The sequence below is a fragment of the Arachis hypogaea genome, chromosome 14 (assembly GCF_003086295.3).
Source record: "Arachis hypogaea cultivar Tifrunner chromosome 14, arahy.Tifrunner.gnm2.J5K5, whole genome shotgun sequence".
NCBI classification, from domain to species: Eukaryota; Viridiplantae; Streptophyta; class Magnoliopsida; order Fabales; family Fabaceae; genus Arachis; species Arachis hypogaea.
In genome coordinates, this window is record NC_092049.1 from 120,297,873 (window position 1) to 120,442,051 (window position 144,179).

A 144,179-nucleotide genomic window follows, 5' to 3' on the forward strand; every position below is an offset into this window, starting at 1 on the left:
CTCTCAGAAAATGTGGTTACTTGTGTGAGAAGAAAACTAAAGCTCAATAACAAATATATACAGACGATACGAGTAGAGGGTCAATAATACAAAATAACAAGCTCCTAACTCAGCCTGCGAAGCCAAGGCTGGCCGAAGAATATATACGTACATAGATATACATAATAATAACCCAAAAGAACATGTTCAAAATCCTAGTTCTCCATAAAACCTCTAAGAGGTACATAAACAAAGTGTTCTTACATACAAATGGAGAAACTATACATATATATACATCAAAGTAACAAAAGGAGATCCCAAAGTAAACCACTTCGCCGCAGAAACTTCAGACGCCTACCGAGGTGCCGCTCGACCTGCATTTGAAAATAACAACACAGTATGGTATGAGAACCGTGGGTTCTTAGCATGGTAAAGGTGCCACGCATATAATATATAAGGTCCTGAGAATGCCAGAGGCAATCCTAGAACGCCGACTCTCAAATTATAAAGCTTAAAAATTACTAAACAGAAACCGTAAAAGAGATAGGTGTCTAGGGAATTCTAAACTCAACTTAAATTCTATCTTAACACTCAACTTGTCCACCTTTCCTCCGTTCCTCCATCTCCAGTGAATTTACAAACACAGACAAACAAGCAAATGCAAGCACAAGTAGGAGACAAGTAGTTCAAGTAACAATTACAACAATTAGCAGAATATAATCAATTAGGCATTCCCAATTAAGGCATAGCAAACAAGCACACATATGCATATGATGAATGTCTATCCTACTGGCCGTGAGCTCACGTATCGGTTACTTTGCCATAACCTGACACATCTGGTAGCTAACCCAGACATTGGTCTCTAGGTTGCGCATCTCCAGGAGGATCATAAACGAAGGAGGGTGTCTTTCCACCTTCTCCTGGAGGTTTCACGAAGGAGAGTGCCTTTCCACATCGAATGAGTGTGCCTTTCCACCTTGCAACCAGAGAAGAATGTGGGGGACAAAATACGAAGGAAAGTGTCTTTCCACCTTTCCTATATCCACATCACGACAAGAGAGGGAGCTTTTGTCCTCAACTTGCCATCCGAACACATTTTCAAATTAATACGCAAGCGGGATCACACCCAGACCTTGCCATCTCGACCATTTCGGCCACATACACATCTCGACCATTCCGACCATATACAGTCATCCCAAATCTCATTATTTATCATCATCATTTCCTTATCTTCATTCTTTATAGCCATAGTTTAACCTGATCTCATACATACAACTCATATCATTGCAATTTGTACCTAGTTCATCATTTAAGATTATTACTTCACTCTCAAGTTATCACCTTTTCCTAGCTTCAGCTCATTACTAGACTTACTACTATACCTTATGTCAAAGGATGAAATGAAAGTTTAGAAGTCAAAAATCTGGTTTAAAACACAAAAATCCAGTTTTGCAAGAAGCAGGGTCCACGCGTGCGTGTGGGCCACGCGTACGCATAAGTGAGAACAGCATGTCACGCGTATGCGTGAGTCATGCGTACACGTGGTCATGCATGTTGGCTCATCACGCGCACGCATGTGCTACTCGCGCAGGCGCAGTTTAAAATTTCACCCCATGCATGCGTACGTTGTGCAAAAAAAAAAAAAACACAGTTTATCCAGAAAGCTACGTAACCCACCTGCATAATACATAACACACACCTAAACTTCCAACGTTCATAACTTTTACTACAAAATTTTGTTTTTAACAAAGTTTATACCGTTCAAAAGCTTACAAAACCATCTTTGAGTTGAAACAAATTCCACTTCCAACCAAAATTTGAGGCTCCAGTTATGAACCGTCGAAACTCGGCCAAAAACCAAGTTTTTCAAAAAAACTTCAAACTTCATTTTCAACCAATAATTCCCATACCAATAATTATCAACCTGCACTATCTAACACAAATTATATCCTTCTTCATTAACACACCAACCACCATCACAATTATACTTCATATCAATCAATAAAACTCATACATTTCCCAAAATCCACCATTCATACTATAAGCTACACTTCAGAATTTATTTGCTTATATTCCTCAATTTATTATCAACAATCCATCAATTATCCTTAACCAATCAACCAACAACAAACCACAATAAGTCAAGACTTCATCATTTATCATTAGGCACTAAACAATTTACATGCCTATACATTCATTCCTATCCTATAGTCAACTAGCCTAAGTTTTCGCAGAACATTTTATATTAAATACGCGAAACCTAAACCATACCTTGGCCAATTTTCGTGTGTTGTCAAAGACAAAACACCAACCAACACAGCCCCTCAAGCCCCCAAAATCATCGAAGCTCAAGTACCAAACCTCCACAAGGTTCCAATGTTCACAATTCAAGCTCCAACATATACACTTATACACCTAATTTTACATATATCACCATACATACTCAAAATTCACAATCTAACATATTAGAACCGAAATTGGCTAGGGTTGATGAACCTTACCTTGTATGTGCCTCAATCAAACCAAAGCCCACCAATTCCTCAAGTCAATTTGATCCTATAACATCAATTTAACCAAAATCTTACCACACCAAAAATCCCAACATTTCAGATTTGAAGAAGAAAGAATAGGAGCTGAGATTATGATTTTCTCACCTTGAAAGGTACTAGACTTTGTAGAGCTCATCACTGTGGACGCGTGGCCGCAAACGGTGCGGTGATCGGAGCTCCGGATCAAAAGTTATTGAAATTTAATCAAAGCCAAGAGTTTTTGGTGAAACAAAGAGCTCTTCCTCCTTTGCTGAAATGCTTCAATGTGAATGAAGTTGAAGGGAGGAAGGGCTGTCTTCCTTTAAGGCTTAATGGGCTGAATTGGGTCTTGGGCCCATTTTGGACCCGGTTCAATCGGTTCGATCCGTTTGACCCAATCTTGGACCAAATTCTTTGAAATTGGTGTCAAAATTCTCGTTTTGAAGAATTCTAACCTATTTTAATATTAGATTTATATTTTTAATTTTTCTTATTAAAATTTAATTTATTAACTAATTATTCGCTAATTTTCTGGGATTTGCAATTACTGTATCAGGGGTCGATTTGTCCCACACGAAAATTGTCCAATGACACGTAGGATTGTTATCTTACACATAGGAACATAACCTTACATGTAGAATTGGCTCCGCCTGCTATTGACAGAAACTTTGACAGAAGGGCCATAATATCTAACGGAAGTGATAGATAGGGGTCGCGATGTCATTATACTTTTCTTAAGGGGCGGAAAGGGATTTCGTAAAATTGTCAAGGACTGAGGTAAGGTTTCACTCCTAAAATTTTTTATAATTATTACTATTATGGTACTTTTAATGTAATTGATACTTTACGTTTTAATTGAATAATAATAGATAATTTTTTTAATTTTTTGAAAATATTCTATTAAACTCATTATAAAAAAATTAATATCAACTTTTGTATATTATAAATAGACAGATAAATAGATGTACCAAGAATACACAAAAAAAAATAGCTTTGAGTTGAATTTGTTCAAAGGGTGTGAGTATGTCATCTCTCTTTACGTGTAGAGATACAATTTGGTAGTATGAAGAAGATTCTAAGGACCTTTTCCATGAATATGATGATTTTGTTTGAAATCCAAAATGGCACGATGGCTATTTTCTAAAACTTCCAAACTTATAGTTTGTTTTGTATTAACAAAATCATTTATTTGATTTTGTTATTTTTGTTGTATTGCCTTGACTAATTAATGGTAGTTTTTTTCACAATACATGGATGATGAATAGAAATACTTGGGTCATATACATGAAATTATAAATGTTAAGTTAAATGAGATAAATTTAAATTATTGTCTTCTTAGCATAATTACACTAGTATTATTTTCAAAATTTAATTTACCACATTTTTAGTTGACTTTTTTTTTTCAAGTTGAGTGTTTGTTTTAATAGGTTTGATCATTGGCTATTACTATAGTTAGGCTTAGTTTGGTAACATTTTTACTTTTTAAAAGTTGTAATATCTATATTTAGTAAATCACATTAAAAAATAAAAATAGTTTTCAATAAGCATAACCAATAACAAATATGTTTAGTAAATAACTATTAAAATTTAAAAATACTAAAATAGACATAAATATAAGAATTAAATTTGAGAATTAATGTATGAAATTATATTAAATTTTTTAATTTTAATAATTACAAGTCATCTTTAAAAAGTTTCACCTTAGATATTTTCAAAAATATCTCTAAAAGTATCCCAATCTTTTAAAAGTTTCAAGCACTAATACATGGTCTTTTTTATTTACCAAACACAAAATAAATAGCTTGTGGTTTTGAAAAATACAAATACCTTTTTAAAAAGTTTTACCAAACCAAACCTCAGTCCTCAATAAACTCATATGACATCGTTAATAATACAATCAAGTATTTCGTATACAAGGTTGTCATTTAAAGTTTAAGAGAAGAGAATGAAAAAGACAAGGTTGCAAAAGTCGAAACCAAAAGTCGATATCGAGGCTGAAACCTTTGATAGGAGATGTCCTTCCAGATCCGTTGCTCATATCTTAATTGACTGAGGAAGATATCATGAAATTGGAGTTTGATTGTGAGGTGAAGTCATACAAGTTTTATGTCATGTATGGGAGGTATAATAATTTTGGTGTCAAGAAAAAGCGAGACTATAATCATCATCGACAAGTTTGTATCTTTAGATTCGGTTTTACTTGTTGATGAGAAGATTGATTCTTGTTATTAAAGATTTTTTAGATGTGATGGAGAAGAAGGTTCTTAGTGTTTGTGGTGACGGATGGTAATGATTCTTTGAAGATGGCTCTCAAGATTGAAATTTTTGGAGTCACCCATCGGCTTTATTTGTGTTTAGTATTTACAAAACTATGTTGTAACAAACATAAAGAATAGTGAGTTTCTAAAGCGCTTTCGTTAATGCATTTATGAAAACTTTGACATTGATAACTTTGAGCAATATTAGACAAAAATCGTTGAGATATTTTAGTTAAGATAATTATTGGGTGCAAAATTCACCTTTAAAAAGAAAGACAAGTGAAAAAACTTGTTTGAGGGATAAATTTAGTGCGATTTTAGAACCATTTCATGAAGCGAGGGCATCAACTCCTTTATCAAGAGGTTTATCAAGTCTAGGTTTAATTTGCTATGCCATATGCAAAAGTTTGACCTGGAGTTCATGAATATAGGAAACAATGAGATAGTAGTTGAATTTTATTCTACATATTGGAATCTTTTTCTATCAATAGCTTTGGAAGCAATTGAGAACGCGGCATATAAAGCTTACACAAAAAAAATATTCAAGGAGGTAAGAAAAGAGATACAATGAGTTTCTGCATGGAATGTTAAGTTTAGCAAGACAATATCTATATCAAAGCGTTACAATGTGAGTATGTTTTGGTATCTAAGAAGAGTATATGATCTGTTGTTTAATAGTAATAGTGATAGATTGGATTGTACAAATCGACTTTGAAATAGTAGTGAAATTATAGGTAGCCACATGTTTATTGTGATGAACCATAGGTGAGAACATTGTTGAACTGCCTAAGCGACTTATACTAAAATTGTTGAAAGTAAGGGATTTAGTATTGAAGACGATGAAGGCAGGCATGAAAACTATTAACGATAATGTTATAAATAGTGAGAATGGAAAGTTATAGGTTGTTAGAGAGTTTGTTATTTGTTAAAGTGTGGTACTTTTTGCTAACTAGTACATATAACTATAGCACCTTACCTCATGCTGATATACTAATATATGCTTTTATTTCTTCAATAGCAAATTACTATATCCCGTTCTCTGCTTCTTGTGCTACCCTTGTATCTAATATGGCATTAGAGTCACAAGATCTTGTTCTTGATTTTTTTTTTCAATTAATATCTTACATCTTTCAATCATGGCATTCTTTGTTGATGTATCATCCACTCCCAAGCCTCCACTTGTTCCAATCTCAGAGAAACTTGATGACAAGAACTTCAATACGTGGCGGCACCGAACATGGCTTACAATTCAAACAATTCGAATGGAACATCACCTTAATGATTCCAAAATTCCACCAAGATTTGTTAAATCAGGGCAAAAAAAAATCTCCTACTACAGTTGAAAGCATTACTTCTACTACCTCATCAGAAAATATTGTTGCTACCCCTACATCTTCACCTACAACAATTATAACAACACAAAAAACCACCGTTGTTGTAGATTTCACAACAAGAATCAGAGGATTATAAAGAGTGACATCAAAATGATTTTGCTCTCACCACACAGTTAGTTGCATCAATGAGCAATACCTTCAAGAATAAGGTTGTTCACTACTCAAGATTCTTAGAAGCATGGTTTACTATCATTAATTACTTTGCTGTGACTTCGAAGATACGCACTCAATATTTAAAATCTCAATTGAGATCCATAAAGAAGACTAAAAGTGTAATATAATATTTAACAAAAATATACGCCAACTGGTAATTCTCTTCTTGGAATAGGATATCAACTTTAGAAAGATGACTACATACTAGCGATCTTAGATTACAATGGCTACATCTCCAATATCATGTCTTAAATGAAAAACTTTACTACAAATAAAGATGAGGCTTCTTGTTAGTCTATAAAGACATGATTGATTGGTTCAAAAATTCTTCTAAAAAAATTGTGATTACAAATTTTGCTCCAAGCTTCTTCCCTAGACAATTGTTGTTGTTATTGCTACTCTTGTATCTAATAAAAAGAAAACATCATTTGAAAGGCAAGTGAAAATTAATTGTTGTTTTTTATGAAATATGTCTAAGATAGTGTACTAAAAAAATTAGCACAGAAAATAAAATGAATATACAATTAAATACACAATATCTTGTCACAACGATGACAGATTTATTGATTCAAAGTAATTTGTAATGTTTTTCTTTATTTCAAGATAGATAATAAAATTTTACTAAGAGAAGGTAGGATACAATTTATACTTATCCTTTATGCATAAACATCATCTATCTATTTATCTATCTAGTTATATTTTATGAATTTTTTACTACAAAATTTTTACTTATTTATAGAAGTTTTTTAGAGAAATATTTTAGAAACCAATTAATCTCTACATCCAAGTCATTTAACCAACCAAGTAGCTTTGACCTAATTCATCTCCATGCACCACTATTTCTAACAAACTTTTGACTCAACGCACGAATATATATATATATATATAAAACTACCTTTTTCATGTACATTTCGTTTCCTTTCTCGAATTTTCTCAGCATTTTATGCGTCTCTACGTTCTGTTCTATCTCTGTGTTCTTTGCGTTTCTCTTTCTTCTCTATGTTCTCTTCACTCTCTACGTTCTCTTCATTCAAGTTCAATGCTCTTTTATCTAATTTGAAGATTTGGATCAAAATTTTTGAATCAAGCTGTGAAATCAGGTTTGAGCAGGTATTTCGTTGTCAAAAATAATGAATGATTCAAGTTCAGACTATTAATTAAACCAGAAGATTATTGTTTTGAATCAAATCAAATGGCTGAGGTGTGGTTCGATTTTAGTTAATGTAGTTTGTTAGTAGTTTATGATTCTATAAGTGAATAATGTTGTTTTTGTCTTTGAAAATTGTTGTTTATGGTTGATGGTTTGAATTGAATGTGATGTAGGAGTTTTGAATCTGAATTATTATTATGATGAATCTGTTCCGTTCTCCTTTCGGTGTATTTCTATTTATAAATTGGTGTATTTTGGTAATCTTTCGGTGTATTTTTAGGTTCAGATTTTCAATTGAATCAGGCTGAATTGTATTATTGTTTTGAATCGAATCAAGTGGTGAGGTGTGGTTTGAATCTAGTTAATGTAATTTGTTAGTTGTTTACGATTTTGTAGTTGAATAATTTTGTTTTTTTTTCTGAAAATTATTGTTCATGGTTGATAGTTTGAATTTGAATGTAATGTACGAGTTCTGAATCTGATTTTATTATTTTGATAAATTTGTTTCGTTCAAAATTTTGGTGTATTTTAGATTCTAGTATGGTGTATTTTGGAATGAGTTCGGTATATTTTTATTTTTTGTGTAATATTGATGAGTAGTTTGTTCCAAAAATTGGGATGACATTTAACATATTTGAAGAAGTTAGAAAATTCTACAAAGATTATTCTAAACTTGCAAGTTTTTCTACGAAAATTCGGAATACAAATACGAAGGAAAATGAAATTAAGAACCAATTGATAGGGGTGGCAGTGGGGTGGGTAAGAGCGGATTTTTGCCCTACTCAACCCTGCCCCACCCCTACCCACGAATAGTAGATTATTCTACCCTAACCCACCTCGCCCCTGCCCGCCCTTATAAAAATTAAATAACATTTTAATTTTTACATATTCATATATAAATTAAGATAAAAATTTAAAATTTCTTAAATTAAAATACAAACATAAGATTCATACAATGTCAAATAACTTGAAATTTAAAAAGTTAATATTTGATCACTACAAATTTAACACCATAATAAAAATATTACATCATTAAGTATAAGAGTCTTCAATCTTTATTCTTGATCACTTTCCACATCTTCATCATCATGAAAGGTTTGGAGGTCAAGATCAAGGTAGCAAAATCGAGATTTTACGTAGAATCAGAAAGATAATTAAAAATCGTAGAGTGTAAAATCGTAAAACGGAATGTAAGATTTTACTAAATATATAAATTTATCAATATCAATTATAAGAGTAATATAATATGATAAAATTAAGTAATTTAAATAAAAATTTAAATTTAAATTTGACAAAAGTATCAAAAATAATAACATGATGATAAAATAAAGTTAAAGTAGCATAAATATATAACAAAATGCAACATTTGTAAAGGTTCAATAACATCACAAATATAAACTAGCCGCAAGTCTAATATGCAACATCACAAATATAAAATAGATAACATAATATCATACTAAAAAATATAAAGACTAGAACAATTCATTAACATCATGATCATCATATTCTCCAACATTTTGATTTTCATTAGGAGGAAAGTTGAGAAGTTCATTGAAAGCATCATCATCAAAAAGAGGAATCTCCAAATCAATCAAAGGACTCCCATCTTTACCTCCATCTTCTTGAGGGGCTAAGTTTACATCATTTTGTGTGTCAAACTCCTCCAAATTTTCCATCATATTTTCATCTTCCACAATCCATTCTTCATTTGAATCCAAGTCTTCAAGACTATAGTAAGCAATGTTTCTTGATGGCTTATTCCTTGCCAATCTTAAATTGGTCATCATAAAAACAACGTCATTCATTGTGCTTGTCTTCAAATGATTTCTCCTTTTCATGTGAACCTAATAATATCAAAATTTATGAGCATTTATTTAAAAAAAATACATTTGCTAATTAGAAAATAATAGAATTGAATAATTAACTAATTCTATAATTTAAAAAATAAATCCCTAAACGAGTATCAAATTAAAAGTTTACCATCTCAAAAGCACTCTAATTGCGCTCACATTCCAATGAACTACAAGTCAAGTTCAAGACACGGATAGCAAATTTTTGAAGTTCTAGATGTTCATCCCCTTAAGAATCCCACCATTGTGAAGGGGTTTTGGTTTTGAGAGCATTCTTGGCTACATCTCTACCAAAAAATTTAGCCTTAACTTTGAAATCTTCAAGTTGACTATCAATAATTGTAATGAGTGCAGGATCTCCCACAAGTATATCCAAACAATCATAAAGTCCTTTCTTAACATCATACTCAACCTTAAAATTAGGACTATAATGAATTTGTGGATTCAAATAATAGCCTGTAACATGCAAAGGCTTTAAGAGTTGCTTGTCTCATCTTGCATCAATAATATTCCACAAAGGCTTATAACTAAAAAGAACATAGAAATAGTGAATTAGACAATTACCTAATTAGTAAATAATTAAATGGTAATACTGAAAGAAAAATGTTTACTTATTACTAGTTTTATTACCTTGCTTTAACACTTTGAAAAGCATCTTTAATCTTTTCTTTAGCACGATCAATTTCAGAATACATGTATCCCATAGTTGGTTTTCCCTCTGAATCCACTATAGGGAACACGTGAAGAAGAGGATAAGTACCTCTCAAGCAATGGATAATGTTTTTCCAAAATATTTTATCCAAAACAATATTTTCAATGTTTTTCACATCCTATCTTTGAACACTTGCTTGCCTTCCACTTATCTGAGATGAACATTCTAATTATTGGATTTTTTTCTCATTAAGACTACCCAAAGTAAGGTAGGAAGTAGTGAATCGTGTCATACCTGGTCTCACCAAATCTCTTCCTTTGGTGTGTTGTTGCAAAAGGGAAATTAGAGAAGTTCTAGAATATATATAAGTGGTAAGTCTTCTTCCTTTGGCAATGGTGTCTTTGTGAAGATCTAGCTTCTTCTCAAAATCTTCAAGCATCAAATCAACGCAATGAGCGGCACAAGGAGTCCAATAAAGATTTTTTCTCTTTTCCATCAACATTTGTCCTGCCTTTTTATAGTTAGCTGCATAATCAGTTACAACTTGAACCGCATTCTCTTCTCCCACTTCCTCTATAACTTCATCAATCATCTTGAATATCTTTTCAGCTATTTTGCATATATCAGAAGCATTAATGAATTTTAAGAAAACAGTTCCCCTAGGACTATTCACAAGGAAGTTGAGAATAGTTCTCTTTCTTTTATCCGTCCAACCATCTGTCATAATAGTGCATCCAGTTTTCTTCCATTCAGTTTTATGTTCTTCTAATGTTAGTTTGGTTGACTCTACCTTCTTCAATAATTTTTCTCTTAACTCATCATAAGAGGGTGGCTTGAATCCTAATCCATGGCAGACAACCTTCTCAAACATGCTATGATATTCTTCAGACCTTGTAACATTAAAGGGAATAGCATTATTGTAGATGAACGAAGTAATTTCATCACATGCCTCTTCCCTTAGACCCTTCTTAAAAATAGAGTTGATTGTTGTTTGAGTGCTCACACCCCTTTTCTTAAAGAGATATATTGGTGTCTCTATTTCTTTTCCCTTTCTCTTCTCACCAACTAAAGCATCCCCTTTTTCTTCTACTCCTTCATCTTTACTTTGTATCTTTTTCTCAAAGTCTCTTGTCTTCTTAACCAAATTTTTTTGCAAACTAACAACAATATCAAACACCTCCTTTTTAATTTCATTAGAAACACCCATACAAGGTTCAACATCTTTTTTTGTTCCCGCCAAATGATGTTTCAACCTATACACTCCTCCTGTCACCACCTTATCACAATACTTGCATTTTATTTTCTTGGCATCTCTATCAATAGAAATTCCATACTTCTAAGCTTTGTCACTCCTATTTCCTGGAGTATTTTTAGCAATCTTCTCGGGTGCACCACCACAAACAGTTTCATCCCCAGTATTATTTCCACTATTATTCGCATCTGAAGCCATTTTAAACCTAAATAAATAGAAGTAAACAATTAACCCCTTAAAACTAAACTATGGTTTTTGAAGTGAGAATACAATAGTAATTTTTTTATGAAGAAGGAGGCTTAAAGCCCCGAATATAGTAGTAATAAACTAATAATACAGTACATTAATAAAATTTGAACGACTTCATATACAGCAAACTAATGAATGCATTATCAAGTTAGAATATTTAAATATTAATATATTACTATCAACAATGCAACAAATTCACATAATTTTTAAAAGAAAATTGTGCAATATATATCAAATTTAGTTGTTGAACAGATCATGAACATAAACCCCAAAATATTTGTTTCATCCATGCCTAGCTAGCTAGCATCAAAGAGAAAATAAAATCATATTGAACATTACCAAAGTTATGAACGTGTCCCTTGTAACATAAATTCCTACTCATACTCTCAAACACATTAATTGGAGCTAGGGATGGCAAAATTCTCCGAGACGCGGGGATCCCTGCGGGGACTGCCCCGAATGTGGATCCGATTGTGGGAAATTTTCCTCGCGGAGATGGGGATGGGGGACAAAATTCTCCCGAAGCAGGCGCGGGGACCCGAGCGGGATCCCCACCCCGTCCCCGCTATTCCCCGAAATTTATGAATTTCTTGAATTATCCTTAATAGTTTATTTCTCATATATGTTTTTTAGATATTTCTCACACACACATATATATAAAAACCCAAAACTCCTAATCTTTATTTGCATAACCCTTCTTCAATTCAGAGATTCCTAAGGCAGTCCATACTTCATCCAACCTCTCTGCAGCCACCCCCTCGTCACCCTTCTCACCGCATCGTCACACCTCACCGTGCCATCACCCTTACCGCGTCGTAATTTCTTTTTGTGGCATTCCTTTTCGTAACTCTGCCATCGTGTCCATTCTCCTCTCTGTTTCCGCGTCTCCCACCTCGTCTACTACTTTGTCCTTTGGCTCGTCGTTGCGTCCCCATTGCGTTATTTCGAAAGAAGTCACCATCGTGTCATTTAGACTTTTTTGTATAAAATCTTACAGTTTTTGTATAAGATAGATACTTGTAGCTCTATTCATATGGAAATTAATAATTAGTTAGAACTATTATGTACATGGGGAATGGAGTCCCCGCGGGAAATGGGGCCCCGTGGGGAATGGGGATGGGAAGCAATATTCCCCCACGGCGGGGAATGGGGCGGGGATGGGGAGCAAATCTGAGGGCGGGGATGGGGAGCAGGGAGGCATCCTTCGCCCCCGCCCTGCCCCATTGACATCCCTAATTGGAGCAACTAATTACCAATTACAGCACGAGAGCTAAATAAGCTAAATATTACTACACAAAGGCTTATATGAATGTCGAATAGTGTCACTAATTTCATTAAATAGTTCACAACCTTTAACAAGATGGAATTATAAATTTTCTTCTAAACCAAACTTATATATAAAAGCATATGTATCTACTAATGCTAGTCAATTGAACAAATAAACATATATGCCACTATTATCTAAATAATAACATAAATAATCTTTATTTTAAACAATAACTTTGTTCTATTATCTATTATCTAATAATATAGTTGGTATAAAAAACTCCAATTTGATGTCAGAAAGTTCACAATTGAGAGTAGATTATATTACTTATTTGATTTGTAGTAGCAAGCTTAAATTCTATTTTAATTATTTGATAAGCTTACCTCAGAGTCTTTAAATTTAAGAGTTGAGAACTTGAGATACTTCACTGGATTTAGTAACTTTGAGAAGCAACAGCTGCAAGCCTGTAATCCTTTTCACATATCCACAAAGTGATATTAGCAAAAGTGTTTTTTGTAATTAAAAACAAAGAGCAAATAAAATTGATACCACAATTCTTATTCATATCAAATAACAACTAAATTGAAATATTAAAATTAAATAGAGCATATAGTTAAAACTTAAAATAAAGTATTAAACATTCATAAGTAAAGTATATAAGCGAATATATAATTAACTATGTTACTATGTAATGTAAGCATTTAGGCTTTATCTTATAGCAATTGAAATATATCACTCTTCATTCTTTGTGAATTGTGAATAACAATAACAGGTAAAGAGCATATGCACCTAATGTCCTAATCCCGATTCCTAAATTTCCAATATTTGTAAGTGTATCATACCATATTGGTAACGAGCCAACTACAATTTATTTGCTAATTTGTTGAATATAATGATGGTAAAGAAACTAAAATCAATTAATTATGCACTTACCATAAAATTGAAACTATGTGTATTAGAGTATTAGACAAAACAAGTAATCAAGAAGCATGACAAGCAGTCGAGGACCTTACATGCACATAGCAGAGTTGCAAATGCTAACTTGTCGTGGAGAAAGCAACAATGGCAGAACCGTAGAAGTGCAAAATCCCAGAATAAAAATCCATAAAAGTGCATACTGGAATGCGATAGGTTAAGGAAATGGGAGTCAACTAGTCAGGAAGAGTAGGAGTCTAAGAGAGTGACAAAGAGGTTACATTATATCAAATTAAAACAGAAATTGGAAGGATTGAACTAAAGCAGTGTAGAAATCGAAGGGTTTTCTGGTTGGATCCGAGTTGGGCCAGGCGGATCCTCTCAAACCCGCTGCTATTCATCTTCCGAATTGTCTCGCTTCTGACGTGGTGGAGATGAAGACAATTTCACAATCTCACGATCTTCCATGGTGATTCCATGTTTCTGAGTTTCATCAGGGATGCAAGTAGAAACGGACACGCACAACACTTTTAGAAAATGTAGAATCGTCCATTTTCATCAACTTCTTATGTACCAACATGAGACACAATCGAACTCATTTTTTGATTCTATTCATTAACCAATTCATTACACAATTGATGAATTCTGTCAACTTTTTTGGAGCATTCTATTGGATCTGAATACAATTTTTCAAATTGAAACTCAACCCCAACCATCTTGTACCTAGGGTCTAAAATAGCTGCAACACCCATAATGCCATGAATCTCATCCCAATACTTCTCAAATTTTTTCTTCATGCTAGATGACATATTAACAATTAATGAATTACTAAAAAGTTGCCATTCATCTAATGAAACTTTTATTTTACAAACCAGAGTAAAATAAAGATTGGCAGTTGGAAATTTAAAACCAGAAAACAGTTAAGTAACATCATAGAATAACTTCAACCTATCACATATTTCCTTGGTAAGTTCCCATTCCTCATTACTTAGCACAGTTTTATATTGGAGTTCTTTCTACTTCAACCTAGGAAATATAAGTCTATACAACAAAAAAATTTCTAACATCAAATAAGTTGAGTTTCACCTAGTCGGGCAATCAGGAACTAATTTCTTAGTAAATGGAATCCCTGTTTTGGCACACTAACTCACAAAAGTTTCATTCCTTTTATGCGTTGCAGTCCAATACAATACACTACTACAAATATTTTCAATAGTTTTCTTAACTATACTAAACCATCCTTCGCAATCAAATTCAATATATGAGCACAACAACGCATATGTAACAATTTACCCCCCAACATCAAGAATGAAGAATCTAAATGCCCCAACAGTTCATCTATCATAACATCATTAATAGAACAATTATCCAATATAACAGTAGATAATTTTCTATTAATGTTCTATTCTAACAATATTTTCATCAACGTTTGAGTGAGAACTTCACTTATATGGGGACAAGGAACATAAGAATAGCTGAAAATTCAAACAAACATGCATACATTTTAGATTAACAAAACTCAACATACAAAGAAAACACAATGTATAAAGGTTTATGAAATTTTTGAAGTACCTCAATAGGCGCATTTGCAACATCCACAAACTATCAATATAGTGAGCGGTGGCAACCATGCATCCTTTTTCTTGATTGGAAGTCCACATGTCGCTAGTTATTGCAACTCTTGTAACAACCCCGTTTTTCGAGTACACGAGATCTTTTCTGAAGGTACGAATTTCACTGGAAGATCAGTAAAGGGAACACCTTTTCTGTATCATCAAGCATCTCAATACTCATTATTATTATGTCATCCTTAAGCTATAACCTCTTTTGAGGCAAGCTCGGTGACGTAGTCACAAAGAACCTAGTTTTTGAACTGTATCGGTTAGGAGTTTTGATCCTAGTTTTCGTAAATAGTCTCTGTTTGACGAACCGAACTCGATTCATGAGAGAAGAGAGATAATAGTATAATATTATCATTACATTAGTATTAGAAGATACTTGAATGATATTATAAGGTTACCTGGTCTGTTTTAGTTAAAAACAGGAAATCAGTTTAACTGGGTTCACAGTTTACTGGTGCAGCTTAGCACCAGCACTCTTTGATGACTTTAGCAATGCTAATGCCTCATCATACATGTTATATTCTCATAATAAATATGTTACTAGTGTCATTTATGCTAGTAGCTCAGAAAATAATTTTTAGAGATGTTTTTACAAGTGCTCCGATACATCTAGTTTTAGTAGTTATACACCTGAGATATTTTAATATTATTTTAGCTCACCTCCAAGCTAACCAATCACAACTCACCCTACACCCCCAAAACCCCCAAGGCTGCCTCATTTGCTCATTGTGGCCGAAAATCATCAAGAGAAAAAGGAGAGAAAAGTTCTTAGTTTCAAATCTTCAAAGCTTGATTTCTTCTGAACTAAAACTCAAATCAAAACTCCGATTTCACCAAAATGATCCTCTCTTATTCCTCTACATAACCATGTAACATATCAAGGCTGTAAATAAGGTGAGATGGATGTCTCCCTCCCTTTTCAATTCGGTTTTCAATAAAACATGCTTAAACATGTGTTTTCTTGATGTTCTTCCTTAGGATTCATGCTTAACTTGACTTGAGGGACAAGAAACATTAATTTCCAGCAATTATAAGGTGAGATATCTCTTCCTAATGTGTTGAGAGAGATTTGGTTAGTTGAGGGTTTTTGGATTTAAAGTTGTTCTTAATGTGATTTAGGAGGAAAAAGTGCTTAAGGACCACCTGAAAGTATAACCGAATTAGGAGCAGCAAAACCAGGTAGGGTTTGACGAATTTAATCTTGATTGATTGTGTTTGAGTTGTGTGATCATGATATGGTTTGACTGTGCTTGAAATTGATGATTTATATGAGTGATTTTTGGTGAAAATTTGGTAAAATTTTGATGAAATTTGATGAAATTCAAGATTTGAGTTCATGTTCTTGGAGCTGCTAGAAAAATGAAACCCTAGGCCTAAATTGGGGTTCAATTTGTGTTAAAATCATGTAGAAAAGATGGAGTTTTAGTGGCTGCTAATTTATTATGAATTATGGTAGAAATCGGTTGCTGAAAAGATTGAAAAACGGGTAAAAACAGAGAAAGAATCTAAAGAATTTATGAAGAATACGAAGAACACTTTGAGTGTGATGAAGAACATTGAAGAACACCTTTTAGATCTTAAAAAGGGCAAGGTTGTAATTATTTTGGTGTTTGAGGAGTTATTTGGTAATTTTCACAAGTTAGGGTTGTTAAAGTAGAAATATTAAAAGTTACGGGTGGTAAAAAGTGAATTTATAAAGTAAAAGGTTAAAGGAAGGTAATTTTCAAAAATAAATTAATAAAATAATGCGAAAAAAGGCAGTTTTCTGTAAAAGCTTTAGAAAGACAACTTTAAGTGCAGAATCTCATAATTACCTTCATAAAATACTTAGGGAGTGGTAAGAACATATTAGTGAGGCAAATATAATAGAAAGATAAAAAGATAAAGAAAAGATAAAAACCAAAGAAAAGTCTGTAAAGTTTTAACGACAGAAAAATAGACAGAGAATAGCGAACGAACTAGGACAACATAGTTAGTCCTTGAGTTGCGACTAGGGTTAGGTATAATATGAAAAGTTAAACTATTTCAGTATAGACTTAATGAACCTATACTTGGGACAGGCTAACTATTCATACCGAAATTTACATAAGCTTTAAATACATACGTTAAGCAGAGAAATCAGAGCAGAGTAGAGAAACACAAAAAACAGAGTAACCATAGCAGAGTAAAGAGGTAAAGAGAAAAAGAGTAATATAGATACAGAGAAAAGAGTAATCAGAGCAGAGTAAAGAGACAGAGAGAGAAGAGCAGTAAAACACACGAACTGATAATGTTAAATACGGGAAGTACCCACGAATTGAATGATCATTGGTCTCGGGAAAACCTTCGAACTATTAACTATTTCGTATGCGGGAAAAACCCACGAATGGATAATCATTGATTACGGGAATAACTCACTAACTGTTATATGTTGATCTCGGGTATAACCCACGAACTGAGGATCGTTGTTTGCTGTGTATTGATCTCGGGTATAACCCACGAACTGAGGATCTATGTTTTGTTGTATGTTGATCTCGGGAAAACCCACGAATTGAGGATCTCTGTTTTGTTTGTGTGTCGATCTCGGGGACGCCCACGAACTGAGGATCATTGTTTCCCCTTGTACGTATATTATGGGGTCGAGCTTTGTGCCGACTGCCGGTAGTCACGAAGGAGTGGTATTCTTACCACCGACACATATGCACTAAGGACACAAAGGGAAACCATATCTGGGACTTGTTCATAGGTAATGTCGGGCTGCAGGGTGTAAACCGACACGTGAGCTCATGGCATGCATAGGACAGACATGCATCATACTTGGTTGTGCATTTCTTCTGCTATGATTGTTGAATGACTGTATGCTTTGTTTGTTTGTATTCTATTCTCAGTGTCTGTGTCTTATTTTCTTGTATTCTTTTGTTCGTGTTTTGCTTTCTGTTTTCTCTATTTTCTCTAATTATCTGATTCTTCTATTTACTGCTTTACTGTATTTTGCTATTCGTCTGCTAAACAACACAAAATTAATGAACTTAACTAATAACCCCGGCCCTACTAAGAATTCCCCAGTTCTTACCCCTTCTCTCTTCCTTCCCCCTTCATATGGAAGCATGAGTTCCCTTCCGTAGCTCGCTGACAATCATATGAAAAAAGGATTCCGCTCTAGGTAGTCTTCTGAGTCTAGGGTGAATCTCGTACTCTGTTTATATGTATATACTGTGAGACCAGCCAATGTCTGCACCCCGTTTGTATGCGCACTTTAGCCTAAATCCTGTGTACGAGACTCCTGTTGTGTCGCTACTTGATGGAGTACCAGTAGGACGTCATATGGAAATGTATGATCGTGCAGAGGAGTAGTAGACGTCCTTCCACCTTTTGATGAAATTCGACTTGACTCGAGTTTTGAAGACTTAGAACGTACTTTCCCTCAGTTTAGTAGTTTAGAGGGACTAGGTGAGTATAGAGTCTAGGCTAGCCTAGGTGCCAGCTTAGGGACTTCTTGAGTAGGTCAGGGCCTGGGATGTTGTATGTATATATATGTATATGGTTATTATCTAGCTATATCTACGGGTGTTCTAACTAAAAGTCTATACTTAAATAAGGGCTGGATTACTGAATGTTGTTAACTGCTTGTGATGTATTTATGTGTGGTTGTTTATAACTGTTTTATCTGTTATCAGTTCTGAATTGATTATGAATGATTCCATATATTAATCCAAACATTTTCAAAAAAAAAAATACCCCGCAAATTAACTATATTTTTAACAATGAATCAGGCTCATATGATAAATAATAGATAATAATTAGGAAGACAAGTTGGTAGCACTCAGTTTCCAGTATAATCTAGACATACTGAAAATTGGGTCGTTACAACTCTACTATCATTTTCATCTAGTTGAAGAGTTAACTTCAGCTTTTCATACCCAAACATCTTCAAGATGTCTTTCCTGATTGTATTTCAACTAGGCATTTTAAGTGATGGTTGCATTGATGCAAACGCTTGCCTCACTCCATGGTGATCCACACAACTCAAAGGATATTCATGCAGGACAATCATTTTAGCGACACACTTTCTTGTCTTTGAAGGGTCGCACACGAAGCCATCTTCATTTACCTTTTGCATTTGTGCTTGTTTTGCTAGTGATTCAACAATTGATGATTGCCTTGAGTTGGCCACTTTTATTCTCTTACAATATCGGTCCACATGGTTTCTCAATGATTTGGTACCGTTCTTTGGATTTGCATTAAGTAAATGGTGCACGAATTTGTATATGTCAATGTCAATATTACTATTTCTTACAAATTCGCACAACTAACCAGCAAGTGCACTGGGTCGTCCAAGTAATACCTTACGTGAGTAAGGGTCGAATGCCACGGAGATTGTTAGCTTGAAGCAATCTATGGTTATCTTGTAACTCTTAGTCAGGATATCAATTATATTTATCATTTTGAATTGCGAAAAATAAGAGAGCATGAAATAGATACTTGTTATGCAGTAATGGAGAATATGTTGGAATTTTGGAGATGCTTTATCTTCTGAATCTCTGCTTTTCCCATGTCTTCTTCTTCACGCACGCAAGGTTCCTCCTATGGCAAGTTGTGTGTTGGTGGATCACCGTTGTCAATGGCTACCATCCGTCCTCTCAGTGAAAATGGTCCAGGTGCGCTGTCACCGCACGGCTAATCATCTGTCGGTTCTCACTCATGCTGGAATAGGATCCATTGATCCTTTTGCGTCTGTCACTACGCCCAACCCTTGTGAGTTTGAAGCTCGTCACAGTCATTCAATCCCTGAATCCTACTCGAAATACCACAGACAAGGTTTAGACTTTCCGAATTCTCAAGAATGTTGCCAATGGATTCTAGCTTATACCACGAAGATTCTGATTAAGGAATCCAAGAGATACTCATTCAATCGAATGTAGAACGGAGGTGGTTGTCAGGCATGCGTTCATAGGTTGAGGATGGTGATGAGTGTCACAGATCATCACATCCATCATATTGAAGTGCGAATGAACATCTTAGATAGAAACAAGCGTGTTTGAATGGAAAACAGAAGTAATTGCATTAATTCATTGAGACACAGCAGAGCTCCTCACCCCCAACAATGGAGTTTAGAGACTCATGCTGTCAAAGAGTACAAAATTCAGATCTAAAATGTCATGAGTTTCAAAATAAGTCTCTAAAAATTGTTTAAATACTAAACTAGTAACCTAGGTTTACAGAAAATGAGTAAACTAAGATGGATAGTGCAAAAATCCACTTCTGGGCCCACTTGGTGTGTGCTGGGGCTGAGACTTAAGCTTCTCACGTGCCTGGGCTGTTTCTGGAGTTGAACGCCAGGTTGTAACCTGTTTCTGGCGTTGAACTCCAACTTATAACTTGTTTCTGGCGTTCAGCCTGAATCAGATTTTTGCTCAGCTCCCTCAATTTCAGCCAGAAAATACCTGAAATTACAGAAAAACACACAAACTCATAGTAAAGTCCAGAAATATGATTTTTATTTAAAAACTAATAAAAATATAATAAAAAGTGACTAAAACATATTAAAAACTACCTAAAAACAATGCCAAAAAGCGTATAAATTATCCGCTCATCAGTAAACTCTTGCAAAATTTGTATTTTCCCTTCCATTCACCTTTAACTTTCAAACGATCAAAATACTCCCAACAAACACTCTTAACATTAGCTTTATTGTCACCTTCAACAGGAGTTGATCCTTCTAGATTTAAAGCATTATTGTCCATTGCTTGTGGAGTTTCTGAAGTTGGATTAGCATTACTCTGAACTTTAATTTCATTATCGGTAGGAGCAATACTCTTGTTTTGTGTGTCTTCTCTAGCATTACTAGCCATAAAATTATCTTAAAGATCCTAAATTGAAAATATTGAAAAACTAAGCAAACCATATAGAACCTTTAACAAACAGATAGACTTTATACACCCCATATCAAAAATAGATGATCAGTTTACTTATTTTTTATAGTCAATACAAACTCAAAAAAGAAATGAGATAATGGATTATGCAAAAAAGTTGCCACTAAAGAGTTAAAAATGCCCCTAAATGAGAATTTAGGCTCCAATCCACGTTCAGTCACATAATGCCTAATCCAAGAATAACCAATCTTATTTAACATCTAATATAGCTGAGTAAAAAAAATTCTAAAATTCATATGAAAATTCAATAATTTAAGCATATAAACTATTTAAGTTAACCATTATGATTAGTAAACACAAAGTTCATATGAAAATTCAATAATTTATATAACCATAAAATTTAGAATGCACTTAAACATTTTTCCACCACAAAAATGATAAATCATAGCACCTAATCCATGTTCAAATTCATAATGTTTCAGCACAAACTTAGATTATTAATTTCATTTAGCAACAGCTAAGTAAGAACACAGTATAACATTCAGCCATCAATAATAAACAACACAAAATTAGGAACACAGTATAACATTCATCCATCAGCAATAAACAACACAAAATCGATAATCAACAACACAAAATCAGATTATCAACCATTAATAAGACAACAACAATCAAAAATAATATTAATGAGTCAGAAAGGCAAGAAGTTTAACTATTTCAACATAAAAAATAAACCATAAAAATTAACTCAGTAATTAGTGAGTGAGAAAGGAGTACTTACTACTTACCAGTGAGTTCATGAGGGAGGAAGGAGGGACGACAAGGTGAGCAGCGACCAGAGACCACATACCGAAGAGACGAGCCAACGAGGAGACTGACGGCAACGAGAGAAGTGGGCATCGAGGAGACTGACAGCGGTAAAGGATAGCAGCGAGGTAAGCGACTGAGCGAGGGGAGCGAGGTAACGAGGAGTAGAGGAGGGTTGGTGAGTGACGAAGGCGGTGTTCTTCGTAAGTGGAATGGCGATGTGAGCGACTGAGCAAGGTGAGCGATGGCGAGTGGCCTTGGCTGGGTTCATTCACTTCGTTGGAGACTTAGAGTTTGGTTGAGAGGAGGGTTAGTTGAGGTGAGGATATCTACCCTTCCCCCTCCCCCCGTGCTTCGGGTCGGGTTTGAACCCGCCCTGACCGGGTAGGGGTAGGTCAGGTACCCGCGGGTTCGGGTGCTCCTGCGACCCCCTACCAATTGATTACATGTACCAAAGAAGGGAAATGGAAATCAAACATACCTCCAACTGAGAAGACAAATTCCTCATTTCGAAGGTTGTATTGCATCATTCACATCCGTGCTATCCAAATCAAGCAGAGATGCTTAAACAACACAGATAATTAAGCATGTCTGTACAACGTACAATAGATAATAACGAGAAAGCCAAAATTAGAGCAACAGGGGGTTATCGTGAATTAAGTTTTATTAAAGAAGATGTGAGAAATTACATCACGAGAGAAGTGCAGAATGTTTCGAAACTAGAGTATGCAAAAGAATTTGGAAAATACTTATTAAGAATGAAAGAAACGAATCAAAATTTCTTTTTTGATCCTAAACTTGAGGCTGATCAGTCAATTTAGATTGCTTTTTGGGCTGACGCAAGAAGCAGGGTTGCTTGTGAGTATTTTGGAGATGTTATTTCATTCGATACCACTTACAATACAAATAGGTAATATGTTGTTCTGGTTTATGTGTATTTTGAAATATTTTCGGTGTATATAGATAGTTTTTTGGTGTATATATGATTTGTTTCGGTGTCATTATATTTGAGTATAATCTGGTTTTTAGTTCTTTTGTTGGGGTGAATCACCACGGTCAGTCAACACTTCTGGGATGTGCTTTGATGAAAAATGAGGATATTCAATCATTCAAATGGTTATTTGAATGTTGGCATCATTGCATGGGAGGAAATTCTCTGAAAGACGTTCTTACTGATCAATGCGCATCGATGCAAAGGGCTATTGAGGCTTGTATGCCCACAACAATTCACGGTGGTGTATTTGGCATATCATGAAGACGATCCCAAGTAAATTAAATGGCTACAAGCGACACGAAGAAATTGAACACGAGATGAGTCATGTTGTTTGGAACTCTTTTATAAAAGAATCATTTGATAGGAATTGGAATGACTATCTAATGAAGTATGATGTTGGAGATAACAAGTGGCTTTGAGGTAATAGTGTCTTTATTAGGATTAACTGATATTGTTAATTTTACTGTGTGGATATTTATGTATTTTGCTTATGCAATAGAAGCGTCAAACTGTATGTCTTTCAGTGTATTTTCGTTCTGATTTAGGTATTTTCTGATTTTTTCAGAGCTTTTCGAAAATCGTCATTTATGGATTCTAGTTTATCTCAATCACCACTTCTGGGTCGGCATGAGAAGCACACAAAGGAGAGCATGCATGCTTTTTTTAACAAGTTTATTACATGCAACAGATCACTTATCCAATTCGTCAAACAGTATGATAATTGCCTAGAAAGCAGGGAGCAAAGAGAGAGAATCGGATATTGCAAATTTTCATACTGTCATATCGTGTGTAACAAAATCTTCAATAGAAGCTCAATTTCAGTATGTGTATACTCATGAGAAGTTCAGGAAAGTCCAAACATAATTTAGAGAAAAGGTGAATTGCATCACAAGATCAACACAGTCCGCTTTAGGTTATACGGTATATAAAGTTGTAGAACAGGTTTCTAACTCAATGTTCAACAAGTTTGCAGTTACATACGACGCGATATCATCTGAAGTTAAATGCCAGTGCTTATTATTCAAGTTAAGAGGGATATTATGCCATCACTCTCTGAGCGCGTTAAGCTTTGAGCGAGTAAATAAAGTATCATCAAGATATATATTAGAACGATGGAGTAAGAACATAAAGAAGAGGCACACACATATTAAGAGCAAGCACAACAAGCCTCTATTAGAGCCAAGAAGTAGGAGATTTGACAATTTTATATTTCGGTCACAAAATATTTGTGAATTTGAATCAGAATCTGAGGAGTTGACTGGAATTCTGCACCGCGCTTATGATAATGCTATGGTTGAGATGCAATAATACAAAGCCAAAACCAAAGAAAAATATTCGTTATCCCACAGTGATGCTTCGTTGGAAGATATTAACAAGCTTCAAAATCCTCCACAGGTGAGAACAGGAGGACGTCTGAAAAATAGATTAGGATCGAATACGGAAAAAAGATTGCAAATGCTGCAAAGAAAAAGAAAAAGAAAGCTCTAAGGTAAAAGTAATGTTAGTTAAACAGGGGAAATTGAGTTTGTGGATGTTAATAGTTTTACTAATATATGATTTACTTTTTGCAGTTGAACCTTTTTTATGGTGGTTCAGTGGTGTAATCAAATTCCAGTCATTATCATGGACATATTATGAATTATCAGTTCAGAGGTTCAAGAGAATAAGATAGATTTTCAGTAATTTTATGAATCCATTTTGTTTTTTTTTTTACACAATTTTGGTGTAATTTATGGAAATGAGGTTTAGTATTTATATTTTCTTATTTTGTTTTGTTTTACCATATTTTGAAATTAGTTTCTTCAATTATTTGATGGAATTTGTTTGTTTTAAATATACAGTACACAGACAATTCAATACTTAAGCAGTGTAGAAATTTAACCTATAGAATTTAATGTTTATTTGAATAGTTTTCGGTGTATTCGGGAAGCAATTCGGTGTATTATAGAATTTATTCTTCTTTTCCTACTTTTTTTTTGAACTTGGATTCATTATATACAGGTTCAAAGAAGTTTAATTTTGCAAAGAAAATTTATGAAGAGCTTGAATTGAATATTTATAAAGATACAAAGTATGTGTTTGTTTGAACTATACATTATATAGACAATTCAGTACACAACCTGTATAAAAAATCTTAGCCCAAGTGAATAGGTAAGCCAAGTGTCGCAAGGAAATATATAAACGACGAATAGGTAACCCAAGTCGTGGCCGCCTACAAACGGCAGCACGGCAACACGACACCTCATATAACCGAGAGAAACTTAGAAATAACAATCCAAGCCGGAAAACACCAACTGACCACTCAGGGTGGGAAATTTCTCAAACTACAACCCCTGCCTGCCCCCATCACAGAAATCTACTACCAAATAGCGGAGCGAGGTATCCTCCCAAAGGCACGACAACTGAAATAACGGACAGACGACAACAAGAGCCTGTACTATAACTATCACCGAGGATACAGGCATAAAACCCATGACTATTCGACCTGAAGGACGCCCTCGAACAAGCCATCCGAGATGGAAAACTCCCTGAGTTCACCAAATTCATTATGGAACCAAGACGAGCGGAAAAAGATAGATCACCAGAGTGCGAAGGACGCAACCCAAGGACATTACGACAAATGCCATAGGAGTGTCCGGAAATTGACCCCACCATAATCGTAAATATCATTACCAAAAAGGATGCACCGGAAAAATCAAAATCAGCACTAAAAAAGAAAATCCTGGCCATAAGAAACCAAGCTCCACCCCCCCCCCCCCGGTTGTAGAAGCAATTACATTCTCTCCCCAAAGACTGCCAACATGGCACCTCAGCAGAGAACACCCTGTTCATCATCTTTGCAAAGATCGGGATTGGAATCGTAAAGAGGATACTGGTCGACACTGGAGCAGACTCTAATATCCTCTTCAGAGGAGCCTTCGATAAGCTCGGTCTCCGAAATCAAAATTTACAAACCCGCTGTAATGGAGTAACCAGACTCGGGGACAACTTCCTCAGACCGGACGGTTCCATAGTGCTACCACTCACCATCAGAACTGGGAGCCAAAGGAAGACCATCCTCTCCGAGTTTGTGGTCCTCAAAGACTCTACGGCCTACAACATCATCCTCGGAAGAAAAACAATCAATGACCTTTCAGCCGTCATCTTCACCAAATTCCTCCTCATGAAATTCCAAGCCGATGACGGCACCATCGGAACAATACATGGGGATCAGGAAGTCGCGTTGGAATGTAACAATACCAGTCTGACCCTCCGCAAAAGGTCCTGTGATGTGGCCGGCATATTCCTCGCTGACCTCGACGCACACCAAGACGGGCAGCTCCGACCAGAGCCGGAAGGGGACATGGAAAATCTACATATAGGGCAAACCAAGGAAGAATACACATTCATCAACAAGAACCTACCCTGTTGATAAAACTTTTGAAACAAAATAGGGACTTGTTTGCGTTTACCCCGGCCGACATGCCGGGCATAGACCCCAACCTAATGTCCTGCCGCTTGGTCGTAGATTTGAAGGCCAAGCCTATGACCTAAAGAAGAAGGAAAATGTCACCGGATTGAGCAGCTGAAGTCAGGAAACAAGTCAAAACCCTATTCGAAGTAGGCTTTATCCGGGAGCTACCTTACGTGACATGGCTAGCCAACGTCGTATTAGTCAAGAAAGCAAACGACAAGTGGCAAATGTGCGTCGATTACACAGACTTGAACAAAGCTTGTCTCAAAGATGCCTTTCCCCTTCCAAACATTGACGGACTCGTCGACGCTGCATTTAGGCACCAATACCTTAGCTTCATGGAGGCCTACTTGGTGTATAACCAAATACCTATGCATAAGCCCGACGAGGATAAGACGGCTTTCATGACTCCTGACGGCACATACTACTACACAATCATGCCATTCGGACTAAAAAATGCAGGAGCCACCTACCAGAGGCTCGTCACCAAGATCTTTCGAGACCTCTCTGAAACCGAGTTGGAGGTCTACATCGATGACATGCTTGCCAAAATCCAAACCGGTGAAGAGCTCATCGACAACCTCGAACTCATGTTGAATACCTTAAAGAAACATCGAAAGCGCCTCAACCCAATAAAGTGCGTGTTCGGAATGGAAGCTGGAAAGTTCCTGGGCTTTATGATCACCCAACATGGGGTCAAAGCGAACCCAGAGAAATGCAGGGCCATCCTTGAGATGAGCAGCCCGGTAAATCTCAAGGACATTCAAAGACTAACAGGCCAATTGGCCACCCTCTCCCGATTCCTCAGAGCATCGGCCCAAAGGGTCATCCCTTTCTTCAAACTCATGAAAAAAGGCATCAACTTTAAGTGGGAAACTGAGTGCAAAGAAGCTTTTCAACACTTCAAAAAAGTACTAGCAGAACCCCCAAACTCTCCAAACCCAAAACGGGGTAAACACTCTAGCTTTACCTATCCATAACGGAAGAAACACTAGTTGCAGCACTCGCCTGGGAAGACGGGAATAAGATATAAAAGCCCATATATTTCATAAGTAAGGTCCTCCAAAGCACCGAGACACGTTATTCCCGTCTCGAAAAACTTGCCTTCGCACTACTCACTACCTCGTGACACCTTCGACAATACTTCCAAGCTTACCCCATTACGGTCTGGACCGACCAGGCGGTCAGACAGGTACTACAAAATCCAAACCTGGCAGGAAGGATGCTCGCATGGTCCGTCAAATTATCACAATACTAGATCGGATTTGAGTTCGGAAATGCCATCAAAACACAAGCTATGGCCGACTTCCTCGCCGAAATGACCCCGGGTAATGAACCTACAGAAGCTTGGAAGTTACATGTGGACGGCTCATCCAACACCAGTTCAGGAGGAGCGGGAGTAATACTAGAAAACATGAACATAATCGTCATCGAACAGTCCATTCGATACGAATTCCCGATATCCAGTCCAATACAAGGCCCTCCTGGCCATACTAACTCTAGCCAACGAGGTCGGTGTGAGAGCACTAGAAATCTGCAGTGACTCCCACGTAGTTAGCTCCCAAATTAATGGAGACTACTAAACACGGGAACCTTTCCTGCAAAAGTACCTAGCAAAAGTAAAAGAACTGACGGCTGAGTTCGAGCGAGTAACCGTCCAACCTGTTCCTAGAGAACAGAACACAGGGGTGGACTTACTCTCAAAATTAGCAAGCACCAAGCTAGGTTAGAGAAACCGATCATTGATCCAGGAAGTGATAAAGACACCATCCATTTCAGCCACGACCACCGTCAACCTCCCAATCTCACGCCAAAACTCATGGACCTTCCCAATCCTTCAATACCTCTTACACGGAACATTATCTGAGGATCCCAAAGAAGCAAAACGCCTAAAATGAGAGGCTGCAAACTACACCACAATAGTGGGACAGCTTTATAAACGCGGACTCTCTCAACCTTTCCTCAAGTGCGTAGAATCCAGCGACACGGAAGGATGTTGTGGCCACCATATATAAGGAAAAACCTTGGCCCAAAAAATTATTCGAGCAGGTTAATTTTGGATCTCCATCGTGAATGACTCCTTTTAATTAGTCAAAAGTTGCGGCAAGTACCAAATCCACTCCGACTTCCACCAAGCAACCCCCCACTAGCTAAGCATCATAATGGCAGGTCGGCCATTTGGAATCTGGGGGATCGACCTTGTCGTCCCCTTTCCCACAGCTCCCGGGCAGTTCTGATACCTCATTGTCGCTATCGACTACTACACTAAGTGGATCGAAGCCAAACCCTTGGCCTCCATCACGGCCACCCAATGCCAGAAGTTCTTTTAAAAACACGTCGTGACCTGATTTGGGATCCCCGAAATCGTAATCCCGGATAACAAAACCCAATTTCAGAGAATTCCTAAAAAGACTCTACATCTCTCACTGGTTCAGTTCAGTGGAGCACCCACAGACAAATAGAAAAGTCAAATCGGCCAGCAAAATAATAGTAAAAGGCCTCAAGAAATGGCTCAACAAAGCCAAAGGACTATGGGTTAATGAACTTGGTTCGGTCCTCTGGTCGTACTAGACCTCCCCCCAAACCTCAATGGGGAAACCCCCTTTTGGCTAACTTACTACCTGGAAGTCGTCATCCCAGTAGAGGTCAGAGACCCCAGCCCACAAAGAACCATCGGGGAAAGCGACGAAGAAGCGGAGCGAGACCTCACAGACGAGGTCAGAAGAATAGTCCACCTATGAGAGCTAGCCTTAAAATAGAGAATAAGCCTAAGGTACAATCACGGCCTGATCCGATGGGACTTCGGACCTGACGACCTCGTCTTACGACGGAACAATATCGGTCCTCCCACTCCCGGGGAAAGGAAGCTCACTCCCGACTGGGAAGGCCCCAATCGGATAAAAGCGGTGATCGAAAAAAGAGCCTACAAGCTCGAACGACTTGACGGAACTAAAATACCTTTTGTTTTTATACTTGCTCATTTTTTATTTACCATTATCGGGCACTGTTTCCTACCCACCTTGGGAGGTTTCAACGAGGCCCAATATCTTAATAAAAAGATTCACTTTTCTTTTTCCATAAAACACTGCCTTGACCGACGGCATGAATCATTCATGGCTACCCCCGGGGACCGACCACCCCTGAGGCCAAACAAACACGGATATCCACAAAAATACTAAACTTAGATAACCCACCAAGGGTCCATTACAAACGGTCCGCTAGAAAGACCCCAAATCGCAAAAATGGCTTAAAATGGCCTGAACGGCCTCATAAAAAATAGTCACAAAAATGGCTTAGAGTAAATGGCCTAGACGGCCCAATCACAAAATAAGCAAGTCATAAAGTCGGCTTAATAGCAAATGGCCTAGACAGCCCTACCGCAAAACTAACAAGTCATGAAATCGGCTTAACATTAAAAAGTCACAAACAACAGCCGGTCGACCCATGGCCAGCAAAAAAGAAACAAAGTCTTACAAAATAAATTGTCATGTCGAGAAAATGGCCTACAAACTTATAAATATTAAAAGAAAGCACTCTACTCTAAATCGACGATCTGGCCATCGCGGATGGTCTTGAATGCCCCCATCACAGACACATCTGCATCCAGCGCAAGAACCAAAGCCTGGGCCTTCATCGTCTCTTTAGCAGCAGATATTGCGCCCTTCACATCTGCCAGTAGCTTCCTCTTCTCCTTCTTCAAGCTTGCCACCTCGGCCTTCAGAGTATCCACCTCGGCAACTAGAACGGCAGCTTGAGACTCGGCATCCGAGGCCCACTTATGCTCACTCCCCAGCTGGGACAAGAGCAAAGTCTCGACCTCAGATAAACGGAGCAGCTCGGCCCCAAAATCCTTGGCATCCTTGACGGCCCTCAGCCTAGCCGTCTCCGCCGCTTCCAATTCCCCTTTCAACTTGCCAACGTCAGCCTGGCGCAGCTTCGCATCCACCAAGCTCACCTGGGCCATCATCGGCTCTATCTTCTGAACTATCACGGCAGAACGAAGGAGGGCACGGTATACCATCTTCGCTTGCCCAGCGATGTCGCAATCCTAAAAAAACTCTTCAGTGCCCGAAAGGAGGTGCTGATCAATAAAAGCCAGAGCATCGAAACTCTGGTTTATAACGGAAGGCACTGGGCCCTCCTCCCCGAAGTTCTCGCTGCTGCCATCTCCCATCCTCTTCTGTTTCCGAAAAGCCTCGATAGCCGAGACCACAATCACTTCTTCCTCCAAGGTTCTGACCGATCATCGAACCGCTCTAGTCATTGATTCACTGGTTTACAGGTCCAACCGGTCCAACCGTGGTTCAACTGGAAAAACTATTTTAGAATAAAATAATAAATAAATTATAACTATATGAGCATAATTAAGTCACAAAATTGCATAACACAACAGCAGCATATTAGTATTACTCTCCCAGTAGCTAAAAGCCTAAAACACACAACACAAACCACAAAACAGGTAACACAAGTGCTAACTGCATTTTTTGACTTGTTTCCTTTGCTATATATGTGAAGCTTCTCTTGGGAACCATGTTTTGCACTTTCTTTTGAGTTAAACACGATGCTCCCCACAACAAATACACTGATACACACGCTTGCAAGCATATAAGACATTCCACACCAATACCAAGAGACAGAAGAAGCATCTTTTCTTCTCTATCCCTATAAAGAAGAGTTGTTGTCCATCCAATTCCTAGGACCATTTCTTCACGCCAACCTTTCTCACACTTGAAAGTAGACAAAAAAGAGTAAAATTCTTTTCAAAACCTTTATGCCTCAGTATCCCCATGCCTCCACCCTTCAATTTATTTTTCTTACCTTAAAAATGTGTTCATTGCATAGGTTACTAAGTAAATTGATAGTATGAATTATTTTTTATAGAAACAATTAACGAGTGGAGTACTAGAATGTAGAATCCATCTTGATTTCCACTATAATAAAAAATTGGAAAAGAAATTTTAAAGAGAAAATACAGCTACAAAGCACTTGATTAATATTAAAGTTAGGCAAATTGACAAAACACACAACCCTGAGCTAAATAATCTAATAATCATCTACAAATTTAACATAAACACAAAGCAGCAGCAGCACAGCAGAGCCAGAACCCAGAAATCAAATAACCATTCAATGATTTCAACAAAAACACAAAGCAGCAGCATCGTAGCAGAGCCACAAAACATTAGTGGTTCGTTCCACTTGCTTCAAGTGTATTGCTATAATTAAAAATTGATACCACACAATAATACAGCTCGACATAGTCTAGTATTTCGCATTATAGCATAACTAACTCAACAATAATGTAATCAAACACACCTCATGGACCTTATCATCTCATAATCATCGTACAACTCCGCAACAACATGCTCTAAGTAAATGAGACCGATCATAGAATTAAATATGCTTTTCTTTGTCTCCTCACTACAACAACCATGTCAGCATGGAACAATCAATCCTTTACTAGTTCATTGTACTTTCAAATGTAAACTAACATGGTTATCTCAACCACCAGAAGCTTCGACATAGATTCCGTTGAGTCAAGCAAATTCTCCACGAGCTCTCTAATAGTAGTATAAAGAGATTTTTCTGGCTGATGTGAAATCCACATAATATAAATACAAGCAAATTACAAAATCAATAGATACATAAAAATCAGCAAAGAATTCCGGGGAGATTCTGCAAATTTAATAAGTAAAGAAATTAAAGAAATAAAATAAATAAAATATCAGTTGGAGGATAAAGGTTATGAATAAAATAATTTGTTGAATTATTTGAACAAAGACACAAAAATCCTATAATCAATATAATCATTCAATGATTTGTTGATTTCAGAACAAAGAGCCAGAGAATAAAACGAAAAACGAAGAACAAGTGCACACCAAAGTCACTGACCATCGAGAAGGCGACGAGCAGGACGGATCTAATGAAGGATGGGGAGAACTTACCTTTCCATAAGGCAGTGAAACAACAAACTCAGTTCCAGAACAAATAATCACCCTAACCTTGAAATCAATAACTATTTCAACAAAAATTCAGAAACATCATACTTAAAAATTAAAAAATGGCAGCAGCAGGCCAACAACATAACAAATCCATTTCAACAATACAAGATCAATGATTTACTTAATTTCAGATTCAGAAATCACTAATTATCAAACAATCAAGTTTCAACACAGACTCAACAGAGCATAAAAGGAAATCACTAAATAGTGCCACTAACCTTCGACTGAGAGCAAGACGACGATGGCGAGACGACGAAGACAATAACGACACCACGACAAGCAGCTCGAACTTGAAGCCTCGAACAGCGAAGCCAGAAGACGACGCGGCGACGACGTGCCGAGCTAGGGGTTTGGGTTTGGAAGAGGGGGGAGGAGGATGTCGCGGAGGCGCCTACAATGATGAACGGTGGCGTCGGATCCGTTGAAGAGGCTAGGTTTTTGGTTTGGGTTTTGAATTCTTGAAGAAGCTAGGGTTGGTGAGTGGTGAGGGACCAATGGGTATTTGATTCGCGAAGGAGTTGGGGGGTGAGTGACGCAGCGTGGGTTTGTCTTTTTTTAGAACCGGTTGATTTTTGATCCAATCCAACTGGCCAGTTTTCGTCTAGTTCTCCGATTTTCCAACGGTTTTGAAATTGGCGGTTTCAGGGGGAGGATCGGACCGTTTTTTTACCAGCTCGGTCCGATTTTTAGAACATTGTCTTCCTCAAACACCATGACCACTGGACCAGGGGAACCAAGAACCCCACCACCGGCCGAGACCACCTCCTGAGACACGGTCTAGGAGTCCTCCTGAGGTCGGGATACAGGAGTAGAAGGAGAAGCATCCGAACTCATCTCCTGATCCATGGCGGCCTTCAATCTCGCCAAGGTACTCAAGCCACCGGCCATTTGAACTAAAAAATTTTAAGGAAAAAGCGTAAGTCACAAGCCCGGGAAAACTAAAGAAAAACAGAGGAAGAGTTACACACCAATATAAGTCCGGCACGCCGCCGGATCCCTTATAACATCCCGAGGGTTCAACAGATGCTCCCCGAAGACGTGACATAGAACATCGGCAATATCCTTATTCTCCGAGGACAACCCCTAATATGTAACGCGCGTCAAATACAATGCTCTGGCACCAAAATTCCAGTACGTCGCAAAGCGACGCTCCCTTTCCATAGTCAACCAAAAGGGATGACATCCCCGAGCTAGGCGCACCTTGAAGTACTCCCGCTTAAACCTGTGAAAAGAATCCTCGAAAAGACTGAATGTACGTCAGTTGGCTGGGCCAACAATACATACCCCTTCTTGTGCTTCCCCTCCTTCGTCAGCAGGGTACACAAGAAAAAAAATAAAAAGACATCTACTAAAGCCGAGAGCTCCACATACTCGCATACGAGCTCAAAAGTGTTGATGGCTGCCCAGCTGTTTGGGTGCAGTTGAGACGGTGCCACAGAACAACATTTAAACAACGCCTGGACAAAATCTGAGAAAGAAAGTCGCACTCCCAAGCATGTGAACATCGACTCGTACATCCACATCCAGTCCGGTACGGTGGGCGAGTCAAGGTTTATATAGCAAACCCTTTCATCAGCACCCGAGAGAGCGAGCTCATACTGATGCTCCACCTCACCGCCCCCGCAAACCGCTCTCAGATCACGGAGTCGTTAAAGATCCGCCTCCATCATCCGAGACGGCGTTCTCCAAACATCTGATGTCACCCAATAATAAGTCGTGGAAACACCACCAGTCGGAACCATCGGAGCACCCACCCCCTCACTCCTCTGCCGAGACATACCTAAAAAAGGAGAGGAGCACCATCAATCAACCCACTAAAGCCATACGGTCAAAAAACGCAAAACACCAAGTCTAATAGCTACTGCAAAAACTAAAACTACAGTGGTGCTCATCCCCTTCGAATAATTCACTACATCTACCCAAAAACAGCCCCAATACAGAGAAAATGCAGAAAGCAAAAATCATTCGGACATTCAAAATATGTGCAAAAAGAGGAAGAAAAATACCAACCTGATAAGAAACCGAAGCAGGAAGCGACACGAAGGCACTGAGCAAACGCTGAAGAAGAAATGCGAGACAGCAGAAAGGAAAAAATATGAAACACAGGGAATAGAGAAGAAACAAAATGAACGAGGGATAAAATAAAAAGAAATTAAAACGGTTTCAGAAGTAAAAAGACAAAAACGCCCCAAAGAAAACAAAAAGGCGAAGGGCAGAAACAGAAAAGTAACCCAAGCATCCCTTCGTATTTATTGTCATTATGACACCTGGGAAAGCACGATTGACGAAGCCCTTCCCGATAAAGGCAACGGGCGTATGGCGAAGCGACCAAGACCACGAAATGGTTTTTATCTCCCAGATGACACGCCCCGCGCCCAACCACGGAACGGCCTGGGTTTTTCCGAGTTCCCAAAATCGACCGGGAAAACCAAAGGATCTCCTTGCCAAACCACAAACGGCAAAACAAAGATTCCTCCAGCAATGAGACTGAGCAAGCTCGCTCTCTCGCTTTAGGGGCAACTGTTACGGACTCGACCCTCGGGTCCCGCACCGAAATAGCCTCCGACCCAAACGCTCGAGGTCGGCCCGACTTTCCTCTAACCGGCCCAAAACAGCCCACATCCTCCAACCGATATTCAAATTCAAATACCTCCCTTATCTTAGTAAGATAAGATAAGATGAGATAACTACCACTAAGCTACATAAAAGGGGGAGCCTAAAGCCCCCTCAGGTATGTCATTCATTCCACACCTTATACCTCTCAGATCCATTCTAACTTGAGTATCGGAGTGTCTTTGCAGGTACCACCCCCATTGCTCCAGTTAGATAATTCGGCAACTATCTCGACTCGCAAGTCTTCGATCCATCTTACAACCCGTACCAGAACTCTCCAGTACAAATAATAAACCTCTCTCTCATTAAGGGCAATATTGGAACTTAAATTTGGACACTAGAACTCCTAGTATTGTCATTATATATTGTTATAGATAATTATCAATCATAATACATTGTATTATAGATATATGTAACACAGTATATTAGAAATAATTCAATGTTCACTAAGCATGAACTAAAATTTTTTAAAAATGATAATTTACACCCACTAATATTATTATCACCAATGGACTAACTCCCCTACTATTATGAGTATTTTAATTTTAAAAAAAATAATATATTATTAGCATGAGATTAATGTATTTAAATTTCATCAAAAATGAACTAATTTTTTATATAAATCATAGCTACTAAGAGTACATTAGAATAAAAGTATAATAATAATAATAATAATAATAATAATAATAATAATAATAATAATAATAATAATAATAATAATAATAATAATAATAATAATAATAATCAAATTATGGATGAAATGAACAAATTATTACTTATAGTTTACAATATTGTAGGAATAACCTATAGTATTTGTTTTTTGTACACTTAATATAGATATAGTTCCTGGGGCAAAATATTGATGGTTAGCAATGTATCCATCTTTATTTGTGATATTTTCAAATGGGGTTGTCGTATTAATGTGAAGTTACATTAAAGTGATGCAAGTATGAAGTTGTTCTAATAATGTAAATATGACATGAAAAAATTGGCGGTAGGTGTAAGGCCCAAAACCTTTGAAAAAGGGCTATCGTTAGCTAATTTCAAATTCAGTGTTTCTGTAGCTTTAATTTCAGAAATTTCTTTATTAAAGAAAATTAAAGCAAGTTTTGATTTATTGAATTTGAGATAAGTTATGATTATTATCCAATTTGATAATTATTGGATTATTTTCTATAATTATATTATAAAGTTGGTAGTTGTGAAATAATAAGGATTTTATATGTTTTGGACTAAGTAACTAATACTTTGAATATTAGTACTGCTATTTTGGAAAATAGAGAAATTAATTATATTATTTCTAATTTTTAGATTTGGGCATTTTGTTGAAAATAATTTGTAAAAATGGATGAGCAAATAGTATTTTTCCATATACAATAAGTGTTGGATTTACATTGGGTTTCAATTACCATATTATTCCCAATTTTATGTGAAATTACCATAATACCCTTAACCCTAATTTTCAAAATGAAACCCTAAAACCCTAACCGGGTTACCCGGTTTTCCCATCAGCAACGCACCTTTCCCCCAAACACCCAGCAGCGGCAGTACACACACAAAGTTTCCTTTTTCTCTAAAAGAATGAAAAAGAAAGAAGAATGGGGGTAAGGGGAAGGGGCCGCGGAAAAAGGGAGAAGGAGAGGAAGACTCGCGCCGGCGTGCTGGTCTCACCGCCGCCATCGTGCCGCCGTCCTGCTCAACGCTGCCGTCCCATCTTGCCGCACTGTCGAGTCATGCCTTGAGGGCTGTCACGCAAGGGAAGAGAGAAGAGAGCGTGCCGCCGCGCCCTGCCGTCGACCCACGTCTCTCCGTCGCACCATCGTCCCTGTGCCGCGTCATTCGGTCCATCCGCGAGTCGCCGAACCAGGCTGAGAGAGAGGGAGACGCGCAAAGGAGAGAATGGATCTGAGGCCGAACTGAGGTCCAACCACCGCATCAGAGTCCTTTCGCGTCGCCGCCGTATGCGCCGTGACCTCCAGCCGCGCCGTTGCCAGTCGTGCTTACTCTGCCGCCGTGAAGCCCAGCTGCTGTTGGGAGCCTTGTCGCCACTCATGGGGTGCGCCAGTAAGCCTCTGCCGCCATAATTGCTCTGCCGCCGCCGCCAGAATTTCTGGTCGCTGCCGTTCTGGTGAGCTTGCCCTGTTTCTGGTTCCTCCTAGTTCTGCCAATTCAATTTTACTCTGAAACTGTTGTATTTAATGAAGTGGCTGTCATAAGTTATGCTATCGCTGCCGGAGAAGCTCTTGTGGTCGCCGGAACCATCACCGAAGCTTCTGCAGTTTGATTCAGTCTTTAATCCTTTCTCATGGTAAGCATTTTCATTCCAGAGCTCTTGAAAATCAATATGCTTTATGTTTGGCCAGAGATTCTGAGGTTTTGTATCATAGGGTCAAGCTCCGGTTATTGTGGGTCATGATTAAATCTGCCGCCGAACCGGTTCGGAGACCGCCGTTGTTCGGTTCAGCTGTTCTTTCTTCGTTTCGGTAAGCATGTTTGATTTTCGAAAGCCCTGCGCTGGTGTTCTGTTCCGTGTAGTAAAGTGATTTCGATGTTAATGGCTTTAGGAATTAGAATCCGGTTTGTTTATGCCGCGTGTAGCTGTTTCTGCTTTCGAGAGAGAGCAAGCAGGGCCGAGGTTTTGATTGTCGGTGATTTCGGGCTGAGCAAAAAGGAATCAGTTAACGAGTTTGGGTGATAGTTTTGATTTACCGAGGTAGGGGCGCTTTCCAAAAACTATAGTTTATTATTGGAATTATTATATATGGATACTTATGCGAGACAATGTATTTGGTGATTATATAAGCCTTATGTGATGTTGATTGTCCTGGATGAATGTAATTATATGTTGAATGGATTATTATTTGGTTTTGATGAATGGATTGTTGTGTGGTTTTGGTGAAACGAAATGCTTTTGGAGTTGATTCTTTTAAAGCTTTGATATCTGAGTTTAATCCATTGAGGATTGATTCAAATTGAGTCAATTATTTGATGATGTAAGAAGTCGAATGTCCTTTTGAATTCAGCCTGGTTTGCCTTAATTAGTTTGGTTTTGATAAATGATTTGTTGCTGAACCGATTTTCTGTAAAGCTTTGGAAATGAGTTAAATCGGTTGATATTGAGTTGATTTTGAAATGGTTTTCTTGAGATGTCACTGAGGCGACTGTTGGATTCAGCTTGCTTTTGAATTGATTTCTGGTTTTGAGCTGTTGAAAAGGATTGAGGAACGGTTTAGTTGGGACCCGAACCAGGTGACAAAGTCCAAGTTTTAGGGGAGATGCTGCCGAAATTTCTATAAAATCCGAGTCTTTATTTGAAATGTTATTTGAAAAATTTTGAGTTTAATGCCTTTCCTATTTATTTCGAGGATTGTGAAATTATGGCTTCTTTTATTATCTTTATGTAGAACAATTATGAAAGTGATGAAGCTACGCTTGAAAGACTTATTGAAAAGAGAATCATGATGTCTCTGGGTACAAGTCATTCGAAAGAGAATTTTGCTTTGAGGCTGTTTTAAAAGGTAAAATGGATTTATGTTTTTCTCTATTAAATATAAAGATTGTCCCTTGAAAGAGTTTTCGTGATTTTAAAAGGAATTGGATTTCGATTGATGAACCTCATTATTTTGACGTTTTAAATAAAAACCAGAGTATCCTTTGAAATCTAGTTTAACACAACAAAAATGATTCTCTTAGCAGTTTGAAATGCTTCAGATTTAATCATGGAACTGAAGCCGGTTTTGTTTAAGTAAAGGAAATGGCTTTGAAAGGGGTAATTGATTACACGACTCGGATTGGCTTAGATCCTATTTTATTACTCAAATCAGGAAGCCAAGGTTTTTAATGATTTTAAGTGAATTTGGCAAAATGAGTTATGATATTCTCCCCTAGAGACTTGGGACTCTGCCGAGAAACTTTGTTATAAAACCCCATTGTGGGATGGATGATTTTGAATGTTTCCAAAATAAATCTTTGAATTTCCATGGTTTTGGAAGTTTTGGAAAGAGAATGCCGAGAGCAGCTTTGTTTTAAAAAGGGAACTCACTTTGAGTAAATTTGGCTTGTGAGCCTGAGATGATTTGAGAAATGAGATCTTTAAAGCCAAGGCTGAAAAGAGTTGAAACTTGATTTCAAAGTGAAATGATTTGAGAAAAGTGATTTATGGCTTAAATTCCGATTTTATGAATTTGATGAAGTTGAATGGTGGAAGTGCTGTTTTGTTGTGAGCCGGAATGGCTGTGTATGATTATGAATATTGGCTGGTTCTGGATTGGACCGTGAGCCGGATGGCTGAGATGGATGTTGATCCATGACTGAGAATGAAAGCATTTATGCTGAGATAATGATAAGTTGTGATGTTGCACTTCTACTATCGGAGATGCGAGTTCCCCTGGGAGAAAGCAGTGGCTAGCCACCACGTGCTCCAGGTGGAGACTTGAAGCTCTTTTGACCCTATGTCGTCAGGGTGGCCGGGCACTGTGAAATTCCCGGATGAGCTCACCCCCGTGAATATTCACCAGTGAAGGTGATGGATATGGATCATGATTATGATCACGATTATGTTGAGTATAACTCGAGTTGGGGAGACACGACAGAAGGACAGTCCAATGGTTAGCTACCAGGACTTGTCGGGTTGGCTATATAACCGACAGATGATATCATCAGCCACTAGGGACAGGCATGCATCATATGCATCTATGTGACATTGTTTGGGTGTGCATATTGTACTTGGTTTGCCTATGTGATTAACTGCTAATTGTTCTACTTGTTGTAATTGTTTGTTTGTGCTTGAACTTCCTATCTGTGTTTGCAACTGGCACTCTGTTGGATTGTGGTGATTGGTTGTTGGTTGGATTGTTTGGGCCTAGGGCCGTGGTTGAATTGAGATGGACCGATGGTTGGTTTCGGTTTCATGTTTCTGGTTTGGAAAAGTATGAAAGGTTATTTTGGTTCGACATAGATAAACCTTTTGAAAGGCTTTTGAATATTGTTTTAAATGGGCAGTTTCCTCTTTCAGTAAAGGATTTCAGATTTCTCTTTTATTGTAAACCGTTGTTTTTGAAAAGAGGGATAAGACGGTTATTAATCACTGGTACGGTTTATCTTCACGTATCCTATTACAGTAATTCCCAAAAACCCTCTACTGAGAATCCTTTCGAGGATGATGTTCTCACCCCCCCCTACATTTTCCCCTTTCAGGATATGGGCGCAGAAGTCACGAAGAGTTTGTGTAGTTGTTGTTGAAATGCTCTCTATTGCTTTAGATTATTATTTATTGTACCCTCGCCTTTATCTTGATATATTCTGTAAGAGGGATAGGAATTGTATTGGATAATGTTTTGTAATATTATTTATATATATGTATGTATGTATATATATATATATATATATATATATATGTGTGTGTGTGTGTGTGTGTGTGTGTGTGTGTGTGTGTGTGTGTGTGTGTGTGTGGATGTACTCTTTATGTGTTTCTGTAAGTTGTATGGTATGTATGGATGTACGTTGTATAGAAAAAGTATTTTTAGGAGCGGTTTTGTGGTTTAAAATTTTAAACAGACTCATATTTTAGTAGTAAATAGTATAAGTGTCGTCGTAATGTCCGAGCTATCAGAGTAGCGCAGCCGGAAGCGTGAGCTTTGGTAGTTAGGGTGTTACATTATGGTATCAGAGCGATCTTTCCTGTAGAGCCTGAGGAATGGACCGACTATGCTTCAGTTGCATGCTCTGAGTGTTTGTCATGTACTAGGTCTTGTCGAATGACGAGAATTAGAGCTTTATGCACATGACGATCTATTGATTAACGCCGTTAGTCTCGAGTTGCATGATTCCTGATATTAAGTTTGGCCGGCTTAATACTAGTGAGTTATGTATATGAAGGCACTGATGGGTTATCATAGATGATATACGAGTTTTGAGTAAAGCGAATCGCGGGTTTTGGGAACGTTGGAAACTATTTCTTGAGGCTATTCAGTTGTGTGTCTTGAATTCTGTTCCAGTCGACCTGTTCCTTCATGTCCTAATTTGAAGTTCTTGTTTGCTAATCTTTTTGAAAAGTAGTTTGATTTTGCAACTCTATTCCTCTATTCATATGCATTCTTGTTGATCTTAATTGCATATGTTTGTTTGCAGTCCTTGTTACATCTATCTACCTCTGTTTGAGTTCTTCTTGATTCACGTGTTCTTTGACATAGCTTTGAACTTGTCTTGATGCGCTGTGCTCTTTAAGCCCTTATTCCGAGTCCATTCTTAAAGAAATTGTTGATTCTGTTTTTCTCTTATTTGACAGTGATCACAGCCAATTTTGAGATTTTATAAATTGCTGTTGATTAGATATATACTTATCTATATGTGGGACTTTGAAGATTTCTTACACATTTTAACAACTATTTAATTTCCTGGTGCCTCGCATGTACTTTTACTGGTCTACGGAATTGCAGTTACTTTAAAAGTAAATTGACTTTCTAGTAATTCTACTATAACTCCAATGCACATCTTCAATTGATTTTGTATTTGGGTATTTTTCAAAATTCTGGAAAGAAAGAATTTTTCGCTTTATTCCGGTTGAGTTTCGTTTGATAAATTTCACTTAACTTATTTTGAATTGAGTTTGGTTTAGCCTACTACATGGTTTATGCCATTGTTCTTTTGAAAATGTTGGACTCATGGCTTTCTTCTTATGAACGGACTAAAGTCTCTCTTAAGCCTTCCATCTCCATGAATATCATGCTTGACCTTGTTTTTAACTAATCTTTTACCTCTTGTGAACATTATCATTGATCTTGGTTTGTCTTCTCTTGTGAATCTCATTCTTATGTGAGTTAGTTTGATTCGTTTCAAATTAGTGCATCGTTATCCTCTCATTGTCTTTACAAGAGTTTTTAGTCAAAGATTCATCCTTGGGAAATCACTAATGATTGAGTTGCCTTTTTCTATAACTTTTGTATTCTTTTGGATCAATTTAAAACTTGTTTGATGTTTTATGTCTAGTGGACCTTGTTTGAACTACCTTGATTTAAGATCCTTTCTTGCATGGTTTGACTCATTTTTAGTACATCTTAAACTTCTTGAATGTTCTTCTGAGATGGTGATTTCAAGAACACTTTTGGAGTCTTGTTTTGAACTTTTTAAAGAAGTTTTGAATTCTCTTTGGAAGAATACTAAACGGAATTTATTTTCTGTTGTTTGATTGAGATTGAAACCATTTTTCAATTTTGACGAAGTTGATTTAAAGTTGGCATACGCTGTTTTAAATAAAGTTTTGGAAAGCTTCCTTGTTTAGTGGAAATCGGTTCGTTTGTAACGCACCACTTACTTCCTTTACCAAATTGTAAGCAAATTTTTACTTCGGGGTTTCTTTTCTAAGAAGAGTTTAACTTCCTCTTTTGTACTTGCTATAAATGTTATACACGCTTGTTTGAATATGAAATTTTGAGAATTTTGAACAAGCATTTGATTACTTCCGAGTTTTTATGAACTGCTTTTGGTTAGGTTGTGCACCTAACTATCTTTCTAAAATATTTGAGGAAATATTTTAGCTCTTAGCCAAACTTGTATGCATTTTGTTTTTAAAACGCGACATGGTCTACTTCAACATGAAATTGTATTGAAGTAAAGCCACATTTATGCTTTTGGATACTCTCTTGAAGAATGTTTGTTGCTCAACTTTTCTTCTAGACTACAAAGTGGTTTTTCCGCAAGTTTTTGACTCTTTCATGAACAGTGTATTCAGAAGTATTTTTAATCATGCTCTTGAGTTCTGTGAGCTTTGTCTTGGGTCTTAGATATTCTCTTCTGTGAACCTCATACTCTTCGACTCAGCTTGAATTTGTTTTAAAATAATGCGTTGATTTTCTTTTTATTGGTTCTGTTGGATTTCTTTGATACAAGGGTTATCTTTGGAGTGGTCAATTGGTTTATTTCTAGCAAACTTCATTTCCTGAGCATCCTTGTCTATCGGGAATAGGATAAATTCTTTCAAATCTAAGAGTACTATCCTTGACATCTGATTCTCCTTTCTAAATCTTGTATCCTTCTGAGTAGACTCGAGAATTGTTTGATATCACGTGCGACTTGTAGACATAGTAACACGATGTGTTAGTTCTTTAAGACATGATATGGGTATACGAAAGTTGAAGCAGTAGGTGTGCGACGTTATAAGTTGTGGGTGTTTCGTTCCTTGTGAACGGGTTTGCAATCGTTAGGCTTATGATCGAATATGGGGATTATAAAGTGCTTGATGGAGTTGGAAAGTTGAAGCTTTGAGGTTGATATGAGATTAGCGTGTGGATGTTGAGCACGTCGTTTTAACCCCATCATGTTTTATAGCCTTTGATGCCTTGCCTTACTATTACATGTTTGACCCATGTCATCTTTTGTATTGAGCCTACCTTGTAACGTTACTTTGCAATCACATTCCTACCTTTGCATCCTTATGCATATGACAATCAAAGTATTTGAAAACTGTATATATATATATATATATATATATATATATATATATATATATATATATATATGATGAGATATTTTCGCGTCTTCCTTAAATGTGTTCAAGGGTGAATTGTTATGAAATCTCTTTCGTTTTGTATCAATTTTCAAGGGCGAAAATTTTTATAAGGTGGGTAGAATGTAAGGCCCAAAACCTTTGAAAAAGGGCTATCGTTAGCTAATTTCAAATTCATTGTTTCTGTAGCTTTAATTTCAGAAATTTCTTTATTAAAGAAAATTAAAGCAAGTTTTGATTTATTGAATTTGAGATAAGTTATGATTATTATCCAATTTGATAATTATTGGATTATTTTCTATAATTATATTATAAAGTTGGTAGTTGTGAAATAATAAGGATTTTATATGTTTTAGACTAAGTAACTAATACTTTGAATATTAGTACTGCTATTTTGGAAAATAGAGAAATTAATTATATTATTTCTAATCTTTAGATTTGGGCATTTTGTTGAAAATAATTTGTAAAAATGGATGAACAAATAGTATTTTTCCATATACAATAAGTGTTGGATTTACATTGGGTTTCAATTACCATATTATTCCCAATTTTATGTAAAATTACCATAATGCCCTTAACCCTAATTTTCAAAATGAAACCCTAAAACCCTAACCCGGTTACCCGGTTTCCCCATTAACAACGCACCTTTCCCCCAAACACCCAGCAGCGGCAGTACACACACAAAGTTTCCTTTTTCTCTGAAAGAACGAAAAAGAAAGAAGAATGGGGTAAGGGGAAGGGGCCGCGGAATAAGGGAGAAGGAGAGGAAGACTCGCGCCGGCGTGCTGGTCTCACCGCCGCCATCGTGCCGCCGTCCTGCTCAACGCTGCCATCCCATCTTGCCGCACTGTCGAGTCATGCCTTGAGGGCTGTCACGCAAGGGAAGAGAGAAGAGAGCGTGCCGCCGCGCCCTGCCGTCAACCCACGTCTTGCCGTCGCACCATCGTCCCTGTGCCGCCGTCATTCGGTCCATCCGCGAGTCGCCGAACCAGGCTGAGAGAGAGGGAGACACGCGAAGGAGAGAACGGATCTGAGGTCGAGCTGAGGTCCAACCACCGCGTCGGAGTCCTTCCGCGTCGCCGCCGAATGCGCCGTGACCTCCAGCTGCGCCGTTGCCAGTCGTGCTTACTCTGCCGCCGTGAAGCCCAGCTGCTGTTGGGAGCCTTGTCTCCGCTCATAGGGTGCGCCAGTAAGCCTCTGCCGCTGGAATTGCTCTGCCGCCGCCGCCGGAATTTCTTGTCGCTGCCGTTCTGGTGAGCTTGCCCTGTTTCTGGTTCCTCATAGTTCTGCCAATTCAATTTTACTCTGAAACTGTCATTGAAACTGTTGTATTTAATGAAGTGGCTATCATAAGTTATGTTATCGCTGCCGGAGAAGCTGTTGTGGTCGCCGGAACCATCACCGAAGCTTCTGCAGTTTGATTCAGTCTTTAGTCCTTTCTCAAGGTAAGCATTTTCATTCCGGAGCTCTTGAAAATCAATATGCTTTATGTTTGGCCAAAGATTCTGAGGTTTTGTATCATAGGGTCAAGCTCCGGTTATTGCGGGTCATGATTAAATCTGCCGCCGAACCGGTTTGGAGACCGCCGCTGTTCGGTTCAGCCGTTCTTTCTTCGTTTCGGTAAGCATGTTCGATTTTTGAAAGCCCTGCGCTGGTGTTCTGTTCCGTGTAGTAAAGTGATTTCGATGTTAATGGTTTTAGGAATTAGAATCCGGTTTGTTTATGCCGCGTGTAGCTGTTTCTGCTTTCGAGAGAGAGCAAGCAGGGCCGAGGTTCTGATTGTCGGTGATTTTGGGCTGAGCAAAAAGGAATCTGTTAACGAGTTTGGGTGATAGTTTTGATTTACCGAGGTAGGGGCGCTTTCCAAAAACTATAGTTTATTATTGGAATTATTATATATGGATACTTATGCGAGACAATGTATTTGGTGATTATATAAGCCTTATGTGATGTTGATTGTCCTAGATGAATGTAATTATATGTTGAATGGATTATTATTTGGTTTTGATGAATGGATTGTTGTGTGGTTTTGGTGAAACAAAATGCTTTTGGAGTTGATTCTTTTAAAGCTTTGATATCTGAGTTTAATCCATTGAGGATTGATTCAAATTGAGTCAATTATTTGATGATGTGAGAAGTCGAATGTCCTTTTGAATTCAACCTGGTTTGCCTTAATTGGTTTGGTTTTGATAAATGATTTGTTGCTGAACCGATTTTCTGTAAAGCTTTGGAAATAAGTTAAATCGGTTGATATTGAGTTGATTTTGAAATGGTTTTCTTGAGATGTCACTGAGGCGACTGTTGGATTCAGCTTGCTTTTGAATTGATGTTTGGTTTTGAGCTGTTGAAAAGGATTGAGGAACGGTTTAGTTGGGACCCGAACCAGGTGGCAAAGTCCAAGTTTTAGGGGAGATGCTGCCGAAATTTCTATAAAATCCGAGTCTTTATTTGAAATGTTATTTGGAAAATTTTGAGTTTAATGCCTTTCCTATTTATTTCGAGGATTGTGAAATTATGGCTTCTTTTATTATCTTTACGTAGAACAATTATGAAAGTGATGAAGCTATGCTTGAAAGACTTATTGAAAAGAGAATCATGATTTCTCCTTATTTTCTAAGAAGAATAGTATGTCTCTGGGTACAAGTCATTCGAAAGAGAATTTTGCTTTGAGGTTGTTTTAAAAGGTAAAACGGATTTATGTTTTTCTCTATTAAATATAAAGATTGTCCCTTGAAAGAGTTTTCGTGATTTTAAAAGGAATTGGATTTCGATTGATGAACCTCAATATTTTGACGTTTTAAATAAGAATCAGAGTATCCTTTGAACTCTAGTTTAACATAACAAAAATGATTCTCTTAGCAGTTTGAAACGCTTCAGATTTAATCATGGAACTGAAGCCGGTTTTGTTTAAGTAAAGGAAATGGCTTTGAAAGGGGTAATTGATTACACGACTCGGATTGGCTTAGATCCCATTTTATTACTCAAATCAGGAAGCCAAGGTTTTTAATGATTTTAAGTGAATTTGGCAAAATGAGTTATGATATTCTCCCCTAGAGACTTGGGACTCTGCCGAGAAACTTTGTTATAAAACCCCATTGTGGGATGGATGATTTTGAATGTTTCCAAAATAAATCTTTGACTTTCCATGGTTTTGGAAGTTTTGGAAAGAGAATGCCGAGAGCAGCTTTGTTTTAAAAAGGGAACTCACTTTGAGTAAATTTGGCTTGTGAGCCTGAGATGATTTGAGAAATGAGATCTTTAAAGCCAAGGCTGAAAAGAGTTGAAACTTGATTTCAAAGTGAAATGATTTGAGAAAAGTGATTTATGGCTTAAATGCTGATTTTATGAATTTGATGAAGTTGAATGGTGGAAGTGCTGTTTTGTTGTGAGCCGGAATGACTGTGTATGATTATGAATATTGGCTGGTTCTGGATTGGACCGTGAGCCGGATGGCTGAGATGGATGTTGATCCATGACTGAGAATGAAAGCATTTATGCTGAGATAATGATAAGTTGTGATGTTGCACTTCTACTATCGGAGATGCGAGTTCCCCTGGGAGAAAGCAGTGGCTAGCCACCACGTGCTCCAGGTGGAGACTTGAAGCTCTTTTGACCCTATGTTGTCAGGGTGGCCGGGCACTGTGAAATTCCCGGATGAGCTCACCCCCGTGAATATTCACCAGTGAAGGTGATGGATATGGATCATGATTATGATCACGATTATGTTGAGTATAACTCGAGTTGGGGAGACACGACAGAGGGACAGTCCAATGGTTAGCTACCAGGACTTGTCGGGTTGGCTATATAACCGACAGATGATATCATCAGCCACTAGGGACAGGCATGCATCATATGCATCTATGTGACATTGTTTGGGTGTGCATATTGTACTTGGTTTGCCTATGTGATTAACTGCTAAATGTTCTACTTGTTGTAATTGTTTGTTTGTGCTTGAACTTCCTATCTGTGTTTGTAACTGGGACTCTGTTAGATTGTGGTGATTGGTTGTTGGTTGGATTGTTTGGGCCTAGGGCCGTGGTTGAATTGAGATGGACCGATGGTTGGTCAATGATGCGTGAGCATCTTGTCTATATTTTCCTAGTGAATTTGTACCTAAATTGTTGAATTTAATTAAGAATTAATTATATTTTAGCCACTATGGATGCTATTTTGAGTTTTGTGCAATTTTATTTATTTTAGGTAGCATTCGGATGGATTTGATGAAGTTTCTGCAGAGAAAGAGAAGAAGCCAAGGAGATGACCAGCGAATACCGACGCGGACGCATGGCTCACGCGACCGCGCGGAATGGAGGAAATCGCAATGACGCGAACGCGTGGACGACGCGGACGCGTCACATGAGCGATCTGCAGAATTGACAGAAAATGCTGTGGGCGATTTCTGGGCTATTTTGACCCACTTTCCAGCCCAGAAAACACAGATTAGAAGCTGCAGCATGGACAATTCAAGTGGTCCCCATCCATCCATTGAAGATTTGATTATTTAAATTAATTCAAATTTTAATTCTAGGAAAAGATATTATTTTAATTTTTAGTTTTAGATATTAGATTTCAAATTAATTAGGATTAGTTATAAAAAGGGGAGACTTCTCTCCTAGTTGAAGAGACCATTAGGGGGATTCCATTAGGGAATTCTATACAAATTTACAATCTACATTTCATGAGCAACTAATCCTCCACTGTTAAGGTTAGGAGCTCTGTCTATTTCTATGGATTAATTTTATTGCTTTTTCTATTTTAATTTATGGATTTATAATTTAAGAATTATTTTCGCTCTTTATTTTATGAATTTGGGTGGAACGGAAGTATGACCCTCTTTCTATTTGAGTTCCTGTAAAACTTGGAAAAGCTCTTTACTTGAACAACAGCTTGAAAATATTTTCTCCTAAATTTTAATTATTTGGATTTAACGGGATACGTGACATATAATCCTTTTATTTTTGGGTAATTAGAGTTTTTGTGGCATATAAACTAAAATTTGATTATCACCCTCTAATTGAAATTAATTGACCAAGGAATTGGCTGTTGATGAATTTTAGAGGAGACTAGGAAGGTCTAAGGAATTAGGGTCTAGTCACATATAGTTTGCCATAAATTAAATCCTACATGATTAAAAGAGTTAGTAAGAAAAGTCAATCAGGAAAATAGATAACTCTGAAGCCTTAACTGCCTTCTCAATATTTTATTCCCAACATTCTTACTTGCCCTTTCTTCAATATTTTTCTATATTATTTAATGTCTTTTATGTTGCTCAAACACTCTTTTCTGCTCAAACACTCTTTTCTGTTTGTCTAACTAATCCTACCAAACGCTATTGTTGCTTAATCCATCAATCCTCGTGGGATCGACCCTTACTCACGTAAGGTATTACTTGGTACGACCCGGTGCACTTGATGGTTAGTAAGTGTGGTTGTAAATACCACACCAAGTTTTTTGTGCCGTTGCCGGTGGATTGATTGTGATTAACAACTACTCGTTGTTTGATTGGTTAGATTAAATAAATTTTTTTAATTAATTTTATTTTCTTATTATTAGTTTTTATATTTTTTCTTTTTATTTCCGTGTCGTTTCCCTCCCCCTCCAGTTTCGTTATTTCTTTTTTTTTTTTGCTTTGACAATTTTTTTATTATTTATTTAGTCCGTTTTTATTTTTTTATTTTTATTTTATTTTATTTTTATTTCCATTTTTTATTTTAGTTTTTGTTTCTTTCTATTTTTTTCTATATTTTATTAGTTTTATTTTATTTTTATCTTCAAAAAAAAAAAGAAAATTAAATAAAAAGTAGCACTAATATTGTTTGAAATTAAGTTTGGTGTTCTCTATTTATTTTTATTTTTATTTTAATTTTTTCTGTTTATTTTTATTTTAAAAATTTTTGAGTTTTTATTTATTTATTTAGTATTTTTTATTTTATTATTTTACACAGGTTACCTCACAGGGACTTCTCTGCACTCTGACGTAGAGAGTCCCATTTCTTCTTGTTTTCTGCTTGTGTATGTGCAGGAATAGAGACAAAAAACATCTCTTAGACTGTGACCCTGAACCTGAAAGAACTTTCAGGCGACGTTTACAACAAGCAAGACTTTGCAAGGCTGCAGAATCCACTATGGCAAATAATAATGCTAATGCCAATGTGGTAAATCCGAATGGGGATGATCAACAGAGGAGAGTGCTTGGCTCTTATTCTGCCCCTACTGCAGATCTTTATGGAAAAAGTATTGTGGTGCCTCCTATAACTGCAAACAACTTTGAGTTGAAGCCACAACTGGTCACCTTGGTGCAACAAAATTGCCAGTATCATGGACTTCCTCATGAAGATCCAAATCAGTTCATATCTGATTTTCTGCAGATATGTGATACTGTGAAGACAAATGGAGTGAATCCAGAGGTGTACAGACTCATGCTTTTCCCGTTTTCTCTGAGGGATAAAGCAAAGCTATGGCTATATTCCCAACCAAAGGAGAGTCTGAATACTTGGGACAAGGTTGTTACAGAGTTTCTCACTAAATTTTTCCCACCAAAGAAGCTGACTAAGCTTAGGTTAGAGGTACAGACCTTCAGGCAGAAGGAGGGTGAAACTCTTTATGAAGCTTGGAAAAGGTACAAGCTACTGACTAGGCAATGCCCTCTAGACATGTTCTCCAAGTGGACCTAACTAGATATCTTTTATGAAGGTTTGGGTGAGATGTCCAAGATGAGCCTAGACACTTCTGCAGGCGGTTCACTGCACAAGAAGAAGACACCAGAGGAGACTATTGAGCTTATTGAATTGGTTGCAAGCAACCAATATTTATACTCATCTAACAGGAATTCTGTGAACTCTGAGACTTCTCAGAAGAGAGGCGTGTTGGAAGTGGAAGCTGTTAATGCTCTTCTTGCTCAGAACAAGCTTATGTCTCAGCAGATAAATTTACTTACTCAACAGATGGGTGGCATGCAAGTCTCAGCTATCAACACTCAAAATCCACCATAGGAAGTCTCCTATGACATGGCAGGTAATTTTGTTCAAAATGATAATCATGATTACGCTCAACCTTCTTATGAACAGGTGAATTACATGGGGAGTGGCCCTAGGAATCCCAACAATGATCCATATTCTAAGACATACAACCCGGGATGGAGAAATCACCCAAATTTTGGGTGGAGAGACCAACCTCAGAGACCTCAGAACTTCAACAATAGTTCTCAGGGCGGTTTCCAGCAGAACAATAATTTGAAAGCAATATTGACAGGTTTTAGACAGGAAACCAGAGCATCCATCAAGAACCTGGAGATTCAAATGGGTCAATTAGCCACAAAGGTTAATGAAATTGATCAGAGGACCACTAATAGCCTTCCTGGTAACACAATTCCAAATCCAAGAGAGGAATGCAAGGCTATCACTGTAATAAGTGAACAAGTGGCAAGTACGGAAGCACAAGTTATACAGGAAACCAGAGCCTCTATTAGAAACTTAGAGGTGCTAGTAGGCCAACTGAGCAAGCAAATACTTGAGAGGTCTGCAAGTACATTTCAAGAGGATACAGTGGTGAACCCAGGAGAAGATTGCAAGGCTATTCAATTGAGAAGTGGTAAAGTAGCTGGCTCTGAGACCAAGGCCAATGAAGAGCTAGTTGAAAAGGAAGCTCCAGAGGAGAAGAAGGAAGAAGTAGAACACGCCCCTTCAAAGCGTGCGGACAACCCATTCCCAGACTCTCTTGACACTTATCCTACTTTGCCAAAGGCTCCTGAGTACAAACCAAAAATGCCATATCCTCAGAGACTTCAAAAGGAGACCAAGGAAAAGAAATTTTCAAAGTTCTTGGAAGTCTTCAGAAAGTTGCAAATTAATATTCCTTTTGCTGAGGTTTTGGAACAAATGCCTCTCTATGCCAAGTTCATGAAGGAGCTGTTGTCAAAGAAGAAGCTTTTAAAGGGAAATGAGACAGTGGTCCTGACTAAAGAATGCAGTGCCATCATTCAAAATAACTTACTAAAGAAGATGCCAGATCCAGGGAGCTTTCAAATTCCATGCACCATTCGGAGCACAACCTTTGAGAAAGCGTTATGTGATCTGGGAGCAAGCATAAATCTAATGCCCTTATCTGTGATGAAGAAGCTGCATATCCAAGAGGCACAACCCACAAAGATAGCATTACAGATGGCAGACAAATCTATGAAGCCTGCATACGGATTAGTGGAGAATATCTTGGTCAAAGTGGGTAAGTTCTTCCTCCCAGTAGATTTTGTGATTCTTGATACAGGGGAGGATGAGAATGCCTCTATAATTCTAGGAAGACCATTCCTAGCCACTGGAAGAGCTCTGATTGATGTAGAAGTGGGTGAATTAGTCCTTAGAGTGCATAATGAGAAACTGGTCTTTCATGTCTTCAAAGATGTACATTCAACAGGTGAAGAAGAGAGGTGCATGCAGGCTGAGCTCATTGATCCAAACCTTCAAGAACCCCCTGATGATGCACAGCAGAATTTGCAACTCAAACCTCCTGTGGTGACAACCGATAAAATTCTGCCTGACATCAAACCTAAGTTTGGTGTTGGAACTGCATCATCCACCAAGGAGGAGGTCCCCAAAAAGAAAAAAAATACCCAGAGGATGGAGAAACAAAAAGATCCCCACTGAAGATTTCTCCCCAGGAATGAAGGTGTTGTTGACCAGTAATCCATCATGGGTTTATACAGTAATCAGAATCCTCTCTCTGGAGCATATTGAGCTACGTTATGGAGATACAGGAAAGAAGTTCAAAGTAAGGGGTGAAGAGCTGAGCCCCTATGATCCTCCTCTTTAGAGAAGCTGACCGTCAAGCTAGTGACGATAAAGAAGCATTTGTCGGGAGGCAACCCGATAATTTCGTATCCTTAGCTATTTTTTGTAGCAGTAGTTTTCTTAGTTAGTTTATTTTTATTGAGTTCTTACTAATTTTCTGATCATGCAGCTATGTTCTTCCAGGAACCGAACACCTCGAGCCATATTTCAAAAAAAAAAAGAAGAGCGCACACGACGCGCACGCGTCGCTGACGTGTCCGCGTCAGATGGGTGTGTGTGAAAAATGAATATTGACAGAGAGTTGCACGGGAGTGGCGCTGGACTTATGCCTTTCGCACAAATGATCCCACGCGAATGCGTGCCCCACGCGTTCGCGTCGCTTGTGATTTTTGCCATCCACGCGTCCGCGTCGCTCACGCGGCCGCGTGCCCTGGAATTCGACGTGAGAAGGGTGCACGACCGAAAGTTGTGCTAGAGTGGTGCTGGATTGGCGCTGCACGCACAATTCTTCCCACGCGGACGCATGGCTCACGCGTCCGCGTCATATCCTCCTAATGGTCACTCACGCGATCGCATGCCCCACGCGATCGCGTCACCCAAGATTTGGCAAAAAAAAATAATAATAAATTTTCAAACAGAGAGTTGTGCGCGCGCGAGGCTGCCCTCGCGCCAGTAGCATGAAACGGGTCACGCGACCGCGTGACCGACGCGATTGCGTCAATTAGTATAAGCGCAATTCGCGCGACCGCGTGCCCCACGCGGCCGCGTCGCTTGCGCCGCCCAGTTTTCTTTCTCGCTCTCTCCCAATCTTAATTCTCTTTTATTCTTTTATCCTTTTATATTTTTTCTCTCCTCATAATATTTGTCTCTTATATTTTTAGTTCTTCTTTGTTTGAGGACAAGCAAACCTTTAAGTTTGGTGTTGACGCTGCGCTTATAGGTTTTCTAGTACAAAAGGGAGGCAAATCATCTTCGCGAAGGAGCACAACCTGAAGAATAAAGCGATCGCTAGGATAATTAAGGTGGTTGAGTTCCTTTCATTTTTATTCCTCCCCTCTTTTTCTATGTTATGTTCTGGTTTTCTGCTATTTTGCTTTGTTTGTTGGATGATCCTTTATTAGTTAGAATCTTAGGACTAGTTTAGTTTTCTTTTAATTGCTTTAATTCTGAAAAGATGTCTCATGTATTACTCACTGAGTTTAAATTCAAAAAAAAAATACAGGAGTGTTATATTGCATGAGAAAGTGGGTCTATATTAAAGAATAGTCTTATTTACTTAAATGTGGTGGTATTTTCTATGATTCTGAATGCATGACATGAACAGTGCATATTTTTTGATAGTGAAGTTTATGAATGATAAAATTGTTGGCTCTTGAAAGAATGATGAAAAAGAGAAATGTTATTGATAATCTGAAAAATCATAAAATTGATTCTTGAAGCAAGAAAAAGCAGTGAAAAACACAAAGCTTACGGAAAAAAATGGCGAAAAAAAAAAAAGAAGCAAGCAGAAAAAGCCAATAACCCTTTAAACTAAAAGGCAAAGGGTAAAAAGGATCCAAGACTTTGAGCATTAATGGATAGGAGGGCCCAAAGGAATAAAATCCTGGTCTAAGCGGCTAAATCAAGCTGTCCCTAACCATGTGCTTGTGGCGTGAAGGTGTCAAGTGAAAAGCTTGAGACTGAGCGGTTAAAGTCGTGGTCCAAAGCAAAAAGAGTGTGCTTAAGAACTCTGGGCACCTCTAACTTGGGACTCTAGCAAAGCTGAGTCACAATCTAAAAAGGTTCACTCAGTTATGTGTCTGTGGCATTTATGTATCCGGTGGTAATACTAGAAAACAAAATGCTTAGGGTCACAGCCAAGACTCATAAAGTAGCTGTGTTCAAGAATCAACATACTGAACTAGGAGAGTCAATAACACTATTTGAATTCTGAGTTCCTATGGATGCCAATCATTCTGAACTTCAAAGGATAAAGTGAGATGCCAAAACTGTTCAGGATTGCAGTTGTAAACCCCACTATAAAGAGAGACATGAGCTTAATTGAACTCTCATTCTCATGCAAATTCACATCCTAAGCTTATATTAGTGTTGGTTGCTTGAGGACAAGCAACAGTTTAAGTTTGGTGTTGTGATGCGTGAGCATCTTGTCTATATTTTCCTAGTGAATTTGCATCTAAATTGTTGAATTTAATTAAGAATTAATTATATTTTAGCCACTATGGATGCTATTTTGAGTTTTGTGCAATTTTATTTATTTTAGGTAGCATTCGGATGGATTTGATGAAGTTTTTGCAGAGAAAGAGAAGAAGCCAAGGAGATGACCAACGAATACCGACGCGGACGCATGGCTCACGCGACCGTGCGGAATGGAGGAAATCTCAATGACACGATCGTGTGCCTGACGCGATCGCGTGGACTGGAATCTGCACAAGTGACGCGAACGCATGGACGACGCGGACGCGTCACATGAGCGATCTACAGAAGTGACAGAAAACGCTGGGGCAATTTCTGGGCTGTTTTAACTCAGTTTTCAGCCCAAAAAACACAGATTAAAAGCTGCAGAATGGACAGAACAAATGGTCCCCACCTATCAACTGAAGATCTGTTAATTAATTCAAATTTAAATTCAAATATTAAATTAGGAAAATATATTATTTTAATTTTTAGTTTTAGATATTAGATTTAAAATTTATTAGGATTAGATATAAAAAGGGATCTTATGCCATCAGATTGGAACTCTGTATATTTTACCTGAATCCTTATTTTTCCTCTCAATCATGAGCAACTAATCCTCCATTGTTAAGGTTAGGAGCTCTGTCTATTGTATGGATTGATAATATTATTTTTCTATTTTAATTCATGTTTTAATTTATATTTCAATAATTGTTTTCGTTCTTTATTTTATGAATTTGGGTGGAACAGAAGTATGACCCATGTTCTATTTGAGTTCTTGTAAAACTTGGAAAAGCTCTTTACTTGAACAATAGCTTGAAAACATATTATCCTGAATTTCTAATTGTTTGTATTTAACGGGATACGTGACATATAATCCCCTTATTTTTGGATAATTAGGATTCTTGTGGCATATAAACTGAAATTTAATAATCACCCTCTAATTGGAATCAATTGACCAAGAAATTGGCAATTGACGAATTTTAGAGGAGACTAGGAAGGTCTAAGGAATTAGGGTAGTCACAAATAGTTTGCCATGAATTAAATCTTACATGATTAAAATAGTTAATAAGAAAAGTCAATTAGGAAAATAGATAACTCTAAATCCTTAACTGCCTTCTCAATATTTTATTCCTAACATTCTTACTTGCCCTTTCTTCAATATTTTTTATATTATTTAATGTCTTTTATATTGCTCAAACACTCTTTTTTGTTTGTCTAACTAATCCTATCAAACGCTATTGTTGCTTAATCCATCAATCCTCGTGGGATCGACCCTTACTCACGTAAGGTATTACTTGGTACGACCCGGTGCACTTGCCGGTTAGTAAGTGTGGTTGTAAATACCGCACCAGTCAACACCTGCAAATTAGTCAACACCTGCAATAGAAAGAAAAATAAATTATCAAATAAAAGTTAGTGACTTAGTGGCAGAAAAAGAATTTTCATAGAATTGAATTAAAAAATGCATGGTTTGAAACAATTAGACAATACTAATAAAATACCAGGCATCATATTAATTGAATCCACTTTATCTTTATAATGTTCTTTGTCACTTTCATTTTGACACTCAAATTCAGCATCTACAATTTAAAGTTAGTTAGTAGAAAACTAAATAAATACAATATGCAAGTCATTCATTATTTATTGCCAATAGAAGTTAACAAAATAAATTTAAAAAGTGAATTACCATCATCTTCAAATCCATGTATCCAATTACGAGCACAAATAAGAGCTTGCACATTCTTATCCAAAATAGAATTTCTATATTTATTTAGGACATGTGCACCAATGGAAAAGGCCGATTCTGAAGCTACCGTAGTTATTGGAATACTAAGCACATCACAAGCCATGGAAGCTAAATCAGAAAAGCGATGGGCTTGAGACCTCCAATATTGCAAGACATCTATTTTAGAGTTCATATCAAGAGTTGACTCTTCCAAATAGATATCTAACGAAGACTTTCTTTGTGAAGCATTAGTTTGAAAATTTATATTTCTCAACTCCTACAATATTCAAAAAAATAATAATAAAACAATTAAGAAAGTAACATATTGACATAAACATATAAAATAAAATTATATTAACATAATGCACAACAGAGATAAAACTTACATCAGGCACATCAAATAAAAGTGAATCATCTTCTCTAGAAGTTGGAATTCTTATTTGACCACCAGAAGCATTAGAAGAGGCATTATGTGACAAAGTTTCTGAATATGCTTCAAACAACAAATACAACTGATGGTGGTCAATTTCTCATTAGCAGTACATGGATCCACTTTATTCAAACAATATTCCAAAACATGAAATTTCATTCGAGGATCAAGAATAGCCCCTAGAGAGAGAATTATGGAATAATCGCTCCAATACTTATCAAATTTGGCTTTCATTGGTTGCACCATTTTTCTTATGACCTCATCCTCACTAATGGAGAATTCTTTCAGCAAACATTCAATCCTCTAAATTTGCATAAAATATAAATTTGAAGTAGGATAAGATTGACCAGACATCAAGGTAGTAATTTTATAAAATGGATTTAGAAATTTACAGATTTCTCTTTCTCTTTTCCACTCTTCTTCCGACGGACAATCTCTGAAATTGTTATCCTTCAAAGAGAGTCTAACAAAACCACGCTCGCATCTCAAAGCACTCTCCAACATCAAGAAAGTATAATTCCATCTAGTAGGCACATCTAAGTTCACTCTAATGTCAGAAATTTCAAGTGACTTAAGAACATCTCTAAATTGGATAGCCCGTGCCTCCGATGCTCTCACATACTTGATACTCTCTCTGATATTATGAAAAGTAGAACTAGCAACCTTTAACCCATCTTGAACTATCAAGTTTAAGATATGAGCACAACACCTCATATGAAAAAAGTCCCCATTACACAATAACCCATCACTTAAAAGGAGATTTCGCTTGAGTAAAGTTTGCATGCTATCATTAGATGAAGCATTGTCTAAGGTTATTGAAAATATTTTCTTCTCTATTCCCGATTCAGATAACAACTCAAGCACTTTATTTGCTAATTGATGTCCCGTATGTGGAGGGGGCAAGTGAAAAAATGAGAGTATCTTAGAATTTAATTTCCATCGTGAATCAACATAATGGGCAGTCAAAGTCATATAACCCTTTGTTGTGCATGAAGTCCAAAGATCAGTAGTTAAACATATCCTACTTCGAAGTTTTTCTAACTGACATTTTAATTTTTCTTTTTCAGCAATATAAAATTTAAAAATATCAGCTACAGCAGTATTTCGAGAAAACATCTTAGCATCAGGATTCAAGTACTTAAAAACATCCCTAATTCTTCTATACTCAACAAATGAGAAAGGCAAATCATATTCTATGATTGCTATTGCAATTTTTTCACGAAAAATCATAGGATCAACTTGTCTAGCCCTTAACCTCCCAGCTTCATCAAGCATCATTTTTTCCAAATCATGAAATTTGGGAAGTTCATGACACACAGGGATATGTCGTCTCAATGTAGAGGTACCATGAGTACTATCCCACCTTTGTATTCTTTTCCACACCCTTTACATTTGCACCTTATTTTTCCATCTTCCCCAACTATTTTTATAAAGCTATCCCAGACATTAGATGTAGTTAACCGTTTTTTTTAGCATTTGACCCATCAATAGCAGCAGGTGGAATACTTACAAGAGGTGTCACTTGAGTTACTTCGGGCGAGACTTTGTCGTCAACAAGATCATCAAAGTCATCATCAGAGTCTGAGTCTGAGTACAAAAAAATTTGTTCTACCTTAGCATTTGGATCAACAATATCTCTTGCATAGTCATCCATAACTCCAAATTAAATCACTAACAAAAAATAAAAATACAGAATCAGATTAATTCTTATTATAACCCAAAATAACCCAGAACAAAATAGGATACATAAATATTGATGTTAGTGTCATACTATTCATCTAAATGTTGAGAACTTAAGATTTGTGAGAAAAGAAATAACATGCATATTTTATTATTAAGACAAGAACTGAAGAAAGTAATCTTACAATAGTTGGTTAAAAATTGATGAGTGTGATGACTGAAGGCTACGAAAACTAACGAAGAGTAGAAGCTGACTGAAGAATGGATGAGGTAATGAAAACTGAAGGGCTAACGGTGATGAGAGCCTCGCAAGGCTTTAATGGTGGGGATGCTCATCGATGACACCGACAAAGAAGTTACTGTCGCCGAAAGAAGGATGAACACATGCATAAATAATAAATTTGTGAAGCTGTGGTGCTGTGCAGAAGAATTAGGAATTTATGCTACTTTAGTGTGCTTTCTCTTTTTTCTTTGAACGTTTGCTCACTTGCTGTGTACAAGAAACGAAGATTGAAGAATTAGGGATTTACTAATTAGCATTTAGGGCATATGGTGATATGGATTATTGGATTATAGGCTGATGGGTATATGGGCATGGGCTATGGTTACTCTTGAGTGATTTTTCTTTTTCCTCTCATCCTTTGTACGTTACAATTTCTAGTGAGTGTTAGAGAGAGTTTTTTTTTTTATTTTGTACTCTTAGTCTTATATTGTATATGGGTTGGGTTCAAGGGTTTTTTTTTCTTCATAATATTGGACTATTGGTCTTTTTATTATTTTTGTACGGGTCGGGTTATTTTTTTTTCAATGATGCTTGGCGAAAATCTGAAATTTTGGTTTAAAAAAAAACCAAATTTTATGCGGGCGCCCATTTAGCCCGCGGGCTAGCCCATTTAACCCGCAATTCTTTTCGGGTTAATCGGGCTCAACCCGTTTAGCCCGAAATTTAAATGGGCCTAAATTAGAGGCAAAAGCCCGCCCATTTAAACGGGTAAACGGGCCAGTCCAATGGGCTTGGCCCATTTTGACGGCCCTACTTTTGAAAGACTTTTGAATATTGTTTTAAATGGGCAGTTTCCTCTTTCAGTAAAAGGATTTTAGATTTCTCTTTTATTGTAAATCATTGTTTTTGAAAAGAGGCATAAGACGGTTATTAATCACTGGTACGGTTTATCTTCACGTATCCTATTACAGTAATTCCCAAAAACCCTCTACTGAGAACCCTTTCGAGGATGATGTTCTCACCCCCTACATTTTCTCCTTTCAGGATATGGGCACAGAAGTCACGAAAAGTTTGTGTAGTTGTTGTTGAAATGCTCTGTATTGCTTTAGATTATTATTTATTGTACCCTCGCCTTTATCTTGATATATTCTGTAAGAGGGATAGGAATTGTATTGGATAATGTTTTGTAATATTATATATATATATATATATATATATGGATGTACTCTTTATGTATTTCTGTAAGTTGTATGGTATGTATGGATGTACGTTGTATAGCAAAAGTATTTTTGGGAGCAGTTTTGTGGTTTAAAATTTTAAACAGGCTCATATTTTAGTAGTAAATAGTATAAGTGTCGTCGTAATGTCCGAGTTATCAGAGTAGCGCAGCCGGAAGCGTGAGCTTTGATAGTTAGGGTGTTACAGTAGGTGGTGAGAGACCATTGGTGAAAGTTACGTTAAGGTGGAGTAAGTGTAAAGTTACTCTAACGTGAATATGAGGTGAGAGAAACTAAGAGAAACTTAAGTGGAGGAGTTAATTAAAAAAAGATATTATTAAAAAAAATTAGACACCAAAATTCATGTTTTACCATTATATATTGTTATAAATAACTTCAAATTTTTAATGTTTATAAATATACCATGTATATTTTCATGTGATTAAACTGTCATTATTTCATAAAATATTTTTTTATTCATCATATTTATAATTATGTATTTATAGCCAAGAAGATGAAGAAGATGATGCACAAAAGTCTTCATCGATGTTATTTTATCACTCAATTTCTCAAATTAAAAATAGAATTAAGCACGTAATGAATATAATTTAAACATTAAGAAGATTTAATATGTAAAAAGTTATGATAAATTAATTTGTATAAGATAAAAATGATAAAATTTATAATAAAAAATATAAAAACTCAAATAAATAAAAATAAAATAAAAGAAATAAAAGAGATAGAGCACACTAATAGATAATAATGTATTATAGTTTATAAAAAAATAAACAGTAAAAATAATGCGTTGTGGGAGAGAAAAAAGTACTCCCAATTAAAAGAGTAATTGGTAAAAAATGATATTCTCTTCTAATACATATGACTTTTTAACGTGAATGTTATGAAATACAGAAATAGATAAAATAAAAAAATATAGGAATGAAATTGTACTTTTTTAATAAATAAAAAAATATTCATGATCATATAATTGATGGTGGGCATATAACTATTAGACAATAAATTGCAAGAAAATATTAATAGAAATATTAGATTTGATATTAAAATAAAAAAAAAGAAATATAAACCATGAATAAAAGAATAAAATTTAAAATCAAAATATTTAAGATCAAGAAAGAAAATGAAGAGAATATTTTTGGTAATCGACAACTCAAATATTAACGTGACAATAAATTGAATCAAATAACATATATTTAAATTAATTACATTAAATAATTGATATAATAAATTAAATAATTAGTTGGTTCAATAAAATAAGTTAAATAAAAAAATATATCTTATAAGTTATAAATATGTCATATAAAAATTACAACACTTTTAAAAATTATTATTTGAAATACATAAAATAAAAAATTTATGTAAATTAAAATAAAATTAATTTATTTATATCAGTCAAATCAAATAATTAATATAATTGATTAATTATAGATAATATGATCAAATAAATTATTAATTATGACACTCTTATATATTTTGATTAATGATTTTTTAAGATAAAAAATTAATACAAATTAAAACAAAATCATTCATTTTTTTCAATTAAATTAAATAGTTAATGTAATTGATTAGTTATAGTTTATGTGGTCAAACAAAAAATTAATAATTTGATATTTATTTCTATCAAATTGAATAAATCATAGTTGTCAGAAACGAACCGATCAGATTATTAATTTACTGATTTATTGGTTCAACCGATAAGTTACTGGTTAAACCGATAGAACTGGTTCTACGTAAATAAAAAATATAAAATAATCCAAAATCTAAAATTAAAATTTAAAATATATATCTTCACTAATATTTTAAAAACAATCAAATTTCAACAAATTACAATCAATAAGTTATAATTTAATTATTATTAAATAAGTATATAAAATTTTAGTATTTTTTCATAATAAAGATTTTTTAATTTTATTTTTATATTAAAGTAAATATTTTTTTAATAACTATTTAATTAGTTTATATTTATTATATTGTTATATATTATATGTATTTATTAAAAAATAATATTAATAAATATCATATAATCATAAAAAAATAATTATATTGTAATTAATAAAAATGTTTGATATTTTTTATTTATACATATTTAATAATATTTATATTAATAATTATGATTAATAAAAAATATAATTCATTTAAATATAAGTGAATATAAAATTAAAATAATATCTAAAAAAATTATTATACGTTTTTACTATATAATTAATAATTAGCATTTAAAATAATAAGAAAGAATGTAGCTTAGTGGCAAGGAAAGTATGTAGACACAAAGAAGACCTAAGTTCAAATTGCATTTTTATTAATTTTGGAATTTTCTCTCAAACGATTCAGTTTTCACTAGTTTTGGGCGATTTTCACCGGTTTTAACCGATTCTATTTCTTAAGTGGTTCAAAAATTAGACCGAACCGGTTAAAAATCTGGTTCACCAGTTTTTTGTCGAACCAGCCAACCAGTCCGATCCAATTCTTACCACTATAGAATAAATAAATAAATAAATAATACCTTCAAAATGTGCCGCATGAGCTATTCTATTAGTTAAAAAAAAATTTAATTTTAATAATATATAATAGATTAGAAAACTCAATAAAGATTAATCAAAGCAATAAAAAAGAATCAAATGCATTATTGAAGATTAAATGTGTATTTAGATGTCATTAACTGATAAAAAAATAATTTGTTTAAATAAAAATATTTTTAAAATTTTTAGCGTTTGTCAACTTTTTAAATAAAAAATATGAAAAATAAAAAATATTTTTTTTTAAAAGTTATAATTTTTCATTTTTCTAAAAACATCTTTTTACCTTAAAAATATTTTAATATAATAAATAAATAAATAATTTTATATTATTATACTTAAACATAATTAATAACTAAAAAATTATTTTTATATGAGACACTCAAATACCAAATTATTTTTATTTTTTCAATTTTTTTAAAAATAATCCCAAACAAGCCCTAAATTATTCAATGCACAAGAAATGTCATGCATTAAACACCATCTTAGTCAATCATAAAGAAGGATATGCATAATTTAAATTGGATATCATTCACATACATGATCTGGGTTAAAAAAAAGTTGAAAAAATAAAATAAGAAGAGAGTGAGTGACGACACATCATTAGAAATCTTTTCTGACAAAATTAGTTTCAGTATAATAATAATAATAATAATAATAATAATAATAATAATAATAATAACTCATTTATATAAGAATGATTTACCTGAAAAATTATAAAACTTTTATAGATTTTTATGTGTTTATTAAATAATGAGAAGACTGATTCATCTGAAATTTTTAATAAAATCTAATATGAGATTGAAAAACAAAATAAAAAATATAAATTAGTTTGATGATTAAAAATAAAGCATTCAACTATTTGTTTTTCTTATTAGTATATATTACTCAGAAGTCAGAATTAGATTGAAGTGTACAAGGTAAACGACAAATGGGAGGTTTCATTGCCGTTGGATTTTTCCAGTTGAAGGACGAAACGCAAGATGTCGTTACGTTGCAAAATCAGAAAGCGCTCTCAGAAAAAAACACAAAGTGAAACGCTAAAAACGCGCGTGCACACGACAACCATACACACCAAAACGCAACGCATTGCACAACACACAAAAGCATAAGCCCTATCCTTCGAAAAATTTCAATTACATTACATTACAAAATTGTTTCTCACTGAACCCACGAATCGTTGTTACTTTGCAAATTCAACGCGAGTTTTGCACATTACGCTAACTCAACAATACTTTCTGTTTTTTGTTCCCTCCCTTTCCAATTTGATCCCAATTTGGCTCCTCCCATTTCCACATGTAAGCCATTTCTCTCTATTCGTTGGTTGTTTTTGAGTTTTTAGTTTTGTTTTTCGCTGAGTTGTTAACTTTTCCATTGTAGATTCTGTTCGCTTGTGTTAGATATTATTCTGATGAATTGTGATAGAATGTGGAATCTGTCTTGGATCCTGAACTTGGCACTTATCACAATTAAATTGAGTTTTATATCTGGGTTTACTAGAAACTAGCTTTTTATCACTTGTGGTGCCAACATTTGGGTTCTGAACCTGAAAGTTGTATTATTTATTTGCTTATTTTTGGTTTAAATTTTTGAAGAGGTGCATATTAGAAGTTGGAATAGAGAATTTGAGCTGGTTAGATGGAGGATGACAAGAGAAAGAAGAAAAACAGGAAGAAAAAGAACAAGCAAGGTAAGAATGTGGACAATGGAGTAGGAGATAAAGAAACTAAGATTGAGCAACTGGATGCTGCCGCAGGTGAGAAAATTGTAATAGTTGATTCAAATGGGGTGGGAGAAACAACAATTAGGGATCAGAATCTGGTGAATACTGAAAAGGATGAGCGTGCTGGTGTAACTGATGTTGCTGGTGAACAAAGTACAAATGTGGATGGTGGAACAGCAACTAGGGACAACGATCTGGTAAATAATGGCAAGGTTGATCATCCTGATATTTCTGAGACTGCTGATGAGCGAAGTACAAATGTGGTTGGAGGAACAGCAGTTAGGGATGAGGATCTGATAAATAATGGTAATGATGAGCCTGCTCATAATTTGGCAACACTAGATGAGCCAAGTAAGAATGTGGATTGGAGAGGGGTTGAGGAAAACCCAAACCTAGATCGGATTTCAGCGAAGAATGAAGAAGATGAGGGTACTCAACACTTGGAGTCTGCAGATGGCCAAAACAGAAATATGGTCATGGATTCAAATGGACACCTGCCAAATGGTAAAGAATGTGTAAGTTTTCTTTCAGTCAATTCAGATTTTTACATATGTTTTGAGGTTTTATGCTCACTGTTTAAGTGTGATATGTATATTTTGTAATGGTTCATTTTTCCATGAAAGGAATCCATGCTATTGTTGCCATCTTTTGTTGAAAAATATAACTTCAGTTTCAACCTGGTATTTCCTGATTCAGCTTTTTAATAGTGTTTCTAGGCATGTGCAGCTTTCCATTCAAGCTGTAAATGGCAAAGATCCTACAATGTCTCACTGTCGAGCACACTGAGTAACCTTGTCCTCATTAAATTGTATAGTTTCGTGCCATGTAATTTGTTTTCCTATTGATAAAGGTGATTTAACTCAACGCTATTGCTCTTGGAGCGATTATGATTGAACTATTAATGCTCACAAACAATATCAATCATGAAAACACAAAACACCCAATCATGAGACAGTACCCACTCTTTCCTTTTTCCAGCATTTTTTATCGTGATACTTATTCTTTCAATAAAAAAATAATTATGGACTGGTTGTATAACTGCTCATATAAAGTTGGATCTCCCGTTTCTCTGTCTGTTTCATACATACTAGCTGTCAAATCTGTATAACGTGAGTGCTTTTAGACATGAGCTTATTGGGTTATTGCCAAATAATTGAAACTACCATTTTGACAGGCCACCTCAGAAGAGGTATTTAAACTGGGAAATGAAAATGATATGCTCAAACAGAATTTGGTAAGATGTTACTAGAGTGTTATTTTCCATATATGCAGTGGTTTCTGTTACAGTTTCAGATATTTATTATGTATGGCTTGTATTTCCACAGGCCATTTCAGAAGAGACAATCAGGAAGCTGAAAGATGAGAACGATATGCTAATTCAGAAAGAGGTAACATTTCACCTGAGAAATTTCTTTCCTATGTCGACATTTTATAACATGTATATTGCATCACTCTACAGACCATATTAGGTGATAGAATAAGGAAATTACAAGAGGAAAATGATATACAGATTGAGAAAGAGGTAAAATTTTTATCTGGGAAATACCTGTTGTTCGTTTTATTGTTTCAATAGACTATGACATAGACAGTGTATCACTTCACAGACCATGTCAGAAGAGACGATCAGGAATTTGAAGGAAGTAAATGATACACATATTACACTACAGATCACATTAGAAGATACAATAAGGAAACTAAAAGAAGAAAATGATATACACAATCAGAAAGTGGTAAAATTTTTCTGGGAACCATCTTTTTATTTATTTTTATTATGTTTCAAAGTATTATGACATGAGCAATGGTATCACTCCACAGGTCATGTTAGAAGGGACAATCAGGGAATTAAATAAAAAAATTGATATGCATATTCGAAAAGAGGTAATATTTAATTTGAGAAATGTCTATTCTCTATTTTATTATGTCTCAATTATTTTATGACACAGTGTATCATTCCACAGGCCAAGTCAGAAGAGACCATCAAGAGATTAAAAGCAGAAAAAGATATGTCCTTTCAGAAAGTGGTAATATTTTGTACAAGAGTTATCTATCCAGTGTTATTGTGCTTGTGTTTCAACTTTTAATAACAAGTATAGCCTGCCATTACATAGGGCATGATGGAAGAGACAATTAGAAAATTGAATTCTGGAAATGACATCCATATGCAAAAAAAGGTAGTTTATTTTAATGTCATCTAAAGATCTGAGTGACATCTGTTAAATTGTTAATTATTAAATATTTATCTTGCAATTTCTTTAAAGTTTTAACACATAGTCTATCTTTCCACAGATTGAATTAGAAGATACTATTAGAAAATTAAAGGAACAACAGTATATGTATATGCAGAATGAGGTAACACTTTATCTATAAATAGCTTCCTAGGTTTGCGCCTTTTTGTTTCAATGTTTTATGACATGTAGAGATCATTCCACAGGCTATGTCAGAAGATGCAATTAGAAAATTAAAAGAAGAAAACGATATGCATTTGCAGATGGAGGTAACATCTTCCAAATTTTATCCAAATATTTTCATTCTTTCTTTAAATGTTTATCCTGCTTTTTAGCCAATCCAATCTATTTCTCTTAATGTGCGTACCCTGTTTTCAATCAGGCTGTATCAAAAGATACAATAAGAAGAATGAAGGAAGAAAATGATTTGCATATTCAGAAAGCAGTAAGTTACTTAAAAATGCAGCTGAGAGATTTTCTCAAGTATTCAAGTGTTTAAATCACAAACATTTTGATAATCTACAGACCATATCAGAGGATGCAATTAAAAAATTGAAAGAAGAATGTGATAAACACATTCAGAAAGAGGTAATATATTTAAGTTTTGTTAGAGAATGTTTAATATGAGTTTATATTATTGTGGCTTCATGTTTACCTTCTCAATAAGCTATCTTGAAAGAAATTTAAGAAAAATAGCTGAAACTAGGCTTGCTTTCTACATATGTAAATAAATTGCTTGTTTTTTTTTTATCATTTATTCGCTTCCCTTTCTGCACAGGTTACCTTGGAAGAGACCATCAATAAATTACAAAGTGAAAATGAATGGGAGAAGCAAAACCAGGTCATTGAATTTGAATTTACGGTTTAATGACTGTGTGGATAGCTCTCTTATCTTATTTGAATATTATTATTACTCTTATATATGTGTTTGGCTATTGACTGGCATGATTAACCTGACCCCCTGCAGGCTAGTTTGGAAATGAGAATTGCACAATTACAGAGTGAGAATAGTTCCTTACTTGAAAAAGAGGTGAAAGACTTAGTATTGTGTCCTTATAAGAGTTCGAGACTTAGTATTGTGTCCTTTTAAGAGTTCGGAGCGATGAGTCTGTGAAGTTATTAAGATTTTTCATATTTAATTTTGTATCATATTCAGGCTGGATTGGTGGAAAAGGCCACTCAGGTAGCCTTGGAAGAGACTATCAATAAATTAAAATGTGACAATGAATTGCACATACAAAAACAGATGAATCAATTTGAGTGAACAATTTTGACTAATATTTGGAATATTATTCTTATATGTGTTGCACTGCCGATTGCTGGCCTGGCATGCCTAACTGGATCACCTGCAGGTTGGTTTGGAAATGAGAATTGCACAGTTAGAGAGTGAGAAGAGTTCCTTGCTTCAAAAAGAGGTGAACGGCTTGAGAATTATTTTTCACTTCTAAAACTTGGGAGCATCGAATTTTAAGAACTAGTTGTTAAGATAATTCATTTCCTGTATTGTTTTTCATTTTTCAGGTTGGATTGGTGGAAGAAACCAAGCGGTTGCTGTGTGAAAAAGAAATTTTGAGCCTTAAAGTGGTACAAATTGCTCCATCAACTTTGTCATTTTCTGCTCTTATTTTTTTAATGGAAGTTGGCTGATGGTTTAATTCTGACATACCTTTTTCCACAGGAGAGTTTACTGGAAAAAATTAATCTTCTTGAGAGTGATTTGAGTTCCTTTGTTGAGAAAGAGGTAACAGCAAGATTATTCTCCCATATGTTATTGCATTGAAATTAGCATTGCTAATGACTTGGGCTTTCTTATGTTAAATTAGTTTTTTAAATTATCTTAGCAACATCAGTAGGTTGCTGATCTTTATATGCTAATGAATGACATCTATTAGCATTAATTCTGTGTCGGACAATGAAATTAGTTACTGTTAAGGCACTTCATCATGTTAAATGAATAGGGTTATGTTATAATAATATTTTAAAAACACTGTTTCACAATTGTTTCCCCTGGTAGAAACTACTATTGTACTTATAAAGTGATAGTTTTTATATAATAGGGTCAACGATTGGCCAGCAAACTCATCTTACATGTGATATTCAGTGCTCTGGCATCCTTATCGTGCTGTTACTTGTTATAAAGAAACTGATAGAAACCGCAGAGAACAAACAAAAGAAAATGATAATTGTATTTCTCGCTACCTCTTCCTAATATTAAAGATTCAGTGAAGAGGAATTTGGAAGAAAAGTAAGGGGGAAAAAGGCAATAGGAGAAAGTAAAAATACAGAGCACCATGGAGCAGCTATATTCTTCCAATTCCCTGCCAAAATTACGGTCTACTCTGCCACACTCTCATGTCCCTATAAATATCCCGTTTCCCCTCAAAACAGTTTTGCTCATTCACCGCATCATCACATTCCTCATGCACCTATTGGCCAGCTCAGCAGTTAGTTACCAACACTCATATCCCTGTAAAATACCCTTGAACCTGTTTCTTTAAACTTTAATTCCATTAGGAGCTCTGTCCTTAACAGAAATACTTGTTTAGTTAAAATTTTCAGAACAGAAATTATGTTTACCTCTGACCTTTATACGATGTCATCCTAATCCATACAATTGTGCTGAATTTTCTGTTTATTGTGATTTGTGAATGACACTTAGCGGAGGAAGTCATGTGTTTTGTTTACAGAAATCAACTAAAGAAGATATTTCAAACCTGAATGGAAAGATTACCATGTTCCAAGGACAGGTATGTACTGTACCTTATGCACATATCTGAATATTTCTTGTTGAATAACCTAGTGAACAAGTATTGTACTAGTATTTTTAGGAATTCTTATCATGATTTTTTGGGAGTTGTGTAGCTCAATTGAGACATTAGCTTGTAGTATAACTATTGAGTGAGCTGCCCTTGCAAGTGAGCCCCCCTGATTTGCTAAAGCTCTGTAGCCTCTGTTCCAAAATGAATTTATTGACTTTGAATTTGGATGGCTATGAGAAAATTAAAAACATGCATATGTATATTGATTATATTCAGATTAAAAACATTTGTGAAGCTAATAATGATAATAATATTAATATGGTTTAGGGTTTGGTCATGTACATTTTATAAAAGTGTGTTAATTCTGATATGGAAATTAAAAACAAAGTTTGGCAGGTGGCTGAGTTGGAACATTTCAAGAACAATCTTTTGCTAGAAAATCAGCAACTGGGGGAAAATGTTTCAAGTCTTCAAACAACAATTCAGAACCTTGAAAACAGCTCATCTTTCCGCTCAGCTGATGCATCTGTAAAGGTTTATTTTTTGTCTAGTTTCTTGGATATAGTATAGAATACTATACAAGTTTTATGGGCCTTAATTACTTTTCAAAAGGAGGAGAGGATCACTGATACTTGTCTGCATCAGAAATGATCTTTAATGTTTTAATATTTGATACTTAAAAGTTTACTTGAGACTGCTGTCTAATGGTCGATGACTGCCTATATTCAAATGATATAGCACCCAAATGGTTGTGGCTGTGTTTGGTAAGTGTTTCAGTACCAAAATATATAGACATTGAAACTAAGATAAGGCAAAAGTGGTATTTGTTCTCGTTCCCAGTTCTAGGACAAAAATTAAGCAAATTTTGTTCAAGGACAGATATTTTTCTTGTTTTTATATGTTTCCTTAAAACAAGTTTGTGTCTCCCAATGTTTATGCATTTCTGTCCCTAAGGTAGTTACCAACTTACCAAATGGGGCCATATAGACCTATCAACTGTGTGAACTGTGGTTCAAGTCGGGGGAGGAGGGAAACTCCTCAATTGCTTGGCTATTTATGTCTGATTATATTTAGCTTAATGGTGGACAGGAAAGTGCTTCTGAAAATGAGGAGTTGAAGTCTCAAATTGAAGCAGCTTGTACGTTGGTGGAGAAATTGGTGCTGGAGAATGCCGAACTTGTTGAGAAGGTAATGTGCCTTGTTCTTTTTGGATTTTTTAAGAGAGCATTGCTGATGACTTACTAGAAGATTCGGTTTAATAGTAGTATATTAGATTGACCGGGTAAGATGTAGATACTAATGCATTCTTTGTCCATTGTTTTTTCCTCAGATTAACATGTTGTATGTTGAGCTGGATCGACACAATGCAGAAGTTGGAGTTTCTGGAGGAGCTGGACCTGATTCAATTAATGTGTTTCCTCATTCTGATGGGGTGGCTTCTGATACAACCGAATCTGCAGAGGTTAAGTCTGTATCAGCTCAGGAGTCAGGTTCATTGCAAGAGACAGTGATGAATGATCGTGATTATATCAATGGCGAGCAAGCTGTTGGGTTAACTCCGAACTCATCATCGTTATCTGATGACACTGGAGAAATTGTGCAGATCCCATTGGATGACAATGAAGTACATGAACTGGAACCGCAGGATGCTGAAATTGTGGAACAGGATAGTGTGCCACTAATGGATGCTCCCCTTATTGGTGCACCGTTTCGACTGATATCATTTGTTGCTAAGTATGTTAGTGGTGAGGATTTGGTTAACCAAAACTCTTCAAACACCACCATTCATTGAATTTCTAACACTGGGTGAAGCAGGCAGTATACTTATTCTTTTTGGTCTTGAATAGGCATTAACATCACACTAGGCAGAAAATACTAATAGGTTTGGCCTAAATTGGGGGCCATTTTAATATATGTGTGACAAATTTTTTGAACATTTAGAAATATGTTACAGGGGAAGAGTATACTTATATCTTTATGTTGTGTATTCATGCTTCAGCATGGCATCATGAATAAGACAATAGTACCTGTGATGATGACACTGCTGTAATTCCTCAACTCTTGTGATGAAGTGATGATTAGGTTTTTGAATACATTGCAATATTTTATTCCACTTGTATTGTCATTGATGAACCGATTTCCAACAGAAAACAATAGTATCTTCTCCAGGTTTAACTAAGATAGGAAGATAATTTTTTTATTTTAATAGATGCTAATTCACTAAATCACAGAACTTCCAAGTTTTATCTTGACAATAGATTTTGTCATATTATTTAAATATGGTATAAGACATTAAACTAAAGCAATCATGAGAAGATAAAAGAAAATGGTAAGAATGAATCAAAACAAATAATAATAAAGAAAGAAATGGGGAGATGCTCAAACATGCAAGTAATTTTCTAACTTAGAACTTATTGTTTTAGTTCATTTGTTTCTATAAGCATTAGGAAAGTATCTAGGTAATTTATGCTAACTCCTAAAACATAATGCCATGTTGCCATTATATATTCAGTAGTATGGAATGAAATCATGAGTTCCCTTGAACTTGTCTGATAATGATGTCTGGTTCTAAGAATAGGATCCTATGATTTCTTCAATAACCCTTACAACTTCCTCCATTGAGGGTCTTGTGTCAGGAACCATTGCAACACATGCCATTGAAAGTTGCAGCATTTGCACCAATTCTTCCTCAATATTTGGATACCTCATTAGCTCAAGATCAAACACTTCAGCAGTCCATTCCTCTCTAACAACAGATTGAACCCACCTCGGAAGATCAATCGGATCATCATGTCCTGAATACTGAATCGGTGTTTTGCCGGTCAACATCTCGAGAAGGAGAACCCCAAAGCTGTACACATCAGATTTTTGTGTGGATTTTTGGGTCTCAATAACCTCGGGGGCTCGATATCCAGGACTCCTAAAGGAGCCTGAGAAACTCGCTAGAGGAGCTAAGCCGAAATCCAATATGCAGCCTTGTAGATCACCTAAGAGTAGCACATTAGATGATTTTATATTGCCATGGACAAATTTCCTTCCACTTGCAGAATGAATATGAGCAACACCCTTAGCAGCTCCAAGCATTATCTTCAATCTGGTGTCCCAATCTAGTGGAGTTCTTCCAGTTTCCCTTGTTCCTATCATAATTTTTAACAAGGTTTAGATGAAAAAGGCATAACCAGCAAAATGGAAATGTATGTTAAAAATAGTAAGAATTAAAAAGATATAGTAAGAATCCTTGACAACAGTCATGGTAGTTGTTTGATTGAATGAGGTGCTATGAAAAACTTACTCATCCAAATATTAATAATCATGACATGACATTATCATTCTGGCAAGTAAAATTTCTGTCTTTGACTCAAGTTCTTAAAAAAAAAAATTCTAGTGAGTTAGATATCCATTATTACCAATAAAACCTGAATTTTTTATAGTTGTCTTTTGATGTAGCCATTAAAATTTAAATCTATCTAATGCTAATGTTTTGTAACGATAAAATTAGTCATAAAAAATAATAAACGATAGAATAACTCATTTTTTGTGTACTCACCTGATACTCATCACTTTATTGACAAAGAATAAGTGACTCACTCTATATATTATCTTACCATATGTTGAATTTCATGTAGTTACACAAAAATGAATCATGCAAAACATTTAAGAAAAAGAAAAAGCTATGTAAACCATAATGGAACCTTATTAAGAATATGAAATCAAAAGGAAAGCTATGATATTGTATTTTCAAGTGATTACACAAAAATGAGTCATGCAAATATTTAAGAAAAGAAAAAGTTATGTAAAATTTTCATCATTGAACCTTATGAATATGAAATCAAAAGAAAAGTTCATAATAACATTAAATTACCATGCAATAACTTGGAAAAGCTTCCAAATGGTAGGTAATCATAAACCACTAGCTTCTCATCCTTGGAATAATAGTAAGCACTAAATGGAACAACATTTGGATGCTGATCAAGCTTTTGCACAGTTTCCATTTGCTGTTCAAATTCTCTCTTCCCAATTGCAGCTTCCTTCAGCCTCTTAACAACAACTACTGTCCCTTCTTCCAAGATTGCCTTATAAGTTGTTCCACAACTTCCCTTACCAAGAACTTCAGCTGAAGCTCTCAACAAATCCTCAAGATCAAAGTTATAAGAACACCCTCCGAAAAATACCAACTTGTTCTTCTCAGGTTCTTGCACACCACTCCCAAAATCCTCCCTAAGCTTCTCATCAAGTTTACTTTCTTTTGGTGCCTCATTTTGTTCACCAACTCTCTTAAGAAAACACAACACCAACATCAAAACTAGTAGAAAAAGTAGTCCGAAACCTCCCAAAGCGGCCGCGATCACCACCCCGAGAATCGGCCTCTTCTTGGAAACATAACTTGAATTTTGAGATACTATTATTGGAGACAACATTGGACTACTAAGAGGACTTGATGAGGAACATTGTTTTGTCAAAGGTGGTCCACATAGCATCAAATTCCCATCAAATGATGAAGATTGAAACCTATGAAATGCTAAAGGAATTGAACCATTAAGGTTGTTAAAGCTCAAATCCAAATCCTTAAGACTAGGAAGGGTTACATTAGGAATAGGCCCTATAAGTGAATTGTTCTTGAGGAACAAACCAGTTAGATTAGTCAAATTTTGGATTGAGTCTGAAATTTGTCCTGTGAAAGAGTTATGTGACAAATCAAGAAGCACAAGCTTAGGTGGAAGAAAATTTGGAAATTCACCTGAGAAATTGTTATGTTGAAGATATAGAAACCTTAGGGCATGAAGGGCAAGAATGTCATTTGGGATTTTGCCACTCAATGTGTTAGACCTTAGACTAAGACTTGTGAGACCATTGAGCTTGCCAATTGTGTTTGGTGGCAGAGAACCTCTCAAACCAACACCTGGTAGCCTCAGTGAAATTACATTTGTGCCCTTGGGATTGCAGGTAACTCCATTCCATGAATTGCACATTGAAGTGTTCATGTTCCAATTCACCTTTTTGCCATGGTGAAATGCTGATGCAAAATCAAGGAGTGCTTGCTTTTCTGAATGTAGATCAGATATTGTAGTTTGAGGGAAGAGAAGAAGAACAAGAACAAGAATCTGAATCAGAAGCAGAAAATCTTGTTCTATGAAAATGTTTGAATGTTGTAGCATCATCAAGTTCAGTGACTCCACCACTTGGTTAATTTCCCTAACAATGTGAGATTCAAAAACATTAGCACATTGATCATATTCAAACTCATATGAAGTAAAATGTAACCATGAATTCACAGCTATAACAACACATTGAACACATTACATATATTTGTTCTGCAATTTATATACAATATATATTGATACAAAGAAAATGAACTTACTTAAAATGAAGTTGGAAAGAAGAATAATATATTTGAAGAAAATTAGAATGCAAATAAGTAACAAGAAACAGTGCTGAGAAATGAAAACCTTTTTAAAAAATAATATCAATTTAAAAGGAAAATCAAGTTTGGAAGTTGGAAGTTGGAAGTGGCAGCAGAAGAGGAAGAGTCACAGAATGGACTTTGAGGGAATGTTAAGTGATATGGAAATTAAATAAATATAATGTCATTTGGACTTGGAAGAAAGCAATGCCTTTTATTATTATTATTATTATTATTATTATTATTATTATTATTAACCATACTAAGTGTATAATAATAAAGATTAGCTATTGATATAAAATATATACTCAAATATAAAATATAAATTGAAAATAACTTAAATAATATGATGATTTTTTTCTAAGAAAGCAATGGCTTTTATTTTTTATTATTATTATTATTATTTCTAACTTTTTTTTATTGATTTTTTGTGCACATAGTATTTTTTATTATTTATTTATTTTGTTAAGGCATTGTTTGGTTAGGTTGTCCATTGGTGGTGGTGAGAGCAAATCTTTAACGGCATTATTATTTACTTCATGAACACGCCAAAAATGCCTCACACATCCACCACGTAGATAATTAGATACAGAGAAAGAAAAGGTTATTAATAAAAAGGGTACTACAATAGTATAGTACTATTTATTTTCTAATTTATTATCTTATGCTATAGTTTTTTATATGAATAGTGTTTAGCTTTTGGTTTTCTTGTTTATGGTTTGGGAGGCACACATTCAACGTTTATAAACTCAGCTTCAAGTTCAAGCCGCCTTCATATTTATTCGGCCACCCTAGCTAGCTATTTGTTAAGTGCATAGCCTTTTTTTTTTGGGTAACTTAAGCGCATAGTTATTAATGTCACCAATGATGGTATGACGAATTAAAAGATTTTATTGCATAAATATGATTCATTGATTAATATATTAACTAGATTAAGAAAGGCTAAACTACAAAATACACTCAAATTATTTTTTTATAAAAGCATTCTCAAATTTTGCTATCAAAAAAAATATTTTTAAATTATTTAAAAATATGACAAAAAAAAAAAATATATATATATATATATATATATATATTCGTAATAATGAAGACGTTTTATGTTAATCGAAAATTAGTAATATAGTAAATGGAGTTTCTTATGGGACAAATGAAACTTAGGCATTAACAAGTGAGTCACAACATATTTTTTTTTATTGTTGGAATATGTCTCTGATCCCAATTGAGTATTTTTTTTTTTAAATAATGTTAGGAAATTAAGATAATTTCAGTAAAAAATCAGCCAAATATTTTTGGGTGAATCCAAAATCTCTATTAAATAATGCTATGTATTAGGATGTTTTTTTTCTTTGTAAATTGGATGGTTATGAATCTATTTTCTGATTTATCATGTTTTAGGCATTTGGAGAGGAAAATGAGGGTGAAGAGAGAAAAGCTAATTGAATCAGTTTCCGTGACTTACGTTGCAATAATACTGAACGTATCTCCTCCTAATTTGAATGTAATAAAACATTTAATAACCAATATTTTAAATCATAAATAAATAAAATTAATTACTATATTTATAATTAATTAAGTTGTTCTATTTTTGGCTGATTTAGAGTTAATTCCATATACTTTTCTTTTCTTTTTTTACATTTTTCAAATTATTTAACAGTATTTTTATCGATAATCTAATTTAAAGATACTTTTGTCAATGCTAAAATAATTTGAGTGCATCTTTTATAGTTTACCGGTTTAAAAGAAAACTTCTATTATTAGTTGTTAGAAAAATTATGTTGTTACAATGACGCACATTATCGTTGATAATAGTTCATAATTAATTAGTTTTATAGTAATTAATAACTACTAGTAATTAAATTATACTAAAAGTAGTTTATTGTATAGAAGATGCAAAATAAAATATTTTTTAAATTATTTCGAATTAATTTTTTTGTTTCTAAATATTTTTAAAATTAAAAACTAAAATATTTATTTTTTGATTATTTTATCTTTATTAATATTGACATCATATATATTTAATAAATAAAAAATAGATTAATTAAATGTTGTATCTATTATTAATACACTAACATTGCTAATAATGAGCCTAGATAGTTTAAATTGTGGATCTCGATGAAGGTAAGGTAAGGCATGGGATTTCAAACCGTTTTCTCATCTTCCTATGAATTGAGTCTTGACCACTGCCTCAGTTAAAGTCAATACAAATTTTGATTTGCTACATAAACCCCCCTATAAGTTTTTGAGCTTGGTTCTTGTTTCGGATCACGTACACAGAAGTTCTCGAAGAAATATAATAAAATAATTAATTTCATTTAAGTCAATTTATTTCTGATGGAAAAAAAAAGATTTAAATTCTCTAAAGTTTGAATTTCACTTTAGACAATAAAGTGTAATTTTTTATTATTTATTTTATAAGTAGGACCAAAAATAAATATGAGAGAGAAACTATTCAAAAATAAAAAATCACATTTTATCTTTTAAAGTACAAATTTAAAATTTAGAAGATTCAAATTCAAAAAAAAAAGAAAGATAAAAGGCTTTTCATAATAGTAATAGTAAAATAGTATTAAGTTTTAGTTAGCAGTAAAATATATATTAAAATTACTAATTGAAAAAATATTTGCAAATAAACTTTAAGTTTTTAGTATATTTATCAAAATAAAAAATTTAAAAATTTTATAATAATAATTTTAACATGAAAAAAGTTACATGTATTTATACTGTTTACATTGTTTCATCAAAGAAAAATGAAAGAAAATTAAAAATTAATTGATATTATTCTTTTTTTCACTTTAAATAGAATAATAGATCTAATCACCCCAAAAAATAGAATAATAGATCCAATACAAAATGCTTTTCAATCTTGGAGATTTTCTTTTTTGAAAAAACTACCATTTATACCCATGAATTTTGTGACCGCTGACAAAAGTACCCATCAAACAAGAAAACTAACGTTGTACCCATGAAAGATGAATTCCGTGTGACAATAGTATCCAAACCGTGATTTTTCGTTGACTTTTTAATAAAATTCTCAAATTACCCCTTCTATCTTCTTCCTCAAATTCCAAATTTCACAACCCTCATCCTTCATTTTCTTTTACTACAGCCAGCCACCAAAATTCCAAATTTCACCACCTTGCACAGAATATCTATCATAGTAGTAAATGTGACAACATTAGGGTGCAATCCATACCAGAGCATTTCAGCATACAACTCGAAAACCCGGATCACATTAGCTACCTTGTCATAACCATCCATGAGAGTCTTATAAGTGTACAAATTAGGCGTCACTCCGGATTCCCTCATCAAACGGAAGACGCCCTCGGCATCTCCCATTCGACCCTCGTTGCAAAGAACACGGATCATAATAGTGTAAACCACAACGGTTGGTTCAATTTTGCCCTGGCGCATTTCATCAAATAACTTGCGTGCACCAACAAAATCAACTTGGTTACAGCAGCACTGCATTAAAATGCCGTAGCTGACAACGGTAGGGGAGAATCCACGCGACACCATGTCTCCATAGACCTCCCACAGTGAATCAAATCTGTGGGTGTTGACGAGGGCGTGAAGAAGCGTGTTGCAAGCCTTCAAGAGAGGCAAAGAAGAGACGTTTCTATACACCGAAAGAGCTTCTTGGATATGACCCAATTCGCAGAAGGCGACTATGAGGACGGAAGCGAAGTTGGGTGCTTGAGAGTGGGTGAGCGCGTAGAAGACGAAGGATGAGGATTGTGAAATTTGGAATTTGGGGAAAAAGATATATAGAAGGGATAATTTGGGAATTTTATTAAAAAGTCAACGAAAAATCACAGTTTGGGTACTATTGTCACACGGAACCCATCTTTCATGGATACAACGTTAGTTTTCTTGTTTGATGGGTACTTTTGTCAGTGTTCGCAAAATTCATGGGTACAAATGGTAGTTTTTCCTTCTTTTTTCTTTTTCCTCCCCTCTCTGGGTGATTTCCTTCCATTGTCCGCTTAGAGCTTTAATGGAATTTTATACCATAAGTATTATAAAACGCACCTGCCTTAAAATTACAAAATAGGTGTTTATAGCATACAAATTAATGAATCCAACTTTGCAAAAGTTAGGAACCACTGTTACTGGTATCATTTTTCTCATGGGAAATGACGGAATCCAATCGCAAGGAAAATTTGCTTTCTTGGAACTGAATCCTGCTTCCGAAAACACCACTAACTAGCAACGAGATTGTTGCGTTGGACCCGTGCCATCAAATCCTCGATGTGTTGTTTCTCTTTGATCATGTTCTTGGACTCGAGTTCTCCCAGCAGGAGCTTCCGCGTGACTTCCTTTGGGGTTAATCCCTGCAACACCATCTCCTCAAAGAATGAGCAAGCGCTCTCAAGCTTTCCGCTTCTACACATACCATGCACCAAAAGCGTGTAAGTTCCCACTTCAGGGATTAAATCATTTCTCAACATGTGATCCAACAGAAACCTGAGCACCTTCATCCTCTTCTTCCTGCAGCACATCTTCAACAATGGATGATATGTCTCAAGGTCAGGCTTACATGTGCTATCTTCCATCTCCTTGAGCAACCTCAGGGCAGTCTCTTCCCTCTGGTGAGTACAAGCAATACTAATCATAGTATTGTAAGTCATCACATCCCTCACAACACCTTGCTTTGGCATATCCTCAAACACATCACGAGCATCTTTAATCCTACCAGCTTTGCCAAGAATGAATATCAAGGAGCTATAAAATGCAGTGTCAGGCACACCCCCATCAACCTTCATCTTTTCATACAACTCCAAAGCTTCTTTGAGCTGCCCTGCCTTCCCAAGAGCAAGCATCACAATTGTGTAAGTCACAGCATTAGGGGTGCAACCATTTTTCCTCATCTCCTCCATAACTCGGTCCACTTTGCGAAAATCCTTCTCGCGGCAATATGATTCGACGAAAGTAGTGTATGAGAACGCATCAGGGTGAAACCCATGTTCCTTCATGTCCTCCATTGCTTTCTTGGCCCATTCAAATTTCCTAACTTTGCACCACCCATGTATCAAAACATTGAAAGAATGGGAATTCAAGGGAACCGAACCCTTGAACTCCAAAAGAGCATCATGGGCATGCTCAACACTATTCCCTTTCACCAATGCGTCCATGAGAGCATTCAACATTGCTGTGTCCTGTTTGACACCAAACTTCCCCATTCTGCGAAACACTTCAATGGCATATTCATGCTTGCCAGCCTTTGCAAGCCTCCTCATAACCTTAACCAATGTGTCCGAGGTAACATACCCTTGTTGAAGATGAGCCATTTCCTCCACTAACTCCCACATGAGATGGAAATTCTTCGACTTTGCCAGGATATCGACCATGAAATTGTATAGTTGAGGAGAATGCTCATAACCTGTTTGAACTTTAGCCCATGAGAAAAACCCAAAAGCCGAGACCCAATCATTACTGAATCTCTTCAGAATCTGTTCAACCAAACCTTTTGAAACCTTAAAACCACTCAGTTGAGCAAGTGCTTGAGCAACTTTCTCAGGAGATGGGTGCTTTTCCTTTAGACGAGTGGTGATTGCTTCGACCTCTTCAAGGTTGTTTGGCTGGGAAGTTGGGGTGATGACAAATTTGGGAGTGGGATGAAGGAGGTGGCCGTCGACCCAAGGAGCAAGTGAAGGGATAACGAAGTCTTCGTCGTAGTCGCCATTGGGAGAGGTTGGGTTGTCGGAGAATTTGACCCAATCAGGGAGTTCGTACGACTCGGGGGTTGGCTGTGTGGTTGAATCAGCCACGGTGCAGAAAGCGCCACTGTTGGAGAAGCGGTAGAAGCCACTGAAAGCGGTGGTTCGTGTAGAAAGATTCTTGTGGACGAAGTGGTTCAGGAATCTTAGTTTGGAGAGCATTTTGGCTTTGCTAAGTCACAGACATACTTGTCAGAACTGAATCGATGATTGAACAAGTCAGACAACTAGGTCACTTCACAGCTTAAACCGGTTGACCCGATCCTACTTAAATAAAAATATAAAATAGTCAATTAACAAGTATTTAAACCTACATTAACAGAAAATACATATCTTCACTAAGACAGTAACAACAATCAATTATCAATTTCTAAAAATAACTAACAGGAAAATTTCAATTAGCACTAAACCTACATTAAAACAATTAAAAAAGAATAACAATCAAATATTAAACCTACATTAAAAGGGCATAAATCAAGTATTACACTTACATTAAAACAGCAATAATCACAATAATCAAGTATTAAAACAGCAACAATCAAGTATTCTATACAAATTCCAATCAGCATCAAATTTCTATTTTAAAATTACATTAAAACAGCAATAATTTACATACAAATTTCAATTGCTTTCAAATTTGCGATCAAGTGTCATTTTATACAAATTCCAATTAACATTAATTTATCTATGCTACGCTACATTGAAAAAAAAAAAAGCTCACCTCTGCAAAGTTCAGAAGCAGAACAAAAGCCTCAGTGTTCCAATAAAATGTCACAGTATTCCGATCACAGAACCAAAGCCAGAGGAAGCACAAGGCAGAGAGGGTCAGAATCAGCAAAAAGTAACCATTGCAGCTACGTTAAAACAGGATAAGCAGCAACAATTACCCAAATGGCCAAACCATTAAAAATTAATAATTGAATAACTAAAAAAAAACTCACCTTGGCCGGACGCAGAGAAGAGGGAGACAGAGAACCAAGACACAGCGAGGCACAGCGGAAGACACGAGGGGCGCGGTGATGCAGAGGAAGACGTGAGCAGCGCGGCAACGAGACGTGGGCCGGCGAGAGGCGGCAACAGAGAAGGTTGAGGCTTTCAGCACTGCCTCTGCTGTGTTTTAATCAAGGTTCTGAAAACCGAACCAGTTATCAAACCGCTCTAGTTACTGGTTCATTAGTCCAACTGGTTCAACCGTAATTCAACCGGAAAAACCGTTTTATAATAAAATAACAAATAAAATATAAATAAATACCCTAAAACATAAGTATAGTCTAATATGTACCTTAAAATGTCTTCCAAATTCAAAGCGTTAAATGTTATCAACTAAAGTCTTAGGATCTTATGAAAGTACAATCTTTAAAGTTGAATAACAAAAGGAAATATCCAAATATAAAATGACATCACGAAAGTTTGTCATAATATTAACAATTTAATACCCATTATATTGCTATTGAAATCTTCAATAAAATCACAAACTAAACACAATGAAGCCCAAAGCATAAACACAGCACAGCATAATATTCCAACAGCACATCACTACGCAAAAAAAGCACAAAACACAAAACAGCAGCACAGAGCAGCCAGAGCTAGTCAATAATCAATTAATCATTCAATGAAAACACAAAACATTCAATAATCATTCAATAAAAACACAAAACACAACACAATATGATTTCTGAACCAAGCATGAAAAAAAACCAAAAAAAGCACTAACAGTGAGCACTGCAACTTTTTTTTTACTTCAAAAGGGGATCATAAACAACTGGTTCTATGAAAGTTCAATAAATAAACAAAAAACTACAATAATATGCAATGCCAAAAATAGACTAATAATGAAATAATGAAGGGTTTCTCTTTTCAATTCTATGTTCAAGCTTGTGAGGGACCAGAATCAACAAGTAGTACCGTTGGGATAGTCTGCCTTCTTAATTCTTACATACCTCCAACTATTTCCTACAAAATGAAAATTGAGCACAAAACACGGCCTTAAAACAAAAACAGAACAACACACTCAGAAATCAATAAGAATATTAAGCACCAACTTATGGCAAAATGTACTATCTAGGATACATATATTCATGTTTTGGCGTGTTTGTTGCCACTTTATTTGGCTAATCAAGTTCAGTTTTAAAGTATGAAATCCCAAAGGTTCTAGAAGGTGATTTCTTAACCAATAAATCAAATTGCATAGTGTCAAACAGTTAAATTTTAAGTCAAAAAGTGAGGCTTGTTGGTATTAAGCATAAAGTGAAATTAACAACATTCAAACTTTGCACACAATTACTTTCAAGTTGACATAATAGTGTGATTAATCACATATCATTTCAGTGTTTCCCTGTATTCAATGGTATTAACACAGACGGAAATGATATTTACCTGGTTTCTGAGAGCTAAAACAGTAAAACATAGTTACTAAAATGTAGTAAGACCATGATTATGCGAGTTCATTTCAATACATAATTTGCTACATTTTGTGATAAAATTACAAGTATTCCTTTAGGCAATGAGCACAAAATTTATCATCAAGAAACTTCTAACAAAATTTAACAACAGAAAAAAAAAAGCAAAAACAAGCCAGTAACAATTTATCAGTATCAGTTTATCATCAATCAGTAAGTAACAGAGTCAAGCAACCCAAAGCAAGCAAGAACAAGCTAGTAACACTGGTGAGCAGAGCCAATCAACCAAGAAAGAGCGCCGAGCACTGAATGTGCATCCGAGGCATTACCTTCGGCGAGGGCAGTGACCATAGATTTGAGGGAGAGCGACGGACGACGGGAAGCTGGCAACGAACACTGGTGAACTGGAGACGGACGACGGGGAGCTGGCGGCGAACGCGACGGACGGACGACTTTGGAGCAAAACCTGGAGACGCTGGCGTTGGGCGAACGGGAGGGCCTTCGAGCACGACGAACCAGGCGGCGACGGTGAGACCAACGCCGGCGCAATGGAGGCTAGGGTTTTCAAGGGAGAACGGGAAAAGCTATGCGTGAGTGAAAGCAAAGGGGGAGAGACTGGTTTCTCAAATTCAGTTTTCTCCTTTTTTTTTTTAAACGGCGTCGTTCAGAGTAAACCGGGAAGGTACCGGTTTGGTCTCACCGTCACCGGTCGGTTCTCAATATAAATTGACTATTTTATATTTGGGTAATGTTAGATAATTAATAATTTTTTTGAACCACTATTAATCAAATTAAAACACATTATATTTTTAAATTATTTATCTAAATTTTAATATTAGAATAAACATCACACCCCTAATAAAAATAAATATTCAATATATTTATTATTTAGTATTTTCATTATCTATCCATATTTTTTTTATATTTTTATTTAAATAAGACCGGTTGTGAGTCGTGACTCATGAGTCATGACCCAGTACCAGTAGTACTAGTATGATTAGTTCGATCACCGGTTCCTAACAACTATTGGTGACAGAAAAACTATGTTTAATCTTTTGTTCTCCTTGCTTATAGGTTGTGGCCGCAGAACTTGAATTGAATCCTGGATGCTGTTTGATGTACTGGTCACCTGAGGACCTTGATTGCAGGTGGTTCTTTTACTTTTTTAAGTTCTTTTCTTACAAATCATGTACTTTTCTTTTTAAGAACTGTAAAGGTTTCTGGGTTTGTTTATCAAGTGATATTTAATGTTTATTTTAATCTAGTATTTTGGGCGTACTAATTGAATTAAACTCGATATTCTCTTATTTTATTTTGAAAAATATAATACAGTCATATTATTCTGACTTTACATTTAGTGAGTCACCAATTTTAATTTTTAGTAGTACCAAGGCTGTATTGGTGCAACGATGCGTTTAAAGGTATAGAAGAAGCTGTGGGTGTAAGTGGGAAGTGCGTGCAAAACCAGTCTCTCTTTCACTGGTTCTAGACCCAGAAAGGTTTTAGAAATGAAGAGGAGTTTTCCATGGGATGAGCCTGATCAGAATCCTGATTCTTCTTCCAACGACATTCCTCTCCCAATTCCCTCCATTGACCTCACCTCCCAAGGTCGTCTTCTCCTCCATTTTTTCATCCATTATTGTTATTAATGCCTTTCAAGTTTTAATTTCACTCCACATCCTCATAAATCATCATGTTATGCTTATTCAACTCTTATTTACTGCTACTCCTATGACTTCTAGGGTTACATTCATAGATTTTTTTGTGCTTTCCTAGAGTAATTTAAATTTCGACAATCAATGAAATTCACCACCTCGCATTTAATTCATACAAACTTGCATCAACCCGTTCCACGAATGGTGAAAATCAAAAGCATTTATGCCACCACTCTATTCTTTCCGTTTGATTCATGTGTCATGTTATTTACTCTCAACTTTTTTATGTTTCTTATTACTAATGCAAAGTTAATTTTGTTGTAATACAATTATGTAGCTTTCAATGCCCATAACATGTGTAACCAAATCCTCAATAAGTGATTTGTTATGTTTTTGGTATTTTATACACATTCTCCGAATTATTTGTGTTAATGATTGCTTCAACTACAACAATATCAGCCAAGAAAACTCTTTCGATGAGTGGTTTGGAGATCAATTGTGCATGCCTTTCTTATTATCTAGACCCTATACTGCTTTGCATTCTTATGAATATAACTATTCCAAAGCTCATGCTTGTATGCAGATATACTCATTAGACGGGCAGAAATGTATCAGGAGTACATGAAGCAGATACCAATACCAAGTCAACGAGGCTCTGTCATCCCATTTAATTCATGGATGGGATTAGGCAAATCAATGAAGCAACTCTATGGACAGCCTCTCCATTACCTCACAAATGTTATCCTTAAGCAATGGGATCAGTTGAGACTTAACAGCAAGGATGAATACAAACCCTTAGACAACTTGATTCATCCGACCAAAGCCGAAGCTACCATTTGGCTCATGGAAGAAGTCCATCGACAGACCTCATCGCATTTTCAGATTGCCGAACTCTGGAAGCTGGATCCAATGTACAATGGTTCTGTTGATGCCATTTTCCCGACTTTAGAGAATGCGATGTGAAACCAGTTAGTTTAAAGGCTTTGTTAAGTATCCTGCAAAACGTTTACTTGCTAGGTTTTGGCAAAGCAAACTTGAACAGCTCTCTTGATCATCTAGCCCCGATTCTTTTGTTTAACTAGTCATTTGTTTTGGGGCTTCTTTTTTCTGTTGTATGTGAATATTCCAGTTCAATGGTCAAGAGTAAATTGATTTGTCAATCAGATGTGAGAAATCCCACTTTATATTAACCCATTACCAATAACCTCTACAAGAACAAAATCCATCCCTGAAAAAATGGTACCTATTATTATCTCTAACAATGATTTTCCTACTGTATAATTTTGACACTAATTCAGCAAATGAGTGACAATCGGAACACATTCTAAGATTTTTGACAACCCTTATGGGTGCACCTTGATTAGTAGTGATGAGTCCATAAGCCATGGCTAGTTTTTCACTGTGCCTGCTGAGCAAATGCTCTTTCTCCTGCTCATCAACATCAAGTAAGACATTGGTTGTATCAGGGACATATCCAGCCTCGCTTAGCCTGCAGTTTATCTCCTGTAGCATTAATCCAATTTGAGTATACTCTGCGTGCGATTCATCGCCAGAGGTAAACTCGTGTATCAGTCCATGAACCTCTATTGAGCTTGATCCCGGCACTTTCTGGATCCCTTTTTCTCTCATCTGCAGCCTCACTCTTGCAACTTCATTCCATTTTCCAGCTGATGCATATATGTTGGATAACAGCACATGAATGCCAACCTTTTCAGGGTCCAGTTGAGTTATCTTCTCAGCTGCATATTGTGCCATTTCGACATTATTATGTTTCCGACAAGCAGCTACAAGAGAGCCCCATATAACATCATTAGGTTCCATAGGCATACATTGAATAAGATCAAGAGCTTCTTCCAACAACCCAGCTCGACCAAGCAAATCAACCATACATCCATAGTGAACAATCCGAGGACTGATTCCATGAGTTGTCTTCATTGACCTGAAAAGTTGCCTACCTTGGTCCACAGAGCCACCATGGCTACATGCAGTCAATAATGCTACAAAAACAACATCGTCTGGTCTAACCCCTTGTTTGAGCATCTCATTGAAAAGCTCAATAGCCCCCTTTGTATTTCCTTCCATTGCCATAACACCGATGGCAGCAGTCCAAGCTGACACATCTCGTTTGTCCATTTTCGTGAAAACACGCAAAGCACTCTGGGGATCACCACACCTAGAAAACATATCAACCAAAGCTGTGCCGAGCTGCTTGTCAATCTGAATGTCATTTCTCTCAATGTAGGTATAGACCCACTTAGCAAGATCAAGAGCTCCTAGATATCCACAGGCAGAAGCAACAGCAACCATGGTCACTCTGTCTGCTTCAATTCCCTGGTTTTGCATCTCCCTGAATAGCTCAATCGCTTCCTGAAACATGCTTACTTGAACCAAAGCACCAATCATAGTGTTCCAAGACACAAGATCACTCTCTGGCATATCATCAAAGATTTTCCAAGCTAATTCCACATCACCATCCCTAACCAAACCAGCAATTAGCGAATTCCATGTCACCACTGTCTTGTTTGGCATCTGCTCAAATACTTTGCACCCAGATTCTCTCTCACCACATTTCATGTACATGTCGATGATGGCGTTGGAAATATTTTCCCAACCTTCAAGTCCATTTCTTAAGACATAAGCATGGGACGACTTCCCAACAAATAGATCACCTAACTGCGCGCAGGCCGCAATTGTAGACAACATTGTCACCTTATCTGGGCGTGGTCCCTGTTGCAGCATTTCACGCAAAACTACTAGCACTTCACCTGGCAGCCCATGTTGGACATAATTCGACATGATCGTATTGTACATAACCAAATTCCTATCAACACATTCATAAAAAATTCTGCTTGCATTATCTATGTCTCCACATTTCATGTACATATCAACGAGTGCATTCCCCATGACAGCATTAAGCTTCACGCCCAACTTACCAATATAAGAAGAAACTTTTTTCCCCAATTCAAGATCCTTCAACTTGGCACAAGCAGATATAACACAAACCATGGTAACTGGATTGGGTTGAATCCCAGTGTCAACCATCTCAAAGAACAGAGAAACAGCTTCCTTGGGCAAGTCCCTCCCAACATACCCATTGATCAAACTAGTCCAAGACACAACATTTCTCTCAAGCATTCCATCAAACACCTTGCGTCCCAAGTCAACTCTGCCGCATTCCGCGTAGAAATGTATGAGAGAGTTTCTGACGAAGATATTTCCCTCGAAACCCATCTTAAGAAGCGCACCATGAACTTGAAGACCCTCAGCAAAAGCCATAACTTTGGAGCACGCACTCAGCAAGGACGGGAAGGTGAACTTATCGGGTAAAACGCCCATCTCCGCCATGTGAATGTAGAGCAAGATAGCCTGGTCGCAAAGGCCAGTTGAAGCGTAACCTCTGAGGAGAGAGTTGCAGGCGAACAAGGAAACCGCGGCTGTTTCCTCATAGAAATAATCGAAAGATTTTCGAGCGTAGTCGAGGCTGTGGTGGGTGCCCACGTCGACGTAAGCGGCGATAAGGTTGTTGAGGTGAAAAGCGCTGTGAGAAAGGCCATTCTTGATGAAGTGGCAGTGTAACTGCTTGAGCTCCGTGAGGCTGTGGCAACTTCCAATAAGCTTTAGCGATGGCGGCGATGACGGTAGGTCGGTGGTGATGGGTTTCGGAGGCTGGATAGCTGGGGAAGTGCCCACAGAAGAGGGAGGAAGGGCCTTCGCCGCCATGGTAATTGTGAACACTGGTTTTTTTTAAGAACTGATGTTGGGGAGTTGAAGGGATGTCTTGTGATTGAAAATTAATAATTATTTTCCTTTCTTATTATTTGATTTGATATGCTGTTAGCTAGGTAAGTGCTAAATCTGAAGTATGCTTCAGCTATTTTGTTTGAAGTGATTAACTGATTTATATAACTATATATATTTTTAATTAGTTGTGAATTTTGTAGTTTCAGTGAAACTGGGGAAGCTCTCACTTGGAGGAGCAGCACCAAAATCTTCAAGTACTATTTACATATGGTTGCATGATAGTCTTGGTTTCCCAATTACTGGTTAGTTACATGTTTCTTCCTATGAGAATTTTGTTATAACGAATCAATACCCATTTGACATAATAAGTAGTAGGTAACATGTCGCTAAATTAATGCAGGACTATTTATCATCTGGCAGTGTCCCCTACATATTGGATAACTCCTTCGCTTTACTTGTAAAGTTGTTTGCCAAATCTTTTGGCCTTTGTATATCCAGATAGCCAGAGAAGCTGAGCTACTGAGAAAACGACATAATCATGTGCAGTCGAGGCAACAAGTTTCCAGTTAACCGGTGTTAGTGTCTTGTGTCGTTGGCAGAAACTAAGGAAATCCTAACTAGAATGCCTTCCCTTCCATTTGTCATCACAATGCCTTTTGATGGCAGTTGGCTGTATAGGTGATCTGGTAAGCATGTGATTTCTCTCTCTCCCCCTCTATTATTATTATAGGTGTTTTCAAATGATATTTCCTTTAAAATATAGTTTGGTTACACCCAAGACCAAGAATAACTTAAAATTCTAGATTGTCACAAGAAATGTAGTGGCTCATGAGTGAAGCAGTCAGATTCATTGATGGTAAAATGACATACCTTTCATAGCAGGTTTTAGAATTTAGAGATAGTATGGTCCTTGTGCTTATATCAATAGCATTAGATATGTCTTTATGGATTTGTTGGGAGAAATCTGAAAAGATACTACTTTTCTTTATGCCCATGAATAAGTCTCAAGGTTGTAGACTTGTAGTACAAGAATTAAAAATCATTCAGATCTACTTTTTTTTTTTTTATCGGTGGATTGGACAACCCCCAATCCTAGGTACACAGTACATACCCACACACTCCTCACATACTTACCAATTTTTTTTTTCAGTTGCAGCTGGTAGGACTCGAACCCGAAACTTTTGAAATGGGGAGGAGGCGGAATGCCGTGTGAGCTATGGCTCATTGGCTTCAGATCTACTGTTGAACCTAGGGAGTAGGCATACATCAAGGCTTTTTTTTGGGTATTAAAACGGGACTTAAAAGCCCAAAAAGAACAACGAAATTAGATGCAAACTACTCAGTCTAAGAGGCTCCTCTATCACCTTCTTGAAAGATTTTGATTAGCTCTGAAGGAACATCAAGGCTTATATAGGTAACAATGAATTGGCTAAAGTATTAGGAGTTTACTTTAGATTGGGCCAAGCCAGAAGAGGAAGTTGCAACAATTGGGTTATTTAATCTATATAGGGCCAAGTCCAAATAACAATTGTACAGAGCAAAACTCTGATATCCATGTTAGAACAGATCAGAGTGCCAGCTTTAATGAATTATTAGTGGTCTGGTGCAGAATGCTACATAATCTGAAGTGATTTAATGCTGGATAGTTAGTTTTTCATTGTTTAAAACTATTGGTTTAGTTTAGAACAGTGCTTTGTAATGATAAATCTATGTAAAAGGCTAGGCCTTCAGTTTTTTATCAATGAAATTTTACTGTCCAAAAAAAAAAGAAGCAACAGATAAGAGTAATGTTCTAACTAAATTCGAGTAACTAGCCAAGGGCCTAACAAACAACTTGTGTTCTTCTTCCCTCGTTTATTAGCTTCCTTCAGTGTTTTATACTAATCAAAAACCACTTAGCTTGTTTTATTTAAATTTGTCATTCAATTTATTTTTCACTGGATTATGAGATCTTGGTTAAAATTTGTTAACAATGAATCCATTCTGGATTTGTTGGTCAATTTTCTATAGAAACTTGGCAGAACTTGAAAGTAGTTCACTTTGCAGTTTAGTATTTGGACTCATTCAAGCATGCGACGAATCATAATCTTTGAACTTCACAATATTGATTTATCTAATAAAGTTTATGAGGAGTGTTCTTCATTTTTGAAAGGAGGGAAGGCTGCCAAGAAAACTAGTGCAAGTGCAAGAGGTAAGGGAAAGCCGGTTGTAGGAGGGGCTGGTAGTTCGAAGGCCTCCCGGTCCTCAAACAGCTCCAAGGTCATTGAGCTCACTGGTATATGAGAGATTTAGTTCAGGAGTTTGGAAATCATGTGGAGGCGCAACAAGCCTATCTAGATGAGCAAAGGCGCCGAGATGGAATTGTTGAGTCCAAGCTGAAAAAATTTAAAGGAAGAATTGATATCCTGAAATAGTACATCGATGATCTTACCTCTAAGCACATTTTTTCTGATGATGAGGATGCTGAGGATGAACATTCGGCCAGTTCTGATGCCTATTGACTCTAGTCATCATTTACTGCTCTTGTTGTTTTTAAGATACTTTTGAATGACTGTATAACCATAAAAACACTTATTTGCTTCAGTTTTTTGGTATCTAATCTTGTAGGTGCTTCATTTTCTCCTTTGATGACAAAAGGGAGAGAAAAACTGTTACTTATGGTTTAATCTTTGGTCATGTTTGCTAAACTTGTGGTTCATGTTCTAAGACTTGGTCTATTAAGGTTTATGTTGCTGCACTGTGATCTTTCAGCTAAAAGACTATAACACAAATTCATGGGAGCTTTAATCTCTGGATTCAGGAGGAGATCTTTCCTGCGAATAAACGAGAAGTTATCCTAATCTTGTTCATTCTCTTTAAATGCTCTCTATTTTAAAATGTTTGCTATCAAGAGAGAGATTATTGAGTCTGAAAATGATCTTATAATTATTTGTGATGACAAACATTTAATTAATTATATTGATTGATTGGTTAATGGCTTAACTTAATATGTTATAAAGTTTTATCTTTGAAATTGATATAATTACTTATTTGGTGTCAAATTAAAAGAGATTGTTACCAAAAATTGAAAAGGAAACATATAACAAGAGGCCTGCTACACATACAAGTCTTTTTGATTTACAAGTCTTGCAAGTTGCTACATACGGGCCTTTTAATGCGTTATTCAACCGTTTTCTGTTTTCAAAGTACTACACTCACCATGTATTATGAATGACTTCTCTTCCTCTTCTTCTTCCTCTTTTTTTTTTTTTTTTATTTTCATGGTTTCTGAAATCAAGCTTTAAAATAGTTTTGAAGATAATGGAACTACAGAAATACACCCAAAGGATTACAGAAATACACCCAAACGGTTACAAAAATTCACCCAAACGATTATAGAAATACACCCAAAAGATTACAGAAATACACCCAAAGGATTACAAAACTACACCCAAAGGATTTAAGAAATACACCCAAAATTCGTTGAAGTACACCTTATGCATAATTCAGAACTCTTTCTCTTTCTCCTCCTCATCTTCTACTGCTTCTTCTTCTTCAAAAACGATTTCAGAGCTTGATGTCAAAAAACAATGGAAATCGAGAATAATGAAGAAAGAAAACAGAGAGAAAAGCACGTAAATGAAGAAGAAGAGGAAGACGGGGAAGAAGAATGTGCAGCAAGAAGAAGAAGAAGAATGAGAAAGAGAAGGCAAGAAACGAAAGAAAAGAAGAAGAAGAAGATGAAGAGGAAGAAGAACGTGCAGCAAGAAGAAGAAGGAGGAGAAAAAGAAGGCAAGAAACGAAAGAAAAAAAGAAAAAGACGAAGAGGAAGAAGAAGAAGAAGCGCGTTTTGAGCGTTAGTTTTAATTAGACTTGTAAGGCTTACAAGCCTTAATCGCTTGTATGCGAAGAATTTCTGATATAACAATGATGATGATTATGGACAGCAATGGCCAGAGTTGTCATCAAGCAACGGATAGTTGAACACATTGCATTAATTGGAACATATTTAAAAATAATCAAACATTATGAGCAAGATTTGAAAAGCATTTGAAAAGGTAGCTACTGGTTATAGAAAGAAATAAATTACGTAATTAATGATGACTTAATCAGCTACAACGACTAGCTAAAGAATTGTTTTTGATATAAGAACAAGGTTTGATGAATGTCAAGGAGAACAATTCAAATATCAACCACTACACAATTGAGAGTCTTTCTTTTTCATTTTAGTTTGTATTTGATATTCAGTTTTTTTAGTCTTTCTATATAGTACTAAGAAAAAGGCATATGATTATTTGAGAGAATATTTTGGAAAAAAGCCTATAACACCGCACATTTTCCGTTTGTTCCCATCTTGATTTGTACTGTTTTGGAGAGTTAGTTTTGCTAGGTATCAATTTGTGAAGCACGGTATAGTAGTTTGTTTGTCTAGGTATTGAACCGGTTTAGTTTGTTCATTTTTGTCTTTGTCTTGGTCTTGAAATTGGTGATTGTAATCTTGAGATTGTTATAGTTAAATTCTACTATAACTGTGGTGAAGACTAGATGTAAATCATTGGAAAAAAAAAACAGTGCATCAGTGCCATTGAAGAGTAGGAGAAGAAGAAAAATAGGGTTGGAAGTTGGAGCTTTAATATTATGGAGAGAAGTTTATATCATCAAATGCATCATCCCACATCATTCCATGCAAGCCCGTTTGGGAAGCTTCAAAAGTAGTTTTTTTGAGCTTTTAATTTATGAAAAGTAGTAGTATTAATGTCTGGTACAATTTTCAAAACCAAATTGCAGTTTTCTAAGAAGCTATTTAGGAGTTTATAGAGAAGTTAAAAAAATGACTTCTCTCATAATACTACTATTTTTTTTTATCACATTTTTATAAAATAAACACTTTTAGAACTAAAAGTCCAAATACAAAATAACTTATTTATAAGCTACTTTTAATATAGTCATTTATTGTTTAAGCTATTTTGTAAAAAAGAGCTTAATTAAGCTGTTTATCCAAACTTGACCTTAAGTTCATATTCGACGTCTATTTGGGAGTGCTAGCATGGCAGGAATAAGTTTACCCAGGTTTTCGATTGCAATACATGGGCAGAAAGTGGCTTAAGGATTATTATAAATTCCAGAGTGTAAGTTTGGAGATAAGGTTGAATAACTATTAATTTCATGAATCATTTTAAGGTTCGAATACTTCAAGAATCACTTTGAGATTTAACTTAATTTATACACAATATTAAAAAATAAATAAATTTAATCATAAAAATTTCATACAATTAGCTCATATATTTCTATTTTTTCTTTTTAAATTATTTAAAATATATTTCATATTTTTTTCAAAAATTCTTAAGTGATTTGAAAGAAAAATTAGTGATTTGTTTTATTCTATTCGGCATTTGCTATATCACCATAACAAACATTTATAATATTTATCATAGTTAATTACTTTTAAATTTTTAAAATTTTATTTATTTAACATAATATAAAATCCACTATATTGATGTGACAAATACCAATAGAATAGAATAAATCACTAATTTTGCTTTGGAGTTTTTTAGTTATCTACGGTCTCTCAATCCGACAGGTCAAGGATTAATCTATTGTAGTTGGAGCTCCATTTAACGGACTAATGAATTATTGTATGCACAAGACCATATTTAAATTCCAAAACTTATTTAAGCAGACTAATAAATTAACTAGACCAAATCAAATTGATTTTTGCTCAAGTCTTGAAGGAAGTTCCTAAAGGCTTTATTTATTTATTTTTTTTTTCATAACCTGAAGATGATTTTGCTCATTCCGCCGTAGATGAGCCGGATTGGCCTAAAACCCATGCTAGAGGAATATATTCCTTTTCCAAAAAACCGGATTGGCCTAAAACCCATGCTAGAGGAATATATTCCTTTTCCAAAAAAATTATATATACCCTTTTTTTTTCTTTTTAACTTTTTAAGTTTTAATAATAATTTCTTAAATCATGAAAAGACTCTTATAATTTTTTAATACCAATAATTAAGTTATCATACATCGGAGCTTTATTTGTTGGTCAATAAATTATTGTGTGTATAAGGTGAAATTTGAACCCACCATAATTTGTTAAATAAGTGAATGAACTAAATCATAAAAAGAGCTTTGAGCTTAGCCAAATTGTCATTATTCCTTAAACAAGTCCAAAGAAAAAAAAATTAAGAACGTTCTTTTACTATCCTTATTTGATGATTACATAACTCCTAGCCCGACAGATTAAGGACTAATACTGAGCTCCATTTAAAGGTTAAGGTTGCTGCATGCATAAGACAGGATTCGAACCCCCAACACTTGTTTAAGCGGACTAGTGAGCTAACCACTAGACCAACCAAACTTGGTTAATTCTATAATTATATGCTTATTAGATAAAGCGTTAAAAAAAATTTGTTACATTTTATCAAATAGAAACCAAAGGGCTGTCAAAATAGTTATGCACTCACTACTAACTTGAAGAGCCACAGTGCTAGTTACCTACCATGAACTAATAGAATCTCTTTTTGTTTTTTATTTAAAATATTTTGAACTCAAAGAAGCAAACCAATGTTTGCTTAAAGTTAAAGCATCATATCCATCTCTATGAGCTTAGTAATACATTTGTCTTTTGACAAAAGCATACTTTTGTATGCACAAAATACTTGTGTAATGTAATTCTTTTGGTGCATTATATGTAGATGAAAAATATCAAATTCAAGCATACAATGCATCATCATTTTCTCCACCTTTGAGATATAGAACTAAAAAAAAAAAAATTCTCACCCTTGAGAAGGGAAACAAAAAAAAATATTAAGAAATAACCATTATTAGAACATAGATATCATATTACAAATCATAAAAATTCACCAAGGATTATTATTAACCTCCTTGAATGCTACAAGAGACCAAAAGGCTCTGGCAAGTGCTCAAATCCATTATCAAATATGGGACCTTGATCACATTTGTCATCAGCACTATGAAGCCAATTTGTGTTCTTCAAATCTTCTTTGAGCAACAGTGCATCGTAGCGCGAACTCTCGTAAATGTCGACTTCACTACTAAGTTTTGATGAGTATAGTCTTTCATCTACCTCTCTTCCTCTTACCATATGTATTCTGTTAACATCATTTCCAATATCCAGATTGGAGACTCCATTGGTATGCAGGGTGGTTCCATTCATGTTGACAGATGCCAGAGCACTCGAAACCCGGTGGCTCTTGGGAGTGGACGAAGGTCTAATGCTCTGAGGGAAGAGTGTGGTGTTTGACAGAGAACGATGATTTCCTGCGCCGTTCCTTATATCCTATTCAATAGATAAATCAAATGGTGATTAAGTTTGGATTTGATATAACAAAATCAGAGGATTAATAGCTTATGGTGCAAAAATTTACTTTAAGGCATGTAGATAAAGCAACATGAAGGAACATGAGCTGAATGTGAAAAATCACATTCAGGGAGAAGATTTTAGTATCATTTGGACCATGATTTTTACTCAAGGTATTTGATCCATGAATAAAATTTTCAAGAATCTGATAGTTTAACACTTTAACTCACTGTTAATGGAAAAATGTTTTTCATTTGCATCGAATGATACATTGCAATATCATTTAATGTAACTCGTCCTATTGTCATCTACTAATTAAAAAGGTGTCAAAGAAAGCATGTAGTAGTAGCAATGTATCAAAATTTTAAACTAAACCTTGAAACTGTTGGCATTGGTAATCTAAGTAAATTTGATTTTGATTACTTTAATCATGCAGAACTGGAAATGTAGAGAGTAGGAAGTACAAACCATGTGCTTAATAGCCATATCTAAGGATTTCTTTGATATGGTCCTCCCAAACCCAGAGTTGTCTGTAGCAGTGGTAGTTGAGGCCCTAACAGATCTCCTTGCAACGACTTCAGGTGGATGTTGGACTTTCCTAGGCTCAGGAACATCAGCATGGTGGCCATTGGTGCTGCCATAACTGCGAGTTCTCGCTGCAGGCTCTGTAGACCTCCCCCTACTCACAATCGGAGAAGAATGTCTTCTTGACACAGGAGCTGAAGCTTGAGGTTCAGAACTGTTTCCCTTCATGGTGACACTGCTGGGGCGAGACCTGCCTGCTGATACAGGCCTATCAGGCAATGTTGTTCTGAGATTTGGAGGTGTGTCGAGGGGAAAATCCGGGGGAACTATTGGTTGTGGTGGCTGCCTTACTCTTGGACTCGGCGAACTTGGCCTTGAAGATGGAGCTGAGTTTCTTCCACTAAGTGAAACACGTGAGGATGAAGTTACATAAGATGATGTAGGAGAAGGGGATGGAGACAGAGATGGCATTGAGTTCCTTCTAGTAGGGGTAGAAGGCCTGGATAGTGATCGAGTTGGCGTAAGGGCCGAGGGAGAATGCAAATTTGTAGAAATATGAGGCCTAGAACTTGGTGTTGATGGCCTTGAGCTTTGTGTTGATGTTCTTTGTCTGTCAGCAGAGGAGGAGGAGGCTGTGGGGTTGTTAGAAACCGAGCGCACTCTGGAGGGAGTTGAAGGCCTAGAAGACGCTGCCGGGCGTGAGGAAGGAGTAGAAGGCCTAGCTGCGGACGAGGAGCGAGTTACAGGGGAGGATGGTCGGGAGGATGGTCGGATGTATGACGAAACTGAGGCAGAGCTTGTGTTGAGAATTGAGGTGGATCTGTTAGAGGAATAGGTGCTGTATTGTGAGTGTGAGTTTGAGACCGAAGGGCGTGTCACCGAACTGCTTCTTGCTGGTCTAGAGTGATTATTGTTCTCAGATTGTGAGACTGAGAGCTGAAAAATCATGATGAAGACTAATAAATATAAAAGCATTTAGCTCACCATTAAAAAATATCAAACATGTATAAGGTTGTGACCTAGGATAAATAAATAACAATCACCAAGTGCATGTATACATGTAGGGAATGCCTAATAGATGATTTGGTTGCCATCCAATTAAATCCTTTCTTTTAGATGACCATTCAAATAGCCCATATATAAAAGTAGCTAACTTGTTTATGTATCAATTTATGATTGGATATCTTTGCATACAAATTAAATCTATGAAGAATGATTTGAGGGAACACATACCCTTGAGGCCTTTGTGGTAGAAGTTGATCTAGTCAAACTTCTTCTTGGAGGCACTGTGGTTGGTTGGGGTTCGCCTTCTGATGATGGAAAAACTGGTGTGCCGGGGGGAGTGAGAAGCCTAGTAACATAAAAACAGAGAAATAGTTACGAATTGGGGCAACCAACTGAAAAAGTTGGAACCTTTTGAAGTTGCACTCTCATTTCTGAAGTTGAATGCATATAAGCTGGCTCACTCTCCCCTGCTATTAGAAAATAAGGACTAGAACTCAAATCAACACACCCCATCCAATGGTGGAGAGAAGGAAGTTGACTCAGGTATACATGGAAAGGTGGGAACAAGAACATTTCTTTACATATATAGCAAGCAACAACAATGTCTTAATGATAGAACAAGAAGTCACAGATCCAGAATCAATATGTTCTCTCCATTATCGAATGATTTCTCATCCACAGCCACAGAAACTTGAGAATCGACATGACGAAATCGATGCTTACCAGTCATAATCATGCTTTCCTACTTCTGTGGAAGACAATAGATCATCAATCCCATTTCTTGAAGGTTTTGGTGCTGCTCCTCCAAGTGAGAGCCTCCCCAGTTTCACTGAAACTACAAAATTCACAACTAATTATTCTTAATACATAATCATAAAAATATATATAGTTATACAAATCAGTTAATCACTTCAAACAAAATAGCTGAAGCATACTTCAGATTTAGCACTTACCTAGTTAACAACATATCAAATCAAATAATAAGAAAGGAAAATTATTATTAATTTTCAATCACAAGACATCCCTTTCACTCCCCAACATCAGTTCTTAAAAAGTTAAAACAATACAAAGAAAACAAACTAAAACTGTTTTATGTTTAGAAAAAGAATCAGATTCAAACAAAACAAAAACATCATAAACCCATAAACAAACAAAAGATTGTTCAGTGACACATTAATTGCAACAAAAAATACAGACAAAAAAGTGTCCATTCCCACATCCCCAAGTGCAAAACCAAAAACCAAGAACCAAAAAACAAATTTAAAAAAACAGTGTTCACACAATTCACATACCATCGGAGGAATCATCAGAGGAAGTCACAGAGAGGGTACGTCTGTTCCTGGAGAAGAGATCCAAGTTATCTTCATTGCTGTTGTTGTTGTTGTTGGAAGCCATTCCATAACCATTCAAGCTTTGTCCTCTGCGGTGGTGATTCAATGACCCCAAAAGAGACTCTCTCACATTACTACTATTATAACTATTCCTCATCATTGGATTCATGTAACTAAGATCTAACAACTGAAACCAACATACTAACTAATCTACACTGTTTCAAAGTTCAAAGTGCAACACTCTCATCATTCATTCATTGATTCAAGATTGGATTTGGATCTGTAACTATGTCGACTTTGTGTTTACTTAGCTTGGTTTGGTTGTGTTATTCATTGATGTACCATTATTTTGTGTTAAGTTTCTCTTTGGCATTTCATCAGTTATGTGGTGTGTGTGTGTCAGAAAACAATAAAAATAATAATTAAGAAAAATGATGGAGTTGGGAGATGATACCCACATGGCTTCTAATTTGTGGACCCACCACCTTCCTCAGATCTCTCACACTCATCACTTTTATCCAATTAATTTTGTTTTTAAATTTTTCTATTTTTTTCTTATTTCCCTTTCATTGATTTTGTTATTTTGTTGCTTCATTGATGATGAAGGATCAAGAAGGGATTTGTTGTTGGGAGAGACACATGCAAATTATAGTAATCAAACTGTGCAAGTGTAACCATCCAGCACATGGCTTGGGTCATATCAATGCCAAATTCTTATTTAATAGAAAAATAAATAAATAAATTGAAGATTTAAGATTAAATTATATTATTTTTATAATCTTAAAAATATTAAATATTGAAAAACAGAAAAATAAAAGATGTAAATGTAAAATTATTCAAGTGTAACCATTTTTTATTCAATGATAAAATTATTTAGTTACTAAATTAGCTATTAATATAAAATATATATTAAAAATAAATTAAATAATATATATATTCTAACTAATTTAATAATTGATCTTTTGTATATATATCACATTTTTAATATACTGACTAATCATTTGTTAAATTATTGTAAATATTTTCAATGAGTAAAATTATACATAAAATTTTTAAATGTTCTTTGTTCTAAACGATATTAACTTTCAACACTAGGTTGACCCCAGACAGCCAACAACTCAACTATACTCAATGTAATATTTCACGTATAATTTAACAATAATATATGTAAAAATATACAGAATTAACTTTTAATTAGTTAATATTAATTAATTTTAAAATTTAAAACTTATAATTTAAATTACTGAGTTAAATATTTATAATTTAAAATATAAAATTTAACGTAATAATTTTTAAAATATTAATCAATGTTGGCAAAAAAAATTAATTACCTAATATTATTCTATCAATATATCCAATCTATTCCATTAATAATGAGATTTATATTTGGTTATGATGTACGGAAATAGACACTAATACAGGACACGATACGATAAGGACATGCGAATTTAAAATTTTTATAAGATACGGAGACAAAGCATATATATAAAATATAAAGTATTATTAGATAAATTATAATGATATTTTGGTATTTTATTGATATTAAAATATAAATTAATTTTTAATTATTTTTAATTATATAAAGTATTTAAAATATTTTTTAATAATTAATAATATATATTATTTCTAAACTCATTTAAAAAATACATGTTAAAAATAAGATTAAACACACTTACACGTAATGGTATTTAGGTGTGTTCAAGCGTATCTAAAAAAAAAAACTTTTTTCTTTATTAAGATACGAGTGGATATAAGAGATACGCATATCAGACAAATATAAAAAAATATCGTATTCAAAATATATCAAACACGTAGATGCGGTCGTGCTTCATAGATATTTGGTAATTGTCTTTTCAACTTTTTTTTTTTCAATGCAATTATATTCATCAATAATTGTCTCTATTATCATTATGGCCTTTTAAAGTTTTAAAATTTATATGTGTGTATTTATTTTATTAGAGGTAACTATCCCTTTCCCCTAGTACATAGTAACATATACTTGAAGAGGCCAGGACTAGAGGAGAAGGAAAACAAAAGCTGCTATTTAGTTTTTCTTTTTTTAGTTTTCACACTATTGCTACTCCTCTTCGTAACTTCTTTAATCAAGTAGTTATCCATTACACCAGAGTTTATGTCTCTTTAGGAAGGGAGAGAAAAGAGAGGAGGAGTAAAATAGCAAGAGGAAAAGGGAACATAGAAAAAGGAAAAGAGGGCAAGTTCAAGAAAAAGTTATAGACATGTTTAACAAAAAAAGAAGATAAATTTGAGATTTTTATTTATTGACTGCATTATTCTTTATTAATATCAAAGCATTGTACTAGACACACAAAAAAAAAAAAAAATTAAAGCATTGTACTCTTGAAAATAAAATTAACATCAAATTTAAATTATTTGAATATTCTTTCAGAAAAATAATTGACGAGGGCAAGAGGCCCATGTGTAAACTGCGAACCTAATATACGAGATAGATATAAAAAAGTTTCTTAGTCACGTGATCGAACAACCTTTGCACCATGCAACTTTATGGTTTTGCTTGATTTTTAAGTTATTATATTATTAGTAAATAATATGTAATATATTACTTTAATATCATTAATATGTATTTACCTTCGTAATTACTCTATATATATAATCTTAAAGGTATATCTTGACTTGAATCGATAATAAGTCAACAAATTTAGAACATAATAGATTCTTTTGTAATTTTTATAAAAAAAATATTTAATTAAAATTTGTCTTAAATTTGTCTGAAATTAAAAAATTATTCAAATAAAAAAATTATCTAAAAAAAAATCTTATTTTTAGTAGTGGTAATATATATAAAAAAAAATCAAAATAATTATTAATTAAAAATATGAAAAAAGGAGAAGATAATCAAGTTTAACTCACATATCTTAAATGTAATGAGAGGTTAAATAAATAAATAACATTTTTCTTACTTTGTATCAGTATGCAAGAATTCTCAATCTGCATATATTATTATGGTGCTCGTGGGTTTATTTTAATATTTTGTATTATAAAGTTAGAGGGTTCTTATATACTTCGTTCTTGTAGTTGATAGTAGTAATTATTTTAGTGGTGATTGGAGATAGAGAATCTTGTGGTATGCAAATTGTGACAATGCATGTTACGACCACAAAAACGGATGATTTTTTTGCACTTATGCATGTGAGCATATGATAACAATATGCAATTAGTACATCATTACCTTTTGCCAAGGACACTAGATCTTCGCCCAAAATGTTGCCTAGCTAGGTCAAGCTCGACACGCAGCATTAAGGATAATGCTCTATTCTCTATATCCATATATGTAAGAATGGGAGACCAACAAATTTTTCAACAGGTTCATCACGAGTCTACTATATATTCAAATTTTTTTGATAGTCAAATTCAACTAAATTGACATAAAATTCAACAAAATTATTCACTCATCAAAATATGCATAAAATCATACCCTTTTTTTTTGTGTTTTTTTTTCATGTACTTCGTCTCCTCCTCTTCTTTTTTTTATTTGTATTATTGTTGTTGTGTTTTATTTTTGTTTTTTTTTTATCTTTTCTTTTTCATGTGATATCAATTGTTTATTTTTTTTTTATTTTTTTATTTGATTTTATTTTTTTTAAGAGAATAAAATAAAAAATTATAAAAAAAATAAAATAATAAGAAGAAGATGAACAAGAAAAAGATAAAAAAAGAAGAAAAAGTAATAGAAGATGAAGAAGAAGAAGAGAAAGAATTTTAAATTATATAGAATTTATCAGACAAATAACACCAAAATTTTTTAACAATAACACATAAATTTTTAAGTTTTTATACTGAAATTTTATTACAAAACACAAAAATATATTTTTTAATACTACATTTTTCCTTTTGTTCTTCTTTCTTTCTTTCTTTCTTTTTCTATTATTATTATTTATTCTTTTAGAAGCATTATGTAACACCCTAATTATCCTAAACCTTACCTCATGCCGTAAAGCAAGGGTTAATTAGAGGTCACGACAATTCTAAAACTTATACATATATATATATAAGGAAGTAATAATTCTAGAAGCCCGATGAAGAAATAAGCTCAAAAACAGAGTTTCGAAAGCGTAAGACGTTCGCACGAAACTAAAAGCATAAGGTACAAGGTATAGATACAAGATAATAGAACATATATAGATATAAGACTATATTAGTCATAAAGAACTAGCCGCAGCTCGCGGAGTTTAAGCCGACTAGGTATATACAGACAAATACGAAATTTTAAAAGTTAAAACATCATATACAAAGTATCTCTCTCAAAATAAGCCTCTAAGGCAAAGTGAATACAAAAGTGAGAGAACTAATCAATATAACCAAAAGACTCCAAAACATGATAAAGATCCTCCACTCTGTCGTCATCAAGCAACTCAACGATGTGGGTTGCGACCTGCATCTGAAAAAAATAACAAAGTATGAAATGAAAATCAGAGATTCTCAGTATGGTAACAGTGCCCAATATATAAGATGTAAGGTTCTGGGACGCCAAAGGCAATCCTAGAACTTCACATCGATACCGTTATTCAAGCTTAACAAAATAATAAATAACTTAAACCATAAACATGGTATTCTATCTTAAGGAATTTCTAACTAACATAGCACCGCTACCCCACAGCCTTCGCCAGCCTAACCACCATGTGATCCCATCGCCACCGCACGCCTACTGAGCCTCCTCAATCCCAGAAGAAAACACAAGTAATGCAGACAAGTAAAGCACAAGTAAAGTACATATACAGCGATTAGAACAATTAGCAAGTAAACATGTGTTTCATTTAGGCAAAGTAGAAATTAAGCAAAGCAAACAAACAAGTAGAAGATGCACACGATGAATGCCTATTCTATTGGCTCGTGATATCACTTGTCGGTCTATAAATGCCAACCCGACACATCCTTCCGGATGTAGCCTTCTTGCCACGCCAGAGATATAGGCTCTGCACACTCATGCGGCCGAGAAGGAATCAACAACAATTGTCTCACCATAAGTCATTCCAAGGATATAGTGCCTGATACACTCTTGCAGCAGAAAATCTGCCACGCCAGGGATATAGGCCCCGCATACTCTTGCGGTAGAAAGACTGTCACGCCAGGAATATAGGCCCCGCACCCTCCCATTTAATCCAATAATTTCATCATTCCTTTCCAAGTTCTCAACTCATCATAACCATCATCGGTTTCTAACTTCTCAATTCATCATAAGCATTCCCATTTCTCAAAAATCTCTTCCACGCTTTCAAAAATTCACAGGGTGTGCGTACGCACAAATAAAAACATAGCCACTGTGTAGAGCACGCGCACAGCAGTGTGCGTGTGCACACATACCAGAACTCATAATTTCTGCAACATTACAGAAGTTAGATTTTTGACACCAACTTCTAACGATCATATCTTTTTCTACAAATTTTCGATTTCCATAAAATATATACCGTTTTAAAGCTCTTTGAATTATCTTTAATTTGATACGAAATTCAATCAATTTTAAAAACTGTAGCTCAAGATATGATCCATCAAAGTTGGCCTAAAACTCATTTTTACCAAAAACCTTAAAAACTCAATTCCACCAAAACTCTCAATTTAAAACCAAATCAAAGCCTACTCAATCATCATAAAACACAACACCACACAATAACTTACCATTTCATATCATTTCCATCAATTTCACTCCTAATTTACTCAATCATTACACCATAAACCACTACAAATCCATAATTTCCAATTCAATCATTAATCAACACTCATAATCATTATTCACAATTCTCACCAATCCCTTTCTAACATCAGAAACACTATCTTCACAACATCACATCATTATACTCATCAATATCCATCATCACACATAATAATCATAAACACTCATCATCATCATAATCATATATAATTAAACATACACCAACATCATTCAATACTATCTTATGACCCACTAGTCTAAGTGTCCAAAAACATTACATATTACATAAAAGAAACCGAAACTATACCTTGGCCAATTTTCAATATGCACTCCGCACCAAGACTAAAATCCAACAAGCTTTCAATCACTAACACCACTTTCAAAAGGCCACAATCAACTCCACAATCAAGCTATACATCATATATTTTACCACAAATCAACCTAGGATTCCATATACATAAAACCAGGAAGAATATGAATACACACACCTTACCCAACAGAATTAGAGGTGAAACACAATAATACTTCAGCGCTAGATCACCCCTAAACAAATCAAAATCACAAAACTTATTCAAAATCCAAACCTAAAAACGTGAAAATTGTTAGGGTTGAGAAAGGGAGTATGAAACGGGATTTTTTTTACCAGCAATACTTAGGTAGAAATGACGGAATCGACGAGAGATTCGCGTGGCCGTAAACGGTTTGCGAACCGGAGCACCGTAGCTCAAGATACAAGCAAAAGAGTGAAGAAGTGAATGGTGTTTTTGTTTCTTTGCCCTCCTCTCTCACTCTCACCATGCTCCCTCTCTTGGCTGCAAGGAATGAGCTGAAATGCTCATTGACGAGGGTTATATAGGTTGGGCTTGGGCCCAACTTAGGCCCGGTCCAACCCGTTAGTATTTTAGGTCCGTTTGCCCTACTTTGGGCCAAAAATTTTAAGATTAGCGTCCGGTATACATTTTTAGAACCTATTTCGGGCAATTAAATTATTATTTTATTAAAGCAATTTTACGTAAAAATTCCGATTTTTACACATTACTTCTCATATTACTTGAATGAACATGTTTGTACTATATTGCAATTTTATTCAGTTGAATGAATATAGGTTTCTCCTATTCCTATTGATTTTGCAGTATTATGTGTTTCTTCTTCTACTTCTTTGGTTGATTTTTTCTTGTTTTTGTTCTTGTTAAGAGAATAAAACAGGAAAAATTGTGAGGAAGTAAAACAAGAAGAAAAAGATGATCACGAAAAAAAGAAGAAGAAGAAGATGATGATAATAAAGAAGAATAAGGAGGAGGAGTTTTGAGTTATCATTAAGTAATTTCGGTACATTCTAAATTTAATTTCGGTGCATTTTGGATTTAAATAAAATGCATTTGGTCTAACTTTGTTTTGAACTGAGTTTGATTGTGTGTCGTCATCAAGAAAAAATTTCGGTGCATTCTAGACTTAAACTGTTATATGTATAAGAAGAAGATGATGATGATGACAACAACGATAACGATAACGGCGATAATGATGAAGATAGAGGAGAAGGAGTAGAAAAAAAAAAGAGAAGAAGAAATTCAAATGAAAAAAGGAGGAGGTGATGATGGTGGTGACGGCGACAATGATATCGAAAAAGAGAAAGATGAGGAAAAAGGAGGAGAAGAAGAAGGAATAACAGCAGCAACAGGAGTGAAGAAGAAAAAGAAGAAGATTTATGAAAAAGAGTATGCGCATAAATTTAAAACTCTTGATAATAATTTGGTTGAACCCTACCATAGATTTGTAATGTTAGAGAGGTGAAATAATTCTAAGCGCGGGTATAAAGTGTGTGATTAGAATGCCTACAATTAACAAATTAAATATTTTTTGCATGTTGATTATTTGTGTTAATTGTAGTTGGTAATTGAAAAATTTAGAGTATCCTAATTTTAGCGAAGACTTTGTCAAAACTTTTAAAGAAATTTGTTACACTACTTAATAAAATTTAAATACAAACTTTTTATGAACAATATAGGAGAAATTAAACGCTAATAGTCTAGCTTTATTTATTTTTACTTGCTTTAGGGAACATGACAATTGCGTGTGTTGTCATCATACACTTAGCCTATGTTCACCACTATTACTGTTTATTCATTTTTAATTTGAATAAAAACTCTTTTATATTATTTATTGGTTGTATCGAACTTTAATTATATAATATGTATTCTAATAATGTATGTATATATATATATTATTTACAATATTACAAAAAATAAAAAAATTATTTTCGACTTTTACTGACTTGAATTAATATTTTTTTTCTAACGTTATTATTACTAACAGCTATATTGTCGATACATTAAAAATAACTATTTTTTCACATTTTATTTTGCCGATTGTAATATTAATTACAATTTATCAATGTCAATTTTGTCAATGGTCTTTTACTATCGGTAAAATTAATTACCAACGTTTTAGTTGTCAATAAAATCATCAGTAAAATTTGTGATTCTTGTATTGTCTGATTTTGTTTTTGATGAGTTTTATACTCATCTTTCTTGTTTTTTTTTTTTACTATAAAATGTTCATATAGAAAATATTAAGTAATTAAAAAAATTTTTAAACGAGTCATATTAATTACGAGAAAATTCACATATAATTATTTTCATATAAAATTAAGAGCAATGTTAGGGGATCAGCAGATTTTGTGATTTATAGCCATCAATTAGTCATTATTAGTGGTTTTTAATAGTGTGAGATTACATCTAATAGTATAGGACTACTCATTTTTCTTTTGTTGGTTAAGTACTGGCCAAATTTTAATAAAAATGCTCATCTTTTAGACTTTCTCTAAAATTAATAGTCAAAAGTTATTAGATAATAATTTAATCAAACATGTCAAATTATTTAACAATTTTTAACTAACAACTTCACATAAAGACAACTATACGTAAATCTTTGCCTATTAACTAGGAAAATATACATATGTCAAATTTTAAATGCAAATACAAAGGAGACTACAAAAATAGGAAAGCAAATAGATTTCGATCCAGTTTATGTCAATTAATTATTATTATTAAGGTTAAGTACTTTTTTCATCCCTAACGTCTTAGGTCAAAATCAAAATTGTCTTAGACCTTTTTCTTTTATTAATATCATTCTCAACGTTACAAAACGTTATAAAATCATCATTTCCCAAATTTTTGGACTAAAATACCCTTCATCATCGTCTCTTTCCCTCACCCTTTTCACTCCACTAATCACCTCACCCCACCCTCTCTGCCACATCTATTGCCACCTATATTGTCACAATTCTACTCCCCACTCACTACCATAAAAAAAACCAGTTCACATGATTTTTATGCATTTGAAATTAAAGAAACCCATCAAAATCAAGCCCTGCAGCTTGAACAAAAAAGATAGAGAAACAAAAGAACACTAAAAACTTGAACATTGAACCTATTAGAACTTCACCATCAATGTCGTTATATTGTTGCTATTGACGATGGTGGTGGTGGTGATGCCGTTTCTCTTATTAATTTTGAATCCTACCTGTGCACACACAAATCTTCCTCATGGATACAACAAAGAAGAACAACACTACAAGAGTAAGGCTCACACAAATTGCAGAAAGAGTAGGTGGCAAAGAAAACCTGATCGAAGTTCTCTGGCTTATCTCAACCTTCGAGCTTCGATTCGAATAGGTCATATGTAAACTTGCCACTTTAAACAGTACCAAGATTGGTATCGCTAACAACCAAGTCCCCTCCCTCCTCTCCGATTCCACCCTCGATGCTCGACTTCGACGACCCCATTGACGAGCTCGACTTCGACGACTAGAACCCCAACCTCTCCCTTAACACCATCGATCCCCTCTCCTCTACTGGCTACTTCTATGACCTTCTTTCCGTCTCCCTCTGCCGCAGCTTCAAAACCCCTTGCAACATCCACCAATTTTCCAATCAACAAACCCACAATCACATTCTCCACTTCGCTACCGTCAGACCTGGACAAAATGATCACGCTAAGGCTGTGTTTGGCTTTGACGACTTCCCCGTCGACGACGTCGTTAGGAGATTTGCTGGTCATGTAATCGCCAACGAAGACGCGCTTCTGATTCGAAGCACTTCCCCTCTTAGGGGATGATTGGTTCGAAAAAAGAGTGTCTTTTTGTGGAAGGATAGAATGTTTAGATCAATTTTTGAAGTTTTGAATCCGAACAACAATCCACTTCTTCAAGATCCGAATGGTGTAGGTACTTCTGGGTTCATTAGGAATGATAGGATCGTGTAAAAGCTATGGGTGGAAGAGGATAAGAACAAAATTGTCATATAATTAATATTTTATGAGAAAATGATAATTTTAAAACGATTTTTAAAATTGAGTATGATTTTAATAAGAAAAAAAAGTCGAGAACGATTTTGATTTTGACCCAAGATATTAGAAACGAAAAAAATACTTAACCGCTCTTATTATCTTATCTTAAAATATGTACGTAAAAGGCTTTAACTTGGATATTTATATATGCATAAATAAACCACTAGTTAGCCATTAACATATATAAATTGACTATATTATGTGTACAATAAAATTAGTTATTTAAAATTAATTATTAATATAAAATATATATTAAAATATAAATATATATTAAAAATAAATTAAATTTTATATATATATATATATATATATATATAGTTAATTTTAATAATTAATTTTAATCTATAAATAATATTTTTTATATCAATATGTTTAAAGCGTAATTACTTAACTTGTGTTTAAATAACATTTCTCTTTATAGATAATTTAATCGCTCGAGAAGATAAGTAACAATCAATAAATCAAATGTAGTCCCATCTTAGAAAAGGGGTAAGCGTCGGTAAGCCTCCTAACTACTACAAGATATTATTAAATTATTGCTAGATTTTGTTATATTTGGTTTTAGTATAAAGAGATTCAATTATTTAATCATGCATCTGAAATATCATTTTTAAGGTGCATTTTGAGAGACGTTGCAACTAACGTTATATCTATCGCACCAACTAATCTAAATCTAGACACAAAAAAAAACTAACCTAAATCTTTCTTCGTGTCTCTTTTATGACCACACCCTACGCCCAACAGGGGTATATAATATATATTGTTTCCTACTTAATTGACAATACTATATTATTTGCACTTGCAACTGATCAATTCCACATTTATTTTATTTAACGGTGATACTATAGTGCATTGTATTTTCGAGCTAAGATTATATATATATATATATATATATATATATATATATATATATATATATATATGTGCAATGTACACATTCTTTACAAGTTTAATGAACTAAAAAAAAATTCTTTATTTAATAATTTTACAACTCAATAGCGATTTGTCTAAGTATGTCTCTTGAGAGTAAGACTAGCAATAGATAGGATAGGTTAGGGTTTGGACTTTCCCTTAATCTTATTTGCAGGTTGAAAATTTTTTTAAAATTTTATCGTACCCTATTCGCGAGTTGAGAATTTATCAACCCTAACCCTACCCGCATCCTAAAGTTCTAAACCCTATCCTACCCGCAGAAAAATTAAAAAATTTCAAACAAATATAAAATTCAACAATTCTAAATTTCATATATATGAATAGTGACGGACCAAGAAAATTTATGTTGGGAGGACAAAAATAATACACATTACTATCAAAAGATATATTAATTTAAATTTAAAAATATAAAAATACACATTAATCATTTAAATAAAAAAATAAAAAATTACATTAGCCGCTAACTTTCTTCGCTTCAAATCTTGAAGGTACTTCTCTTCTTGTTTTCATATTTTGAAAATGTTGAATAGTTGTTTCATTATCAACTTGATTGATTGTCTCTCTTTTTATATATGTAACTAATGGAGTGACTTCAGATTCTAGTGGTAGCTTTCCTTAATCTTTTGAAATATATATATATATATTCTAACTTAGTAAATTGATCAATTCACTTTAAAAATTTATATGCAATATAATTACATATAATAGAATAAAACGAAAGATAAATAAATAAATAATAAGAATCACTAAATTGAGAATAAAATAAAATATATAAATTCATGAAGAGAATAAAAAATAGATTAATACCTAAATTATAATTATTTGAATTAAAATTTGCAATTGAAAATATAAAAAAGATAAACAATGAAATTGAAAGATATATAGAGTCATAGAGAGCTATATAAAATAAAATGGAGAATTTAAAATTTACCTTTTGATGAAGCGAAGATGACCACTAGATAAAGAATAGAAAAAGAAGATTGAAAATATGAAACTAAGAAAAGGGTTTAAGAGAATAAATGAGTGACGGCTGAAATTTGAGAATAGAAGAAGACTAAATATAATTAGGTTAATTAATAGTCAAAATAATAGAAAGATAAAATGGATTTGGGGCTTTTAATAATTGGGTTTAGTTTATTTGTAGTGGGTCATTTAAATTTTAAAATGGGGGCATATTTTATATATATATATATATATATATATATATATATATATATATATATTTGTTTAAAATTATCAAATAAGAGTGGGGGCAGGTGCCCCCACCATGATGCTTGGGTCCGTCCCTGTATATGAATAAACTAGAAAATAAAAACTAAGTTCAAATTAAAATTAAAAATAATAAAATTTTAAAGAAATCTAATATAAAATTACAAATAATATGATCATCAATTAGTTTAATGGTTATTTCAAGTTTTTATAATAGATTGTGGGTTCAACACTCACATTTTTTTACTACATACAAAATTTTCTTAACTTTTACATATATATTATATAATATATTAGGGGTGCGGGTAGAGTAGGGTTGGGTATACCCTGAACCCGTACCTTACCTTACCCGTAGGTGAACTCGTACCGCACCCTACCCTATCCGCAGCGGGTAGAGTAGACAACCCTACCCGAACGGGTTGGTCTGGGTTAGATACCTACGAGTAGGGTATAGATTCAGCCCTACTTGAGAGCATGGTGGCCTAAAAGATAAAACTTAATTGAACGAAATTTAAATTAAACTCTACCCAAATCTAATACAGATCGAACTATTTTTTTTTTTGAATTTCTCACCATTTACTATAAATAAAGGGTATGAAATCCTCCTCAATTATGTAATAATAACTAATAACTAATAACTCTAATCCTTACCTCTTGGACCTTTACTAATTTAACTATCAGAATTTTTTATAGGTGCTCTTACTATTATTTGTTTAGATAATCACTTACTCGAAGTATGCTTCCTTCAATCGGAAGAGCTAGCCCAACTTAGAATATAGATTAGCACTTTTGTAATATTTGCGTAGTTTATGGAGACTTTCACTCAACAACTTCAATATGAATGCCTTAAATAACTTAAATCAATCATTTCTTAGCATGCTCGTTGATCCTTACCAACCATGCTCTGAAGGGGGAAAAGCCGAACAACATAATAGCTATTAAAACTGACATCAGTATGCCCTAAAAATCTTATTAGAATGTATTGATAGGAGCCCTCAGCCCACATAGACCCCAAACCATGCTGGTCAAGGAGTCCCACCAACTAGCTAGGATGAGATGATATGCCTCCTAGAGAAGGCATTGGCCACTATCCTCTGTAACTAAGGGTGCGACTCCTAGATCCAGTTGGAGGCCACTCGAACAACAAAACACCATGTCAGGAAGCAGGCGAAGATTTTATTAAATATCAATGGTATGATTATAATAAAAAGTCAAACAAAGTAAAATACAATAAAATATACATGAAATAAATTAAATTCCTAAACCCTATGGATTTTGGTAATTATCGTCATCGTTGCCTTTTTCCTGTTGAGGTAGCAGAGTTGGTGTAGATGTCAGTGCTCCACCAGCAGTGTTGCCGCTGATACTAGCAGCGCCGTTGCCTCCAGCGCGTATACTCGTTGTACACCTCCTTCTACTCTCACAAACACTCTAGTCGCTCCAACTTCTCCGTCAGGTCCGAGCTGATAGCAATGGGTCCTCCTACATGTGCAAGAAGCTCGTTATACCTTTGCTCAAACTGCTGAGCATGTTGGTGAAGCTCCTGTGTGAGCTTCTACACCTCCTCCCTCAAGTTGACAACTTCTTCGGGATCGATAGGGCTGGTGACAGAGGTAGAGGCAAATGAAGCTGCCAATGCGGAGGTGCAGAGGCCACTGGCGAAGAACGACCCTAATTCGAAGACGCGATTCTTGTAGGGGTCAGAGGCGGTCTCACACCAAACCCTATCAAGATCTACCACCGAGGCATCGGAGTTGGCAAGGTCGTCCCCACTAGGCAGTTGAGATTGCTGGGTCACGGCCTCCAATCTCTGCGTGTAGTCCTCTTGCGTAACACAAGTTGTGATTAGGATGACAGTTAATTGACTTTAAATCGAATAAATTTCAAAATTAGAATTAATTGAAACTTACATAATGAGTCGCAAACCGCTCATCATCAAATTTTTTCTTGTTGGCCTTCAACGTATGGGTATACTTAAAGGTCTCCGCCAATGTCGTCTTACGATCCAATGACTTAGACTACACATATTGAAACCATATAATAAAATAAATCAAGTAACAATTAATTCAAGTAATAATTAACAAAGATTAGTAAATAAATTACATACCAGCCTGCTCTTCGTCTTCATGAAAGTCGCCAACCCACCAGTATATTTCGAAGACTTCGGCAAAGCCCTGTTAGCTCTATTCGTTAAACAGCAACACTTGAACCCCTCATCAGTATTAAAATAGTCATCCAGTTCCTTCTTAATATTTGGACGGAGTCAAATAATTAGGTTGTCGTGCCCCTAACGAACATCCTACATCAGAAGTTGCTTAGTTACCTGGTAGTCATAGATCTTCCTGATCAAGATATCATGCTCTTATCCCAAATAAATTTCTTCTGCAGAAAGTAATTCAACAACATTAGTTAGTCAAAATAAAAAACAGTTAAAATACAGTTAATTCAACAACATTGAGTTCTTACCGTCCACTTCTAAAACCATCGATCTCTGGTCTCAACAGAGATCTTCGTGTAGCTTGGCCATATGGTGTGGTACACGGACTTAATCACATTGGAGATCTCCTATGTACATGCATTGATGTTTGGTGCAAACTTATCAATAAAAAACTTAATATTAGCAAACACATAAAACACATAAAATTAACAAATTCAAAATACAGTAGGGATAAAAGACATTAAAATAGTATGTACTCACACCTGCATACCATCAGGCCAAATCCTCATCCGTATCACAGGCGGTGGTAGAGGGACATCTTATAGGGAAGCAATAGAGGAATCACCCACCACGAGCTCTGTTGCTGGAGCTATAGGGCGCGTAGTAGAAAGAGACACGTAGTTTGGTTTCAGGACCATGATGAACTGCTAGTCTGTTTGACCCATCTGAGATGTCGCAGGGGTCGACAAGGTAGTCGAGGTAAAGGGCGATGAATGAGCAGTCCCTGGAGATTTGGTGGAAACCCTCCCTCCATCACGACTACTACAAGAAAAATGCTGAGTACATTTGGACGTTAACGGCTCGTTTTTCGTCAAATTGACTGTCGAATTTTGTAACAAATTCATCACCTGAAATTATTACCGTTAGAGCATTATTTCCAACGGTAATACTTGACGGGAAGGAAATAAGTTTCGGCGCGCTTACTACTGTCGGATTTACCGGAAGCTAGATCCAATGATAATGTTATTTAGTAAAACGTTGCGTTTTGAACACGCAAATTACGTAACTGTCGGATTAATCCGATGGTAAATTTGGGGCTAAATTCAAAATGCGAAGCCCTTCCCCCTCACTTTATGAATCCGTTCTCTCTCTCTCTCTCTCTCTCTCTCTCTCTCTCTCCTCGTCTATTCACAGCAGCTCCGCGGGCATCCATCAACGTGGCCACCGCCGGAGCTTGCCACTGACGTTGCCACCGACGAGGAAGCACCTGTTATCCCTGCCGTTGTACGTGCTCGGCGAATCTGTTGTTGCTGCTGCTGTCCCCACTCATCTTCAGGCACGATTGAGTTTCACGTTGCCATCCGCCGCCTCTGTCACCACGATATCAATGAGAGACTGCACCCACTATCATCATATTGGTTTGTCGGTGTGGTTATTATATTTTTTATATTATTTTGTTAGTTTAACATTTTATTAAGGTTAGTAAATCAGTGGTTAAATTTGCTTAATGAAGTATGTTATTAGGAGTTGTTGTGTTAATTTTAGGTAAGTGAAAATTAAATTTGTCATGCCACTTGTTAGTTTGGTTGAATTAAGAATTAGGTTCTTAGAAGAATGAGTTTTACGTATTTTTAAAATTAGTTATCGAATTAGTTTCAGCTTGTGAATTTATAAGTAATCATTTTCGTTAGGACAGTGCAATTGCCTCTGAGCTCAATAGGAGTTTTATTCTTTTGTTGTCTGTGCAATAACATTTCAGGTTGGTATTCTATGTCTGAATATGATGAATTGTTTAAATTTTATGTTAGGCTTACTTTTCTTAGGATAGAGTTTTAGGACGGAAGTGAGAGAAGGTCGCGTAGTGGCACCTTTTTAAAACCCTTGTTTGCTTGAAAATTGTAGAGTTATAAGGGGTTGCGAACTAGAATGGTTAGGATTTGATGTTATACTAACTGCCTGTATGTTAACGATTTATGCCTATAGCTATTTTCTATGTGAAAACTGTTGTTTTTATTTGATAGATGTTGCTGTATTAAGGAGAAGGTCTATGAATTATCATTTAAATTGTTCACTATGTGTTTGGTATGTCATTAATTGATAATTGTATTCGGCGAGAGTTTCTAATTATAGGATACACTCTGCCAAATTTTCTAAAAACTTAAATAATTTATGTTGTTCAATGAATTCTAGGATGTGTGTTTCAATATGATTCCGAGTTATCGTCTATGGATATATGAGAGGGTTAACGATGGTTGGGGGATTTAAAACCCAAATTCTTTGAAAGGATTGACGCGTTTGTTACGCATGTTTTCAGCATGGAACCGTTTATGTTTGAAGGAGTTTCTAGGTGTCCGTCTCAAAAGTGTCGACTAACTAAGTAGTTAGGACTGGCGGGCATAATATTTCACCTCTACTGTAATGGGTTCAAGGATGGATATTGGATGTGGACAAAACATGGAGAAGTGGATGAGTAGGGAATTAACCGGTCTGCCTCTAATTTGAATTGGTTCGGTTGTCAATCAACGAGAGTTTGGGTGTTGAGAGACCTAAACATGGATGACACGACTTTGGAGGCTAACTAAGAGAGATACAATGAGATGGTGTATGATGCAACAGGTGTTACAGAATTGGAAGGGGTTGAGGAAGAGTCAAACCTGGAAGAGAAGACATTTTATTATCTGTTAGAATCTGCCACGAAACCTTTGTACGAAGGGTGCGTTTATTCAGAATTGTTTGTATGTGTTAGGATGATGAGTACTAAGTCAGAGTCAAATTATATCCAAGACTCCTTTGATAAGTGGGCCACCATTTGCAACGAATGGGTACTTGTCAGATCTACTGTCATCCCCCAAAACCACTATGATGTAAAGAAGCTAGTTTCGAAGTTGGGTCTAAATATGGTGAAAATTGATTGTTGTCTGAATGGCTTATGCTGTATTACAAGACAGATACAGACCTAATGGAATGCAGATTTTGTACATCATCGAGGTTTCAAGTTGAGAGAGAACATATTAGTAAATGCCGGTTAAAGAGAATTCCAATGAAACGGATGCACTACTTGCCCTTAATTCCTAGACTGAAATGATTGTATTCATCGATGAGTTCGGCCCCTCACATGACCTGGCATAATAATAACAAGAGAGATGATGGAATCATGACGCATCCATCACATGGAAAAACTTGGAAGTATTTTGATCAAGTTCATGCAACATTTGTGAGCGAGCCCAGAAATGTTAGACTAGCTTTGTGCATTGAAGGGTTTGCACCAAATTCTAATTTCAATAATGCGTACTATTGCTGGTGTAACACCCTAATTAGCCTAAGCCTTACCTCGCACCGTAAAGCAAAGGTTAATCAAAGGTTATGACAGTTCTAAGCCCATACGTATAATATAACGAAGAAATAATATAATCTAGAAGTCCGATGAAGAATATAGCTCAAAAACAGGATTTCCAAAATCACAAAATGCACTATCTTAAGGCATAAGAAACAGATGAGATACAACAATATATAAGTATATAATATCATAGGAAACTACCCTCGACTCGCGGAGTTTAAGCCGGCTAGTCATACATAAGTATACAGAAAGCTAGCAGTTTTAAAACAGCTTATACAAGTTTTTCTCTCATAATACAAGCCTCTAGGCTAAATAGAATACAAAAGAGAGATGTATAAACAGATAAACCAAAAAGACTCCAAAAGAATCCAGGATTCTCCGCTCCTGTCACCATCCAAAGCAACTCACCGGGGTGGGTTGCGACCTGCATCTCAAAACACAACAAAGATATGGTTTGAGAACCGGAGGTTCTCAGTATGGAAACAGTTCCCAGTGATGTAGGATATAAGACCCCGGAACGCCAAAGGCAATCCTAAGCTCCATATCCATCACAAGATTCAACTTAAAGCATTCTAAAATAATTAAGCATAAATATATCCACCTTAACTTAATAAATAGGGTAATCTATCTTAGGGATATCTACTCTAACCAAATACCGCTGTCCCACAGCCTTCACCAACCGATTCTCCATGCGATCCCATCGCTACCGCCTTCCGAACCTCCTCAATCCCAGTAGAAAGCACAAGTAATATACAATGCAAGTAACTCACAAGTAGAAGCATATAAGGCATATAATTCAGATAGCAATTAGGCATGTTATTCAATTAGGCAAACTTTACAAGTAAACAAAGCATACAAATAGGTAGAAGATGCATATGATGAATGCCTGCCCTACTGGATGTGATATCACATTGTCGGTTCAACTGCCAACCCAACACATCTCTATGGAGACGTCGCCCTTCGAATTTCTCATGTGGGAACCCCCGAGATATAGTGCCCGGATCACTGTCCAGGTACCGGCGCCTGCTCGCCCTATAGATCCGAAGAGATGCGAGCGGGATACTCTTGCCACAGACCTCACATCTCAACGCAAGCGGGACGAACCACCGCCCTTACGCCGCCATCGCTATCTCGACAGGCGGGATTAACCACCGTCCCTGCCAAGCGTATAGCGTCTCATAATATCATATAAAAATATTATCTCAGTGGTTTTCAAAAACATTTTTAGTATACATAGATCCATCACTTCAATCCGAGTCCCCGACTCATTTTAACCACTGTCCATTCACAACTCAGTATTCAAATGTCAACAATTCATCATTCCTCATCTCATATATCATTCATCCTTTACCTAACATCAAACCCCTTATCAGCACACCAGAATCCTAGGCCTCCGTTTTCTAATTTATCTTAAAATCATGTTCTAGAACCCTTAAGTTATATCCCATGTTCTAATACTCAAAACTGAGCCCAAAACTCTTAAAATGGTGTTTTAGAAGCTTATAACCTTGTTGGGAAGGTAGAATTGTTGAAAACAAGAAAAATTTAAGAAACAGGACGTGTGCGGCCGCACAGAGGTGTGTGTGTGCGCACGCCCAGAAAGTTTTAAAATGTGTGCGTACACACAGGGGTGTGCATATGCATAGGTGGCAAAATTTTTAGAATTTGTTCACCCGCACAACCCGTGCCAGTGCCCCCAACAGACTGACCTTCCCGACGTGTGCATCTGCACAGACCTGTGCGTCCGCACAGGTTGAAGTTTCTCCTTGGATATGTGCGCGCACAAGCTGTGCTAGCGCTGCGAATAGAACGCACTTCCCTACCTGTGCGTGCGCACAGGTGTGTGTGCGTCCGCATAGGTTGAAATTCTTACAGGGGGTGCGTCCGCACGAGAGTGTGCGCCCGCACATATCAGAAATCATGAAATTCTGCAACTTAGCAGAAATTCAGATTTTAACACCAACTTTGCCAAATCATAACTTCCTCTACAAAATTCCAATTTTCATAATTTTTATATCGATTTAATATTTTTCAAAGATCTTTAATTATAAACAAATTTCAATCAATTTCGAAAACCGAGGCAAAAGTTATGATCGAGCAAAGTCCACCAAAAACTCAATTTTACCAAACTTCACAATTTACACAATTTCTTACCATACACATTCCAAACCATACCATACCATCCAAAACTCCATTTTTCATCAAAATGTACCTGTTTTATCATAATACACCAACCTCACCACATTCTCATTCTCATTTCATTACTTTCAATCCCAACATCAACCATATGACACTTATGATCAAAATAAACATCAAACCCATCATTTCATAAATCACAACACTACAATTATCATGAGGAACCAACTTCCAATCCATACAATCATTCGACATCATCATATCATTCTGATTCATCACAATCAACCCAACAATCATCAATTCATCAACATATAACACACCAAACATCATTTTTGTTCAACCTATCTTATTGGTCACTAGCCTATGTGTCCATGAATATTATATACTACATAGAGGAAACCGAAACCATACCTTGGCCGATTCCTTTTTTGCACCCAAAATCCAACTTAGCACCAATAAGCTTCCAACCAAAATCCAAGCTTTCAAATCCACTCCAATAAGCACAATTAAGTTCCAAAAGCTCCTAAAGCCACCAAAATCAAACTATATACATATAAATCACCTCAAATCAACCTAGAGTTCCAAGTAAACATGTATTCACAAGGGTTTAGTGGCTCTTACCTTCTCCAACAGATTCACTAGTAAGAATCCAAGGCTAAGCAAGGCTTAGAGCAACCTATACACCAAGAATCACAAAAACTCACTTAGGCACAAACCCTAAGTACCCGAAATTTTCAAGAGAGAAACTGGAAAGATTTCGTGATTACCTTGAGGGTTTCTTGGGTGGGTTTTGTAGAGCTCTTCACAAGAAACACGTAGCCACAAACGGTGCGGTGATCGGAGCTCTCTAGCTCAAGATGTGAGCTTCGGAAGTTGATGATGAATAGTGTTAATGGAGTCTCTCTTATCCTTCTCTTTTCAGCTGGTGGTGTGTGTTAGTGAGTGTGTTGTGGCTGATGGGTTCACTTAATGAACCCTTTTATATGTTGGCCTTTGGCTCAACTTGGGCCCGGTCCAACCCGTTAGCGTTTTTAGCCCGTTTCGCCCAACTTTGGGCCAAACCTTTTAAAATTAACGCCCGATTTTCCATTTTTAATGTTTTTCTAAGGTTTTTGATGGTTTTCACTTTTCTCATGCAATACCGGGCAGACTTGAACCGGTTCAACTGCCGGTTTGCGACTTTTCACGATTTTTCGCAGAAGGTACATTTTCTGACTCAGAAAAATCTACTGAGTCCAAAAATCACCTTTAAATCCTCAAATTCTCACTCAAACCTTTCGAAGTCTAATTAAGGTAATTAATCACTTAATTAACTGGTTGATTAGTTGCGGTTCTTACAGTTGGCCTGTAGTCATGACACCTTATAATTTGAGTCCCAAAATATGCATGAAGGACCCATACATGTTCTTAACTTGCATCATACCTGGTCGTAGCAATCCAAAGGCCAAACTAAATGTTTTCTTGCAGCTTTCGGTGGATGAGTTAAAGGAGTTATGGATTGATGGTGTAGAGATGTTTCGACGAAGAAAAACTTCCAACTGTGGGATGCATTGATATGAACCATTAACGACTTTTCTGCATCCGTCATGTTGCCAAGTTAGTCCACTCATGTCAGAATGGCATGCTCCATTTGTATGGAGGATATGATGGTATTTTGGTTGCCAAACGGTAGTAAGAATTCATGGTTTGATTGCCATTGAAAATTCCTTGACTATGATCATCCTTTTCAGCACAATAGGGACTCATTCAAAAAGAATAAAACTTAACACGAAGAGAGATCTCCGATGTTGGGTGGTAGGCAAGTTTGGCAACGTGTCTGTAAAATCCTAAGGGGCGTCGATAACTGGGCAGGTTTCAAACCTTTGAGATATGGCCGGGAGAATAATTGGACTAAATAGAGTATATTTTGGGAGTTGCCTTATTAAAAAGATAACTTGATGCGACATTGTCTTGATGTGATGCACATTGAAAAAAATGTGTTTGATAATATCATGCACATAATAATGGACGATGAGTGAATAAAGGACAACGGTAAGGCTAGGTTAGACTTGGAGGTCATTTGCAAGCAGCTAGATCTAAACTTAAGAAGACTAGATAACGGACGGTGGGAGTAAACCAAATGCGGTGTTCTCTCTAACGAAGGAGCAGAGACAAAATGGTTGTAAGTGGATTAGAGGATTAAGATTTCTTGATGGTTACGCCTCCAACTTGGGCAGGTGTGCAAACATGTCACAGGGTACGCTTGCTGGGTTAAAGAGTCATGATTATCACGTCTTCATCGAGTCTTTACTTCCTGTCGCGTTCAAAGAAATTCTAACAAACATCTGAAAATCCCTCACAGAAATAAGTGAGTTCTTTAGGGAGTATTGTGCTATGAAACTTAGCTTTAATGATCTCACAATCATGGACAAAAACATTTCTCTCATACTTTATAAGCTAAAAAAATGGCAAAATCATTTTTTTCAGGTTCTAGGAATTTTAAATGCAAGAACAAAATTGTTTATAAATTTTTAAAAGAAAGAGCAAAATGGATCGTCAAAATTCTCCTATTTATAAACAAAAAAATAAAATAATTCCCAACTTTAGTGCTACTTACATTTTATAAAAGCGTTGGATTTAAATTAAGTCAAAATCAAAACGATTCAACGATGAGTAAGAAATATCCAACGATTTATAAATCAAATACTCGAATAAACTCTATTAATTGGACAAATTTCTCTGTTGAAAAAAAAAAGATATAAATGTGAACGCCACACTTTAATTATTTATGATGATCCCTCCAAACAAGCCAAGACTTATTGCCAAATGTCTCTTCTATTAAGACGACTGCCAGGAGAATATTCCTAGCATCATTTTTTGACGTTATGAAACACTTAGCAGTCCACCTACCATACGAAGTAATACTATGTGGGCTGGTCTAATTTAGGTGTATGTACCCATTTGAGAGAATGATTGGTTCCTTCAAGCACATCGTGAAGAACAGAGCTTGGATTGAGGACAGCATATGCAAAGCATTCCTAGCTAAGGAAACATTTGCATTTTGCTCAATTTATTTTCAGTCTCATGTAGAGTCACATAGAATAAGGGTTGCAAGAAATTATGAGAGGGGAGAATCCTCGTCAAGTGGAACAACATACCCAATCTTTTTTCCAGAAGGAGCTGCAATGGGTGCGGGTAGTGACTACTAGTTAAACCAGAAGAAAATTGATACTGCACATCTGCATGTGTTGCTTAACTGTGACCAAATTTCATCCTACCTCATGTGAGTTTTTTAGGTATTGGCAAATATTGCAATCAGTAAGATACTAAATTCTTAATCTAATTAAAACTTCTTTATCCTCTAATGAATTATGTAGGTTATTGCAAGAGGTAAATCTTGATACCTTATTGAATAACTTTTCACGTTGGTTCAAAGAATACGTCAGGTTACAGCTAACTGACACAACAGATTTGGAACTAGTTGCACTTAGTTGGGGCCTAATGAATAAGGGCACTAAGTACCCGATGTACACTATTAATGGATATCGTTTCTATACCTTACATGCTCAATCGAAAAAAAATATATAACACTGGAGTTTGGGTTCACGAAGATTCAGGCAAGAGTCACTCTAATTTGTTTGGTATATTGCACAACATAATTGAGTTAGAGTATTTATAGCACTACCTACAAGGTGTGCATATTTAAATGTGAATTGTATGATCTCAATTCGCGATAAGGAACACGAAAGCACAAGGACTACGATATAACTGAAATTAATGTAACAAGAAAATATAGGCACTACGATCCTTTTATTCTACCTCAAAATGCACGCAGACATGCTGTTTGTCTTATCCGGTTTCATGCAAGTCTATTTGGGTGGTTATGATTAAGACTAAGCCAAGAGGCTGCATCGAGTCTGATGATAGGACAGAGGGTCAACAACCTTACCAGATTGACAACCCTACTCCTACGAGAGCGGTGGTTGATACTAGTGAACCCATCACCCTTAGGTCTGCAATTATAGATGATGACATCATTGACTTTGGACTAGATGCCAACACACTTCTATCACAGGATGACGATCTTCAAGAAGAACATGAGATTGATGGCGACGAAGAAGAGGAAGACGAGTTCGATAATAATAAGAAAACTACATCGGAAGAGGGGGATGGTGAACCAGAGGAAGATAATGATAAATCTGATTAGGGTTAGTTTAAACATTGTTCTGTAATATGTATTTTTTTAAAAACTAATTGTATTTGTAATATATATATTTCAGTGACTATAAACATAGTTCTGTGATTCGAAAATAGTTAGCATTGTTTCAGATATTTTAATTACCATCATTCGGTATTTGCATTTTATATTTTTTGTGCTTCACATCAGGTTTGAAGCACTATTTCAATTGTTAATTATCAGGGTACACTATAGATTGACGAAAAATAAAATTTAAAAAAAAAGCTACCGTCAAAATATTCCGACCATAACATTATTTTTAAAAATATATTTCTGTCGGCATTAGCGTCAGATGAATCTGATGGTAATATGGCGGGAGAGGAATGATGTGGGGCCAAATGTTAACGTCAAAAATTTCTGACCGTAATGCTCAACACAATTCGTATTCACTATATTCCATTGGAGAATCCGACGGTAATTACCATCGGACGAAGAAAATCCGACGGTAAATATTTACCTGCGAGGTTTATACCGTCTAATTATTTCCAACAGTAAATTGATTACTACCAGAATTATTTAATGAATCTGACGGTAAATTCGACGGTACTCAATGTTTTCCTTGTGGTGGACCACGAGACCCACTCGTTCTTCCTCTGTTACCTGTCGTCATGTCTGCAAAGAGAATATGTTATTAACACTAATTAGTATATATATAACACAAATCCTTCAAAATTTATATTATTTAAAAAAAAATTGACATAACCTCCCCTAAAATTGGACATATATTCACCTTTACGAATTACGATTTCCACAATCCAACCAACCGCAATCCACAGCATCAGTCAAAACTCAATTAAATTCACAACATTTTATGCAGAATATATTAAATCTTAAATTAACTTAATTCTAAATCCTAAATTAGCATATGATAACCAAATTTATATGAAGGTAGTGCCAAATTTTAACTAGATTGTAGAAACAACGTTATCAGCATTAATAAGAATAAAGTAAGTGCCATTATACAAAATCTATTTCAATCATTAACACGATGAACGAATGTTAGGGCACAAGAAAGCTAATGAAGTAACAAAATCCCAAAGTAACAAAATTTAAACCCTAAATCCAATTTCATAGTAATCAATTCCAAACCCTAAACCCAATTTCACAATAACATAATTTAAACTCTAAATACCAATTTTACAGAAATTTTGTCAATTTAAAATTAAAACATATATTAAAAATAATTTCACAGCGAAATCTAAACCCTAAATATAATTTTACAGTAATAAATTTCAAACCTTAAATCCAATTTTGCAGTATCATAATTTAAACTCCGAATCCCAATTCCACATAAATTTCATCAATTTGAAATTAAAACATATATTAACAACAATTTCACAGCAAAATCTAAACTCTAAACTTAATTTCATAGTAATCAATTCTAAATCCCAAACCCAATTTTACAGTAACATCATTTAAACTCTAAATTCCAATTTCACATAAATTTCATCAATTTGAAATTAAAACATATATTAAAACAATTTCATAGCAAAATCCAAACACTAAACCCAATTTCACAGTAATCAATTTCAAACACTAAATCCAATTTCACAGTAACATAGTTTAAATTCTAAATCCCAATTTCACATAATTTCATCAATTTGAAACTAAAACATATATTAAAAATAATTTCACAGCAAAATTCAAACATTAATTTTAAAAAAATCTAATGGTAGAAACAGCCAACTAACTTGCAATGGAGGAGGTGGCCGATGGCGGTGCAGATTCCTCGTCGCAAAGCAGAGGCGGTGCAAAATCTTTATGGAGCAGAGGTGTGGCTTGAGAAAATTTGTCGTTGTGAAGAAGGGATAGTGCAAGGAGAGGAGGCAATGACAAGAGGCGTCGGCGGTGGCGGCGGAAGGCTGACGGAGTGGCGGGGAGAGGAGAGAGAGAAGAGTTAGAGAGAGAGAGTCGAAGAAGAGAGAGCGCATATTTTGAAATGTATGGGGAGAGGGTTCACGCTTAGAATTTTAGGACTCGTTACTGTCGGATTTACCGGTAGATAAATTTGACGATAACGCATTGCGGATCATCAAAACGTAGCATTCCAATAATGTGGTTTACTGGCAGACTCATCCGCCAATAAATTCCACGCTATATTTTGGATATGTTTTTTTATTTTTCCTCCAATTATTACCGGCGAATTTACTGTTGGAAACGAAAATCTGTCGGTAATGATTTGACCTAACAAATTCCACATCGAAACCACATAAATTCGTCAATAAAATTGACGCTAATGTACAATATTAAATCTCACGGTAAATTCAATAGTATTCAATGCATCTTTTTTAGTGCAATCTCCAAAAGATTATCTCATTCGACTGACATAAATGTCTATGATAGTTATGTGGATCCATAACACCACTTAGTCATAAAGTTTTTTTGCTATTGGTAAGCACCATTTAGCCATTTTTATAAATGTTGTGTCTACCATTTTAAAAAAATATGAAATTATATATATGTATGTTTGGGGCGGGACGAGACGAGGCAAACATTATTCATCATACCTGTCTCAAACCCAAATAGAAATAAGTGAGCTTTACCCAAATTCATTCAAAATCCGGTCAAATTTTAATCCAAACGAGACCGGATAGGAAAGAGCTGGCATCAACCTATGTTTCATTTCATACGATGTGAAAATGAAAAATGAGTTGGACATTAGAGGCTAATGTGATTATGTCAAATAATTTGAGACACCTATTTGATTTGATGAAAATTTGTAGAACCAACCATTTAATTCATGCATAAAATTTTAAGTACAAAACAAATAAGGTTAGAATAAATTTGTAAACTAATCAATTATGAAAAAAAAAAAAATTTAACCAATCTCTTAAATTCTATTTTCATGTCATTTGACCGATGTTAATTGGGACAGATAAATTCTATGTTAGATACAACAAAAGCTATTTTTGTAGTTGACATCAACATGTGCCAAACAACCTAAGGAGTAAGGACCTAAAATGATCTAGAGACTAATGTGACGATATTTAGACTATACATAATGATGACGATACACGTTAGATAATTTGAAGCTTAATTTATTTAAATAAAATTTTTTTGACTAATACATAATATTTAAAAAATTAATTTAAACATTTATTTATTTTTTCTTTATTATTAAATGACAAAAAAAGTAAAATAACTTGATATATAAAAAGATAATAATTACAAAACATCATGGAATTTTTTTATATTAGATTATTAGATATACATTTCTCAAAAATAATTCAAACTATATATTATACGTTATTGTATCTTTATAAAATATTATTGATATTTTATTTTTTATAGTAAAAAATATTTTTATTATAAATTAGTGATATTTTACACTATTATTATAATAATATAAAATATAAAAATAATAAAATATTTTCATATTTCACGTTAAAATTATTAGTATCTGAAAAAATGAGCCAACATCATGTCTTGTACGTTTTTGATCCTTTATTAATTAGTTACAATCAAGCCATGTGAACTTTGTAGTGAAACACAAATATATGTAGGAAGTGGGCATCAATGTCGTTTTCTCACCATAATATGATTCTTCACTTTGTTTCCTCCTTAAGTTTTTGTATTGACATGTGTCTCCACTTTCATTATTTGCTGCAGACCATGATGTAAAAATTGAACACGAATTCTTATCTTTTGTCGTGTCAGAAAAATAAGATAAAATAAAACAAACTAAAATAAGACATAAATATCTTGCACAATTTGGTGAGTATGATTCAAGGAATTTATTTTTCTATGACAAAATAAAAAAAATTATTTTTTAAAAAAAATTATTTTTATTTTATTTACGAGGATTTATTTTTTTTCTTATTTAGAACAAAGTTTATCGCGATAAACTTTTTAAATAAATGTCTTGAAGTTTGGTAGGTGAAGGATACGAACTTTAAAAATAAATTATCTATATATTATATATTTCAATAAATATTTTATTTATTTAATTTAAATATAAAAAATCACATAATTTCCTTTCTTAAAATTATTAAATTAATATTTAAAATTTGAAAGTTAAACTATCATTCATTTATTCATGTAGCACATAACATACCACTTTTCTTTTATTCATATAATATACATTATACATTAAACGTACTGTTACGATGGATAACCGGAGATTAATGGGCTGAATTCGCTGGGTTGATCCAATCGTCTGATGGAGGAAGTCTCCGACTGGGTGAGCGTCAGGGAGCCTCCGTCCGACTTGTGTAAGTGCGAGAATGAGGGGTGGTACCTGCAAAGACACTCTGATGCTTAAGTCAACAAGGGTCTAAGCAAGTTTTGAGAATACTGGAACTTAGAGATACCTGATGGGTGTCAGTGTATTTATAGTGGTGAACCAATAACTACCGTTAAAGTAGTTCCACCTTTTAAGGAGGATAACCGTCCCTTTATCTTAGAAAAGTTGAGATATAGCTCTTGGAAGTGGGTTGAGAGATTTTAGGGGCAGTTACTTATTTGAATGGGTGTTATCTGCCAGCTAATCTTTACTCCCGACTTCCTTAGAGAAGGTCGTGGTTAGATCCGACTTCTTGAGAGAAGGTCGGTGTCGCATGAAGGCCAATCTTTGGATTGGGCCTTTTATTTGGACCTGGGCCTTAGTGTTGGGTCAAGGTATGAACAATGCCCCTACTCGAGTGCAATCTCTTTTCCTTAAGAGTTGGATTCGAGTATTGTAACTTGGGCTCGTAGCCGACATGGTGAGGAACCGACGTGATTCAAAATTTTTCAACAGTCGCGTCTAATCAAACGTCGCGTCCGTTAGGGGTTTCGTATTTACACGTGAGGAGCAGTTTCATTGGTAACGGCGCATCTCTTTAATGATCACGTCGATTTACCACTATGCCCTTGATGTGTTTATAAATACTTTTCCCTCTCTTTCCTTGTTTCGTTTCGGAAAACTTTCCCATCTGCACTCTCTGTTTGAAAAGAGAAAACTCCTTCTTTCTTCGAGCGCTTTGGTTGTCATTGCATCTACCCTCTTCATAAGCGAAAGGTCAGTTCTTTTTCCTTCTCTTTTCTTACGAATGCTTTTGTTTGCATGTTTTTTAGAGGAGCGTTGACTGTAGCCTTAGTGACTCTGTTTTATTGAGGATCTTACCTTAGGCCCCTTAGAGACCCTGTTTTTGATCCTTTTCCTTTTTCTTTGTAGGTTTCGTCATCCTTTTATTAAAAATATGTCTTCTCTAGAGTCCCTTTCCCAGTGGATGGATGACACTGTTCTTGGGGAGGACCCCTTAGTAGACACCGACTACCTTACTGATCTTCATACCCATCATAGGATCTGTGTCCTTGATGAGGATGAGCCAAAATATGAATTAACTGCCCCGGGTCCAGAAAACCGGGTTTGCTTCGGGAGGGCTTCTGATACGAACCCTCATTTCTTTTTTTATGTATGAAAGCCTTTTTACTCGCTTGGGAGTTTTTCTACCTTTTTCTGATTTTGAGATGGCTGTTTTGTCTCACTGCCGTGTCGCTCCTACCCAACTTCACCCCAACTCTTGGGGTTTCCTGAAGATTTACCAACTTGTCAGCCAGGCTCTGGATTTTCCAACTTCTTTGAAAGTCTTTTTTTTTATCTCTTTCATATGACCAAGCCCTTCAGTGGGCAAAATAATAGGCAGCAGTGGGTGTCCTTCCGAGCTATCCAAGGCCGGAGAATTTTCAACCTTTTTGATGAGTTCTTCCACGACTTTAAAAACTTCTTTTTCAAAGTTCGAGCCGTAGAGGGTCACCACCCCTTTTTCCTGGATTAATCCTCTTCTCCTCGCTTTCCCCTTTATTGGGTAGAGGCTTCTCTTGTAGAGAAGTATGGTTCGGATGATCTGGATGAGGTTGAGAAGCTTACTGTGGGGTTCTTCCGAGAAGTTTGGGAAAGGGACCCTTATCTGGATACGAAGAAATTCCTTCAGGGGTCCCCGAGTTTTGTTCGGACCCAAATAGGTAGACTTTGTCATTTTTTTATTTTCTCCGACTTGATTTTGTTGTTTCCGACTTTGAATTCTTATTTGCGTTATTATTTCTGACTTTATTTTGATATGTGAATTAATTATTTGCTTTCTTCTTTTTCAGAAATGGTGAAGAAAGCTTCTAGCTCCTCCTACCAGAAGGTCCAAGATGCCAGGAAGAGGTCTTGGGCACGGGTGGACGCGGCAAGGGCTACTGGTACTCTTCCTCCTCCTCCTCCTCCCCCTCCTTCTCCTTCTTACAATTTGGGGACCTCTTTTCGTTCCATCATGGTATCCTCTTCTTCTGCCTCTTCTCTTCCTTCTCCTCCCCCTCCACCCCGATCTTCCCCTGAACCCGAGAAGAAGAAGCGGAAGACTTCTGCCTCTTCTTCTGGGGCTACATTCAATGGTCCTCAATTTGTCCGGAACCATATCTTTCCCCATACATCAATCAGTATGGAGGATGCTATGATTTGGAACCATCTAAATGTTATAGTTCAGGGGAGCGTCCGGGGGGTTGGGGTGTGTACCAAACTCCTTGATATTTTGGAACAGACTCCCCTTAGCTCTTTGGGTTCTACCCACAAGGTTGAGGAGCTTGAGGGGAGGATTTTTATTTATTAGGAAGAGGAGAAGAGGCTAAAGGAAGAGATCGCCAGGTTGAAGGAGGAGAAATATCGACTTCGGGAGAGGGAGAAGAAGTTGATGGGCCAGTGTGCTATGGCAGAGGGCCTTAAGGAGAAGGTGGAGCAGAATTACATTAGGCTCTTTGGGGAGAACCTGGATCTGAAGAAGGAGCTCTCTGGATGTCGGGATGCTTTCTAGGATTTGGAGGATTCAATCGCTGAGGGTGCGGAGGAGGCCTGGAGGATCTTTAAGGAACAAGTCGGAGTTATCGCTCCCGACTTGGACCTTTCTCCGTTAGATCCTGACAAGATCGTAGTGGATGGTGACACAAAAATTGTTGTCGGTCTAGATTTTCTTCCTAAAGAAAGGAATTACTTCGTTGTAAGCATAGCTCCAAACCAACAAACAACTCTCACATCAAATTAAAATATGGTTTTGTCACATGTACAAACCCCAAATAAGAATTAACCAGAGTATTTGAACTCCGGGTTGTGTCACAAGGAATTGCAATGAGGTATATGATTATTGGCTATGAGGGGACAAGGGGGTTTTGATTTATATAGGGACAATAAAATATAAAGGGGCAAGAAATTAAATGACAAGGAAAGTAAATCAAGCAAGCAATTAAAGGAAGCAATTAAAGAAGAGAGACATTCATGGCAAGTGTTGAGATCATAGGCTTTCTATCCTAGTCATGCAATGATTAATTCATCTTATTTAGTCAACCCCAACAAATAGAAGAAGGTATCATGTCATCTTCACATAGGGAGAATGTCAAACAAGACTAATTAATCATGTCACAAATATAAACAAGAATTTATCTCATTATGTCATTTCCAACATTGGAAGAATGTATCATATTATCTTCCATGAGAGAAAGTCTAATAAGACTAGCTAATCTCAATCCAAAAGTCCTAATCAACTTACTAATTAAATTAGCAAAAGATTAGCGTCAATGAAAACGCTATTAGCTAACAACTCTAGATCACCAACATGAGTTGGGTTTTCATGACTCAAGATTTCCTAATTACTCTTTCCAAGCCAAGAATGCTCAAAATCTACTCTAAAGCCCAACCAAGTATTTTGTCAAACACTTGGTGGGTACAAAAGGAAAGCATGGTAAATATGCAAGAAAGGATAAAATCTACCAACTACAATTTGCAAGGAAAGTAAATCCACAACTCAATTCAACAATAAAAGAAACATTAACATCAAATTTCATTACAAGTAAACCAAATCCATCATGAGTGCATGAGCATAAAAGAGAGCATAAAAGGAAAATTAACACTACAAACCATGAGAGTGAAAGAGTAGAAGCAAGAATTCATAAAGAAAACAAGATGAAATCATAAAATTGGATCTAGATCTAGAAGAATTAACCTAACCTAACCTAATTCTAGAGAGAAGATGGAGCTTCTCTCTCTAGAAACTAACCTACATGATGCTCATGCTACAAATAATTTCTCCCCCATTGCCCAAGCTTGAATTCTACATGAAATAGCATTGGAAATGAGTTGGATTGGGCCCAAAATGCTCTAGAAATCGCTGGCCACGAGTTGCTTTTAGTAAATCACGTGCTCCATCGGCGTGCACGCATACATGGCGCGTGCGCGCCCCAGTGCGCGAAGAAACATATGGCAAATTTTATATCATTTCGAAACCCAGATGTTAGCTTTCTAACGCAACTGAAACCGCCTCATTTGGACTTTTGTAACTCAAGTTATGGTCGATTGAGTGCAAAGAGGTCAGGCTTGATAGCTTTACGCACGGTTCCTTCATTTCTTCATGAGTTCTCCCACTTTGCATGCTTTTCTCCTCACTTCTTCCACCCAATACTTGTCTTATGAACATGAAATTACTCAACAAACATATCAAGGCATCGAATGGAATTAAAGTGAGTTAAATTTAGCTATTTTAAGGCCTAAAAAGCATGTTTTCACATTTAAGCGCAAATCAAGGGAGAATTGTAAAACCATGCTATTTCATTGAATAAATGTGGGAAAAGGTGATAAAATCCTCCAAATTAAGCACAAGATAAACCACAAAATCGGAGTTTATCAAATCTCCCCACATTTAAACTAAGCATGTCCTCATGCTAAAATCAAGAAAGAACAAAAGGGGTATCAATATTTATTCAATGCAAACTAACTAATGCTACCTATCTATATGCAATCTATCTACATGAATGCATCCACTTGGTCAAAACAAGTCAATTTCCAAGAATACATATACAAGTATAAGGGCTAAAGCCATAGCAGTCAAATCAAACCCACAATTGAATTGAATTATTAAAAAGATTTTACAAACTTGCAAGAAAAGAGATGATCATGGGTGGAAACATGTAATTGAGCAATCAAACCCTCACCGGATGTGTATCCGCTCTAGTTGCTCAAGTGTATGGGGTTGATTCACTCAATTCTCCCCTAATCATGCTTTCCAATATTTGTTTTTCATCTAACAATCAATAATTATTTCATGCATGCATACAAATATCATGAGGACTTCCCATAGGTTGTAATGGGGCTAGGGTCAAGGTAAGGATGCATATGGTCAAGTGGACTAGAATTTGAATCTTTGATTAACCTACGCTTCCCACCTAACCTATATAAAAACCTATACAATTCAAAGCTAGCCTAACTACCCATTCTTCACTTTTTCACATACTCATGCATTCTATTTTTGGTCACCACACATATGCATTGATTATTATTGAAGTTTGAACTTTGGAGCATTTTGTCCCCTTTTTATTGCAATTCCTTTTTTTCTCTTTTTTTTCTTTTTCTATATATATATTATATATATATATATATATATATATATATATATATATATATTTTGTTTTTCTCATTTTTTTTTCAAACTAAAATATATACAAGAATATCAATGCATACGGTTTACACATGAATAATACATGAGTATGTACCCAATTCCCAAGATTTTTCAACAAAAACATAAGCACACTTTTATCTCTACCCAATGTTCCCAACTCTCCCAAAATCAAATAATGAATACTCTCACTAGCCTAAGCTAATCAAAGATCCAAACAAGGGACATTTATTATTTTTCACTTCGGCTTGTAATGTGCTACAATTAAGAACAAATGGGTTAAGCATAGGCTCAAAATTGGCTAACAATGGAAGATAAAAGGTAGGCTATTTGGGTAAGTGAGCTATTTGAACAATGGCCTCAATCATATAAATGCATGTATACACAAGATAATGGACATATAGAATTAAACAAATCAAAGATTACAATCATAGGAAGAGAATAATGCACACAAGAATGAAAATAAGTGGTTATATATGTTGTAACCACACAATTAGGCTCAAATCTCACATGCTTGTGTTCTTAGCTCAAAAATCATGTTCCACAAAGTATATAATTCAAGCAAGTTCTAAAAAAAAATTTTTCAATCAATAGGGATGCCCTATAGATAAAATCCTTAGAAAATATCATGATTTTGACTAAACTTAATATATACATATGCAAAATGAGAAAGTGCAACTAAAAATCCTAAAATAGAATGCAAAAATGTTGGGATTAGAAACTTGTTACCTAAAAATGCCGCATGGTCGGATGACCTCCCCACACTTAAAAGTTTGCACCGTCCTCGGTGCACTCAAAGATGAGCAAGGGGGTATGGCGACTTTCCGAGTTGCTACCTGCAGTTGGTAGGTGTTCCGAGGGTTACCTGAAACTGTAGGTCGATCTCGGACGAGATCTTCTGTACTGGTTGGAGCAGACGTGTCCGGCTAGAGGATGGCAGCCGGAGCTGGCGCGTCCGACTTGTTGGACTGGTGGTGCTGCTGATCCTCTGTCACCGAAGGGTGGGGGGTACCTGCAAGAGACTCCGATACTTAAGTTAGCAAGGGTATTAAGCAGGTTTTTAGTAGAATCAAAGTATGAGTTATACCTGGGTTCTCCAGTGTATTTATAATAGTCGTGGACTGACCTTCTTAGATAAGATAAGTTAGTTATCTTATCTTATCTTTATCTTTGGGTGAGGTCAGCTTATCTTCAAGAGAACCGCCTTTATCTCTATAGGCTTGGACTGCCTTTGGATTTGGATCGTGTTCCTCTATTTGGGCCCTTTACTGGGCTTTTCTGGCAGTTTGGCCGAGCTCTTTGAAAAGAGGTCGATTGATGTGACCTGAAGAGGTCGGTCGCCTTGTCGCCAAACATCCTAGGTCGGATAGCTCGACCCAGGGTATGAACAGTGCCCCTGCTCGAGCTCGGTCTTTCTTTTGGAGGTCGAGTCTTAGTTTTAGGACTTCGATCCTTCTCTGGTGAAGCCGATCTCGAGCATCTATCGACTTCTTCTTTGCTTTGCAATCTTTCTTTTGAATGTGGAACATTTTCTTCTGAAAGCGCACGCTTTTATATTAGCGCTCTGTTCTTGGGAACGTGCGAGGGTTTAATACCCTCATTAATTGGTTTTAATTGTCCCGTTTCTCTTAGCCTCTTTATTTTGAATTTCATATTTCAGAAAAACGGTTTCTCTTCTCCGTAACCTCCCTGTTCTTTCTCTCTTTCTGTTTTCGCCTGGGGTTTGTAGCTTTCGCCTCTTTCTTTGCAACATTGCTTGGTTGTTGTTTTCTCCTGGCTGTGGAAGGGCGATTCCAATTTCTGCTCCTCTCTTCAACTTTCTCTCGAGGCTTTCTGCTTTTTCCAGGTTGGTTTTTTCTTACTTTCTTTTTCTGGTAAAAACTTTGATTCTGAATATACGTTGAAAAGCTTGAACCTTTCTGTGGTGTTTGTGTTTGTTCGTTACTGTGATGTGTCTTTTGGCCCCCCTTTTCGTCTTTATGCATACTCCCGGTACTTTTGTGGAGGCTTTTTAGGGCTTTGCATGTTTTGCTGCTTGCTGGTTAAATTCTTCTTTTGATACTCGAAAACTGCATTTGTTTACTTCTGCAAAGATTACCTCTTGATTTTTTGCCCTATTGGTATCTTTTTCTTGCTGCTGAATTTTTGTAAGAGAAAATCGGTGCTTTGTTTTTATTTTACTTCGTTTGGGGGGATTTTATTTCTCTGAGGACAAGGTTGATGATATTTTGTTGCTTAGTAGCTTTGTTTGTCGATCAAAACTGGGATGGCGAGTCTGGAAGGTAGTTTATTTTGATGACTTTGCTCGATTTGTGGCTCGCAGCTTTCTTTTCGAAGCGTCGGTTTAGTTGCAGATCAAAAAAGAGAGGTTTATTATTTTTCTGTTAGGATGTGTAGAGATGTAGACTTGTAGGTTTTCCTGAGTCCTTGTTCCATAACTTGCCTCCAAAGGATGCCCCTGGATCTTTAGTGTGGGTCCTGGGGTTTCCTTTTGTTGCTCGTATTGCTCTTGTGTCATGCTTGTCCGAGCTATTCTGATTTGTTTTTGACTTTATCCGAGATGTTTGGGTTAGTAATCTACTTTCTTCTTTTCTTGCTGTAGGACTAGTTGGCCTCATGTCTTCTCGCAAGAACATTGTTGAGACATCTTCCCAAGTCCCTGAGGGCATGGCTGATTGGGTGGATTCGATGGTTCTTTTGTGTGTTTCTTTAGTTGACTCCGAATTTTGTCAGCAGCTTAGGCAATTTCATAGGGTTTGCAATAGTGTTAGTGAGGAAAAGAATTATGAGCTTGTACCTCCCACTTCTGAAGAGAGAGTTTGTTTCTCTACTCGAGTTGCTGGAGACCATCCTTTTTTCTATGCCTACGATTTCTTTTTTGGCCAGATGAATATCACCATTCCTTTTACTCCTTTTGAGACCAACCTGTTGTGGTCTTGCAATGTAGCTCCATCCCAACTTCACCCTAATTCTTGGGGCTTTATAAAGATCTTTCAATTGCTGTGTCGTGAATTTGACGTCCCTACTTCACAGTCCCTTTTCTTTTATTTGTTTGTCTTGACAAAACATGGGGTAGTGAAGAAAAAGGCTGCCTGGGTTTCTTTCCGAGCTTCGCAAGGGAAGAAAGTTTTTTCTATGTATGACGAGTCGTTTCGTGATTTTAAGAACTATTTCTTCAAGGTCCGAGCTGTTGAAGGAGCTCGTCCCTTTTTTCTGGATGAGAATGATGAGCCCACTTTTCCTTTGGAGTGGCAAAAGAATGTTATTGTGTCGAGGTATTCCTGGGAGATGCTGGACGAGGTCGAGCAGGCCTTTGTAACCATGTTGGAGGAGAATTGGGGGGAGCCTCCCTACCTTGATACCAAGAAATCTTAGGGGACCCATCACTCCTTTGAGATGAGCTGGGTAGTGTTCAATTTTGATTTTCCTTGTTTTGTCCAAGACGTTTATTTCTTTACGAGCTCTTTTTTTATTTGTAACTTGGTTTTCTGCTGTGATATTTTGTTTTGCAAGGATGATTAAGAATAACGATTCTATGAAGGCCTTCAAAAGGGCGAGGAAAGCTACTGCAGCCCAAAACGTCTCAGCCAAGGTGGCCGGGGAGGGATCGTCCCAGGTTCAGTCGAAGCCGGCCGTACCGAGCTCACTGGGGCGAGGAAAGTAATTCCTACTCTCCGGGTTCGTTTGGTCGATCCTCCTCAAGCTTATGTTTCCACTTCTGGTGCTCCTCCAAACAAAAAACAAAAAACAATTGAGCCTTTCAACCTTGATGCCCCTGACTTTGACGCGGCTGAGTTTTTAGATCAGCAGATCGATCCTTACGGTGCCCTCCCTATGGATGATGTATCACTCCTTCACCATTTAGACTTTATAACTCGGAGTAGCATTAAGATGGCACATATAGGAGCTGCCCTATACCGAACTGCCCAGAACCTTCCTCTACATGCTACTAAGGCCTTTATGGAGGAAGCTAAGCGAGAGTTCGACCGGATGAAGGGTCTGAAAGAGGAGCTCGAAGTGGAAGTGACCAAACTGGAGAAGGAGCTGGAGGGCGAGAAGGCTAGCTCCCTTGCCTTGGCGGCTTCTGTGAGGTTGGACGAGGACACGGCATTGAGGCATAAAGAAAGCTACGTCACATCCTACCGAGAAGTGATGCGTCTCAGGGAGGAGTTGGAGTTAGCCCGGGTTGATTATTCCGAGCTTCAGGGTCATCTTGCAGGCAGCGTGAATGCTGCTTATGAGAACCTGAGGGAACAGGTTCGGGTTCTTGCCCCGGAGGTCGACCTTGCTCTATTTAGTTTGGATAATGTTGTGAAAGATGGCAAGATTGTCCCTGATGACCCTGATGATGAGGATGTTGAGCCTCCCTCCGTGCCTGCTGTCAAGACCTCTGCGGTGCCGACTTCTTCAGTTCCTTCAGCTGGTGCCGGTCATCCTGAGTTAGAGCCTGACTGTCAAATTTTGAACCAGGATGATGGGACTGTGGATGCAGTGCCCATTCAGTCTCGCGCTCCTTCGCCTCGTGCTGATGCTGCCGAGAAGCCTTCTGATGTTAACTGAATTTTTTAACTGCTTGTGTAGACAGCCCGGCTTGTGGGCTTTTTAAACTTTTTATTTTGTAAGCGACGTTGCTGACTGTTGATACTTTTTCAGTTGCTTGTTTAGCAACTTCGTTTTGAAAAACAAAGCAGTTTCCAAGCTTTTGGGGGCTGATTTTGGTGGCCTCTGAAGCTTGTTGTTATTGTAGCTAGTAGTTTTTATATCATGTCTGTCTGCACTCGTCTTGGTACCTTTGACTGATGTCATTTCCATCAATTCATTTTGTTTGGACTTTGTTAGGAATTTTCTTTGCTGAGGTCGCCGATTTCATTACGTCGGTTTTATCCGAGCTATTGTTGATAATCCTCTTTTTTGGACCCCTTTTTAGGTCTCTTTCAGGGATTACTTTTGTAGCTTTATGTTTTGGACCGACTTCTTCGCGTCGGGTCCTTCTAAGTTATTTTGTAATCCTCTTTCTTGGACCTTGTTCAGGTCTCTTTCAGGGATTACTTTTATAACCTTTATGTTTTGGGCCGACTTCGTCATGTCGGGCCCTTCTAAGTTATTTTTGTAATCCTCTTTCTTGGACCTTGTTCAAGTCTCTTTCAGGGATTACTTTTATAACTTTTATGTTTTGGGCCGACTTCGTCATGTCGGGCCCTTCTAAGTTATTTTTGTAATCCTCTTTCTTGGACCTTGTTCAGGTCTCTTTCAGGGATTACTTTTATAACTTTTATGTTTTGTAGGAGACCGACTTCGTCATGTCGATCTCTTCTAAGTTATAGCAATCCTCTTTTATAGGGTTGGCCAGACCTCTTTCCAGGGATTTACTAATAACTTGGGTTGACTTGGTCCGACTTCTTAACGTCGGCCAGTCTTTAAGTTATTATTTAGCAATCCATTAAGACCTCGTCAGGTCCTTTCTCCGGATCACTTTCGATAACTTCTTGCATTATTCTATTTTTATCTTTGATGATTTGTAGAAGGTGGTTTCGATCTTTGTTTGGTCGACCTTCAGATGAATTGTGTTTTCATCTCTGTTGGTCTTTATCGTGATCGTGCAGTGAATTTGTTTTTCACTTTCTGCCGATCTGTTGCTTTATAATCGGACGATGAATGTTTCAGATTAATGCGTCTTGAGAATTTGTAGAGTATCTAAAATATATTTTATTTAAAAAAATGCAAATATATACATGCGGGAGTTTTTCATCCCTTTAAGTCGGATAGTTTGTAGGTCTTGGCTTGGCGCCTCGTTAAAAAACATTTTCAGGAAAAAGAGTGTACCTTATGCCAAGATCCTTTATCATCCCTAACTATAATACCTTCTTAGGTTGCAGGCGTGCCACGACCTAGGAAGCTCTCGTCCATCGAGTTCGGACAGTCTGTAGTAGCCCTTCCCAAGTACTTCGACGACTCGATAGGGTCCTTTCCAGTTTGCTGCCAGCTTTCCTTCTCCAGGTCGAGTTGTTCCGATATCATTTCGGATTAGGATGAGGTCGTTTTCAGCGAAACCTTGTGGCACTACCTTTTGATTATATCTCGAAGCCATTCAGCGCTTTAGTGCTTCTTCCCTGATCCGAGCTCTTCTTGGACTTCCGGAAGAAGGTCGAGTTCTTCCCTTTGTAGTTGGGAGTTGGTTTCTTCATTATAGTGGATCACCCTAGGCGACCCTTCTTCAATTTCTACTGGGATCTTTGCCTCCACTCCGTATGCTAATCGGAAGGGTGACTCCTTTGTGGTGGAATGTAGCGTTGTTCGATATGCCCATAAGACTTGTGGGAGCTCCTCAACCCAGGCTCCCTTTGCTTTCTGTAATCTTCGTTTCAGCCCAGCCAATATGACTTTGTTGGCAGTTTCGGCCTGTCCATTGGCTTGGGGATGTTCTACAGAAGTGAATTGGTGTTTTACGTTCAAATCGACCACTAACTTTCTGAAGCCTGCGTCTGTGAATTGGGTGCCATTGTCTGTGGTGATGGAGTATGGGACCCCAAACCTTGTGACAATGTTCCTATATAGGAATTTTCGACTTCTTTGAGCAGTGGCGTTAGCTAGGGGTTCTGCCTCGATCCACTTTGTGAAATAGTCTACCCCTACTAGGAGGAATTTAACTTGTCCCGATCCCTGAGGGAAGGGTCCGAGAAGATCGAGTCCCCATTTTGCAAATGGCCAAGGTGAGGTTACGCTGATGAGCTCTTCTGGTGGGGTGATGTGAAAGTTGGCATGTTTTTGACATGGTGGACATGTCTTTACGAACTCTGTGGCCTCATTTTGTAGAGTTGGCCAATAAAATCCTGCCCGAAGTACTTTTTTGGTAAGTGCTTGTGCTCCGAGATGGTTGTCGCAAATGCCACTGTGTATTTCTTCTAAAACTTCCCTTGTATTGGAAGTCGGTACACATTTTAACAATGGTATTGAAATCCCTCTTTTGTATAGAGTATTATTTATGATAGTGTAATGTTATGCCTCCTGTTTTAACCTTTTTTGCCTCCCTTTCATCTGTGGGGAGTGTTTCTGTTTTGAGATAGTTAATTATGGGGGTCATCCATCCTTGATCCTGACCTGTTATGGCTAGGACTTTTTCTTCTTCCGAGATGGACGGACTCTGTAGTATTTCTTGGATGAGGCTCCTATTGTTGCCTCCAGGTTTGGTGCTGGCTAGCTTCGAGAGTGCGTCGGCTCGGGCATTCTGTTCGCGGGGTATGTGGTGGATCTCATATTCCTGAAGTTGTCCAAGCTGTTCCCTGGTTTTACCCAGGTACTTTTTTATAGTGGGGTCCTTGGCTTGGTAGCTCCCCGTTATTTGTGAAGTGATTACCTGAGTCACTGAAGATAATGAGTCTTTGAGCCCCGATCTCCTTAGCCAGCTTTAAACCAGCTAGTAGTGCCTCATATTCCGCCTGGTTGTTTGAGGTAGGGAACCCGAATTTGAGGAAAAGTTCAATTTAGGTTCCTTGGTTGCTTTCAATTATCACACCTGCACCGCTTCCGGTCTTATTTGAGGAACCGTCCACATAAAGATTCTATTCTGTGGGGGTTTCCGGGGTGTCTGTAAATTCTGCAATGAAGTCGGCTAAGTATTGTGAGTTGATGGCTATCTGAGCTTCGTATTGAAGGTCGAACTCGGACAACTCGACTGCCCATTGTAGGATTCTGCCCGCTAGATCTGTTTTTTGCAATATCCCTTTTACGGGCTGGTTGGTCCGAACTTTAATGGTGTAAGCTTGGAAGTACGGGCGAAGTCGTCGAGATGCTAGTATCAGCGCATAGGCAAATTTTTCTATTTTCTGGTAGTTCAGCTCGGACCCCTGTAGTGCTTTACTAATGAAGTATACAGGTTGTTGCCCCTTGTCGTCCTCTCGAACTAGTGCTGAGGCTACTGTCCGACTGCCTACTGCGAGGTACAATATGAATGACTCTCCCTCTCGTGGTCGAGTTAAGATAGGTGGTTAACCTAGGAAACTTTTAAAATCTTGGAAAGCTTGCTCGCACTCTGTTGTCCATTCGAACTCTTTTTCCTTCCTTAGAGTGGCGTAGAAGGGGAGAGACCTTATTGTTGATCCTGCTAGAAATCTGGATAAGGCTGCCAACCTCCGGTTAAGTTGTTGTACCTATTTGACACAAGTTGGGCTCTTCATGTCGAGTATAGCCTGGCATTTATCCGGATTTGCCTCGATTCCTCTTTGTGTGAGCATAAAACCCAAGAACCTGCCAGCTTCTACTGCAAAGGTGCATTTTGCAGGATTGAGTCGCATGCCATGCTTCCTTATAGTGTCGAACACTTGGACCAGGTCGGACAATAATGTCTCTTCACTTTGTGTCTTTATCAACATGTCGTCCACATAGACTTCCATGATTTTCCCGATATGATCTGAAAAGACTTTATTCATTAGCCTTTGATAAGCAGCTCCCGCATTTTTAAGACCAAAAGGCATTACGATGTAGCAGTAGTTTGCTTTTGGTGTCAGAAACAAGGTTTTTTCTTGATCAGATGGATACATTGGGATTTGATTATATCCAGAATATGCATTCATAAACGAGAGGTATTTATATCCGGATGAGGCATCCACCAGAGCATCTATACTTGGGAGTGGATAGGGATCTTTTGGGCAGGCTTTGTTGAGATCATTGTAATCAGTGCAAATTCGCCACTTTTCGTTTGATTTTTTCACCAAGACGACGTTAGCTAGCCATAGTGGATACTTGACTTCTCTTATGAATTCTGCTTCCAGTAGGGCTTGTACCTGTTCTTCCACAGCTTGGGATCGTTCTGGCCCGAGTTTTCTTCGTCTCTGCTGTACGGGTCGAGATCCTGGGTAGACTGCCAGCTTGTGGCACATTAGTTCGGGGTCTATGCCTGGCATGTCCGCAGCTTTCCATGCAAAGAGATCGACGTTATCTCGTAAAAGCTGTACGAGTGATTCTTTTATGTCTCCTCTTAGAATTGTACCAATATTAGTTGTTTTGTCTGGGATGTCTCCGATTTGGACTTTCTCTATTTTACCTTCAGGTTGTGGACGGAGTTCTTCTCGCCTCTGAACTCCACCAAGTTCAATTGTGTGGAATTCTTCTCCTCTGCCTCTGAGGTTTAGACTTTCGTTATAACAGCGGCGCGCCATCTTCTAATCTGCTTTTATTGTAGCTATCCCTTCTGCAGTTGGGAATTTCATGCATAGATGCGGAGTTGAGACTATTGCGCCGAGTTGATTCAATGTTGTCCGACCTATTAAGGCATTGTAGGCTGAACTCACGTCGACCACGATGTAGTCTATTTTGAGTGTTCTGGATTGGTTTCCTCTTCCAAACGTTGTGTGTAGTGAGATGTATCCAAGTGGTTGCACTGGGGTGTCTCCCAGTCCGAACAGGCTGTTTGGGTATGCTCTAAGCTCCTTTTCTTCTAAGCTGAGCTTGTCGAAGGCAGTTTTGAATAAGATGTCGGTGGAGCTCCCTTGGTCTATTAGTGTGCGATGGAGATTTGCATTTTCCAGTATAATGGTGATGACCATGGGATCGTCGTGTCCTGAGATGATACCGGATGCATCTTCTTTGATAAACGTAATTACAGGGATGTCGGGTGCTTCCTCCTTTCCTTCGACATGATATACTTCTTTGAGATATCTTTTACGAGATGATTTGGAGATTCCTCCTCCTGCAAACCCTCCATGTATCATGTGAACATGTCTTTCTGGTGTACGAGGTGATCGCTCGGTTCGTCCAACCTCCTCGTCCCTTGTCCTTTTTCTTTGCTCATCGTCCCGGGTGGCTAGATACCGATCTAACTTTCCTTCTCTTACTAATTTTTCTATGACATTTTTTTAAGTCGAAGCATTCGTTGGTGGAATGCCCACGGACTTGATGGTACTCACAATATTCGTTCCGGTTTCCTCCCCCTCTTTTGCCTTTGAGTGGTCGAGCTGGGGTATTTTTTCTGTGTGGCAGACTTCTTTGTAAACATCCACAAGGGACATCCGGAGAGGGGTGTAATTATGATATTTTTTAATTTTTTTTCCCTTGTCGATCTTCCTTCTTTTTGAACTCTTTATCTTTGTCTCGGTAGGTGGATCCGGATTTTGAGGTTTCTCCTAGTCGAGAATTTTCTTCCATGTTGATGTATTTTTCCGCTCGTTCTTGCACTTCATCTAGAGATGTGGGGTATTTCTTTGATATAGATTGGCTAAAAGGTCCCTCTCGTAGGCCATTGATGAGGCCCATGATGGCGGCCTCTGTTGGTAGGCTTTGTATGTCTAGGCATGTTTTGTTGAATCTTTCCATGTAGTTGCGAAGATTTTCCCGATCTCCTTGCTTGATTCCTAATAGACTGGGGGCGTGCTTAGCCTTATATTTTTGGATGGAGAATCTGGCGAGGAACTTTTTGGCTAAATCGTCAAAGCTTGAGATGGACTTCGGAGGTAGGTTGTCGAACCATCTAATTGCTGTCTTTGTAAGAGTTGTTGGAAAAGCTTTGCAGCGAACTGCATCTAAGGCGTCGGTGAGGTACATTCTACTTCTGAAATTGCTGAGGTGATAGTTGGGATCTGTAGTGCCATCGTACAAAGCCATATCCAGAAGTTTGAAGTCCTTAGGTATTTTGGTCCTTATGATCTCTCTAGTGAATGGATCTTGATCCTTGCGAGAGTTGTCCTCAGGAGTGGATCGAGTAGCTTTGGCTTTGAGATCGGTTTCGAGTTTTAGAAGTTTGACTTCTAATTCTCGGCGTCGCCTTACCTCCCATTGTAGATCCTTCCCCACTTCTCGTTGACGCTGGCTTTCTTTTTCAAGTTGCTTTAAACGATCTTGGAGCGCTTCTATTACTCTCGGATTTGATGAGTTTTTGTCCCCGTTAGATTCCGGGGTATCTTTCAGTGTAGTGTCCGCGTTTTTGTGCGGTGTTCTATCCTCTAGATCTGAATCGTGGTCGTTGTCATGGTCGTCCGCCATGGTGATGGGATGACATCCAGGTTCCCCAGCAACGGCGCCAATGTTCCGAGGGTTACCTGAAACTGTAGGTCGATATCGGACGAGATCTTCTGTACTGGTCGGAGCTGACGTGTCCGGCTGGAGCATGGCGGCCAGAGCTGGCACGTCCGACTTGTTGGACTGGTGGTGCTGTTGATTCTCTGTCACCGAAGGGTGGGGGGTACCTGCAAGGGACTCCAATGCTTAAGTTAGCAAGGGTATTAAGCAGGTTTTTAGTAGAATCAGAGTATGAGTTATACCTGGGTGCTCCAGTGTATTTATAATAGTCGTGGGCTGACCTTCTTAGATAAGATAAGTTAGTTATCTTATCTTATCTTTATCTTTGTGTGAGGTCAGCTTATCTTCAAGGGAACCGCCTTTATCTCTATAGGCTTGGACTGCCTTTGGATTTGGGTCGTGTTCCTCTATTTGGGCCCTTTACTGGGCTTTTCTGGCAGTTTGGCCGAGCTCTTTGAAAAGAGGTCGGATGATGTGACCTGAAGAGGTCGGTCACCTTGCCGCCGAACATCCTGGGTCGGATAGCTCGACCCAGGGTATGAACAGTAGGTCAACCGATGCTGCGTGTTCTTCTCCCGCTTCCGTTTTTGCTTATGATGACTCATCCTGAACATAGAAAACAGGAGATAATAAGACAAGTAAATGCACAAGCAAGGAAGCATGGATTGTTGGAATGAGGTAAATCACTAGAAATGAGTGAGTGAATTAGTGGGACATTAATGAAAAATAAGTGTGTGGGTCCTAACTTGCATGCGGTTTAGAACTCACACCCAAGTATTTAAAAATCATGTCACAATTATACAAAAGAAAACATGCACTTTACTCATTCTAGTGTGCTTGAGATACTTTAAAAGACTTGTAGGTTAAGGCAACCAAACAAGCAGTGAAGAAGCATAAAAGCATTCAAGCGAAAATCAAGCAATTGTGAAATTAGATAATGAATGGACATTGATTGATGTGTAAGTAAATTTGATGAACAAAAGGGTATAGAGAGCTCACACATCAAACAATGACACTTATTAAAGTTGTTGCAACACCTAAGTGACATAGAGGTAGAACACATGAGTGCTATGGAACTTGGGAAAAAGGATATAGAAGTCAAAAATCAATCACATAGTAAGCATGGTCCACAAAGCTTGAAAAGCTCAAAAATATGTCACTAAGTAAGCTTTCGATCCGATTTCACAATTCCAAAAACTCAGTGCATGAAATAGGTAATGATCAATTAGAACAAGCATCCTAAAAAAATGCATTGATAATATACAATTGCCTAACAATGGATGATGAATGCATGGTGGCCAAAACATGCAATTCAAAGAGTTAAGATGCATGAAGGCAATGTAACATGTACTTAGTATTCACAAATGTTAAGCAGGGAAAGTTCTAAACCAAGTAACCAAATACAACCTCAACAAAGAATCCAACAAAATTGATGTTAGGATAACATCCTATTAGTAATAAGCAGCAGTAAATAGTAAACAAGATTAGTAATTCAACACTTATAACAGAAAACAAAAATTAAACAAAAATTAAACTTGACTAACTAACTAAAAGGAAAATTGTGTTATATGATGTTTGGTAGTGTTGGATGATGTTTGAAGGGTGGAAAGAAAAGAAGAGAAGAGAGAAGAAGGAAAGAAATGGAAAGAAGAGAAGAAAAGAAGGTGAGTGAAACAGGGCAATCCACGCGTGCGCGTCATGTGCGC

The 144,179-nt window shown here is 36.2% G+C and overlaps 6 protein-coding genes and 2 long non-coding RNA genes across 26 annotated transcripts; 4 read left to right on the plus strand and 4 right to left on the minus strand.

The window, feature by feature from the left end:
• The first annotated feature begins 63,169 nt into the window (after positions 1-63,169).
• Positions 63,170-71,076, plus strand: LOC112743872 (uncharacterized). 8 transcript variants are annotated; one of them, XM_025793258.3, is made up of 22 exons: positions 63,170-63,554; positions 63,852-64,494; positions 65,154-65,213; positions 65,305-65,367; positions 65,439-65,501; positions 65,584-65,709; positions 65,795-65,857; positions 65,938-66,000; positions 66,088-66,150; positions 66,266-66,328; positions 66,411-66,473; positions 66,587-66,649; positions 66,730-66,792; positions 66,983-67,045; positions 67,172-67,234; positions 67,557-67,619; positions 67,726-67,788; positions 67,883-67,945; positions 68,892-68,951; positions 69,360-69,497; positions 70,053-70,151; positions 70,294-71,076. In XM_025793258.3, the coding sequence occupies exons 2-22, from the start codon at positions 63,895-63,897 to the stop codon at positions 70,753-70,755; spliced, it is 2,427 nt and encodes an 808-aa protein (XP_025649043.1). In that variant the 5' UTR covers positions 63,170-63,554; positions 63,852-63,894; the 3' UTR covers positions 70,756-71,076. The 8 variants fall into 8 exon arrangements, with proteins under 8 accessions (XP_025649043.1, XP_025649044.1, XP_025649045.1 ...); XM_072214762.1 differs by having other exon boundaries at positions 63,203-63,554; positions 63,852-64,483; XM_072214759.1 differs by having other exon boundaries at positions 63,284-63,554; positions 63,637-64,494.
• Positions 71,077-71,281: 205 nt separating this feature from the next.
• LOC112743873 (probable inactive receptor kinase At5g58300) lies at positions 71,282-74,509 on the minus strand. Its single transcript, XM_025793263.2, has 3 exons — positions 74,411-74,509; positions 72,826-74,156; positions 71,282-72,100 (listed from the first exon to the last, which is right to left on the minus strand). Exons 2-3 carry the CDS (start codon positions 74,120-74,122, stop codon positions 71,532-71,534), a joined length of 1,866 nt encoding a protein of 621 aa, XP_025649048.1. The 5' UTR covers positions 74,123-74,156; positions 74,411-74,509; the 3' UTR covers positions 71,282-71,531.
• Positions 74,510-78,380: 3,871 nt separating this feature from the next.
• Positions 78,381-83,121, minus strand: LOC112743874 (uncharacterized). Of its 9 annotated transcripts, none has more exons than XM_025793264.3 (5): positions 82,810-83,121; positions 81,987-82,034; positions 81,023-81,210; positions 80,803-80,935; positions 78,381-80,345 (listed from the first exon to the last, which is right to left on the minus strand). In XM_025793264.3, exon 5 carries the CDS (start codon positions 80,241-80,243, stop codon positions 78,564-78,566), a length of 1,680 nt encoding a protein of 559 aa, XP_025649049.1. In that variant the 5' UTR covers positions 80,244-80,345; positions 80,803-80,935; positions 81,023-81,210; positions 81,987-82,034; positions 82,810-83,121; the 3' UTR covers positions 78,381-78,563. The 9 variants fall into 9 exon arrangements, with proteins under 9 accessions (XP_025649049.1, XP_025649050.1, XP_025649052.1 ...); XM_025793265.3 differs by having other exon boundaries at positions 78,381-80,348; positions 82,810-83,105; XM_025793267.3 differs by having other exon boundaries at positions 81,023-81,263; positions 82,810-83,105.
• A 322-nt stretch (positions 83,122-83,443) lies between these two features.
• On the plus strand, positions 83,444-85,295 carry LOC112743877 (protein RDM1). 3 transcript variants are annotated; one of them, XM_025793277.3, is made up of 3 exons: positions 83,444-83,628; positions 83,863-84,088; positions 84,719-85,295. In XM_025793277.3, exons 2-3 carry the CDS (start codon positions 83,989-83,991, stop codon positions 85,096-85,098), a joined length of 480 nt encoding a protein of 159 aa, XP_025649062.1. In that variant the 5' UTR covers positions 83,444-83,628; positions 83,863-83,988; the 3' UTR covers positions 85,099-85,295. The 3 variants fall into 3 exon arrangements, with proteins under 3 accessions (XP_025649062.1, XP_025649063.1, XP_072070870.1); XM_025793278.3 differs by having other exon boundaries at positions 83,866-84,088; XM_072214769.1 differs by having other exon boundaries at positions 83,486-83,628; positions 83,839-84,088.
• A 7-nt stretch (positions 85,296-85,302) lies between these two features.
• LOC112743875 (pentatricopeptide repeat-containing protein At3g22690-like) lies at positions 85,303-88,175 on the minus strand. The gene has a single exon (XM_025793275.3). The coding sequence runs from the start codon at positions 87,853-87,855 to the stop codon at positions 85,330-85,332; it is 2,526 nt and encodes an 841-aa protein (XP_025649060.1). The 5' UTR covers positions 87,856-88,175; the 3' UTR covers positions 85,303-85,329.
• Positions 88,176-88,397: 222 nt separating this feature from the next.
• On the plus strand, positions 88,398-90,582 carry LOC140178333 (uncharacterized). Its single transcript, XR_011871190.1, has 2 exons — positions 88,398-88,562; positions 90,029-90,582. It is a non-coding gene; the product is annotated as an uncharacterized lncRNA (long non-coding RNA).
• Positions 90,583-94,519: 3,937 nt separating this feature from the next.
• Positions 94,520-98,724, minus strand: LOC112743878 (uncharacterized). 2 transcript variants are annotated; one of them, XM_025793280.3, is made up of 5 exons: positions 97,999-98,724; positions 97,430-97,541; positions 96,935-97,052; positions 95,645-96,637; positions 94,520-95,155 (listed from the first exon to the last, which is right to left on the minus strand). In XM_025793280.3, the coding sequence occupies exons 1-5, from the start codon at positions 98,204-98,206 to the stop codon at positions 94,748-94,750; spliced, it is 1,839 nt and encodes a 612-aa protein (XP_025649065.1). In that variant the 5' UTR covers positions 98,207-98,724; the 3' UTR covers positions 94,520-94,747. The 2 variants fall into 2 exon arrangements, with proteins under 2 accessions (XP_025649065.1, XP_025649066.1); XM_025793281.3 differs by having other exon boundaries at positions 97,430-97,535; positions 97,999-98,461.
• LOC140178334 (uncharacterized) lies at positions 95,150-96,870 on the plus strand. The gene is made up of 2 exons (XR_011871191.1): positions 95,150-95,349; positions 95,613-96,870. It is a non-coding gene; the product is annotated as an uncharacterized lncRNA (long non-coding RNA).
• Positions 98,725-144,179: the final 45,455 nt, after the last annotated feature.

Excerpts from the sequence above, each read along its gene's own strand:
- LOC112743872 (XM_025793258.3), top strand. The coding sequence starts at position 63,895 with ATGGAGGATGACAAGAGAAAGAAGAAAAACAGGAAGAAAAAGAACAAG. Across the intron at positions 66,151-66,265 it reads ACATCCATATGCAAAAAAAG|ATTGAATTAGAAGATACTAT; the intron begins GTAGTTTATTTT and ends ATCTTTCCACAG. Across the intron at positions 66,474-66,586 it reads ATATGCATTTGCAGATGGAG|GCTGTATCAAAAGATACAAT; the intron begins GTAACATCTTCC and ends GTTTTCAATCAG.
- LOC112743873 (XM_025793263.2), bottom strand. The coding sequence starts at position 74,122 with ATGATGCTACAACATTCAAACATTTTCATAGAACAAGATTTTCTGCTT. Across the intron at positions 72,101-72,825 it reads CTTTTCCAAGTTATTGCATG|GAACAAGGGAAACTGGAAGA; the intron begins GTAATTTAATGT and ends AAATTATGATAG.
- LOC112743874 (XM_025793269.3), bottom strand. The coding sequence starts at position 80,243 with ATGCTCTCCAAACTAAGATTCCTGAACCACTTCGTCCACAAGAATCTT.
- LOC112743877 (XM_025793277.3), top strand. The coding sequence starts at position 83,989 with ATGAAGAGGAGTTTTCCATGGGATGAGCCTGATCAGAATCCTGATTCT. Across the intron at positions 84,089-84,718 it reads CATTGACCTCACCTCCCAAG|ATATACTCATTAGACGGGCA; the intron begins GTCGTCTTCTCC and ends GCTTGTATGCAG.
- LOC112743875 (XM_025793275.3), bottom strand. The coding sequence starts at position 87,855 with ATGGCGGCGAAGGCCCTTCCTCCCTCTTCTGTGGGCACTTCCCCAGCT.
- LOC112743878 (XM_025793280.3), bottom strand. The coding sequence starts at position 98,206 with ATGAATCCAATGATGAGGAATAGTTATAATAGTAGTAATGTGAGAGAG. Across the intron at positions 96,638-96,934 it reads CTACCACAAAGGCCTCAAGG|CTCTCAGTCTCACAATCTGA; the intron begins GTATGTGTTCCC and ends ATGATTTTTCAG. Across the intron at positions 95,156-95,644 it reads ATATGGCTATTAAGCACATG|GATATAAGGAACGGCGCAGG; the intron begins GTTTGTACTTCC and ends TCTATTGAATAG.